The 135,005-nt window shown below is 38.5% G+C and overlaps 5 protein-coding genes across 7 annotated transcripts; 3 read left to right on the top strand and 2 right to left on the bottom strand.

Annotated features, from left to right (window-relative positions):
* Positions 1-1,833: 1,833 nt before the first annotated feature.
* Positions 1,834-9,937, top strand: bri3 (brain protein I3). The gene is made up of 3 exons (XM_067382680.1): positions 1,834-2,306; positions 6,015-6,171; positions 8,805-9,937. The coding sequence occupies exons 1-3, from the start codon at positions 2,171-2,173 to the stop codon at positions 8,935-8,937; spliced, it is 426 nt and encodes a 141-aa protein (XP_067238781.1). The 5' UTR covers positions 1,834-2,170; the 3' UTR covers positions 8,938-9,937.
* Positions 9,938-13,462: 3,525 nt separating this feature from the next.
* Positions 13,463-94,587, bottom strand: baiap2l1b (BAR/IMD domain containing adaptor protein 2 like 1b). The gene is made up of 14 exons (XM_067382679.1): positions 94,169-94,587; positions 89,208-89,283; positions 85,645-85,731; positions 69,625-69,686; positions 63,728-63,799; positions 60,668-60,802; positions 50,009-50,161; positions 46,551-46,706; positions 46,347-46,449; positions 45,777-45,990; positions 38,752-38,811; positions 33,953-34,121; positions 14,960-15,000; positions 13,463-14,555 (listed from the first exon to the last, which is right to left on the bottom strand). Exons 1-14 carry the CDS (start codon positions 94,217-94,219, stop codon positions 14,483-14,485), a joined length of 1,452 nt encoding a protein of 483 aa, XP_067238780.1. The 5' UTR covers positions 94,220-94,587; the 3' UTR covers positions 13,463-14,482.
* Positions 25,503-27,833, top strand: LOC137013983 (uncharacterized). The gene is made up of 2 exons (XM_067378057.1): positions 25,503-26,105; positions 26,332-27,833. Exon 2 carries the CDS (start codon positions 26,526-26,528, stop codon positions 27,831-27,833), a length of 1,308 nt encoding a protein of 435 aa, XP_067234158.1. The 5' UTR covers positions 25,503-26,105; positions 26,332-26,525.
* Positions 30,495-32,421, top strand: LOC137013970 (uncharacterized). Its single transcript, XM_067378041.1, has one exon. It carries the CDS (start codon positions 30,742-30,744, stop codon positions 32,419-32,421), a length of 1,680 nt encoding a protein of 559 aa, XP_067234142.1. The 5' UTR covers positions 30,495-30,741.
* Positions 94,588-95,485: 898 nt separating the features above from the next.
* LOC137017913 (tripartite motif-containing protein 16-like) lies at positions 95,486-109,352 on the bottom strand. Of its 3 annotated transcripts, XR_010894654.1 has the most exons (7): positions 108,700-109,351; positions 107,669-107,764; positions 107,339-107,572; positions 104,333-104,492; positions 103,841-103,888; positions 100,865-103,446; positions 95,486-96,461 (listed from the first exon to the last, which is right to left on the bottom strand). XR_010894654.1 is itself a non-coding variant. In XM_067382678.1 (6 exons), the coding sequence occupies exons 1-6, from the start codon at positions 109,270-109,272 to the stop codon at positions 102,929-102,931; spliced, it is 1,617 nt and encodes a 538-aa protein (XP_067238779.1). In that variant the 5' UTR covers positions 109,273-109,352; the 3' UTR covers positions 100,488-102,928. The 3 variants fall into 3 exon arrangements, 2 of the variants coding, with proteins under 2 accessions (XP_067238779.1, XP_067238777.1); XM_067382678.1 differs by lacking the exon at positions 95,486-96,461 and having other exon boundaries at positions 100,488-103,446; positions 107,339-107,560; positions 108,700-109,352; XM_067382676.1 differs by lacking the exon at positions 95,486-96,461 and having other exon boundaries at positions 100,488-103,446.
* Between the last annotated feature and the right edge of the window lie 25,653 nt (positions 109,353-135,005).

Below are 135,005 nucleotides of genomic sequence, written 5' to 3'. Positions count from 1 at the left end.
CACAGGTCAGGTGATATAGCAGGTAAAAAGTGCAGTAACACTATGTTGCTTTAATGGTTCGACAGCTGTTGTTTTGTACCATGTCTGTCAATACATCTGGACACTGATGCATCAAATTAAATTGTAAATGTAATAATTTACTTACTAGGGCCTGTTCGGTCCTTTAAATATGACTTGAAAAGGCGTTCTCATTGATTTTCCTACTAGGAAACTCATATTTACGATAATTCCGAGAGCACGTCAAGGCAGCATTAAACACTCCAAGTGTTTGTGAACCAGATAAAATAATAAAGACCAATTTTTGATCTCAGAACAGGTGATTTAAGTTTCGACATGAGAGGGCATTTATGTGCAATTTTTTGCCTATAGGAAACTCGTGAGAGCACGTGAAGGCAGAATTACACCATGTCGGAATTATATGCTGCCTTCACGTGCTCTCGGAATTCTCGGAATTTCAGATAGCAAGGCAGCACTAATTGCAACTCGTAAACTGGGAATTTACGGAGAGATCTGACTTGCACCATGTGACCGCTGAACAACTTGACCACTGCAGACAGTGTTGCCAAGTCTGCGGTTTTCCCGCGGAATTGGGCTACTTTTACACTGTTGCCGTGGGTTGTTTTGTCTGCGGGTTGAATCGACCCAAAATGTGATATTTAGCCCCTGGAATGCGAAGTTCAGGGGAGCCCTGCCAAAAACGCAAATTTTGCCCCCTTGGGTGGGTTTTGTTGTGAAAACCTGGCAACCCTGTGGCTCGCACATGTGGAGAAATCTCATTAATATTAATATTAGCTCCGCCCAGTGCAACCGAAAATCCCAGGGACCGAAAATCTCGTAACACCAGATCATATGTAACAATGCACAGTACAAGCTCAGCATTGGGCTTCTTGCCAGTTGTGTTGCCAATTCCCGCGGAATTGGGCTACTTTTAAGGCAGGAACACACTAAGCCGACGGTCGGCCGTCAGGCAGTTTTTGTTCGTCGGCTGACTAAGTTTTCTCATTGTGTTCCGCTCCGTCGGCTGAAGTTGGTCCTCATTGGCTTTTTTTGGCCGATTCGACATGTTGAATTGGCATCGGAGCTCGTCGGTCCGTTGGGCCATCTGATCATTCTGATTGGCTGTTCAGATACTGCCACCTGCTGGTTCGGAAATGCATTTCATCTTGCGCAGGCGCAGAACGGACGTGCTACTTGGCCGTCGGCTGTCTAGCGTTGGTTTGGTGTGTCAGGCCAACTTTGGACTCAGACGCTGCCGACGTGAGCCAACCCCACAGTCTGCTTCGACGTCACCACTAGTTCGTCGGCGTCTGCTTGGTGTGTTCCTGTTTTTACATTGTTGCCACAGGTTGTTTTTTTATGTCCGCAGGTTGAATCGACCCAAAATAATGCAAATTTTACCAAGGGGAGCCCCGCTTGCCCCCCAGAAAGCGATTTTTACCGTTGACCCCCCTGAAATGTGATTGGACTAGTTTTGAGGAGCAATTGGGCGGGTGTTGTTGTGAAAACCTGGCAACCCTGACTGCAGAGTCATTTTGGTGTTGATAGTGCTGCCATAGAAACACATAATTCCAAATCCAAGCTCGTGAACAGCTCGGGTTTGTCATCGATCTCGTAATTATGGTAATTACGACATGGCATGAACACATAAGTGACTCACTCCATGTTCAATAACAGTTCAGTTTTTATTAGGTAGTCTTCATCTCATGATACACGATTGTGAACTGAAATAAAAGTACTGTAACTTTTTATTTTTTATCTGATCCACTTTTTAGTGTGTGTGTGTAACTTTAAGACGTCACCCACCCCCCCGCCACCGTGTTCCAGTTCATCACGTGACAGTCAGTCTTGTGACAGTGCAGCGAGCAGGAAAAACGTCGTTTTGAGTTTGATAAGGAGTTTCACTCTTCAACAAACCTAGATTTCTCTCATAAACGAGAGAAATCAAGAAAAGGTCGTTATGGCGCATCTTTAGGACATTTATACGTCTTAAAACCATTCCTGCCCCAAAGCTGTAAGAGCTGGTTGAAGTCGCATGGGGAGAGTGGAGGAACTTTCATCTAATCTTTGTTTTGGTTTTTGTTTGCGTTAGTCCAGTGATCGTCCGCGTTAAAGAAGCTCAAGAAGATTTAATGTTAGTTTGCTGAAGTGGACAGGACGCCTCAGACCGGATATGGATACCAAACCTCTCCTCCAGGACAGACCTCCAGCGTACAACACGGTCCCGGCCGCGTACGACTACGGCTCGATCCCCGCGGCCGCTGCACCCGCGGCGGGCTTCCAGCCTCCGGCACCGCCGCCCTACCAAGGCAAGAGAAGCTCACACTGACACTGTGTTCAACCTGCTCAAAATCACTGTTATATCAGCAATAACACACGTACTGCAGGGTCAACCAGCGTACGTGTAATGTTATTATTGTTATTATTATTATTATTAATATTAAGGACGTGATTTAATATAATGACACTGCTTCAGATTCCGGTTCCTCCAATTAGTTTATTTTTATTTTTTTTTGAGGAAGAGACGATATATAACACACACACACACACACACACACACACACACACACACACACACACACACACACACACACACACACATTTATATATATATATATATATATATATATATATATATATATATATATATATATATATCTATATCTATATATATATCTATATATATATCTATATATCTATATATATATCTATATATATATCTATATATATATATATATATCTATATATATATATCTATATATATATATGTATATATATATATAAGATCATTTGATCTTAAGATCATTACGATAAGATTACATTTAAAATCGTTTCAGTAACTTTTTAATGGCTTTTCACAGACTGGCAATCCAATAATTTATAACTATAAACTATTAAAAAGAACTTAAAGTGATTAAAAGAGAAATGAAAACTAAATAAAAAATACAAACATTTACCGAATGGAACGGCGTTACTTTCTATAAAATACTAACTTACTTATAAAATACTGCACTGATTTAAGTATCACGAGATACCCATCTGATTTACGATTCACAAAAAAAAAAAAAAAAAGTGAATCAGAGGAATCGAACTACACTTTTCTACTCTGACCAATTTAGCCTAATAATAATCCCTCTTTTAATTCTCAAATAGGCGCAATCTAAGTTTTCGTACAACAGATTTATTAGTTACATGGCCAGTCAAATATGACTGACTTGTAAAACAAGTCTAGGCAGATTTATGCAACAGGCTCCAGGTCACAATTTATGTGTAGTGTTGTCATTAATTGTATTACACTGGTTACACTGTGTGTTTTTGATTCTCTGAAAGAATCATGGTATATGTACAAGATAACCATTCAGTACCATGGTATATACCAAGCCACAAGTTTCTTGTGTAGTTTTGTAAGTTTAAAGTCCACAGGCCATAAATACACAGACTACACACGTTGGTTGGCTCAGTTAAAATTACTGATTGGCTCTTTTTCAGTACTTCATAGTGTACTTTTAGCCTTGTGGAAAAAGTAGTACACTTTAGCATACCTTTTTATAAAGAGCTCTTATTCTGGAAATAATAATTATTAAAAGAAAATGGTTTCCAGTTTAGCTCAGTTTTGGTGTTTAATCAGCCAATTTAGTCTTAAATAGCCTCCTTAGCACTTCATATTTTATAAAATGAGTTTTTGACCAAATGTTGCAACAAATTTTTGTGAAAAAATACAGTTTTGGACATTTCAGGTAATAAAAAATAAATAAAAAAACAGTTGGGATTATTAATATGTACGCCCCCAATATTTGCATATGCCAGCTCATGTTCATGGCATTAGACAAGGCAGTATTAACGTCTGGAGCAGCACAGCCAAATCAATAGACTTTATGCAGGTAAGCAAGCAAGAACAACAGTGAAAAATGGCAGATGGAGCAATAATAACTGACATGATCCATGATAACATGATATTTTTAGTGATATTTGTGAATTGTCTTTCTAAATGTTTCGTTAGCATGTTGCTAATGTACTGTTAAATGTGGTTAAAGTTACCATCGTTTCTTACTGTATTCACGGAGACAAGAGCCGTTGCTATTTTCATTTTTAAACACTTGCAGTCTGTATAATTCATAAACACAACTTCATTCTTTATAAATCTCTCCAACAGTGTGTAATGTTAGCTTTAGCCACTGAGCACCATCAAACTCATTCAGAATCAAATAAACATCCAAATAAATACTATACTTACGCGATTAGACATGCTGCATGACGAACACTTTGTAAAGATCCATTTTGAGGGTTATATTAGCTGTGTGAACTTTATTATAGAGATGCGAGCTTGGGGTTGGGTATTATTATATAGTTAAAGTTTCTGTACTGATAAGCATTTATGATAAACTAAAATATATTTTAATGTCATTTCTACTGAAATTGTATGTTGTTTTTAAATATATTTATAATTACACATTTATAATGATGACGTTCCAGTTTGGTACATTTAAAATATATTAACTTTAAATGTAATGTCGAATAACACAGTACAGTTAAAATTATAATCAAGTACTTTGATGTGATTTAGTATGTTAGTCAGCGCATCAAAATAAGTGCACTTATTTATAACATGATTTTAAAAGGTCCTTTAAAAATTGACATTAAAGGTGCAGTAAGCAACTTCTGAGCAACGCTCTTGATATTAAAAATCCCTGAAACAAACATACCCCACCCAGAAAGATCACACCCCTATCTTGGTAGCTCCGCCTCCAAATTCACAAACATTCTATGCAACACTGGCAACTCCCCCCTAATTAGTGTATTCACACACCCCTTACTGCTGATTGGCTACAAGTGTGTTTTGTTGCTCAGTCAGATCCACTTTCAACAGTATTTCTCAGAAATCACTGTACCTTTAAATGCACTTTTTAAAAGTCTACTTAAGTTTGCTAAGAAACAGTCATGAAATTGTACTCTTTATGTACACCTAACCCTTAAATGTATGACTGTTTCGCCAATCATTCTTACATATTCGGGTCTTTAACGACCCGGATCAATATCTAACACGGAAGGATCTCTACCTGTCATGATAATATAAAACTCCTCTGATATTAGAGTAACAATTACAGAAGAATAAAATAAATCATATTTTGTTACCTTTTGGAGCTTGAAAGTGCTCAGTTTGAGCAGATGTTTTATGCCATCACCACTGTCCTCATCAGAGCTCATTTCCCAGTAAATTCAGCAAACAATGGGCTAGTTTTATGTTTGAGGTCATGAATATGAGCCCATTCGCGAATCTCAAACATATTCTCAAAACGATATAATTTTCAACATCTTCAAAATCAATATTTTGATCGCTAACAGCTTCACCAGATCCATCCAGTAACAGTCATATTTGATTACGTTCAGCACTTGTTCTTCAATAAATCGCCGAGCCAATTCATGTTTTTCTTATTTCATTTTCTTTCTAAATGAGTCATCACTTCAGCATTGTGTATCAGCCATTGCCACCTTGTGGAATAAAGGTGAATTGCACTTATTCTGTCATCTAAGATTCAATTATTGTTGTGCAGAAGAAATATACATATACTCATACACACCTCGGGTCGTTAGCGACCCTATACAATTTTTACAAAAAAATGAACGCAAAAATAGGCATTCTTTTATAATTTTATGAATTTTTTCTTGTTATATTCTTTATAATAAATTGATTGAGGAATACCAAGAAGTTTGATGTCTAACTTTAAAAAATGAACGAGGAGGAGGGTGGTTAATGACGTCCTGGGTCACTAAAGACCCAAGGTATGCATTTAAGGGTTAAGTGGCATTTTATTTTTATTAATATTACATTACCTGAAGGTACATTTAAAAAATACTTTTATGTAGCACACTACACTTCTTTTTCACAAGGGTGTATCCTCAACTATAGCTTCCTTTACAATATTCAGCTCTGACCACACATCACTTCTGCTCACAGCATCTGAGGTGATAAAGTGAGAAACGCGGAGTGTTAAACGGATGTGAACTTTGTCTCATAGGTTTCCCGGCTGCCACATCAGGTTATCCCGCGGCCCCATCAGGTTATCCCGCGGCTCCAGGCGTGCCTGCTGCCGTTGCCAGCCAGCCAGCCTACACCAGCACCTACACCATCGTCCAGCCCTCTGTGGTGGTGGTGGGGGGATGTCCGGCCTGCAGGTGAGTCGCACAGTGTACAACCCACTGTATATAACCAGTAACAGAGAAAGAATACACTGTGCCACCTTACAGCTCTATTTATAACAAGTTATTACATATAACATGTTATTAGTATATATTTTTTTCAGTTATACTTTACGTCATGTCATTGTTCTCTGAAGGAAAGAACTGAAATAAACCAGATGCAGTTCAATTGAATTCACAGTGGCTTCTGTATCCGCTCAGTCATCTTCCTGTTCACTTGTGAGCATGTGACATGTCTGCTGTCACTTATGTCATGCCATGACTAGAAAAAAAAAAGACAAAAACAAACTTCACAGGATATACAGAATCAGATTTTTCATGCTTGGATGTTAAAACCACAAAATAACATTGTGTTTTAAACTCATAATTCTGGACTTAAAATTGACTCATTGCTTTTTGAGGTTGTTTTAATCCAGAATCATTTCCTGCTTGCTCATGTGACTCTGAGAAATAGAGAGTCATGTCACATCATCAGCTCATGACACTACTGATTTCACTCTGAACTTTGGTTCATGCACTGGATAAGTCCAGTTTAGTGAGCATGACCGCAAAACAAACAATGTGATTGTTGCTCTCTTCCTCCTTTTAAATCATATTATACTGTAACATACATACCATATAGATATAGAAATAAGTAGATCAACAGTATGTATCTGTCTATGATTAAGCATTAAAGATGTTTGATGTTTTTGTTGATTATTGGAATCACTTTCAGAAAAACTTTTTTTCCAGCTTATGAATGATAAAAACATATGAATCCATCCTGCTTTAAAGAGCTCCAGCATCTTTATACTTATTTTACATGTTTGTTTATCATTTCTGTCCCTCCACTGAAAGTCCAGTCTACCAAAACTTTTAAGATTCAAAATATGTTCATACAGAGATCATAAAAAGTAATTTATATTAAACCAGCAGTTTAATACAACACACATGATTGCTATATATGATGAACAGATTTAATTTAGGCTTTTATTCACATATAGACATTGATCAATGAACATCAAATATGGTCAACAGAAGCGCAAACCAATGACTTGTTTTCATGTCATGCAAGCACATTTGAACTTGTGTTACAAAAAAAAAAAGTTATACAATGTTTTTATGAACTTTTTGAAGCTTAAATTTTGCTTGTGTGGACTTTCAATGGATAAATGAAAATGTATTAAAAATAATCATCTGTTTTGAAGATGAATGAAAGGGTTTTGAATGACATGAGGGCGAGTAATTGATGGGTCACAGGCCACTGTTCACTTGATAATCATGCGCAAGAAGAAGAATTACAGGCTGATGCCTTTTTACATTTTTTTTTGGGAAGAGAAATGGTAACAGAGTGAAAATAACTTTGGTCGTACGAGAATTAAGGCATATTTTTAGCTCTTACTGTTCAACTTGTGCTGATGTGGTTTAACAACCCAAGAGGATCTTACATCAGGGCTGTCAAACTCCATTTTAAGACAAGGGCTAGATTGGACAAAACATCCCATTGTGAGTCAAATTTGCTAAAGTGTACATATACAATAATGCTCTTATTGAGCTAATTAAGTCCAGAATTAAAGGGTTAGTTCACCCAAAATGAAAATGATATCATTAATTACTCACCCTCATGTTGTTTCACACCGGTAAGACCTTCATTCCTCTTCTGAACACAAATTAAGATATTTTTGATGAAATACAAGAGGTTTTTTATCCTCAATAGAAAGTAAAAAAACATGACCACATTCAAGGTCCTGAAAGACATTGTTAAAATAGCCAACTTGACTACAGTGGTTCAACCTTAATGTTATGAAGCGATGAGAATACTTTTTGTGCGCAAGAACAAAAAATGCAAAAAATTTGTCTCTCTCCTGTCAATGTCCCACACTGTTTATGTCTGAACGCCGGCTCAGTATTGGCAGACGCTGTTCACGTGAGCACAATCACACATGAGTGTGATGCTGACGCAGGAGCCGGCCAATACTGAGTCGACGTTCAGACGTAGAACCTGGAAGCGTTTGACGTAAACAACATAGGAGACTGTCATGGGAGAGACGATTATTTTTGTTTTGTTTTTGTGTACAAAAAGTATTCTCGTCGCTTCTTATTATTGTTATTTTAACTGTTTTTACTACTTTTCTGGACCTTGAATGTGGAAATTTTGTTGCTTTCATTGGGGGATAAAAAAAAAAACCCTTGGATTTTATTAAATATCTTAATTTTTGTTCTGAAGATGAACAAAGTTCTTACTGAGGGTGAGTAATTAATGACAGAATTTTCATTTTGGGGTGAACTAACCCTTTAACTCTCAAACAACAAAAGATGGTGTATTAATAATGTAATTAAATAACTGGTTGTACTGTGGGTTGTTTACACAGTCTTCGCACGTTAAATCTACACTACCAGCTATTTTAACTGATTATATATTTCAAATATATAAATAAATAGATCAAATAAATGCAGCCTTGGTGAGCAGAAGATACTTTTTTTTTTTTTAATCATTCAAAAATCTTAATTATTCCAAACTTTCACATCTTATAAACCTCCTGAAGCATCCTCTGAACGTTTGTCTAGCATGAGATGTTTTATATGTGCTAGTAGTGAACGCGCTGACCGTGATGTTGTGCTGTGTTCAGGGTCGGCGTGCTGGAGGATGACTTCACCTGTCTGGGAATCATGTGTGCCATATTCTTCTTTCCTCTGGGAATTCTCTTTTGCCTGGCCCTGCGTCAGAGGAGATGTCCAAACTGTGGAGCCACTTTCGGCTAGAGGGACCAAAACCCTGTCGCTGTCTTTTTAATTCAGTTTTTAAGCATCAGCATAGTTTATTTGTAATCATTGCACATGAAAAATGCCAAACGTCGCTTAAGTAACTATGATAAATGACAGATCACGATAGTAACCAGCCACAAACTCTTTGATTACTTCAAGATGTTTATCCATGTTTTTAGTTTATACACGCCTCGCAAGCACTATATTCTTTTTTTGTCTTTATATGAAATCTTAAAGCCAGTCTCCAGTCATTTAATCACCAGTGCCTTTACGACGGCAGAGAAACCATGAACTGATCGAGCCGGGACTCACTGAGGGTAATTCCCAAACGCCGACTCACTTTGAGTAACATTGTGTAAATGAAATCAATGATTTGCTTCCCTGATGTTTTTTTTTTCTTTCCATTTTCAATTTCATCACAGAATGCTCCATCTACTCTTGTGTATTGAAATAACCATCACCATGTCTTTTCGTTGTTTTATTGACTATGATATACTCACTAATCATGTTAATCACGTCTTAGACAAGATCAAAAGCATTGTATTCATCTTCTGTATTGTTTTATGCTTCATTTAAAAAATGTTATTTGTATATCTTGGATTTCTGAATCAGTTTTAGACCATTTTTCCTTCTTGATGGGGTCTGATTTTGGGGGCCATGTTTTCATCGTACCGCACTGATGATCAATGTTATACGCGCTGGGGTTTTCTGAAAGCGTCTTAGGGAGGGTGAATATGCAGTTATGTTTCACTCAATGGACCTCAGCCAGATTAAAGTTGAATTGAAACCTGCAATAAACAAGGGAAGTTGGCGCCAGGACAATGTAAAGCGTCACACAAGGACACATAGTTAATCTTTGACAATGGAATGGTTTTCTTTCCAGTGACCGACAATCAGTCTCGGACGTGTCCAGTGTGATTTCATTCTCATACCATACACTAGGCACGCTATTATGATCAGTTATAACTTTTTTTACATTAAAAGAATTGTAAATAAATTCTGCAAGTGTTGTTTTTTTCTGTCTGTTAACTCTATTGGACCTCATTTAGAGATGTCAGTGCACAGAACAACATTTTGAACTTCCTCATCAGTGAAACGTATATATAAAACTTCCTCATCAAACTCACCTGACCTGTAACAATTTACGTATATATATATATATTTTGAAGAATTTCATCTCATTAAATTGATCAAAAGTGACATTTATAATGTTACAAAAGGTTTCTGTCCAACTGTCTCCATTGACTTTGTATTGCGTGAGACTGCCTCCTTGTCATTTCTGACTTATAACAAAAAAGGAGAACAATGCCTAAAAGCTGGTATGTGACAAACCGTCCACACCGGCGTGATGAATACGATCCTCAACTGGATGGAACTGGAATAAATACTTTGAATGTTGTGATCCCATCATAATAAAGCAGTTCGCCAGAGGAGAACTGGCCCCCCGACTAAGCCTGGTTCCTCCCAAGGTTTTTTTTCTCCATTTTAACACCTGAAAACCCAGAACTAAGTTTTTATAAGCTATCGAACCATAAATGCCAGCCTTTAAGGAGAGGAAAAAGTGGATACAGACAATAAGAAGCGAAGCATGAGCAGAAAAAATGGGTTAATTTTGGGATCCTGACTTTCAGTATGCTTCAGTAAGCCTTTGTGTGCAGTAAACATTTAGTCACTGGTAAGTCAAATATCCAGATGTCAGTTTTATATATAATATTTTCTGTCGCTGATTACGTTCCCCTCCAGTGGGCGTAGTTCTCAGTGTAATATAACAGGTCACGCTTTGTCTCAATCGCCTGTGTCCACTTTTGTGTCCTTAAATGCTCATTTTTTGGGTTGACAGCTTATAAAAACTATTGGGTTTTTGGTTCTGGGTTTTTTTTTTTAGCTTGTTTGCTGTACACCTTTTCACATAGCAGCTTTTAGGCATTGTTCTGTTTTTTGTTATAAGTCAGAAATGACAAGCAGGAAGCCTCACTCAATGCAAAGTCAATGGAGAGGGTTGGATTGTTTCCCGCACTGTACACTGTATTGTTTCATTTATACAGTGTATACTTTTTTCTTTATTTACCCCGAAAGAAGGGAAGTGAAATGTGACAACATGCCACATAGGTGGGGCACATTGTGACATGACCATATGACTGCTGAAATTTGTATCTGACTTAATTTAAAAAAAAAAATATACATGACAAAGTAAAATATTTTGTCAATAAAAGATTTTTTTTTTTCATATAAAATTATTTTTTTTAGAAATTCAAATTTAAATAATTTTGAGGTTTGACAATGAACACTCTGTAAAACACATCTATACAGCACTGGTCAAAACAATACAGGCAAACAGATGAAGAAATATATTCAGAAAAACACAGAGCCTCCACTCACAGAACACCAGACAAATAGACGAGACAGTACAAATGCTGAACATTTCTTGAAATAAAATTTTCCGTATGTTCAGGTTCTTCCTTTCAGTCTTTATTCACTTTTTTCCATAGTTTATCAACAGAAATTCATAAAACTTTATTATGCCAGTTGTATCGTAACTGTATAGAATAATGTAGTTCTAATAGTGGGGCACATTGTAACGCAGTGTTACAACGAACCCTATCTGCGCAACTGGATTTTAAACCTGTTTAGTGTCTTCTGATAGTTAATGAAGCATTAAAGAACTACCCAAACTGCTAAACAAGAGATTGGAGATTAAAATAATATCAGATTTGTCTAATTTTAAAGGTGCCATAGAATTAAAAATTGAATTTATCTTGGCATAGTTAAATAACAATAGTTCAGTACATGGAAATGACATACAGTGAGTCTCAAACTCCATTGTTTTCTCCTTCTTATATAAATCTCATTTGTTTAAAAGACCTCTGAAGAACAGGCGAATCTCAACATAACACCGACTGTTACATAACAGTCGGGATCATTAATATGTATGACCCAATATTTGCATATGCCAGCTCATGTTCAAGGCATTAGACAAGGTAAAGTCTAGGTAAGTAAGCAAGAACAATAGCGAAAAATGGCAGATGGAGCGATAATAACTGACATAATCCATGATATCATGATATTTTTAGTGATATTTGTAAATTGTCTTTCTAAATGTTTCGTTAGCATGTTGCTAATGTACTGTTAAATGTGGTTAAAGTTACCATCGTTTCTTACTGTATTCACAGAGACAAGAGCCGTCACTATTTTCATTTTTAAATACTTGCAGTCTGTATAATTCATAAACACAACTTCATTCTTTATTAATCTCTCCAACAGTGTGTAATGTTAGCTTTAGCCACGGAGCACATCAAACTCATTCAGAATCAAATGTACACATCCAAATAAATACCATACTTACACAATTAGACATGCTGCATGATGAACACTTTGTAAAGATCCATTTGAGGGTTATATTAGCTGTGTGAACTTTGTAAATGCTGTTTAAGGCAAGCGCGAGCTCCGGGGGCGGAGAGCACGAGAATTTAAAGGGGCCGCAGCCTGAATCGGTGCATATTTAATGATTCCCCAAAATAGGCAGTTAAAAAAATTAATTTAAAAAAATCTATGGGGTATTTTGAGCTGAAACTTCACAGACACATTCAGGGGACACCTTAGACTTATATTACATCTTTTAAAAAGACGTTCTATGGCACCTTTAAATAAAAAATATAGATGAAAAATTAGCTTAAGTAATACATTTACTTTTGTTTTATTGTTAAATAAATGTTCAGTGATATCTTCCAAAAACCTTTGAATTTTGGCGCAATTTTTTCTCTATATATTGTCGATATGGCAACTAGTAAATACGCTAAGATTCTTCATGCTAGGGTGTGTGGAAGTATTTAAATACCATGTTAGTTTGTGCCCGCGCTCCCCTAATATCCAGAGCGTTTGTCCTCAGGGTTCACCCCACACATCAGGATTTCTCATTGTAACTATTCAACATGTTCGAAGTTCTTCCGAGCAGATTCAGTCACTCTTAACACACCTCACACCACGGGAAGATCTGATGAAATAATCTGTAGAACCATCAAGATAATTAGGACATTACCTAGGATTGTCGGAAGGGGAGAAGTCAGCCCAAAATCAGCCTGATTATCTTGTGGTGTGTACCCAGCATTAGTCTCCAGAGCCACCATTTTCCAGAATGGCAACCTACCTGGAGTCTCCAGAAGTGCAAGGTGTCAGAGATTTTTTTTATGGTAAAGAATCCTGAAATATGACCATCATATAACCAAAATTTTCCATCTGTTCCGGAACCCTCCGCAGCATTGCATATGAATGTCTGTCCTAACACAGATGATCAGTTGAGTACAGGGAGCATCCACAATGTGCAGTGCTGGAAGTCTTCATGTACAAAAGTATTTATTACCAAGAATTTAAATCATTCATACTCATTCACAGTGTTTCTAATCTAAATTATTCATCCTCTCTTTTGGAGTTGCAACATTACTCTCATATTTTAAAACTAAAACACATTTAGAAACAAAATATTTTTATTTTCATACAGCAATGATCTACAAGATCTCAGGCCAACATCAGCGGAAAAGTGCATTGATACAATCAAAGCCGAATGAATAGTTTCCCCAAAGCACAAGATAAATAAATCACTATCCACTGACCGACAATGGATCATTATTCATTGTTGTGACTACACTGATAAAAGCAAAGCTCCCTTGTCCTAAAAGAATTAATGATCTAAAAAAGAAAATCAGCTATAAAAGCTCTTGTAGATGGTGGTGTCGTCTGCACACTGGACGTCTCCGGCTCAAACTGGAGATTGACCGTCTCGCTAAAGGCTAGCTGAGCGAGTTAGCCAGCTAACTCTGGTAAACATGCTTACATAAACATGGCTCTACTTTCCAATCGATGACCTTCACTAGGATCATAACGCTTTAATTCACTTCACGCTCAGGAATCCATCAGGTCAAGCTCATTCCACTAGTTACCAGGATAATTGGGCTCAAGTGTTTTAAGGAATAGCGACCAGTTCAGACAGCACCTACAATAAGTAGAATTTTTCAACAGCATTTCGGTTCACATCACTATCATCAGGACTTTTCTGCTAAAGCAGGTTCCCATCTAGTGTAAATATATATATATATATATAAAAAAAAGTTAAGATCGCACTCATCTTCTCTCGTGTATTTACATAATGACGCTCTGAAAGATCAACATCTGACTACCTGCTTTAGTGATCCTTACAACTATATGCATATACATTGATTCCCTCTCTATATACACACACATTCAAGATGTATATATATATATATATATATATATATATATATATATATATATATATATATAATTATTATATATTACATTCTCTCTTTCTCTCTCTCCTCAGAGAGAGAGAGAGAGAGGTGGAGGTTTTAAGGGGACAGACATAAATAGTGGTTCAACAGTATGTGGGAGTTTGTGTGCTTAAGTGTGTTACTGTGAATCCCAGCATTCTCAGCGGAGGGTCTCTGTCCGAATCCAGCGAGCCCTGTGGGAATGCGTGTGTTCACTGTAGTGCGCTCTGGGAGAGCATGAAGGCCAGCTTTGGAGTCGATCAGATGATGGGGGCTGATCTGTCATTGGTGATCGTGGGCCGAAGTTTTACTGTAGCGAATGGATTCCCTCCCCTAAAGACACACAATACCGTTACTCTGGCTGTTCATATGCAACGACAGATTTTAAGAACATTTATACATTTTCTTTAGAAACTGTGAATGGTGCTTTTCTGTGCAAAACAACTGTGCTAAGTTTTTGTTTTTCATGAGACTTTTCCTACTTCATACTTTAGTACAAAAAAAGTGCTAAACTTTCAACAAAAACTGATTTCTTGATGAGTTGATATTTTGTAACAGTGATTCATGATGTCTAAATATAAATTCAAAAGCAAAACGTCCTAAGCCTGTGTAGCTGCTCTCGACTAAATGACACTCAATGGATCACTGTCAAAATGAATTTCATATCGATTCACTAGTTGATCATTCACATTGCAAGCATTGAGGACAGACAACAAACATGATCCATTAATACTCACCCTAGGAAAGGATGCTTTGGCAGCCCGTTTGACAGAGGGACCTACAGGAAACAAAGAGCAGGACACGTCACACATCTGCAGAGTAGACAGCAATCTATAAGCTCGTTGACAAGCAGCCAGGTACCACAGGAGGGTGAATAACCAAAATAAAACCTTTAAGAGCTGTGAATAGGACACAGCAGTCTGAGAAACGGACACTCACACTAGCAGTACTGCAATGAGTATGCAACAATACAAGTTTCAAATAGTAATGTACTTTTTTGACCTCATTATGTTCCATGGTTAATTCAGCAAGTGGCATACAGCTATTTTTTTCTTTGGAAGTTTAAGTAGCATAAAATACGATTCATTGCTTCTGGTTCCTGTAATCACACTGGAAAATACATGGAAAATGAGACAAAGAATCAAATGTCCTGGACAATTCTTTCTTTGTTTGTCATTGAAGAACAAGTAGTTTACAATTAATCCAAAATAATTAACGCTTTTAGCAGAAAGTGCTATGTTCTGACCCTCTAAGGTTTGACACATGAGAGAAGTATTTTGAATTACGTTGTTTAATCACACCGACATAGTGATGCTGACTTGCTTTGACAGTTGCACTTGAAGGAGCTAGGAATTAAGTGGCCTACCTAAACATGTTAATAATTATTAAACAAATCATTTTGACACGGTATATGCTTGGGCTTGGCACAGCAAACTGCAGCATGCATGACAGCATTAGCCCAATAAAGTGTAGCAAATCGATATGTAAAGTCTTATTATTTAGTTTCAGAATTATTAAAACTTCTTCCATCTCCATAAGAAATAGTTTTTTGTAGTAATCCTTTCACGTAGTCCCTCTAGTTTTTTATACTTCTGAAGAATATGGGAAGTCAAAATGAGTCACATATCACATATTCAGTTTCACATATTCAGCGATTCACTCACTTTAGCTCAGTGTTTAAAATTAGGGATGTGTTCATCTATGCCATATCGTGTATCATCTATGGTAATATAATAGTAGGCTACCTGACTGCAAATCTAATATTGATTTTCTGGAACACTAAACTTACATTTTAGACAAAATATTGTCTATTGTCCTTTTTGATTCTGAATGAATCTGAGTTTTTGAACGAATCATTGATTCAATGACCCATCCATACAGACCGTCATTTGCTTCTTTTGTAAATTTTGTAAAATTTATAAAGCATTTTGAATGAATAATTTGAAAGAATTCCTCCAATGACTTACTCGTTAAGACCGTTATTTGCTGCCACCTACTGGTGGACTTCCCTGTTCAATAGGGCTGCACGAGTAATTGTACGATTTGAAAAAACCCATTGAAATCACGCTTAAACGTTTTGTCTTAGTGCAATTATGAAATCGCATAGCTGCAATTATCTTGTCAGTGAATTATGGCTCCAAATGATAATCCATCTGAAAACATCTGAAAGTTTGATCGCTTATAATGTGCATTTGAAAAAACAACACGCGTCAAACATCTTTCTAGACATGAGAAGCATTTATTAACATCTTGTTCAACAAAAAACAACATTTAATAATGTGTTTTACTCCAAACTCACTTCATAACGACAGCTGAGCATCCTTCTGTCAGATGAAGTGGCTTACACAGAATATGGCAGTCCTGTGTTTATTAATCATGTTTAATCAATCAAAATGTTTCAATATTCTGTTTATTCAGCTACAGCGATTGTATAGGATTTCCTGGAATGACATGTGTTATCTACTTCTGCAGCAGGGAATATTTGGAGTTTCTGCGTAAGAGCGCCCTCTGGCTTTCAGATGGAGAAGCATTTACTACTGATCACAGAGCCGTATAGCTCTGACAAGCTGCGCATAAAATAATCGCAGCCTTTGCCAAATCGCGTGCGATAAATCGTGCAGCCCTACTGTTCAACTTACGGAATGAATGCAGCACCAGTACCTTTTTTTCCGTAAACAGAATAGGGAAGGCGTAGGACATACAGCGTAAGTGTGGTTTTGGCAGAACCACTTGGAAAAGGTGATCATTTGTTTATATAAAACTTTTTTTTTTTTTTGAAAATGACCGATCGTTTCTCTAGATAAGACCCTTATTCCTCGTCTGGTATCGTTTAAAGCCCTTTAAAGCTGCACTGAAACTGTAAATTTGACCGTCAACCGTTTGGAGGCCAGTGAAGTCCACTATAAGGAGAAAAAACCTGGAATGATTTCATAAAAAACCTTCATTTCTTTTCAACTGAAGAAAGAAAGACATGAACATCTTGGATCACATGGGGATGAGTAAATTATCAGGAAAATTTTATTTGAAAGTGAACTAATCCTTTAAGTAGTTTATTTATATATTATATGAATACGCTATAAAATAAATTAAGATGAATATAAACAGTGTGCTTTCCAAATGCCGTCAAAAATATATTATGAATTTAAAAAAAATTAAAACAAACTATATGTTTTTAAAAACGTCTGGAATATATTACTTTAGGCATTGAATCTGTGATCCTAGTCTTTTATTCCCGTCATAATGAATTTTGAATGATCTCTGAAAAAGATTGGGAACCCTGGCTGTGCGCTTTGGTTATACATAGCACATTTTGGCAAATGTAGAACATTTATGTATCCCACACATACAGAATTTTATCATAATGTGCAGTATACATCCAATATACTGCAGAAATAGTCTAAAAAGTATGGTAGTGCGCTACTCCCAGCATTAGTAAAACACAGTCTGATTATATGATGAGAAGCTTCCTTCAATCAGTCTGAAACATCAATAAAAGAAACATCAGAGCTGCTTTAGAAAGTGCAGAAGGTCAGGCATTCCTCTGCATCCAGAAGTCATTCAGGTTTGATGTCTAACAGGAAGAGCTGAGCACACAAGGTCTGGAATCTAGTCCTGCTGGAAACACGAGTACTTTAAAGCCGTGTGACCATTGTGACGGGTATTAAAGAAGACACGATCTGATTACTGTCATCGGGTATGTGTGCAGAAAACTGAAAGTGTCAAAGCTGCAAAAAGCGAGTCTTTCATAGGCTGTAAATGATGTCTAGCATTTTGTGTGCAAATTTATTTCTCAGCCGCTGTCACATACATATGCAAACACATGCATAAGAGGTAGTATCAATAAACAAAACAAAACTCAGAATATCACAAGATGCAAATTTAAAAGCATACAGATTAAAACATTGCAGTTCTGGGTGGGTGTTGTCTGACTGAAGTCAAAAGAGTCCACCCACAGATTGGATCTCACCATCCTCTGGTCAGCCATCCGTTTCTTTAATACATAGTAAACTTAACAAAAGCCTCTTTCTATTAAATCTATTTGGAATCTTGAATTATTTGAATTTAGCTGTCGACTGGATGAATGTGTCGTCTAATCTCATTTTAACTTCCAAAAACTTGTCTTATCCATTTCAAAGTCATCCACAGAGGTTCAAAATGAAACTTATAACTGCCATATCTGTAACACTGTATCATCAGGTATTCTTCACATATTTAGGGAGTGCCCAACTGTTGTCAACCTATGGAATTACGTAAACATTGTTTTGTCCCCCTTACTACCAATTGATTACATGTCTAGTCCAGGATTATGTCTTCTCAATGATAATTCTGACTCCTTTATAAGCAGTGGTGTAGTCCTAAAAAAGAAGTGGTGTACTATTATAACATGACAATAGATTATGGACTTTTGACACAAAACAATACAAGTGGGTATACGCAAATCCTGATCCTTGGAAGTCGTAACATATGCAAAATAATAATATGTAATAATATGCAAACAGCCCTGAGCAAAATGTAAGTATATGGAGTATACGTGCATATGGCCTCATCTACACAACTATTTTATAAGTTCATCACAAAAGAGAATAAACTTATTTTTGTATTTTTTTTTTTTTCATTTTACAGTGAAATTTTACAATAGTAGTGTTGCTTATTTTGTTTATTATTTTATTTAGTAATATGAATAATAATAATAATAATAATAATTATAAATAACAGTGTCCTCCACAAATATTGGCACCTTTAGTAAATATGAGCAAAGGCGGCTGTGAAAATAAATCTGCATTGTTTATCTTTCAAAAAAAAAAAAAAAAAAATCACTTTCATTTAAGTAAAACAATTGAAAATGGGTGGAAAAGCTCATTATGAAATGTTTTTCTCTAGTTCATGTTGGCCACAATTATTGGCACCCAATTATTGCAATGTTTTTTTCCCCAGATAACACCTCTGAGTCTTCTTCTATAACGCCTGATGAGTTTGGAGAACACCTGACAAGAGATCAGAGACCATTCCTTCATGCAGAATCTCTCCAAATCCTTCAGATTCCCAGATCCATGATGGTGCTGCTTCTCTTCAGTTCACTCCACTCATTTTCTTTAGGGTTCAGGTCAGGGAACTGGGACAACCATGGCAGAAGCTTCATTTTGTGCTGGTTTTGATGTTTGTTTTGTATCATTGTCCTGATGGATGATCCAACCACAGCCCATTATTGGATTTCTAGCAGAAGCTAGAAGCTGTTGGTATTTGATATAATCCATGATACCATGTATCTGAACAAGATGTGCAGGACCTCCAGCAGAAAAATAGGCCCACAGCATTAAAGATCCAGCAGTATATTGAACCGTGGGCATGGGGTACTTTTTATCCATGTGTGCACCAAATCCATCTGGTGGGTTTGCTGCCAAAAAGCTCTTGTTTTAGTTTCATCTGACCGTAGAATCCGGTCCCGTTTGAAGTTCCAGTCTTGTCTGACAACTGAATATGCTGGAGATTGTTTCTGGATGAGAGCAGAGGATTTTTCTTCAAACCCTCCCGAACAACTTGTGGGGATGTAGGTGCTGTTTGATCATTTTTTTAGGCTTTCTGAGACTCAAGACTCCACTAATCTCCACAAATCTCCAGCTGTGATCCTTGGAGAGTCTTTGTCCACTCAAACTTTCCTCCTCACTTCACATTAGGATGATTTAGACACACGTCCTCTTCCAGGCAGATTTGTAACATCTTTAGTTGATTGAAACTTCTTAATTATTGCCCTGATGGTGGAAATGGGGATTTTCAATGTGTTAGCTTTTTTCTTACCCATACCCATTTTCTATTTTGTGAAGCTCAACGATCTTTTGCTGCACATCAGAACTATATTCTTTGGTTTTACTCATTGTGATGAATGATTAAGGGAATTTGGCCTCTGTGTTTACACATATTTGTACTCCTGTGGAACAGGAAGTCATGGCTGGACAATTTCATGCTCCTAGTCACCCTGGTGTGCTAAAAAATGTAAATGGGAATATACTTCAGAGATATTTTACTCAGAAGAATTTCTAGGGGTGCCAATAATTGTGGCCAACATGTATTGGAGAAAAACATTTATTTCATAATGAGCCTTTTCCCCCACTTTCAATTCTTTTCCTTCAATGAAAGGTTAGATTTTTGTGAATTTTTTGAATGAAAGATCAAAAAGATAAACAATGCAGATTTTTTTTCACAGCTGCTTTTGCTCATAATTACTAAGGGTACCAATATTTGTGGAGGGCACTGTATGTATGTATGTATGTATGTATGTATATTATATACACACACACACACATATATATATATATATTAATTATATTATATATAAAAAAATAATTAAGACAGCCAAACATTTTAATATAAGCAATTTAAAAAAAACAATACAAAAGTTTTATTTTACAGTTATACTGTCAAATAAACTTATTTTTGTATTATGTTTTATTAAATACTCTATTTTTCATATTACAGAAATATTACAATAGTAGTGGTCCTTATTTTGTAATATTTCTGTAAAATGAAAAATAGATTAGTAAATAATAAATAAATAATAATAATTATTATTATTATTAATACTACTATTAAGCAGCTCTAAGAAGAAGCACAGCAAATCTGGAACTTTAAAAAAAATGTTTTGTTTTAAATAAACTCACAATTAAATGGTTTCCGATTGAAAATGAAATAATTAAGACAGCCATAAATATTTAAAAATAATTTTTTATTAAATACTCTATTTTTATTTTACAGTAAAATATCACAATAGTAGTGTTCCCTATTTTGTATAATATTTTTATTTAGTAATAATAATGATAATATTCATTATTATTATTAAGGTTATATTAATATATAAATTAAGCAGCCTGACAATCAGCAAAGCAAATATGGAGCTTTAAAAAATAAATAAATAAATAAATAAATAATTTTAAATTGCCATTTTTTTTCTCAGAAAAGTCTTAAAAAGATTTCACACAGCTTTAACTTCAGTCTCTCCTTTGTTGTCTGTGGGATATTTTGCTCATTTTATTGTTCTCCAGATGAAAATCTCAAGCCTGATCAACACATCTCTGACAAGCCACACAATGTGAGGCATCATTCATGTTCGTAGCTCAAACAGCGCAAGATTAATTTAAGTGGCTTGCTGAAATGCATAACCTTAAGTATGAGTAACGGCAATACTTGTGCTATAGTGATAATAGTGAGGACTGAAATCTGAGTCTCCAGCAGAGGGCAGCTGAGAACCGCAGTAACTGTACACAGGGAAGAGATGCCTCTTGATTCACTTAGTGGTTATTTTGGCACCATATTAGTCCACTGCTATCATCCAGCTGTGCATATTAACTCCAGATATCAGCAAGATCTCATCTCTGACATCAACATTGGCATATAAATGGCCTTAATCTGGTTAGATGCTACTTTTTTATACAGTAAGGCTTTCTGATGTCAGTGTCACAGTCTCTTTCATGGCTACAGTGTCACTATTTGCATTCTTTTGAGATTCACATCTATTGTCAGTCTTGCATCAGTCTCTGCTGTCTTCTTTTTCTCTTTCACACACAGAAAACCAGGTAGGGAGCATTTTTCACACAATGCCTTCAACTGTGAGGGTTTGAGACGCGTCCTCGCCCACCTCTGACCTGCACCGATAAAACACTTTGTGTGTGGAAAAATACAGCCTCAGCTTCACTTCAACAGGAAGATCTCCTTTCCTGTTTGACATCTACTAATACAGGGAGCTTTTACGAAGAGTGTCCGTGTTTACCCCGGCTTTCCGGGGCGGAGAGATGAGCTTGGCTTGAGTAATTGCATGGCACGAGTCCCTCGTTCGCCACAGCGATGAGCCAACCCTCAGCAGGGAGGACAGGTGCCGAACAACAGGGCTTCACACCTACGGATCTGGCTCCGGCACGTCTATTGTGTGTACAATATCAGGAGGTGAGCCGCAGGCGCTGGTGCCGACGGGGTAAATGAATGGGTGGATCTGCGAGCGCTTTGGAACCCTGGAGCGGGTTTCAGGTTGAAGTCCGTGTGGAATTCCATCGGAAAGGTTGAGCCGTGGCCCGGATGCGTGTGTGTGACGGGAGGCCGGGGCTCACTGGAGGATTTGGTGAGCGATGAATATTTCACCGCGTCCAGAGAGAGGAGTATCCACTTTCACAGCCCGGCCATTGACACCCGCACCCCACAAATATCACAAATCAGGGCTTCCTCCAAACAAATAACGCTTCACAGCTAGGTGACTCTTTCAGAGTCATTAGACCTCATTAAATGAGCACCTGGAATGAGATCATGTGTCTCATCAGACCAGCCCTACCACTAAAATTAGCATGAGTATAATACAATAGACGTGGACCGTGACATTACGTAGTTCTGGTATTGCGTTGCTTGATGACAACAGGCTGCTCGATGAAACCGCTGTGGGCGCAACACAACACAGGGTCTTCTGGGAATAGGCAAAATACCATCATTTACATGCATTGGTTGGAATGTGTCCCAGCCCACAGTTCTGCCTCATGTGTTTGCATGCATGCAAATAACACGGGCTACCATGTTTTAGGATATCTTGACATGTTAAAACCCCCATACATTAGCTGCATATTGAAAAGATGTGATTTTGTATTTAATAATAATTAAGTAATTAATAGGGCTGTCATGATTCCTTGATCCTTCCTTTAAAAAATACTCGATTGCAATTTATCCAGGTCGAGTAACTGGCAAAATACAGGAAGAGGTGCATTCCACGGACAAGAATCCATTAAACTGTTTTCTTAAAGGGGAGGTTCACCCAAAAAATAAATAAATAAATAAATTCTGTCATTAATTACTCACCCTCGTGTCGTTTCACACCCGTAAGACCTTCGTTCATCTTCAGAACACAAATTAAGATATTTTTGATAAAATCCGATGGCTCAGTGAGGCCTCCATTGACAGCAAGATAATTAACACTTTCAATACCCAGAAAGCTACTGAAGATGTATTTAAAACAGTTCATGTGACTACATTGGTTCAACCTTAATGTTATGAAGCGACCAGAATACTTTTTGCGCACCAAAAAAACAAAATAACGACTTTATTCAACAATATCTAGTGATGGGCGATTTCAAAACACTGCTTCTTGAAGCTTCAAATATTTATGAATCATTAGTTTCGAATCAGTGGTTTAGAGCACATATCAAACTGCCAAAAATCACATGATTTCAGTAAATGAGGCTTTGTTGTGTCACAAGTGTTTCAAAATTTCAATGGTTCACCACTGGTTCGAAACAAATGATTCGTAAAGCTTCGAAGCTTCATGAAGCAGTGTTTTGAAATCGCACATCACTAGATATTGTTGAATAAAGTCGTTATTTAGTTTTTTTTGGTGCACAAAAAGTATTCTCGTCACTTCATAACATTAAGGTTGAACCACTAACTGTCTTTAGTAGCTTTCTGGGCATTGAAAGTGTTAACTGTCTTGCTGTCAATGCAGGCCTCACTGAGCCATTGGATTTTATCAAAAATATCTTAATTTGTGTTCTGAAGATGAACAAAGGTCTTACGGGTGTGAAACAACATGAGGGTGAGTAATTAATGACTCACTTTTTGGGAGAACTAACCCTTTAGGCTGCATGATGTATTAAACCATTTAAAAACCATACAATAGCATAGTGCTATTATGAATTCACAAAGGCAGCAATTCAATTAAATAAAAATATGCCCTGCGGGTTTAATATGCGTTTTAATTATTTTTAATTATACATGCATACAGGTTACATGCGTCTAAGAGCAGCTCCATTCACAGTAAATGCTTCTCCACACAAACTGTTATCATTTACATGCGTTGAGCGTCTCAAACTCCATCTCTGCATATGCTGTGAGTTTGTGTTGCTTGTAACGTTCATCTGGGAACACAATGTGTGCCATTTCACAAGATTTGTAAGGTAAATCATTTATAAAACTACCCCAAACACAGGAGAATACATCAATATGTTTCTAAATATGCAAACTGTTCATCGTGATTTCAAAACGAAAGTTGAAACCCTCGCTGAGTTTGTGCATGTTTTGATGTCCACATGTTCTTTTTCAAGAAATTGCAGTGTCTGTAGCATTTCTATTGCAAAGAAGTTTCCAAATATTAAAGATTTAAGTGAACATTTGAATTAAATGTCAAAATTAATCAAGGATTTGATCTGCTGTTTAGTGTAAAATGAATAATGAATATAGAAAAGCATAGCAGGTTTTCTAGGATTAATCAATGCAAATAATTATTTAACAAATATAAAATAGAATGTTTTACTGGAACAATTTTGGTAATTCTCACTTTGTTCTTCACTAATCTCAGTTTTTATTAGCACACCTCACATCCTAGCCAATAAATAAATAAATCAATTCCTAAACATACACAAGTAAAATAATCTGCCAATGGGGTAAGTAAAATAATCTTATTTTAAACCGAAAACAAGATTATTTGGCTTTCCCCATTGGCAGATTATTTTGTTTGTTTTAAGGAAAAACTCACTTAATTTTGACTTATTTTTTTCTGAAAACGAGACAATTTTACCTGTCTAGAAAATGCTTCTTGATTTAAGAATTTTTAAATATTTGGACTAGAAACAATATTAAAAAAAACTAAGAAAGAAAAGCATTTTTTGCAGTGTGAGTACTATATTTCGGAAAGGAAATTCTACAAAGTCCCTAAAGGCACATGGAAAATAATATAAGATGGGAGGAAAAAATATATTTCAATGCTTTTGCATTATCTCCCAATTATATAGTTGGGTAATTATATTGATTGTTAGTATTCGTGAGGGAGCCGCCATCAATGCGGGGTATTGCTATCGCTTTTGAACGCACGCTTACTTTTTACTTTTGTTGTCCAATTCATGATCACGCATACTTTGTGTATAGGGAGCAGTGGTAATAATATTTGTCATATTTGTGGTACTAATATTTGATATTTGTCAATGACACTCAGGATGTGTTGCACACCAAATCCTCCGACAGCATCCTGTCGGTCAACATGTGATAAGTGATGTACTGTAATGTAACGGACTACTGTGCCAGGCCTAAACATGTCCCTTTAGGGGCTCCGTAGAATGAGTTACTCACTTTCCGTGCCTTTTCGAATTTGGATTTAGGATACAAGATACAAGATTTGTATTACAGATCTCGTTTTCTACAGTGTTTTAGTGAAAGTATCAATCTATTTAGCTGTTTATTTCACTGTTTTTGCTACTGTTGTTAAAATAACCACGTCATCTGCAGCTCTCGTAGTGCTATATGTCTTCAGCAGGAGAGAGAAGCAACGCACACAGATTAAATGAAGCATGTTTGGCTCTAGATAAAAATATTAGAGGATATAGTGAAAGATCAAGAACCAAGCCAGGGTCCGGAACCGGACTGCTATTTGAGGACCCCTGTTATAATATCATACTCTGGTAGAAATGTGCAAAATATGTTACTTCCAGGGCAGACCTCTTCAGTGATTAAAATGGGAGTGATTTCATATCGATTCTCAGGTAGTAAATCAACATAGTGAAGCAATATGGTGCATTAACATTGAGTTGATCAGCTATTTTACAACAAATTCAAAATGTGTCCAATCTTTTTATCATGCTGTTTTGAGCCTCTGGTTTAAACTTCAAGTGCTTTATAATGTGAAGCTGGTTTTGCTTGTGTCAGACATACAATTTATTTATTATGAATAATGTACTGTTTCCAGTGTACTTTAGTGTAGTTTAATTTTTGAGCCACTATGTGGTGCTATTCTATGTTTTTGATAGTAACCTCTGACCTTAATAGCAGCCATCTTGTTTTACTCAGTTGATGCTGATAGTCACACGGTTAAAGCAGCTATTTTCAATCCTTTCATCATCTTTGCAATCGTTTAAAGAAGCTTTGTCTGTAAGTATTACAAGTGCTTACAAGAACGTTATCATCATCTTATATTGTTATTGGTGATGTTATTCAGGACAAATTTCATATTTAGAGAGATTATTTTCAGTACAGTGTTACATGCATCTGCTTTATTAATGTGTATAGTATATGCAGTTATCCCTTATTTGAACTGTTAAATTTCTTTAATGCACGTTCTTTAGAAACTTATTTTTTCATTTTTTATGTATTTCAGTTTTACTCTGTTCCACATATTTGAAGTGGTGGTCATAATAAATCCATGCTTTAATTCAACGTCCCTGTGGAAGGAGTTATCTATCTGCCTAGTTAAGAAGGGGAACTCTTTTACGAGGGCAGAATAGTAAAAAGACAATTAACATTGATTGCTGCATCAGTGAATAGGATTTCAAGTTCTGCTTTCACTTCAGAATGTCTTCGAAAGAGAAACATAGTCTGAAAACCAGATCAGTGTGTTCGCGATCATCAAGACGCTCAAGCAAGTCAGCAGCAAGTGTAGCCGCATTGGAGGCTCGCGCAAAGGCAGAAGCAGCACTGACTAGAGCCACGTACGCGCAAAAGGAGATAGAGGTGAGAGTGAAACAAGCTCAAGTACAAGCACAGCTTAAAGTAGAGGAGACTCGTTTGGAGGCTACACTGAATGCACTCCACCAACAAAGAGAAGCAGAAGCTGCTGCAGCTGAAGCATCAGTGTTTGAGGCAGCTGCAGAAATAGGGGACACTGAACGGCTGTCTGAAGGCAAAGAGTGTCATTCTTCAAATGATTCATTGAAAAGGACTGAGAAATATGTAGAAGATCAGCATAAATATAAAGAGGTACAGATACCAATGCTTGCAGAAACCAATGAAGACAAGCCATTAGCTCCATACTGTGTTGATCTGCCACAGCCTGAACCTTTCGTGCAGAGTAGCCCTTTTCAGGACTTGCCAGAGAGACAGCCTCCAACTCGTGACCTTGCACACACTGTAACACCCCTCAGCTCCCACACCATGCAGATTCATGCTGAATCCTACAAACATGCAGGTGGGAACACATCACAGTTTAATTCTGCATTACATGATGCATCGTCTCCTAGACACAACATTAAATTGACAAGCTGCTCACCCTCTCATCACAAGGAGTCTCATACTGCTCGCTCAGATGTGTTTGAGCTTGCAAAGTTCCTGGCTCGCCGTGATCTTCTGACAGGTGGACTTTCAAGATTTAATGATAAGCCGGAGAACTATTGGGCCTGGAAGTCCAGCTTTTGCAATGCTATTGAGGGACTTGATCTTAAGCCTAGTGAAGAACTAGACTTACTTATACAATGGCTTGGCCCAGATTCTACTGAACAAGCAAGGCGCATCAGATCAGTCCACATCAATCATCCAGACATTGGCCTCGGCATGGTCTGGTCACGGCTGGAGGAATGCTATGGCTCTGCCGAAGCCATTGAGGCAGCTCTCTTTAACAAACTTGAACGTTTCCCAAAGCTGTCTAACAAAGACCCTCTACGTCTCAGAGAGCTAGGAGACCTACTTCTTGAGTTGCGGGCAGCCAAAACTGAAGGCTATCTACCTGGCTTGACCTTCCTGGATACTGCACGAGGCATCAGCTCCATTCTAGAGAAACTCCCATACAGTCTACAAGAGAAATGGATGTTGCAGGGAACTCGTTACAAGCATGAGTATGGTGTCAGCTTCCCCCTTTTCATTCTTTTGCGATTTCATTTGTTGTGAGGCCCGCATGAGAAATGATCACAGCTTTAACATGAGTATGCATAATGCTACATCATTTAAAGGAGATAGATTTTCAACAAAGGCAATCAGAACTACCATCACCGTTCACAAAACAGAAATAGACAATGCCACACAAAGGGATGAATCTAACAAGGCAAGTGACAACCTCAACAGACAATGTCCAATCCATAAAAAGCCACATCCCCTTAGAAAGTGTAGAGGTTTCAGGGAAAAGACTTTGCAGGAACGCAAAGCTTACCTCAGAGAGAACTCGATATGTTTTAGATGCTGCTCCTCAACTACACACCAGGCAAAAGACTGTAAGGCAATAATCCAGTGCTCTGAATGCGACAGCAACAAGCATATAGCCGCACTTCACAATGGCCCAGCCCCCTGGTCAAAAAAGGAGGATACCAATCCCTCTACAAACTATGGCGGGGAGCAAGAAGAGCCTCCTTTCCCCAGTCGCCACATCCACCTGCACACAAGTATGTGGAGATCATAGCAGCGGAAAATCCTGCTCAAAGATCTGCCTGGTAAATGTGTATCCAAAAGGTGAGCCTCAGAACAAACAAAAGGTTTATGCAATCATAGATGATCAGAGTAATAGATCTCTGGCAAGATCTGCCTTCTTCGAGATGTTTAATGTTGCAGACAATACAGCACCTTACACACTTAGGACGTGTGCAGGCATCACAGAAGCTGAAGGGCGTAGAGCTGAAGGTTTTATGGTGGAGTCTTTGATGAACAGACACGCCTTGCTCTTCCATCACTTATTGAATGCAACCTCATCCCAAACAACAGAGCAGAGATTCCTACTCCAGAGGCTGCAAAATACCACAACCACTTAAAATCAGTAGCCTCCAAGATTCCATGTCTAGATCCAAAGGCCAAAATTTTGCTTCTTCTCGGAAGAGACCTCATTCAGGCACACAAGGTGCTGGAGCAATGCAACGGACCACAATATGCTCCCTTTGCACAGAGGTTGGCCCTTGGGTGGGTGATAGTTGGAGATGTATGCCTTAACGGAGCTCACAAGCCTTCATCAGTTGATGTTTTCAAAACTCATATTTTAGGAAATGGGCGCCCCAGCTACATGAGTCCATGTCCAAACAGTATGCATGTAAAGGACTTTTTCAATCTTCACAATGAGCCACAGAAATCCTCCACTCTGAACCCTAAACAGAGCAGTTTGCTGATGCATAATGAATGTCCGATAGGAGAGTCAGTTTTCTGCCACACAAAGTATGACGATAAACCAGCTCCCTCTATGGATGATCTTGCCTTCCTGAAGATTATGGAAAGAGAATTCCATCAGGATGAGTCAAATAGCTGGGTTGCCCCACTTCCGTTCCGTAGCCCACGGCAACGCCTTCCAAATAACAAGGTTCAAGCCAACAACCGGCTCACGTTACTGACTCGCAAACTAAAAACACACCCCCGAAGAAAAGGAACACTTTGTGGATTTTATGCGTAAGATATTTGAGAATAAGCATGCAGAGTTGGCACCACAATTGCAGAATAATGAAGAGTGCTGGTATCTGCCAATGTTCGGGGTGTACCATCCAAAGAAGCCCGGCCAGATAAGGGTGGTATTCGATTCTAGTGCTCGACATCAAGGTGTATCATTAAATGATGTTCTCCTTACTGGCCCTAACGCAAACAATAGCCTCTTGGGGGTTCTGCTGCGGTTCAGGAAGGAACGTGTGGCAGTGATGGCAGATATCCAGCAAATGTTCCATTCCTTTGTGGTCGCAAAAGAGCATCGGAACTTTCTGCGCTTCCTTTGGTATGACAACAATGACTTAGACAACAAGGTGCTGGAGTACCAGATGCGAGTGCATGTATTTGGTAATAGTCCGTCTCCAGCAGTTGCCATATATGGGCTCAGGAGGGCTGCCCTCGCAGGTGAAAAGGACTATGGATCCGAGGCAAGGCACTTTGTGGAAAGGAATTTTTATGTGGATGATGGCCTTATCTCTCTCTCCACAGAAGAGGAAGCCATCAAGCTGCTCAAGGCCACTCAGGAAATGCTGGCTCTGTCTAATCTACATCTTCACAAGATTGCCTCCAATAAAGTGGAAGTTATGAAATCATTTCCTGCAGAAGATCTTGCAAAGGAGTTAAGGAATCTAGATCTGAGCACTGGCCTCCCACCAGTTCAGAGAAGTTTGGGGGTGAGTTGGGACATGTCTGAAGACATGTTCATCTTCCAGGTTGCAGACCAGTTGAGACCTTACACCAGACGTGGGGTTCTGTCAACGATCAACAGTTTGTTTGACCCACTTGGCTTTGCTGCACCTGTCGTAATTCAGGGCAGACTCCTGCTCAGAGCGCTAACCACAGAGTCTTGTGACTGGGACACACCTCTACCAGACGAGAAATTTAAGGAATGGAAGGTTTGGAGAGAGTCATTAAAAGAGCTTGAGCATGTCAAGATTCCCCGCACGTATGCTACAATCTCTCTCTGTCAAGCACAAAGAAAAGAGATGTGCGTCTTCTGTGATGCATCCACAAATGCTATTGCAGCTGTCGCTTACAGCAGGGTTACCAATGCAAGTGGTAATGTAGAAGTTGGTTTTATGTTTGGCAAGGCTAAACTAGCCCCCGCCCTGAGATCTCTGTCCCCAGACTTGAGCTGTGCGCAGCTGTTCTGGCTGTAGAAATAGCTGAAACAATTGAAGATGAGATCGACACCAAACTGGATGCTGTGACTTTTTATTCTGACAGTAAGGTTGTCCTAGGCTACATCTGTAATGAATCCAGGAAGTTTTATGTGTATGTTAACAACAGGGTGCAAAGGATACGGCAATCTACATGCCCTGAGCAGTGGAAATACGTACCTACCGATCAAAACCCTGCCGACCAAGCCACAAGATCAGTTTTGGCAGCTGACCTTCCCCATAGTATGTGGTTGACTGGTCCAAAATTCTTGTTTACGACGACATCACCTGAAACTGACACTAGTCTCTTCAGCATGATAGACCCAGAAGAAGACATTGAAGTACGTCCCCAAGTCACTTCTTGTGCTACACATACTTCAAGTAAGGAGTTGGACACCAAACGATTTGAAAGATTCTCAAGCTGGCGATCGCTAACTCGTGCAATAGCAAGACTTGTGCACATAACCCATTCCTTTAAGCAGGATAGCGGCAAGAGCACTTGCAGGGGGTGGCATATATGCGTTAAGCCCTGCTCAGTCCAAGATCTGGAAAAGGCCAAGTCCATTCTTATCCACAGTGTACAAGCAGAAGCCTTCTCAGAGGAGCTGAAATGCCTTCAAGTAGGCACTGTGATTTCCAAACAAAGTCCTCTCTTCAATCTATCCCCCTACATTGATAAATCTGGCTTACTCAGGGTTGGTGGACGCCTTTCACAAGCAAACCTTGGGAGGGACGAACAGTGTCCTCTTATTCTCCCTGGTCATTGTCACATCACATCTCTACTCATTCAACATTATCACAAACAAGTTGCACATCAGGGGCGCATCTTCACTGAGGGTGCATTGAGAGAGGCTGGTTTTTGGATTATAGGTGGTAAGAGACGCATCAGTAGTGTGATCTTTCAATGTTTACAGTGTCGCAGACTGCGGGGAAAGATTTTGACTCAGAAGATGTCTGACCTACCTCCTGAAAGGCTCAGTATGGACCCTCCATTCTCCTATGTAGGGTTAGATGTTTTCGGGCCTTGGATGGTCACCTCACGTCGAACCAGAGGAGGACAAGCAAACTCAAAACGCTGGGCAGTGCTGTTCACATGTATGAGCACTAGGGCCATACATATTGAAGTCATAGAGTCAATGGATAGCTCCAGCTTTATAAATGCTCTCCGCAGATTCTTTGCTGTTCGAGGTCCAGCAAAACAGTTGCGGTCGGACTGTGGCACCAACTTTGTTGGAGCATGCAAGGAGTTGAAGATGGAGTCAGTCACAGAAGACAGAAGGGTACAAGAGTATCTGAGTGACAGTGGATGCTCTTGGGTGTTCAACCCTCCTCACTCATCTCACATGGGTGGGAGTTGGGAACGTATGATCGGGGTTTCAAGACGGATCCTTGAATCTATGCTACAAAAACTTGGACCTTCAAAATTATCCCATGAGGTTTTGACCACCTTCATGGCTGAGGTCACAGCTATAGTCAATGCTCGTCCCCTGGTACCTGTTTCTACAGATCCAGACGCTCCTTTCATTCTGACTCCAGCAACTTTACTCACTCAAAAGACTTCCGCAGTTCCTCCTCCACCAGGAGAATTTGGTGAAAGGGACCTCTTCATTCGTCAGTGGAGGCAAGTCCAAAGCTTGGCCAATACATTCTGGAATCGCTGGAGAAAGGAATATCTCGCAACCTTGCAAAACCGTAAAAAATGGCAGAATGAGAGCTCCAATCTCCAAGTAGGAGATGTTGTGCTACTGAAAAACATTCAAGCGAAAAGGAACGACTGGCCAATGGGAATCGTGTTAGAGACATTTCCCGGGAGAGATGGGAAAGTAAGGAAAGTTGAGGTCAAAGTAGTCAAAGATGGATCGTCTAAGGTGTTCCTGCGACCTATATCGGACGTCGTTTTACTGCTGTCTGCTGGGACTGAATAGATAAATGTTATTATGCTTAATGATGGCATCTTACCAGATACCAGACGGGGAGTGTACTGTTTCCAGTGTACTTTAGTGTAGTTTAATTTTTGAGCCACTAGGTGGTGCTATTCTATGTTTTTGATAATAACCTCTGACCTTAATAGCAGCCATCTTGTTTTACTCAGTTGATGCTGATAGTCACACGGTTAAAGCAGCTATTTTCAATCCTTTCATCATCTTTGCAATCGTTTAAAGAAGCTTTGTCTGTAAGTATTACAAGTGCTTACAAGAACGTTATCATCATCTTATATTGTTATTGGTGATGTTATTCAGGACAAATTTCATATTTAGAGAGATTATTTTCAGTACAGTGTTACATGCATCTGCTTTATTAATGTGTATAGTATATGCAGTTATCCCTTATTTGAACTGTTAAATTTCTTTAATGCACGTTCTTTAGAAACTTATTTTTTCATTTTTTATGTATTTCAGTTTTACTCTGTTCCACATATTTGAAGTGGTGGTCATAATAAATCCATGCTTTAATTCAACGTCCCTGTGGAAGGAGTTATCTATCTGCCTAGTTAAGAAGGGGAACTCTTTTACGAGGGCAGAATAAATAATCTTATCTTAGCCTTTAAGTTAGAAAAAAAGATCTCTCTCATTTCTTCAATATTTAATTAAATTATTTAGTATTTCAATTATTAATAAATGTACTGTATATATTACATAACATAACCACGTAGATGTTACTACATGCTTATGTAATAAATACATTAGGGGTTGAATTTCCATCAAAAATATGTGAATTGCATTACTCATACTGTCCTATCTCCCACTCCTATTACAATTTGTAATTTGATCCGTCAGCTACTTCTGATCAACAACGACTCAGTCTCATGAGGTTGAACAGTGTGCGCTTATAAGGGAATCCTATTTAGCTTTTTAGGCAGAAATCAAACATGCTAAAATAAACGGTGAGATTTGGTGAGTTTGAAAGGGTAGATTTTGTTTAATTCACTGTTGTCACTAAGGTGACACTCGTCTATGTGAGCAGTTTGGATTTAGCTTTTCTCCACCGGAAATCCTCTTTAAAGTGATCCTGATCCTCTGATCCACTCAGACAACAAGGACTGCGACTGTATACACGTCACGGCACGGCCTAGATGCTGACTCAGACACATTTATACCCACACTATACCTGAGAAGACTTCACATGAGCTTCAGTTGTTCTGGGCTAAATTAAATAAACACAGCCTATCCTATATCTAACAGCATTTGCAGCTTAAATAGACTTGTACTTTTTGATGCTTGCCAATGGAAAACTCAAAAACTATGATGCCAGGGTGTTGCTGTGTGTCCTGGGAGGTTATTTACTCCTCTATGATACAATTTAATGTAAGTAAATTGAATCACCTGTGAGATGACAATCATAAGTCAAACAAAGATCAGCCATATCTGAACAGACTAAAGTGATGAGAATACAGCCCAAGCAGCATCAGTATGCGTTAAGGGGGGAGAGATGAGGAGGAAGATGAAGAAGACTGACCGAGTTCTCAGTGTATGGGGTGTAGGTCTGCGTCAGACTCTTGGTGGAGTTTCTCCTGATGGGCGAATCGCTGTAGTCCGCTGGAGGCAGAACCATCATGTTGTCCTCTGGTTCCTGATGCATGAGGTTGGCCACGCTCTTACTGCGCATCGAAGGGTTTCCAACAAAACTACAACACACAATCACATCACCATCAGAACACTGATCTCATGCTTTCTTTATTCTGCATTTATTACTCTTACAAATAACATATAGAGCGTATGCATGTGCCGTCACCGTCGGCCGGAGTGACTGAAAAGCGAGTGGCAAAAAGACTGAGCGGCAGCACTGGTTTCCATTGTGAATGCTGCGAAAAACACACAAAACACATTCAACACGGGAAAGAGCTTTGCGATTGAGTGTACAAACAGATTTGACAAGAAATCAGAGGTATATTTTTACCACCTGCTGAAAGCTACAGAAAAAAGAAGTAAATCGATTGCTGCAATTCACAGAAACAACTGGACTCCAGGCAGCGAAACCTGGATTTACAGTTAGTATTGTGTGTAAGAAAAGCATTCCTGAAGCCGAATACTATGAATACTATACTATACTTTCGGAAAGGCAATTCTATGCAGCCCCTAAAGGCACGTTAATGGAAAATAATATAAGATGGGAGGAAAAAATATATTTCAATGCTTTTGCATTCTCTCGCAATTAAATAGTTGAGCAAATATATTGATTGTTAGAATTCGCTAGGGAGCTGATATCAATATGTGGGGTATTGCAAACGCTTTTGACGCACGCTCGCTTTTTACTTTTGCTTTCTAAATCGTGATCATGCATACACTGTGTATAGGGAGAGGTGGTAATGATATTTGTTGAACAATAACATAAAATTCAATCATATCCTATATATCGTATTGTTATATATTGTATTGACAACACATCAATTAAATATTTACCATCTTATATTATTATAACACTGACAAAAACTATAGTTTTAGGACTGTATGATATATAACATTGATATAAGTGATCACCCGTATTTAGACCTACCTATATTGTATTTATATAAAGCGTTCAAAGGCAAATTTCCCTAGTGTCGAAATCGGGCACATATAAATGTCTGGAAACATGATTCCTGGCTGTATGTTAATATCTAAGGATTACTGGATCTTCGGTAAGTTGTAACAGGAACACTATCGAGTTCAACCTTTAGTTTAATAATCTGTTTTACTCGCGTTTTCACAGTTTCCCCTATTAAATCCAGTCATGCAGCAGCTCTTTTGCCACTCATTCCAGCTGATGTGGCGCACTCAGGCGGGAAAGTGACGTCAATGCATACCCTCTATTAGGGCTGGGCGATATATCGCATGTGTGTCACGCGCATTGCGTCAGTAAAGCCGGTTCCCTGATTACCGCTAAATCGCCATCACCTGCTTTCAAATGGAGCGGCATTTAATAGACAGAGCCGTAGATCACGTTCATTATCACAGATGAATCGCCGTCGATATTGAATGCGATATTGCGTGGCTTGTCAGTGATCTACGGCTCTGTCTATTAAATGCCGCTCCATTTGAAAGCAGGTGATGGCGATTTAGCGGTAATCAGGGAACCGGCTTTACTGACGAAATGCGAGTGAGAATCGCATGCGATATATCGTGCAGCCCTACCCTCTATAGTGAACACATAGTTATAAGCTTTGGGTGGTATCAAGGGAAATCACCTCAACCCCCTGAACCAGTGATTCCCAAACCATAAAACAATACGCACACAGCTTAATTCAGCTAAATTATTTAATGCAAACTATTCCAAAATATGATGATCCAATTTCCTCAAACAAAAAAAGCATTACTTTACTGTTCAAAAGTTTGTGTTTTTGAAAGAAGTCTCTTCTGCTCACCAAAGCTGCATATATTTGATCAAAAATACAGTAAAAACAGAAATATTGTGAAATATTATTATTAAAATTTAAATTATCCGATTTCTATTGTAATATATGTTAAAATGTAATTTATTCCTGAGTCACATGATCTTCAGTATCACATGATCCTTCAGAAATCATTCTGATATGATGATTTGATGCTCAAGAAACATTTCTGATTATTATCAGTGTTGAAAACAGTTGTGCTGCTTCATATTTTTTTGTGGAAACTGAGATACATTTATTTTCAGGATTCTTTGATGAATAGAAAGTTTGATTTGAAACAGAAATGTTTTGTAACACTTTAAATGTCTTTACTCTCACTTTTGATCAGTTTAATGCATCCTTGCTGAATAAAACTATTAATTTCTTACACTTTCTTTGAAAAAATTGTAGATTGTATTCACTCAGAAAATCATATGTATGAAGAAATAAGTAAAAAAAAGAACATAACTAGACATATATATATATATATATATATATATATATATATATATATATATATATATATATATATATATATATATATATATATATATATATATATATATATATATATATATATATATATATATATATATATATATATATATCTTGACATTTCTCTGACTTTTCCAAGCCTGGAAACTACACACACAGTATTAAGCTAAATGATGAGCTAGCACAGGCTGTCCAACACGTTACCATTCATTATCAGCTAACTGAATTTGGTGCACTCAGTGTTCGCTGCAACACAAAAGGCTTTTTGATCAGGCTTTACAGGGACCCCTCAGGGTCCAAGAGGATAGGATTTCATTTGACATCAGAAAGCATCAAGTCTTGTGTTCTTCAAGCAAACATCAGCTGAGGTAGGTGCATGATCTGACCTCACACACTGTGAACAACATCAGTGAGAAAGAGCACAAGGGATTAGAAGTCTTATAAAGCACGCCTGGGTCAGTCTGGGTAAGCCTATTTCTAGTGTTTCACTCTCTGCCGACCGCATGACAGTCAGAGAGTGCGGAAAATCTGCAATTAATGATGTTGACCAAATAATTTAACCAACATTGAATCAACAATTAAAGGGATAGAAAATTCTGTCATCATTTAATCACCCTCATATCCTGTAGTACCTGTCGAACACAAGAGATGATAATTTGAATAATCAAACATTTTCGGTTACCATTGACTTTTATTATATTTTTGGGCCATTCAATGGAAGTCAATGGGAACCGAAACAGTTTGGTTACCAACATTCTTCAGAATACCTTCTTTTGTTTTTGAAACAGCATCAAGGCGAGTAAATGACAGAATTTTCTTTTTTGGGTGGACTATCCCTTTAAAGTTTTATCCCTTCAAAGCAATATTGCATTAACTCAACCAATGTTGTGAGCTTGGGTCAGGACTAGGGTTGCAAAATTCTGGGAATTTTCAAAGCTGGAAACTTTCCATGGGAATTACATAGGAAATTTGCAAAATTGCAGGTTAGCCTATAACAGGGTACTTAAATGTAGTTGAAAAAAAAAAAAAAAAAAACATCTTGCAGCATAATTTTGGTTAAAACAACCATATTTAATGCAATTTTATTTTTTATTTAATTTTTATCCTGCACATTTTTCAATCACATCCACAGGGCACACTACTTACTGCAGGGCTATTGAGGCCACACCCCTGCATGCACTGTGCATTTCCCCAGTCCATAACATTTACATTTGATCAAAAATACATAATATTGTGAAATATAACTATAATTTAAAATAATGGTTTTCTATTTTGATATACATAAAAATGTAATTCATTTCTGTGATCAAAGCTGAATTTTCAGCATCATTACTCCCGTCTTCAGTGTCACATGATCCTTCAGAAATCATAATGCTAATTTGATACTCATTTATCAATGTTGGAAACAGTTGTGCTGCTTAATATTTTTTATAACCTGGGATATTTTATTTCAGGATTCTTTGATGAATAAAAAGTTAAAGAAAAGCATTTTATTTAAAATAGAAATATTTTGTAACAATATACACAACCGTTCAAAATTGCATTTTTTTGAAAGACATGAATACTTTTATTTAGCAAGGATGTGTGAAATTGATAAAAAAAATAATATTACAGTGATATTGTTAGAAAAGATTTCTATTTTGAATAAATTCTGTTCTTTTTAACTTTTATTAATCAGTGAATCCTTAAAATAGTGTTACAGGTTCCAAAAAAATATTCAGCAGCACAACTGAAAAAGTTTCAAAGTTTCCAACAATGATAATAACTGAGTATCAAATCAGCATATTGGAATGATTTCCGAAGGATCATGTGACAATGAAATAAATAACACATAACAATTGCTGCAATAAAAATATATTTTACATATTTCTAAATTAGAATTAATTGAATGCGAAAAATAACTTATTTCAACAAAAATTTTATATTTGTTTTTATATGATACATTTTATGTAAATATTATACATTTATATAAATTTCTGAAAATCTCCAATTCCCATAAATTCTCCAAATTAGAATATTTCCAAAATTTGTTAAGTTCCCCTGGAAAGTTTCCAGAAATTTACCGGAAACTTTCCACCCCTTTACAACCCTAGTCAGTACTAACAGCTTGTTCAAGTGGATATATGGGGAGTGTTCAGGAAACCTGTTTGAAAACAATGGTTTAGCGAGACACACCACTTTTTCTTTTTCTTTTGTTTTCAAGCTTATTTCCCGCCTTTTGTTGATCCATGCAATAGAGAAAGAATCTAATATCAGAGGATGTGTTTTTTGAGATAAAGGCTGTAAAAGTCTTAAAATAGGGCTTGACTGCTGTGAAGCTTGTGTTTCCATCTCTTCAGAGGCGCAGCGATCAGTATCAGAGCTAATCAGGACAACAAAGAACCGTGTTAGTGTGTGTGTGGTATCTGATTACCTGTTATTTACAGCTGGCTCTGTGTATGCACGACAGTAAGATGATGGAAACCAGCCCCGCCTGTAAAAACACACACAGACAGCACAAATCACTTACATGGAAAAACAGAGCGGATGCTTTTATCTGGGCCTGGATAAATGTCTGTTATAATGTCCGCTCCGTGTTTACTGAACACAGTCTGGAAATTCTGGGACATAAAACACTGAGAGAGAAGCATTTCGAAAACAATTTGTACATGGAGAGTTGCACTGCGTTCTCAGAAAGGAAATCTAAGTGGAGGGCTGTCATCTGAACGTGAGGCGGTGTGAGGTGACAGTCACATAGCCTGTCTTTACAGTGCCAGTATTTGTCTTGGTGTGAGCGCTCGCCTCGGGACTTTATGTTCTTATAATCTGAAGGAATGTAAATATTGATGGGGAAACTGAGTTACTAAAATCACCTCCACCCCTGAAAGGCATTGGGAAAGACAAATAACATCTTATATGGAGATTTATGTAGACTCTGAACATACAGTTGTGGCAATACTTTCTGATCAAGTGTACCAGCAGAGACTGGATTATGTTAACACTGTAAACATAAACATATAATTTAATAGTTTTTAATTAATTCATTCCTTTTTTTAAGCATTTCATTAAATCTTTAGACAAAATCTAAAAAAAAATTTAAGACGCGTGCCAGTATCGAGTTCTCTTTCGCACTTGAACAAACAATAACACACAGAATTATGCCTGTTTTGTTGAGTATCCTCATAAAAGCAGTCTTAAATGAGTTAAATAATGTCTTAAATGAACTTAAAGGGTTGTGAGAAAATGAAATGCGCGTCAGATCTGCATCATGTGCAGCAGCGGCCTAATAAACCTTTTGCTGTGATGTCTGTCATTAATGTTAATCAAATAACAAAGTTAACAGAAAATTGTAGCTTTAATAAGGATTAATCTATATTTAATTTAGAATTTATGCAGTGAAGAGTGTAAAGTGATTGATAACTTTATTCAATTTTTGTATATGATAAATATGACATTATAGTGGGTTTATGTGAAGATTGTTTTAAGTTCACTTAAATTAAAAAATGTTTTTTTTAGCCTAATAAATGTTGAAACTGATAGCTTTTAATTATACTGTAATGTTGAATGTCTATATTAAATGTTTAAAAAAATACATTTCATAGAGACATCAATAGGCTACCAGTGTTAGTGTCATTCATAAAGAGATGCCATTAAACAAATATTTAAAATATACTGTCTTTAAGTTGTTTCTACATTACATTGTAAAGTAACGCTTTTAATCATGATAAATCGTGATTAACCACAGGAAAAATGTGTGATTTGATTACTTTTTTTATTGATTGACAGCACTACCAATAAGTAATACAATGAAGTTCTGATAGCTTGTAAAGAAAATCAATGAGTTTAAAACCGTACAATAGACTACTTGCATAAAAAACTTACTATTGTGGGGTCAAAATATATAATACAATGCAATACAATGATAATTGAGAGATGAACAAATAAATGTCCAGACTTCTAATATTTGACACTCACATTTTTCTAAAAGAAATTGACCCTTCGCCGGGAGTTTGATTGACATGCGATCTAACCAATCATAACCGAATCCGCCATTTTCTCCGACAAAGCAGTCAGGAGTTAAAAGATTAACCTTGGTGGACTTGAACTTGAAAAATGGTGTGTACTGACATCTTTCCGCATTTGAAACAACATTTCTTCTGATGTTCATTTATGTTTATTTGATGCTATAAATTAACTAGTAAAAAGAGATGATCGGTTCACAAGCCGCTTGAGCTGAGGAGCTACAGCAATCTGTCACGACACATTAAAGAGCCACAAAACGGTTTTTATTGTTCGAATTTCTTATAAAAATTACACAATTTGAAAGCTGGGACTTTGTTTAATATCATAAGTAAAAGGATGCATTTTCACTGCATAGTATGACTCGCCTCACTTTCGGTATGCTTTTCTACTGCAGTTTAGTACCGCTTCAAAATGGATTTGAAACACATGTCTCGTGTTTCAAATCCAATGACGCTGTTAGTGATGATTCACTCTGACCAATCAGTGATCTGCAGGGTTTACACGTCACATTTTAATATCGGTGTGGCTCGCTTGGAACCTCAACTGAGGTGGTACTATTGAATAAGGTGCAACCATTATTGTTTATATTGTTATTATGTATTGATAATGTTTACTTTTTTAAAATCAGTAAAGATGTCACAGCGAAACGAAACTTGAACCTCGACCTGAAAGACCTGAAAAGGTTTTTACAAATATACTAAAAGGCCTTTTACATGCTAAAATAGTATGAACTATCAATCAGATGAAAGAAAGCATGTAGTAGATTATGTACAAAAGTTTTTTCAGCAAAGTTTTAAAGCCTTTGATCAGTGAAGCTATTTAAGTTTTGAACTCTAAAAGGATCATCTGTGCTGAATTTTTAAAGAACTTACAAAACCAAATTGGTCTGAAAAACAAGCAACTTCAAAGAACCACTTGAATCCTGTGCAGCAATGAACCACAAATAAACCTTCATTTCTAGTGGAAATTTAGTGTAATATCTAAACATCTGAACAACTAGTCGAACATATTATATATTTAAGCACTTTTAGGTCCATTCAACATGTTTGTTAGTGATACATTGACACTAAACACCAAACTTCAAATAAGACATCTGAATAAATAAACTAAATAACCTACAGATTATTCAAGGTCATGGGAACACCATTAACAGCAGGGCAGGGGATTTAAAGTCTGTCAGTAATTGCTGTAAATTTTATGGCTTAAGGCGGTGAATTTATTACAAAAGCAAAGTTTCAATAGCTGTAGCGGTAGGCCTTTGAAAACCCCATGAAATCAGAAGTGGAGTTTTGTGGCTTTAGCCCACATTTGTTAGCTTTAAGTTCATTTACATTCTACTAAATGTTGTATAAACTATCTGTCAGGAGATGCATTTTAAAAATACAGTCCTTCACTTACAGGCCTTCTTCCCTCGTGTTCATATTCCATGTAAAGAATGTTAATATTTGTCTATCTGTGCTTGGGTGTGTACTTTAATTCAACAGACCCGAGGAGCTTGTGAAGGAACCATGATTAAGTGTCATAAGCTGGAAAGTTTCACCAGTGATTTCAAGCCCATTTCCTGCTTGGCATTTAAGAACACGAGAGGACATTTTAATTGACCTGGCAAATGTATTATTAATTAGAACCGTCAATCAGTCTGAAGTTTTCTTTAAATAGAAGCACTCAGTCACTTTGTCTGAACAGGTCTTCGTAGTGCTTTAAAATGCCTCATGTTGCAAATGGTGCTTGCGTGTAATTTGGCACATATTAATGGGTTGCTAGGTGACAAGTCTGACTTCATGTATCATTCCCTATAGGGTTCAGACAAGTTTGCAGAACACCACCAACATATATAAACAACTAAGTGAGTCACTACAGATTAACCAAAATGAGTAAATGACTGAATAATTCCTTCAACTATGAAGCTTCCCAGTTATCGGCCAATATCATGTATTATCTGCTTGTGGTGAAAAAACAATGACCAACGAACCAGGCTGTATCACAATGTATGATGATAATTATGTATATTGTGTGAAAAGCAGCAATGTTTGTTTTGCTAAAGCCTCTCAAAATTAATCATTGGTTAACCTGAAGCAAAGACGACGTGAATTGCCTAATTGAAATTTGGTCAGACAAACATATTTCAGAACAACTGTCCAAAACATATACAGTAAAAACACCATAAATGTTTACAAGGTGTTTATCGAGTGTCTCAAAAAGATTTAAATCGCTCCACGTAACAGTGCCACACGAAGGCTAAAAAACAAATGTTTGGGATTCACTTCACAAGACTGGAAATTCAGGAGATGAAAAAAAAAATACATTTGTCCATTTACTCACACTTGTATTAACAAATTTTAGAGAAGAAATTGCAACACTAACAATTTTAATCCCTGTTTCGGAACAAAGCAAGAATATACAGTAGAAATCGACCAATTAATAGGTTTTGCTGATTAATCGGCCCCAATAACCGATTGTTCCAGCAAAAATCCATATTGATATAGTCTTTCTAGGTTCCGTCCATTGCAGGAGTGGCTGAGAAGAGTCTGCCATCATTATGCAGTAAGAGAGTGGCCTCTAGAGGCAAAATAAAAACTACAACTGATGCCTCATGGTGTTTGTTTTGACAGGTGAGGCTGTGAGCTTCACAGAGCGGGACGTTTCAGATGCGGATTTAAAATATCGAAACGATATGTATACAGGACACTACTGTACGTGTTTTCATATCATTATAAAGTAATTAATTTGCTGACTAGATGCTGCGTTAGTGGAAATCAGCAGTATGTTTGCCGTCGCGGCTGAGAGGATGCTAACATTAGTAGTACCTCACGCAGTTTAAAAAAAAAAAGTGTGACAAAAACACACGCGAGTCCAACCTAAATGTTTAATGTCACGAATGTTACCATCTATTTGCATTAGTTTATATCCAGCTGGTCGCTTTTATGCATTCGTTATGCAGAGAATTTGCATATTTAAAGCTAGTGACATGAGAAAGCAAAATGACATGTTCACACAGCTGAGAAAAACATATAAACAAATCAGAAACATATGCGAGTTGAGTACTTTTTTATTGTCACAGTAATATATATTTTGTTATTTTAAAATAGAAGTAAATAAAGTGTGAGTATACATACAGTCAAACCAAAAACTATTCAGACATTTTTGATATATTTTTACTAGTGGGTGCAGGACACTATAGTTTATTTATGTAAGTGAGGATAGCAAAATAAACTGTGACATATTATACCCAAAAATTCTTCATACAGTGAACTACCAGTAAAATTGATACAAATTTGGAACCAAAAATTATTCAGACACTTTGACCTGACCATGTTTTGTTTAAGTGTTATCTGACTTAATTAAGATTTTAAGACAGTTTAACTCTGAGATCTTGTCATATTTTATTACCATTTTCTTTTATTATAGTGAAACTATTAATGAATGAAATGTTCAAGGTGTCTGAATAAATTTTGGTTTGACTGTATGTGTCTAATGTCAATCCAATGGATAGTGTGTAGATATTTTAAGATGGCCATCTGTAAGCATGACTTTGGGTGTATATGAAATGGTAACACTTTACAATAAGAGTCCATTTGTAACATTAACTAAGGTGAATAAACGTATTGTTCACCGTTAATATCAACATTTACTAATACATTTTTACATTTTAAAGTTGTATCTCTTAACATTAGTTAATTAATGAACTAACATAAATGATCAATATTTTTTATATTTAAAAAGTACAGTACATTTTGATGTTTCAGTACTGTTTTTCAATTTTTGTAATAAAGGTTGGCACTATTGCATGTCTTATGTTTGTTTTCATTCAGTATCCATTTAAAAAAACTATTGGTTGATTAATCGGTTAACGATCAGCGTTGTCCAACCTAGTTATCGTATTGGTAAAATCCACTATCGATGGACCTCTCATCTACAGGTCTGAAAACGCCCTAAGAATCGAAATACTGGATGTGCATCACATATCCATCGCAGAACCAAATGCATTTACTTGTACTGCAGAGATATAAATGAGGGATTCACTGGGAAGGCAATCAATCTGCAAAGTCTGAATTGTGTTTGCACAACTTGTCTTTATCCTGAAAGTTTATTCCAACTCTATTCCAACTTCAACTTCTCACTTGACTCTTGTGGCAAAGGCACTGGCGGCTCTGAATGCATTCAGAACACACCCTGTCTGTTTTGCCATCTGGTAGCATTCTCTCAAACCAACAACATCAGTTTTTGGCAGGAATGCTGGTGTGTTCAGATCATTTTCTCTGCCATAACTGTGTTATTCTGATTACGTCTCCTCCACCTGCTGAAAGTCCTCAGGTCTGTGGGGAGATTGTGTTCTGCATCTCAGATAAGCTGCCGCCCCGTCTGCTCTCTCTAACAGGACTTCACGTGGATTTGATTGACATCACAATGAACTGGGTTTTCTTATTCACAGCTGGGCGCCAGCAGCTGTGTACACATGAGGTCTCTCCAGCTCCTGAGCCACTTCAGTACATCTGAGCTGGACTGACTGGATAACGTTCACTAGCCAAACTTCACCTGCACATCATTCTTAAAAACGCATAGATCGTAGGGCTGGACAATTAATCGAATTTTGTTTTCAATTTTAGCCTCCAACAATTATGAAAACAATATTTTATTTACAGTACCACTCAAAAGTTTGGAAACATTTTAATGTTTTTGAAAGAAGTCTCTCATGTTCATCAAGGCTGCATTTATTTGATCAAAAATACAGAAAAAAAACAGTAATATTGTGAAATATTATAACAATTTAAAATAACGGTTTTCTATTTTAATATACTTTAAAATACAATTTATATATGTGATCAAAGCTGAATTTTCATAAGCCATTACTCAAGTCTTCAGTGTCATAATCTTTCAGAAATCATTCTAATATGACTGAATACTATTTTTTTGGAACCTGTGATACTTTTTTTCAGGATTCACTGTATACAAATAACAGCATTTACTCAAAATAGAAATCTTTTCTAACAATCCTACTTTTTATCAATTTAACACTTCTTTTCTGAATAAAAGTATTCATTTCTTTAAAAAAAAAGAAAAAGATCACATATATATATAAAGCAGCACAAGAAGGATTATGTGACACTGAAGACTGGAGTAATGATGCTAAAAATTCAGCTTTGCATCACAGATATAAATTATATTTAAGTATAAGTATATTATAATAGAAAACCATTATTTTAAATTGTAATAATTCACAAAAATGTCCATGGCTTGGTTTGATTTAGCACCCAGTTTTGTTTGGTTAGCCAAATTATTATTATGATTATTATTGAGTAATTATGAAAAGCATAGACATGTCCTCATGAACCAGATCCCCAGAATCAGATGTGGTTCTAAAAAGTGAAGTCTGACATCAAACTTCGAGCAGCTCTAGTGTGAAAACCACCTATAAATGAGACCAGATGCACTCACTGTCTGGTTTTCTGCAGTTCTCCATACAGCCAGCCGTCCCTCTCATCAGGAATCAGCAGTGTGATGATGTCTCCTTCTTCAAAGCTCAGCAGCGTGCTGTTGTTTTCAGACTTGTGGGGGAAAATGGTGCGCACTTTGGGTCTTTTGTCTGTGAGGTTTAGGCCAGTGGCCATCGACACAGACCTGGACAATCCACTGTCCTCGTTGTTGTATTCTAGAGGGGAAAAGACAGACAACACTTTAATGATACATTTGATTATAGATGCTGAAAAATTGGCATATTGGTTCTTTGAATTGAATAGCTTAATTGTGAATTTGAACAGTATATAACAATTTGTAATTCAATGCTTTTTTTACATTCGTAATGTGGCATTTTTCAAAGTAAAAAAGGATATTCAAAAAGAACAAAATATTTTATTCATCAGGAATTTGTCTTAATGACATCTGTCAAAAAGTTAGAAGCTGAGTTATGCAGAATTAGATCAGGAATGAGTTTTAGGCAAGTTGCAGGGTCAAAACTGAGGTGAGACTGGTAGGATAAATCTATGTAATATGTAGGGTGAAGCTCACCAGGCTCTCTCTCCGGTCTGGATGACTCTTGATGGAACATGTTGGCCAGGGGACTCGTCTGAGGCGGCAATGGAGGTGCCGGAATCATTGCATCTGAGTTGGCCTGTACAAGTACCGAAAAATGCAGGTATGAATTCAAAGCACAACAGGCCCTCTGTACTCCTGTATGAGAGCAGTGCATAGTGTAGGAATTGGTGTCCTCACCCTGCTGTGACGCTGAAGGGCTGGAGACGCCTGTGGTGTGTTGGCCACTGGAGTGCGCAGACCTTCAATCATAGACATCACGCTGTCTGGGACATTGGTAGCATCACCGCATTTGTCCTGCCAGCCGGTCAGGTTCTCTGACAGAAGCTCTCGAGCCTTCAAGAACACAAGGAGGAAACAGATCCAAGAGTTGAGGAAAGCAATTGAGCAGCTGTAGAAATCATGAAGGTCTTCCAGTTCTCCAGCAGAGGTTGGTAACCTTTTTGACAAAGTTCCCTTTTTAATTTTTCTTTTTATTCACTGGTTGCATCTGGAATTGCATTCTATCAGTGTAGGCTGATGAATATAAATATGTACCAACTTTGTCACCACCGTTTTATATAGAATGAATGTGAGTAGTATGAATACATTCTGGACTTACTACATTCGTCATAATATTGTCGTCCATTGGACGTGCACTTCAGAATCTCGCCAGAAGTAGGTTCGCCAGGTACTTTTTGTCTACTGTTTTATGAATACTGTGAATTCAAACATGCTACTCTTTTCACATGCTATTTTTTGCATATTGTACAGTAGAGAAGCATGCAATGTTAATTTGGCCGTTTTCACACCTGGCTCGTTTGGAGCATTTGTTTCAGAACAAATGGTGTGTTTTCTCTTGGCTTGGTCCATTTAGGCATGTATGAACACGGCAATTCAAACGGATCCACCTGAATGAGGTGGTCCCGGCCCAAATGGAAATGAACTCTGGAGCAGTTTGCTTGTGGTGAGAAAGCAATCCAACCAAATGGACCAATGAAACAAGCTGTATCATAATTCATAAGGGAAATGTATTACATAAAATGTAGCAGTGTCTGATTGTTTGAGTGAGCATTTTAGTTATCATAGTTAAATACCAAAGATCGCCTCTTCATCTTAAAATGTCGCATAATTGCTGTTCTCTGAAACAGGTGCATTACAAGAATGTAATTTAGCAGTTAAAGCAGGAATGACGGCTCATATCCATCTGTAAAGGTGTGTGTAATGACAACTACAATAAGCCTGCAGAGCGAACTTATCAATCCATCTTGATGGATGACGCTATGAGCAGGTGCACTCTGACCAATGACAGTACAGTTTTACTTACAAGTGACTTGCATAAACATTTTGGTACACTTTAAAAAAATGTTGCCATCAGTGAAAGCAAACCGAACCAAGAAAAAAAAAAAAGAAAAGAAAAAGCAATATTGTAGCAATGTACGTCCCTGTTTTGGACAAAAAGCAAAAAAGTAAGTTATGAAAGTACAGTTAGTTCTTATTCATGATAATGCATGTGTTAATTGTTTGTAGGGCTTCCACCGACTAAAAAGTTTCCATTGTGCAGCCTATTCCACGCTCAAGTGCATGCATAAAGTTTACTGGCAAAAGTAATGATTATGAATGTGTCCGAAAAAAAATAGCAAGGAGACATTTTAATTATGTATTAATAAACTAGTGTTTTCTGCATCAGTTTCGGCTGCAAAGATGAAGAAGCTGACTCTCATCTCCGCAGTCTAGTGGAAGCGCCTATAGAGAAAAACGCACTTTTGAAATGTATTACATAAGACAAGAGGTTTTTTTTTTTTGTGATTTGCTTAAAAGTACACATTTAATGCTTTCTATAGATATATTTCTCAAGTCTGTGAGGTAAGTAGCAGACGCTGAATTTTTGTGAAACACACAAAAAGTATATCCTGTTTGCTTTCTTTATTTTACAAAGGCACAATGTTCTATTGTTATTGTGAGTTTGCATAAATAAAAGAAGACCATTTATAGTTTCAAATGATGTATTACTCTTATCAGTATCACCAAAAAATGACAGCGTATTTTAAGTTGTTTCCGCTGTTATCATGGTCTTGCAGTAAGTGTGCTTTACTTTAGCTTACACACTCCGCACAAACACTTTGCTATGTGTCTAATAATAGTGCAAATTTATCTAGGTTAACGTTAGAGCGAGCAGTAGGCTTGTTACGAAAGTTGGTGTTGACGGTGTTACCAGTGTTCAGCTGCAACACCGATTACATCATTGCCCACCGTGGCACCACCCATACCATCATTCTGATTAAAAATCATTAAAAATTATTTAGTTGAGTTAGAGAACAAAGACTTAAATTAAAAACTGAATGTGTCAGCTCAATTCAGCGTGTGTCGTGGCACAGATCAGCAGAAGGAGTGAGATTTGACTGACAAGATGATGAAGTGAAATGTAAAAGCGCCTATTTATGCGAGTTTGTCATTGTACCGTTTTGTTGTTGTGTTTTTCATGAAGAATAATAATTAACCCACCATTCAAGCAATTGTCACACCTGAATTGGCACTAATTCTAAAGCGAAAGTAAAATGTGCAAGGTCGCACGAGCGTACTGGCGTGGAGCAAAGTGAGTTTTCTCAGTTCATTCCTATGGAAGTTGAGCAATTAATTGCAAATGCTCACTCTGCTCTGTGCCAGTGGACACGTACCGTAAGCGATTTAAAAGCTTTGTGGAAAAGGAAGGGAAAATGCCCCAGTGATATCGGAATAACAGGTATCATGTTGATCAACTGGTGGGAAAAGTTCCTCACCGTCACATCCCTAGCGAGCAGCCATGTAAAGTTGCTACTACTTACACGTTTTAAATGATAAGCCATATTTGAGGTCAATGGATGATACGTGAACCCTCACGGACTGCGTGACTTCACCACAAGGTTTTATTTTTTTCTGTGACTAATCGACTAATAAAATTTTGACTAAGCCTCTTCTAGTCGACTAACGATTAGTCGAATATTAGGAGGCATCCCTAAATGTTAGCAAACACTACACAAAATGTTCATGGTTGCATCAACTTGATTAAAGGCCCATTCTCACCAAGAATAACTAAAATGTTAGCTATAACCATCAAGTTTTAAAAATTGCTATAAGCTAGTGGTCTCAAACTAAATTCCTGGAGGGCCACAGTTTAGCTCCAAGTCACACCTGCTTGGAAGTTTCTAGTAATCATGAAGACCTTGATTAGCTGGATCAGGTGTCTTTGATTAGGGTTGGAGCAAAACTGTGCAGAGCTGTGGCCCTCCAGGAATTGAATTTGAGACCACTGCTATAAGCGAATAGTGGAGTCCACACCACCCCCATAACTATAACAGAATACTGATATATTGCTGGATTCATTTTTTTAGAGAGATTTTTCCAGCTAAAGGACAATTAAAACCTTGACAGCCAATCAAAATCCACCCAGTGGAATGGGTGTATAACTGACGTGAACAACAGACAATGTTTGGACCATTGGTGTGAACGCTAAAACAGTCATTGTTAGAGTTTTCGTTCTTGGCTTGAACAGGCCTTAATACAAATTACACCATCTTTTTTTAATGAAAAACAAACACCAAAACGTATCAAACATGGCTGCAATGTTCCCTGTCCATGACATGAGTTAACTATGAGTTGTGTTGATTGAAGTAACAAACCTTGTCATGAAAAGCTGCAAACTGGAAGGAGAAGCTGCAGTGCTTGTCCACCAGGAAGCAGAAGCGCCTCTTCTCCTCCAACAGAGCTTCTCGACAGCCGTCAGCGATGAACTTCTGCATGTCCATCTGACGGTGAGTGAGAGTTTCAAGACACTGCGGAGAACACAAAGAGAACAAGGACGCAGGTTTTTATCAGCTGGCCGATAAGCAGTTCATGGCTTTCAATAAAGAACAAGGCATTGTGAAGATGACATCACGCTTTTTGGTGTGAGGATTGTGAAGGAACAAAGTGAACAGTGAGATTGATTACCACATTGTGATAGAAGCAAGCGTCAAGGGAGCTGCATTCATATCTCCGGTCAGTCTGACCTTTTGTTTATCAGTCAACCAGTTGTTCATCATGTACAATGAATGAATACGGTTAGAGATCATAATATAGTATCAGTTATGACGTAAAGACGGAACTGACGATTTTTCTTTTAAATAAATAAATAAAAAAAAAACTTTCTAGAGGCATGACAACTACAGACTGAAAGTTGACAAGTTTGAATGTGCACAAGCGTAACTGAGATTTGAGAGCACCCCTAGAATTTAATTTAATTCAGAGTAAAATATCTCTGAAGTATATTCCCATTCATATTTACATTTTTTTAGCACACCAGGGTGATCATGAACATGAAATTGTCCAGCCATGACTTCCTGCTCCACAGTAGAATAAACTTGAGGAAACACAAAGACCAAATTCCCCTAATCATTCATCACAATGAGAAAAACCAAAGAATATAGTTCTGATGTGCAGCAAAAGATTGTTGAGCTTCACAAAATAGAAAATGGCTGTAAGAAAATAGCTGAAGCATTGAAAATCCCCATTTCCACCATCAGGGCAATAATTGAGAAGTTTCAATCAACTAAAGATGTAAAAAATCTGCCTGGAAGAGGACGTGTGTCTAAATCGTCCTAATGTGCAGTGAGAAGGAAAGTTTGAGTGGACAAAGACTCTCCAAGGATCACAGCTGGAGAATTGCAGAGATTAGTGGAGTCTTGAGTCTCAGAAAGCCAAAAAAAAAAAAAAGATAAACAGCACCTACATCCCCACAAGTTGTTCGGGAGGTTTTCAAGAAAAATCCTCTGCTCTCATCCCAAAAAAATATCCAGCATATTCAGTTGTCAGACACGACTGGAACTTCAAACGGGACCGGCTTCTATGGTCAAAAAAAAAAAAAAAAGAGCTTTTTGGCAGCAAACCCACCAGATGGATTTGGTGCACACATGGATAAAAAGTACCCCATGCCCACGGTTCAATATACTGCTTGATCTTTATTGTTGTGGGCCTATTTTTCTGCTGGAGATCCTGGACATCTTGTTCAGATACATGGTATCATGGATTCTATCAAATATCAACAGCTTCTAGCTTCTGCTAGAAATCCAATAATGGGCTGTGGTTGGATCATCCATCAGGACAATGATACAAAACAAACATCAAAACCAACACAAAAATGTGTCACTGAGCACAAAATGAAGCTTCTGCCATGGTCGTCCCAGTTCCCTGACCTGAACCCTAAAGAAAATGAGTGGAGTGAACTGAAGAAAATCTGAATTTGGAATGGTCTCTGATCTCTTGTCAGGTGTTCTCCAAACTCACCAGACATTATAGGTGAAGACTCAGAGCTGTTGTGTAAGTATTGAATAAAAGGGTGCCAATAATTGTGGCCAACGTGTTTCGGAGAAAAACATTCATTTCATAATGTGATTTTCCCCCCACTTTCAATTCTTTTCCTTCAATGAAAGGTTAGACTTTTGCTAATGTTATGAATTAAAGATCAAAAGGATAAACAATGCAGATTTATTTTTACAGTCATCTTTGATCATATTTACCAAGGGTGCCAATAATTCTGATCACAACTGTAAATGGTTGGTCTGTTCTTCACAATGCACAGCTAATTATGACTGTGGTATTATTATACCGCACATGTTAAGTAAGTAGCCTGTGGAAGCTACAGGTGTATTCACATGGACACACCCTCATGCTGGCATAACGCAGGTGACGTATGAGTGCATTCATCTCACAATGGATTTCATAAGATCTCTGCTCCACCGTGATCTCACTGATGAATGAAAGCCAAAGAATGCACCACATCCCTCCTTCCCCTCTGGTTGTCATAAAAAAAAAAAAAAAAAAAAAAAGACAAGATTTTAATTTTGTTTGGTGTTACTTAGTCACTATGATTTTGCTCTCAAATTATATTTGAGCTATCTGTCCATGTCTTGTTTTGCCTGTCCGCGTTTCTCTTTCTTAACCACTTCCTTGGAATCTTTGGAAATTATGTTTGGGCATCTCTCCCAAAATACATCTGGAGACATCTGGAGCAAAGGTCAATATTACACTAGTAATTTAAAGGGGGAAGGTACCATAGATTAATAGGCTGATTTATTTATGTTTTTCCATTTCATTACTCAAAACAAATTTAAAAGAGTAAAGTCAGAAAATATTTTAATGCAGCACAATTTCATGTTGACTGCAATATGCAAATTATGAAAACATGCAAATTAGACACCTAAATAAATATAAATAAATACCCTGAAATGCTTTAACATTTGAGAGGCTGGGGCACTGAATGAGAAAGTTTGAAAAAAAAAAGGGGGCCCCTGTAAATGTTCAAGTGACTTAGGCCTGTTTAAAAAGTCACTGACCTCAAGGTAAACTAGCTATTATGAAACATTTTGTATGAGCAAAGGGTATTTGAAAGACACCAGACCAATGTTAATGTAGTACGAGGTAGTGACAATAAATTACACAAATCAAAAAGTCCGTAGCCTGATGTTTTGTGAAAGTTTGCTAGATGAAGCTGAAAATATAGTGGAAAGTCATAATGGTATAATTAAAATCATCATTTATGTCTGTAATAACTCCCCTTCATTCATTCATCAGATGACTCAAGGTCAAGTATTCTACACAAAACAGTAAACTCCACAGTCCCAACTCGCAGCTGGGGACCGTAATCTACATGCTACACCTGGCACGACATTTCCTGTATGCATTAAACTTCTGGATCAATTGTTAATGAAGCGGAAGGGCCAGCCTTTTATTTAGTTGTTTTTCAAGCACAGGTATTGCTATAAATGGCAAATGAAAACAATATAGACTGGTGGTGCAGGAAGAGGCAGAGTGGTGACTGTGGTGAACCCCTCGTAATCAAGGGAAAGGCCTGGGGCCCTTACAGCTGATCCTAATCCACTTCCTCCTTCGTGTGCCAACATTTTCCAGTCAGTCTGAATCATGTGTGGTTAAAAAGGCCACCACCATCCACAAATAAACCATCCACTAGACAGCAGGGCAGGGTCTATTCTTGATTTTTTTTAGTTTTTGAATTATTTTAGCTTTAATATTTTTAATGGAAGTGCTTTAAATTAGAGAAGGACTCTTAAGAATCAGCTGAATTATACAGCGCATCCTAAAGACAAACTAGTTGACTAGTCAGTTTTGAAAATATGTAGTTCTGAGTGTGAAGTGGGCAGATTTAAAAACAAAACAAACCGTGTACACATTGAGGACACATGAGGGTCTTTCCCTTACATATATGCATTGTGTGTCTGGCTATAGCTCAAACATAGACACACAGTCTGGTCAGCTGAGATAACAGCTGCATTTTCTGAAACATTACAGACGAACACACACAGAGTTAAAAGCACCAGCGTATCTGTCCAGGCGAACACGTCCTAGAGAGTTGTGATGGAACCATGGGAGATGGACAGGGGCGTAAGTGTGCTATTTGTCTTGTTTATCATCACAGACCCATGATAAAGTCTGTTGCTATGGACACCTTCATTCTCCCCCTGTGGAGGAAGGTAAAAGAAACAGAGGACATGCCACACACAGCGGAGAAGACCTGAAAAACACACCAACGGTCAAACCTCAAAAAGACAGATGCACACAGATCACCACAGATTTTTTCCGAACCCTAGTGAGTAGCCGTGCTGCCTTCATAACCATCATGAAAGCTCATGAAACTCATTTGAAGAACAACACGCCTCACAACCGATTCCTACAGAGTCTGACATTAGTATGCTGCTACATGAACAGCATGATGCTCTAATAGGCATAAAAATACACAGTCAGCATACAAACATTGGGCAGACTAGTCTAAAAGACTAGTTTAAAAAAAATTGGGATCTGTAAGATTTCTTATTGGAAAAAAAAATATACTTTTATTCGACAAGGATACTTTAAATTGATGAAAAGTGACAGACATGAATGAAAAAGACATGACGGTGAGCTGACATATGTTCATATGTTGGGTAAGTTCACCCAAAAATGAAAATTACCCCATGAATTTCAAGCTTTATAATGGCAGTAAATAGAGGATGAGATTTTGAAGCCCCCCAAAAAGTGCATCCATCCACCATAAAAGAACCACACGATTTTGGGGGGGTTAATAAAGGCCTTCAGAAGCGAAGTGATGCATTAAGCCCGGGGTATACTTCACTTTCCGCGCCCGGACGCGTCACGCGCGCAGTTGCGTTCGTGCGTCTTTCAAAGTATGCTAAACCAAGGCGCAGTGTAATTTTTTCTATACTATTATCAGACAACCGGACATTCGCATCCACCATTGCAACATAGTTCAGAAGATACACCAAGAGAACAGGAATCAAAAATGATGGAGAAGACATGCTTTTGAGTTTATTTGTCTTATTTTTGAATCGTTCTTTACACACTCTTCTTTGAAGACTGCACATTGTGCTCAGTACTGTGCGTATTGCCACCTAGTGGACTCTTCTTTCCTACTGTTGCTGCGCGTGGACGGGGTTTGCGGCCGGCCGCGTGCCCTCCACATGACGAAAATTACGTCATGCGGACGGCTGAAGTATACCCGGGACTTTAGTGTAAGAAAAATACCAATATTTAAAACTTTAAAAACTAAAATAAGTAGCTTCGGACAGACGGCTGTATGCATGGATTTACGACGAAATAGTGAACTCTGACCTGACACATGATGTATTGACGAACACGGAGGATAGAGCAAAACAAAAACCCCGATCGCGAAAGTCTAAGGCCCCGTCCACACGGACACGCGTTTCAGTGAAACCGCACACATTTTTTATCGGATAGGCATTTCGTCCACACGGATCCGGCGTTTTCTAAGGGTGAAACCGGTATGTTTTGAAACCGGGTCCCAGAGTGGAAAAATTTGAAAACGCCGGCTTGGCGTTGTCGTGTGGACGGGGCAATCCGTATATTTTCTGAAACGATGATGTCATCACCCCACGTGTCGACCCTAGTCAAACGCGCTAACACCACAAAACACCACCAACAACAGCAATAGCAGACTCTACATGCTTGTGTTCGTGCTGCAGAACCTACTGAACCAAAATAAAGTGTTATTTCTAAGCTTTGCTAAAGTTTGTATTCAGCGCGCAAGGTTTATGCGCATGCTCACAGTCTTCTTCGCTGCTTTAAGTGCATTTCTGCGGCAGAATTACAGCGCCACATAATGGTCTGGCATGTATACTACATCGTTTTGAGTCATTTCAGTGGTTTCGTGTGGATGCAGATATTTTTTGAGACGAGAGAAAAAAAAAAGATCGGTTTAGGGTAAGCTCCGGCTTCGTGTGGACGTAGCCTAAAACGAGAATTTTTAAAGAGAAATGTTGGAGGATTTCAATACAAGAGAAGAGGAGCTTGAATTTGTTGCAAAGCCCTATTTGTTTGAACTGTGAGAGGAGTCTAAGCTTACAATACTCCTACATTTGCGTCAGGGGTTACTCTTTCGACGCAACTCAACGTGCATACGGCCGTCTGGCAGAAGCTAGTTATTTAATTTTTTTTTATTTTTGCTTAAACATACTCCACACAGCTCCTTATTAAGCAAATTGATGCGTTTGTGTATGATGTATGGATGTACTTTTTATGGGCTTCAAACCTCATCCTCTATTCACTGCAATTATAAAGCATGAAAAAGCCAGGCCATTATTTAATAACTCCGATTTGTGTTCGTCTGAAAGAAGAAAGTCATATACACTTAAAGCCTGGAACACACCAAGCCGATGGCCAGCCGTCAGGCAGTTTTTGTTCTTTGGTCGACTAAGTTCTCAGTGTGTTCCACACCGTCGACTGAAGTTGGTCCTCGTCTGCTTTTTTTTGGCATGTCAACATGTCGAATCGGTGTCGGAGCTCGTCGGTCCATCAGGCCATCTGATCATTCTGATTGACTGTTCAGATACTGCCACCTGCTGGTACGGAAAGGCACTTCATCTGACGCAGGCACAAAACGGACGTGCTACTTGGCCGTCGGCTGTCTAGCGTTGGTTTGGTGCGTCAGGGCAACTTTGGACACAGATGCTGCAGACGTGAGCCAACCCTGCAGTCTGCTTTCGTCGCCACTAGTTCATCGGCATCAGCTTGGTGTGTTACGGGCTTTAGATGGCTTGAGGGTTAGTAAATCATGGGGTCATTTTCATTTTAGGGTGAACTATCCCTTTAAAGTCAGTGCAATTAAAAATAAACCATCAAAATGGTACCATCAAAAAGTACACAAGCCTGGCATTCAGGAAGAGTTTATTTAGTAGGAAATTACGCCAAAAGCTTGTCGAGGTCAACAGAGACTGATTACGAGGAACACGGGACCGTTGAAATGTCAGGATGTCAATGATGTGCTGTCTGGAACAAACAAAGAGAAGAGGTATGTCTCTTATCATAGACCCCGCTGCGACTGGCACATCCATCCATCGTCGATGGGGGTGTGAGTGTGTGTGTGAGAGAAATCTGACAGTAAATTCCACGGTGAGGTGAGACATTAGCCATCAGGACGCAGACGCACAGAGAAAAGTAATTAATCTCTGCAGGCTGCCCTGATGAACAGACTCTATGCAGAGAGTCTGTGCTCTGGGCTGGCAACCATGAGGTGCTTATGATGAATAAACACGCCTGCCCTTTACAGATCATAAGATTAGGGTTAGATTTCATGTACAGCTGTTTTCTTGCAGACTTTATTTATACAGGGAATGGATCCTTCACTTCGGTCACACCCAGACAGAGTTTATGGAGGTGTTTGTGTGGGATTTCACCCTGATTCGAGATAAGCAACGGCAACGACTCCTTTATGAACATGTTGCATATGAACACAAGCCTGCATCTGATAATGTCGAGTGGCAGACATTCGACTGTGTGCCAGGTGTGGCAGGGTGTGGGTTTGCAGTATGCTGCTATTATTAAAATGTATCTATAAAATGGACAGTTCCAGTCCTTCATGCTGATTGGTCAATTCAGCATTCCAGATAGGGCTAACACGATACCAAGACTTTATGATGCCTGATAACGCAGTTAATAGGCTAGTAAATACACATTGAAATATTAACTAAAAATAACTAACTCAGTACTTCAAGGCTACATGCTATTATTGCTACATGGAAAAATTATAATTGCGATTAGATGCATTATAGATGGTGGAGAAATGCACCAATCTGATAGGGCATTTTATATCTCAACCTTCACAGGTTAACAACACTCTCTGTATACCTCAGTGTGTCTCTACTCAGAATACGTTTACACTCTTATTCAGTTTCTGAATAAAAAAAAAATACAGGTTTGCTGTGCCTGTTTGTAGGGCTGCAGAATTTGACCAACATTTTGTTAATATGGCTATAAATAATAATTTTATTTTATATTTTACAACTGTAAAATGACTGGTAATGGTAATATTTATGGCTGTCAAAATTACTTTTTTGTTGACCGTTTACATTCACTAACCAACTGTGTTTACAATAATACTTGTCTAGACGGGCAGTTTGACCATGAGGTGCGTTTGACCATTCATGTGCAACCACAGGGAGTGAAAGCTCTTCACAAACTGTGTTCATGTGCATGCAAGCATTCAAAACAAGCCTCCTGTCAGCAGGATATTGTGTGGGTAACGATTTGAAACAGAAGTAGAAATATTTGTACCGTTACCTCTTTTGACATCCTTGTTCCAGCCATAAAAATAAATGCATAACACAAGAACCATCAAAGACCTGTTCAGAAGTTACTGTGTATTTCAGAGTTCAGCATCTGAGATGAACTGTTAACCTTAGTTATCATGTCAGGGCCTAGATCAGGGTAGAGGTTTCACATGCTTTAAACTGAGGCCTGGATCCGGCCATACCAGAGATCGTTTGACCTGACCCGAACCCGACCCGTACTGTTATAGTTTAACCCGAAATCAGTCGCTGTATCTTGCTATCGTAAGCCAAGACAGCTTTGTAAGACATACATTGCATGTAACCACAAAGCTATTTATTAGTTGAAACGACAAGATTACATCGTACAACATTTAAATAGGTTTAAAACATTTAAATATACATATCAAATGATGTAGTATTTTAATTGACGCTCTTGACAATGCTTTGATTTCTGAGCTTTAAGACAGATTTAAGACAGAGAAGGCAACGCGGATATTTGATTTGTGGCTGCGCTCAAATTTACAGTCGTTCACTTGACACACACATTCATTTTAGAGACTTTAATTTTGTGCTATTCCCTGGCTCATTTCCCTGCACCATTTGACACTGTGATAAGTTTTCCCTGAGTAATTGTTTGCCTTATCGCCCTCATAGTTAAAGGTTTGAGTGCTGTCTGCTGTGTTGTTGCCGAAAGAGCGCTGTTAATATATAAATTATAAATGTGCTCCCAATTTTGCATGCTCTTTCGGCAACAACACAGAAGACGGCACGCAAACCTTATATAGCCTAGGCTATATAGTTTTTCTTAGTTACAGACCCAAACCTATTCATGAAACCTTATCCTGAACCCGACCCGAAACCCACGAGTTCTTCGGGACCCATCGGGCTCGGGTCGGGTAGCAGACCTCTAGATCAGGGGCATTCCAAGAGGTCCGTTCTCTATATGACCTTCCCAGCGGAGGTCCAGAAAATACTTTTTAGGTGCATTTCCATTGGGGCAGCAGTGGTAGTTTGTAAAACAAACAAACAAACAAAAAATTCTAAACAGTCAAAATAGACATCAATGATGAGGATATTGGATTATGAGAGCCAAAGCAGTTGTGTCTAAGAATAAAAAAAAAAAAAAATAAAAAAAAATAAAATTATATATATATATATATATATATATATATATATATATATATATATATATATATATATATATATATATATATATATATATATATATATATATATATAAAAAATCATCAGTTGAACTGGATGTGAATATTAAAAGGCAAGATCAGATGTTTTATCAAGTTATTACTTTTACTAGGTATGTGAATTTAACATGTTAATTAGATTAATTAATTATGGGAAAAAATAACGCATTAAAGTTTAACTAATTTAACGCACTTGCCCCGGCCCCAGGCCTACACAGGCCATCTGACATTTCCTACAGTTGACTGATGAAGAATATGAAGCAGGGCAACAATTCACTGCCTGATATAGCCTAAGAACACAGTTAGAATGTCCATAAAATTCAAGATAAAAAAGGCGAAAGGCGATCGGTAAGATCAGAACATTCACTGCTACATCCAAACATGCTTTCGCGCTTTGGCTGGTGCTGAGCCAGAGATGGACACGCTCAGTGCTTTTCATATCACAACTATTCAGCGTTTTCAACCACATAAAACCACATACACATTGTGCAGTTAACTATAAAGTTTACTCTGTTCTTTTCCCAGAACAGACATGACATGATTTAAACAACAAAACGCATTCAAATATTTGACAATAGGCACAGATTTATGTTGGTGCTGACACTCCATAACCAAGCGCACACACGCAATATCAAAGCAAGAGTAGAGCTTTGAGGACTCTATATTTGAGAGCTTGCGAGTTTTGTGGAGAGATTCGAGCTGCACATTACCCAAAAATTTAAATTCAGTCATCATTTACTCAACCTCATGGTCCAAAAGTTTGTGAAACAAATAAAATATTTCTTTCTGAATGTACTTTTTTAATGCTTTACACAATAATGACTTTATATTATCTTTTGGGGATAATTTCTCAGCCAAATTTGATGTACGATAAATTTGTGACAAATTAGATTAATTAATCGCCACATCATGCAATTAATTATTAGATTAAAAAAAAAAATGTAAATCGCTCTAATTTTTACATTTAGATACATATATAAGGCAGAAGGCCATGTGACAGAAAAATGTGAATTGGGGTTCAGGGCTGTTTTATATTTTGTTTAAAATAAGTATCTACAAACAAACAAACAAATATACAAACAATATACATAATAATAAAAATGCTCTCATTATGAGCAGAAAACAAAGTTAACTAATAATTTCAAAGTTTTAGTTGTCTTTCCTTGACATTTACACATTATTTTTCCCAATTATAACATTGATTATTATGAAAAGCTCTTGACATGCTGATTAATAATGCTAAAAAAAAAAAAAAAAAAAAAAAAAAAAGGTGACAAACCTGGTTTGAACAGTCAAAAAAAACCCTATATTATGAACTATATTTGCTGCATTCATGTTTTCTGAAGCATTTTAGCTAGCTAAAGTTTTTTTTTCCCTTTAATCGCTAACAGTAAAGTGCCCTTACAATTCCTGCACAGGAGAGACTTGGTGTTGTTTCCAAATAAAGGGGGGGGGAAAAAAAACTATATCTGACATGCGTGTGTATAGGTACTGCATATACGTGCTGTAAAAACACACGTACCTCGTTCTCTTTACTTTCATACTTCGAAGCGTTCTTTCCTTGACTTTTCCTTCTGAGTTTCTTCAGGTCTGACTGCGATCTCTCCAGCGAGTCCTGCTTCATCTTGTGTTCGGTCTGGTATCTCTTAAACGTGGCCTGTGGACAGACAGTATTCGATCAGTGTCACTCAGGGACAGGGAGACGTGTCCACACACGCATGGTGTGCAAGTGCAAAGACGAGTTTGATTGACTTCTGCTCTAGATGCAGACAGGAAACAAATAGTGTGACACGAGCCTGTCTGGTTTTCATTCCCATCTCTAAAGAAAATACAATTTTTTGGCTTATTTCCCACAGGAAAAGGTTATAAACATCTGCAGAGAATAATATGTGGACACCAGCACTGGGAACAAAGCAATGATTCAACTAAAGTTTCAGTAGCGTGACGGTAGCCGTGTTCAAAATAATCAAGCTTTTCCTGTTACCATCTATGTTTTCCAACTAGCAGCACTGTAGCGTGACAACATACTATATATTAGTGGTTTTTAGGTCACCTTGTGCTGCACACGCAGCCGTATAACGGAGAATGCAGAGGCAATAGTCAAATACATACATGCTCTCACCTCTGCCTCACTAGCACTGGGAAGTCCAATTCATTTAAGCAAATTAGGCCAGAAAAAAAGAAACAATTCACAAATTCATTACCTAGAAGTGTTTCTCAAAGAACCTGCATGGCTTTTCATATAATCTTTGTTGTTAAATAAGTTAAAAATGAAAATTCTGTCATTAAATATTCACCCTCATGTCGTTCCACACCCGTAAGACCTTCATTCATCTTCAGAACACAAATTAAGATATTTTTGATTAAATCCGATGGCTCAGTGAGGCCTGAATTGACAGATGTCCAGAAAGCTACTAAAGACATACTTAAAACAGTTCATGTTACTACAGTGGTTCAACCTTAATGTTATGAAGCGACGAGAATACTTTTTGTGCACCAAAAAAACAAAATAACGACTTTATTCAACAATATCTAGTGAGGGACGATTTCAAAACACTGCTTCATGAAGCTTCAAAGCTTTACCAATCTTTTGTTTTGAATCATGGTTCAGAGAGTGTATCAAACTGCCAAAGTCACACCCCCAAGTGGTGAACTATTGAAATTTCGAAACAACTATGATGCAACGAAGCCTGATTTACTGAAATCACATGACTTTGGCAGTTTTATACACACTGATTCGAAACAAAAGATTCATAAAGTTTCGAAGCTTCATGAAGCAGTGTTTTTAAATCGTCCATCACTAGATATTGATGAATAAAGTTGTTATTTTGTTTTTTGGTGCACAAAAAAGTATTCTCGTTGCTTCTTCGTTGAACCACTGTAGTCACATAAGCCCCGTTTCCACCGCAGGAACTTTACCCAGGAACTAGGGACTTTGGGCTGGTACTCGGTGTATTTCCACCGCAGGAACCAGGAACTAAATAAAGTTCCGGGTAAAATTTCCCCCTCAGAAAAGTCCCTGATGGCGAGGTGGTACTTTTTCAAAGTTCAGGAACTTTCGGGGGTGGGACTAGGCGCTGAACATGCTGATTGGTCAGATTCACGCCGCATTTGATTGGTCGACTCCACGCAGCAGTAAGTCGGTTATGCGAGCTTGGGATTGTGCACACTGGAAAACAATGCCGAGAGAAGTTGAAAAAACTAAAGCAAGATTACAAGAAAATAAAGGATCACAACAAGAGAAGTGGTTCCGATCGGCGTACTAACAAGTGGTTTGACCGCCTGGATGCGTTGCTAGGACACAGACCGTCCTTTTCTGGTTCAGAGGTGACAAAAGACTCCGCTACTGCATTGTTGGAAGCCATGCCGGAATCCGATGAACAGTGGGTTGAAGGTAAATAAATATATGTATATATCACATCGAAATGATATCGTCATTGTAGTAAAAAAATCAATCTAACTTTTTTACACCATATTTTTCCAGACAAAACGAGTGGTCCGTCACTGACAGGAAGAAACAGCCGCGCGCAGTACTATGTCACCGGACAAATTAGCCTAATCTTTACGGTACTTTAGACCGCGTGGAAACGCAGAAGGCAACAGGTCTGGGGGGGACAAAAAGTTCCTGGGAGAAAAGTTCCTGGTACAATTGTTCCAGGTAATTTCGGTGGAAACGCGGCTATAAACTGTTTTAAATATGTCTTTAGTACTTTCTGGGCAATGGAGGCCTCACTGAGCCATCGGATATTATCAAAAATATCTTAATTTGTGTTCCGAAGATGAACGAAAGTCTTACGGGTGTGGAATGACATGTGGACGAGTAATTAATGACAGAATTTTCATTTTTGGGTGAACTGACCCTTTAATACTGTTGTTTACTATTAAGTTTTCAATTAAGTTTGTATAAATTACGTTGTTTTTAGCATCAACAAATGTATTTTGCACAAGTTGTTAAGTTTGATGCGGTCAAAGCAACTAACACTGTTTTTGTGGGACATACTGTAAAAACTGCAGATTTTTTTTTTAAATGCTGCATTGACAGTTACTTTATGTTTAAAGTCAACTACTTTTTGTTAGTAAAGCACTGTTCGAGCCTTCAGGGCATTTTTGGTCTTTTGTTTGAATTTAAATTAATTTTGAAAGAAGTTTCTTATGTTGACCTAGGCTGCATTTATTGATCAAAAATACAGTACATTGTGATTTTTTTTTTTTTACAATATTATTTTTATATATATTAAAATGTAATTTATCCCTGTGAAAAAAGCATCATTACTCCAGTCTTCAGTGTCTCATGATCCTTCAGAAATCAATGATTTTCTGCTCAAGAAACATTACTTATTATCAGTGTTGAGAACAGTTGAAATGGTCTTTACTGTTACTTTTGATCAATTTAATGCATTATTGCTGAATAAAAGTATCAATTTCTTTTTAAAAAATATACTGACTGCAAACTTTAGAATGGGAGTGAAAATCTGTTCAAATCTAAAACATCCTTTCCTGTTAAATTAGCTTCAGTGTAATTATTGTTGTAAGTATTTAAAGTAGCTTCCTCATCAGTGATGAACATATTAATTCAGCTCACCGTCATGTATTTTACATCCATGTCTGTCTTTCTCTCCAACTCTGCAATGACCTCCCGATGAAACCGTCTGAACTGTAGAGAAAGAGAAAATGAATGATAATAGTTTGGCATGAAAGTGTGCTCCTGAGATGCCTACATTGATAAAACACACATACACACATAGAGAAAATGAGGCAACTGGGTGAGTCGGTAGGCAGTTTACTGTTGTTGTATAAGCTAAAGTGCTTACAGAGGAGATGAGTCACAGACAAACAGAGGGATACCCACACACACACACTAACCCATCAACCTAATGAAGGAGGGCGAGAGCGCTGGCATCAACACCTCATCATCATAGCTACAAGTGCGCCCACCCACCCCTCTCCCTCCTTTCTGCTCCACTAATCTGTTTTTACCCCTCTTTAAAAACAGAATCGGTGAGATCCCACACTTCCAGCGTTTGCCTACACTTCCGACACTGACGTGTCTTCCTTAATGCATGACTTCATTCAGAAAAATGCTTCATTTGTTATAAGAGGAATCACTGTTGTATTTTAAACGTGTCTGCCCTATATTCAAGACATTCTCCTTTCATCATTGCATACTTCTACAGGAGTATTTTTAGGTTCTGGTTACTACGTCACATAGTAGCCTGTAGAACTGAAGTAGAAATGTACCTAAATGTCATGACTAAGGCTGCAACTCATTTATTTTTCAATCGATTAATCTATTGACTATTGTCCTGACAAGTGCTATACTATTGACTATTGTTAATCTAACAAGTATTTTGATTATTCTATTCATTATTTTTCAGATTAATCAAATAATTTATCAATTATTTTTCAATCGATTCATCTAACTATACATCAATTGATTATTTTCTGATTAGACAATTAACCCTTTGGTTAACTCACCATAAATCATAACCATAACTTCTGGCATTTATCTTTCGATGTCCACTTTAGACATTTTACTAACTATAAGTAACTTTGCAACAACATGTCAACTAACTCTCATTAGAGTATTAGTAGACTGTTAGGTTTAGGGTTAGTAGAATAAGTTGACATGCAGTTGCACAGTTAAGCCCTATTTGGACAGGATTAGTTTTACATGGGGAGGTGGGGGTATAGTAATTATTACCAGGGTTTCTCAGTGATTTTAGTCCCGTCTGAATATGTGATCTCGGTAATCATTACGGTAATCATTACGGAAAATGTCAGTTTAATAAGGTCCGGAAAAATTCCTCAGATAATACTAATCCCGTTCGAATAGTCCCGCTGTAAATATGTGCGGTAAAATTCCGTCATTTCCTGTTTAAAAGTAGTTTTCTATGCATTTTTCAAGCATGGAAGCACTTGAAGAAACATTAATTTGTGTTGTAGGTGGACAAGTCTGTGGCAAACCTCAAGTAACGTTAGGTTATTTTCCATACCATTCAGAGCAAAAAGAAGATCGAAGCACTTATCAGAGGCAAAAAACTAATTTTATCTTTAGCTAAGTGCCTATTACCATCATAATCCAATCAGAATTTAATTAATAAATTGGACCTAACTGTTATTTATAGTTTATATATTTAGATTATATGTGTTTTCGCACATGGTATCAGGAAGGAACATATATCCACATGACGACAGGGAGGTGACGGTGGTGCGTAAATCAAGTTACCCCTCCATCTTCTGCTAGTTTTACTGAGATGTCTTGTCCCGTGTGAATTGGCCAATTAATATTACAGACGTCTTGAGGTAAAATTACTTTACTCCACCTCCCCATGTAAAACTAATCCCGTCCGAATAGGGCTTTATTTATAGTCAGTAGAATATCTGTTGGGGTTACGGTTGCAAAGGGGCAGAACATTTCCAGAAACCTTCCATGGGAAGTTAAGATGGGGAATTTTGGAATTATTCCAAGTTGGAAACTTAACAGTAATTATGAAAATTAAAGGAAATTAATTGGAAATTTGGGGTATTTTATACAAACTGTATCATATACAAACATAAATATAAATATTTAGTTTGGTCATAAGCAGACATGCATGCAAACTAAGACAAAAAAAGAGAAAATACATTTTTGACTTTGATTTATTTGTGAGATTGATTCTTTTACTGAACAGCAACAACAAAAAAGGGTTCAGGGGTGTGGTCTCCACCACCCCTCCACCACCCCGGTTTGGACTTTATAACCATGCAGTAAGAAGTGTTCTGCAAGCATGTGATTGAGGAATGCACAGGGTAAAAATTCAACTGAATTTGCATTAAATCTGGTTGTTTTAACCAAGATTATGCTGCAAGATTTTTTCAACTACTTTAAGCTAAAGTTTCCTTTAAGGTTTTAAACTTTAAAGGTAATTAATTGCAAAATTGCAGGTTAGCCTATAAAAGGAAACTTAAATTCTATATATTGTTGTGTTAACACTTTATTTTAGGGTATTTTAACTACTTGCTTATTAGCATGCACAATATTAGAATATTGGCTGTTTATTAGCAATTAATAAAAACATATTAATGCCTTATTCTGCGTGACCTTATTCTACATCCTTAATCCTACCCAATACCTAATCTTAATGACTGCCTTACTAACTATTAATAAACAGTAAATTAGGAGTTTATTGAGGAAAAAGTCATAGTTGAACTAGTGAATACATGTTCCCTATACTAATGTGTTACCATTCCAGTTAATTCTAGGTAAACTCGAGAATTCTTTACTTAAGCTTCAAGCAATGGCTTACTCAATCTGGCACTTTGACAGATGCATGTGTTTCCTCAGTGCAAAACGTTCATTCTTCAGCTATATCTTTATCTGTAAATGTTACAAATTAAAATAAATAAATAAATAAAATTAGGACTTTTACGTGATTAATCAAAAAAAATAAATCGGCAAACTAATTGAATATCAAAATAATCGTTAGTTGCAGCCCTAGTTAATTCCCGCATGGAAAGTTTCCAACTTCTGGAATTTTGCAACCCTACTTGGTGGAGCATCACAATAGTGTTAGCAGATATTAAGCAGACAGTCTAATAATACTCTAATGCCTGCTAGTTGACATGCAGTTGCAAAGTTACTTATAATTAGAATTTCCAAAGTGGACCATTGAAATAAAGCGTTACCACATTTTCTCATAAAAATACTTTGCAAATAATAATAAAAAAAATCCCAACATAAAAAACTGCATAGAATTAAAAGGTATCTATCAGTAATACAAATGCTCATGAGTCCAGCATAAATTCAGCCCAACACAAATAACGCAAAAAAATTTAAATAACCAACAATGCTTTGTAACCAAGTGCAGAAAGTACATTTTAAACTCATGCCTCGCAGCTCCAGTGGATCTTTGGATGAAAGCAAATCATTTATCTATATTCTGCCAACAGTTACCATGAATAGTGTCGAGTATGATTTACTTCAGTGGCGATGCAACGACTCTTTCCACACAAATTGGCGTATGCAGATAATCGATGTCATTGGTTACATCATACCCCCATAATAATAAGAAATCCTCATGAAGCACATCTGACAGTCACAGCCATCAGTGTTGGCTGATTAAATTAATTATCTGTGCTACTGGACATTAGTATAAAACAGCCATTGATCAGAGCCGATTTTGCCCCGTCAATTAATATGGGATAGAAAAGCAGGAAATCTCACACAGGAAAGAAAATGTCTCTATCTTGGGTGAACCGTTTGATCTTACTAAGAAAGGTAGAACTTATAAACATGTTTAGAGGAGCTTCTTGAATTAACATCCGGTATAATGACACTTATGACACTTATCTTGCATTTGCAACCTTTTTAAAATCTGAAAGCTTCAGTCTGCATTCATTGTTATTTGATGGAAAAGAACGACCAGCACATCATTCAAAATGTCTCCTTTTGTTTAACATGGCGATGAGTAAATGACATGGCGATGAGTAAATGACATTTTAATAATTTAAACTTTAATGCGGTCACTCTAATTGAGATGCTTTTTCAACCCTCATTGTGTTTAGGCCAGAAAACACAGTGATTAAAGTGATGTAATTATAACAGCCATTCAACAAAAAGTGTGGGCCCTCTCACAACTAAGGGCCTCAACTAAGACCTATGTTCTTATATCTAAATAAAAGCATAAATAATCTGTTTAATCAAATAAAGTGTTTATTTCCCCCCAAGACTGTATTATTTGAGTTGTTTTTTCCTCTCTTTCTCTCTCTCTCACCTAATTAAGGTGATCACCTGTTGTCTATAAAGAGTTGTATCTTAGTTCACAAAGTTTGTGCCTGATAGTCAAAACATTGTACAAACTACAATAAAGCTTTGTAGCTGTCATATATGTGCGGATATCACATTTGTAGGGAAAATTCTCACTATTAACTAGTTGCTTATTAGCATTTATGCATATCATTAGGATACTGGCTGTTTATGATTTATTAAGCACATCTTAATGCCTTATTCTGCATGACCATCTTCTACATCCTGTAACCATACCTAAACTTAACAACTACCTTACTAACTATTAATAATGTAAGCAGTATAATAAGCAGTAATTAGGAGGCAAAAGTCATAGTTAATAATAAGTTAATAATGAGAATTAGGGCTGCACGATTAATCGCATGAGATTGTCATGCGTGTCTCGTCAGTAAAGCCGGTTCCCTGATTACCGCTAAATCACCATCACCTGCTTTCAAATGGAGCGGCATTTAATAGACGGAGCCGTAGTTCACGGACAAGCCACGCAATATCGCGTTCATTATCGAAGGCGATTCATCTGCGATATGAACGCGATATTGTGTGGCTTTTCAGTGATCTACGGCTCTGTCTATTAAATGCCGCTCCATTTGAAAGCAGGTGATGGTGATTTAGCGGTAATCAGGGAACCGGCTTTACTGACGAAATGCGCGTGAGAATAGCATGCGATTAATCGTGCAGCCCTAATGAGAATGGTAACACTTTAGTATGGGGAACACATATTCACTACTAACTATGACTTTTTTCCTCAAACTCCTAATTTACTGGTAATTAATAGTTAGTAAGGTAGTTGTTTAGGTATGGGATAGGATTAAGGGATGTAGAATATGGTCATGCAGAATAAAACATTAATATGTGCTTTATAAGTACTAATAAATAGCCAATATGCAAGCTAATAAGCTACTAGTTAAAAGTGAGAATTCTTCCCCATACTAAAGCGTTACTGTGAGAATTGGACCCTAATCTAATATATCTTAAATATCTTAATTTGTGTTTAGAAGATGATTTCTCATTGGGTTTGGAAAGACTTGAGGGAGAGTAATTAATGACAATTAAATTTTTGGATGAACTATCCCTTTGAGTCGTACTATGTAGGCTAACTACTCATGTTAGTGTACTAAAATTGATGCATGTTAATACACGTTTTAGCCCTTGGCTGCTGTCAAACTTGTGGATTTATAATATTATCAATAATATTAGTAACAACAAAACCAATATCTAGTATCAGAATCTCTACCCAGCTAATTCTTATTCAGATTTGTGAGAATGAAATCAGATTTGACTGATGAGAAAGAAAGAGCTGTTCAAACACGGCCCGTCTTCTGTTGTGTGGCCTGTTTTTGATTCACAGGTTGTAGTCAGCAGCCGCCCTAGCAGAAACGTCTGTGTCATCATCATGCGCTGGGCTCAGGTGCACTAAAAGGCATGTTTAAACTTGCTCTGATAAAAAAAAAAAAAGGCAGTAGGTGTGTCCACCGTAATCCTCCACTCGTTCCTGCTGTTTACACGAATATGACTGCCTGTACGTCAACAGCAATGAGTTAATAAAGTTTATGGGAAATAGGATGTTTGATATGAGATTAAATTGCAGATGGTAATTGTTTGTTTGGGTGAGTGCGAGCATGTGTTCAGTCAGCCCAAGATGTGTTTACAGCAAGGAAACAAACACAAACACACACTTAACGGGACACACTCACGTTCTCCTCCAGTTCTACATTGACTTTTCGGTGGACATCTGAGATCTCCATCAGGACAACCCCTATGGAGAGAGAAAAAAACACTTATCAGCCTCTCACACCAACACAAAGGCCATTAACACGTTGCATTGTTTTTTAATATATTATTCCCCAGTCTAATAAACCCCCTCAGCCTTGTTTTCCAAGAACAGTCCTCCCTCAGAGCAGCTACTGTAATTAAAACACGCTGTGCCGGCACAGATATTTCTCCCAGCATGCTCCTTCCCGCTGTAATCAAATGGGGATTAAAATGCAAAACCTACGGCATAAATCAGAGCACTTTATATAAAGGATCCGCCCACCACACACTTAGTCAACACTTATTTGAGAGGCAATTCTCAAACACCCTTAAGAAATGGATTTGATAGTCGGACAGAGAGACGGAGGGACAGACAGCAAGTTCTTGCTCGGCTCAAACGAGAGCTAATTCTCTCTGACATCTGCGAAGAGATTTTATACCTGCCCTAGGGACTGATGCGTGTAGATGTGGAAGAAGAAAATAAGAGTGTTTTCCATAGAAACAATAATACAGTCACTCTCGCTCGCTCGGTCTCTCTCTTCTGTCACATGACTTCTTGGGTCGCTCTCTCAGAGTACTAAACACAACATGTTAGCTATTGGCAGCAGATAGTGAGGCAAAGACAAAATAACGTGAGATGATAAACAGAATGCAGCAAATCTGACTTGGCAAATTTATATACACCTATAAACTTATAGTCTTTAAAATGATCAAACAAATGGAGAACTATGGATTAATACTGTACTGTGTACAGTGTACAATGTGAAGGTTGGGTCTGATAAGCTGATAATACATTAATGTTATGGCTGATATTAAAGGAACTGGATTGTTTTATTGTTTTATAATGTTTCTTGGGGTGCACTTATAACGTTAGTATGGTTTTTAGAAATAAAAAGGCATTTTCCTACCCTGATTTTAGCACAATCGCTCTGTTTTAAGGGGCGTGTCTGATGTAAGACTTCAGTGTAAACCCCACTGCTGTGATTGGCTAACATCTATGCATATGAAATTGATAAGTATTACTCTCTCTTTTAGCACATTTTTAATATTACAGCTCTCAAGGTTAACTAATTGTGAAAAGTGTTGATTACAGCATTACATTTAGATCTATGGCATAATATTTAGATTGTGGCATCAAAGGTTGCAGTGATGAACTTTGTAGCCGATAACAGACATGTTAAGCGCACGAAAGCAGTGATCTCATCATTGCAACTCAATTTCTGTACACTAACAAATGTTTTCATCATAACTAACAGTGCAAACGCGATATAACTAAGAGATTCGTTGAATAAAACGGGAGTTTTGGTGCGAGTCCAGTCACTGATAAACTCGCGCCGTTTGATTGACAGCTCCAAACAATTGCAAAAGGGAGCTTTCTTTGATCGTTTTCTTTATATAATTGAATCACTGTTTGAATAAGATTATTTTCATCCTACTAAGAGAAACAACGTGAAGTTGACCATTAGTCACTGGTTTGATTTACTGACACATAGACAAAGAGCATCTGACTGTACATGAATCATTGCATATCAGATCAGGCATTAGAACGATAGGAGTTACTTGTAAGTAACATGTAAGTTGCATTACTGTCGAATCCATATCATAAAAGTCTGTTTGCAAAGCCTGTGCCGAAATGCGATTGATTCACCAAAGAATCCACAGTGAATACCGAATAGAAATAAATAAATTTACATTGTTGACAATAAATAACCATATTCCAAGCATTAGGATCTCTTGAATGGTAAAGTTATTTTTAGTCCTGTATCACTTTCCTCTCCTCATCATCTCACTAACATGCCAGTGGGCGGGGTTAACGTTGCAATGAAGAAGTAGGCGTTGATTTCTTCTGCGGAGGCGGCATTTCACCCATCTATAGGCACATTCCAGGATCAGTTGTTCAATGGGCTTGATGTCAATAAAAGCTTTTATTGGACTGACAAGGAACTTTTCAGTTCTGAATCTTACAGGATATTCTTATAGTACGATGACAAAAGCTCAAGGAAAAGCTGATTTCTCAATTCATGACCCCTTTAAAAAATAGTTTATTCAAAACAAAAGTGAAAATTCAGTCATCATTTAGTCACCTTCATGTCAATTAAAACTCATAAAAAGCAGCTCAATTTGAAAGCCAAATTAAATCTGTTCATGACAGAAAGCAATGTTTTTTTGCCACCAAAAGCTCCAGCTCTAGCCATGTGATGCTAAACAGACCATGTTGTTTAAACTCTGAGAAAAATAAAAAGTCAAGGTGAGGCCATGTGAATGAGACGAGGGGTGGGGACAGAGATTCAGAACATGAAGCCAGCCTCGGTCCTGAGTCACATGAGTCACAAGGCCACCTGAGAGAAGCAGGTGTAGGTTCCCTTCTCTGCCTCAGCTGACCCACTTTAACTTTATCTGATCTCTGACCCTGAATCAGTCTGGATGTCTTATCAGCTCCACTCGAGGCATGTGAGTTTGTTTATGTGTGCCTGCGGCAATGCCATAAAAGAAAGATTAGGCCAAGCAAAGTGTAAACCATCCTATCCGGAGCCATGTCTCAAGACGTTTACTGGCCCAGTGTTCAGGAAGTACATGCAGTGGACTGCGGTAAACAGTTCTCTGTGATTCTACTGCTCTCTCATAAACATTGTTAGTATTGTCCTTCAATAATGACAACAACAACAACAGCATAATGCAAGATTGAATAAAGGCCTAGGCACTCAAAAAGGACAGATAGTTACATATTTGTCTGCATACATACATAAAACATATTGATCAGATCCAAAGCTCCAAAGATGTTCAAATCAGGGCCCTCAGGCCAAAGCTGGCCTGTGATTACCTTTGATTTGGCCTGTCATGTCATGTCACAGAGTGAATAGGTAAAAACATGCCATTGAAACAACTTCATTTCTAATTTATCTTTTTTAACCCAATCAAGCTGCATTCATGTTACTCTTCAACCGTTTGTACTATCAAAAATGCCCCTGACAGTAGACAACATGCACTTTTCGGCAATGTATGGCTTATTACGGTAATTATAACGGTAATGCTTTCAGTCAGCAAATGAAATCAGCTTTCGGGGAGAGCGTAAAGAAAGGATTTGAACAAAGAGATATGGAGCAAGGCAGGTTAGTGTGTTTTGGATTGCATAAAATAATAAAAGGAATGAACAAAAACGCGGCGAATGAAGGAGTACACAGCAGAAGAGGCGACTGGGATGATTTCTGAGAAGACGTGGGAAGTGGCTAAGTAGGGGGAAAAAAAAAAATCTGAGTGAAAACTGTGCAACCCAGTGTCACAAAAAAAGACTTGTATATATGTATTATAGTTCATTTTTTCCACTTTGAAGTGAAAAATCAGTAAATTTGTTCCCGTTTTTTTGTCTATTTAAATTTTATTTACTAACTCTCCACACACACAGTAATGATCAATAACTGCAATTTATCACCATTTGTTTTCTGAAAAATGGATTTGATAGTCGAAAAAGTCCACCCATTGTAGCTTCATGTTCTAAAAGGTTAAATGTATCTCTTATCCATTTGTTTTAACACTTTTGTTTTATCTTTGCATCTAAATGAATAGAATATAAGTGAATTTAATACAAAAGTAAAATGTTAGAATTTTAATATAATATAGTTTAATATAATGCAGCATTTATTTGTGGCTCAGCCATGACCCTCAATCAAGTTTTTGCCCATCACAGTATAAAGTTTGAGCTCCACTGATTTAAAGCACAAACAAATTAGAAAGGCCCTTTAACCAAAGACTTCTGATTAAGGATTTAAAGGAGACTCGCATCTAAAAAAGCCTGAAAGTCCTGAGAAAGTTTCAGTTCTCTGACATTTCCAGGTTTACCATGTCCATGAGAATCCTCAAAAAGGTATAACATATTAGCTGACAATTGATTCAAAAGGACCAGAGCTTGTTGGTCAAGCCACCTGAATTTGAATGTTATAGTAATTGAAGGTGAATGGCAGGATGAACTGTGATGGGAGGGGTAATGTGTTTCCACCCACAGACTTTGATCATAGCCACTGTAGGTGCCGCCCAGTCAGACACAGAAACTTCCACTGCTAAGAACAAAAGCTGCAGGCAGACAATGACTGCAGAGACATAACAGCGACATGACCAGTGCTTTACAGTCGACAGTTATTCTGTGATACAATAGATCATAGATCATCCAACGCTTCTGTATTATCAAAGACAACAACAGCAAACATTCCAGCTACATTGAGCATGAAACAGAGAACCAGGGTGTACAACAAATCAAAACTCACGGCTTTCAACCACACCATTTCTAGATGGACTTACACAAATGATAACTGCTCTTAGTAAGCAACGTATACTAGGATAGCAGATCCCATGAGAGGAGTACTTGAGTCACAAGAGGCTGTGTGTCGCAGTGATTTTTCCACGGTTACAGGGCGACATTGCTAGACTTGCCGTGAAAATAGCATCAACAGCAGCATTAAAAAATTATTTATTAACAGTAATGATCACCATAAACAACTCTTGTACCAACAGGGCTCTCGCACCTTTTAAATAACTTCAACGACTAATCGTTTCTGATTACCGGATAAACGCGCGCATGCTCTGGAGATTATCACGTGAAAAGAAACAATATCAAATCAGAAAGTGAGCTGACAGAAGACGGAAGAATAACAAACACAGTCATGGTGCAGCACAAAGTTAAATGGATTTGGACAGCAGAGATGGATGATCAGATTGTCGATTTTGTGGCAAGAGCATGAGTGACTATACAACGTGTCCTGTAAAACATACCACAATAGACTCGACAAGGAGAAGAGCTGGTCAGAAAACAGGAGCAAAACAGTTAAATCTAGGATTTTTTTGTCCTCATGTTTGTGGTCTCTCACATTTTAAAAATCTTTTAGTGTGTACCCAGCTTAAGGGCCAGATTTACTAACAGCATGCGCCAGCGCAAACCTTCTTTTGCCGTTAAAAAAAAAAAAAGTACTGATAGGATTTACTAAAGACATGCAGTAAAAAAAAAAAAAAAAAATAGTGCTAAAAAAGCATGAGAGTTATTTTTTTGTGGCTGACCTTATTGCATAGGCATTTGTAGGAGTTTAAGAAGTAAAATTTATGGGAGGAGAGTATTTAAATGAATCATGCAAGGTAATTTACTAAGGTTTGCGCTAGTCAATTTACTGGTATTTTTGACATTATTTACCGCCCAAAACCCTTGGTAGATTGTGTTGGTCATCATGGAAATTATCCGGCTGCGTCTGTGTTCTTTCATTTGTGAGTCATCAGTAGATACACTCCCATCTGCACTTTTTTGTAATTGCGCTCTTATGCTAATTTGCCCTTTTTAGTAAATCTGGCCACAAAAGTCTTGTGTTTCAAAGAAGAGTGAAAGTCTTATAGATTTTGAATGACATGAGGGTAGTAAATGAAGATAATTTTCTTTAGGCTCTTGTGACTGGCAGATCAGGGTGCTAAACAAGCTAATGGGTTTGATTCCCAAAGAATGCACCAACTGATGCATAACATGGACTGAGTTGTTTATTCAAATGAAATTAGCTTTTACTCAATATAATCTAAGTTTAAGGGCTAAACTGACACAAACAAGCAATAATTCTGAGGCTGATTTGTATGTGTGTTGACTGCTGTCCTGTGGCCAGCCTTGCTAAGCACAGTTCAAACAACACAGGAGACTAAAGGTCACCAGAACGTCCTGGTAAAAAGCTTCCTTTGTGGCACCAGTGAGGGAGTGAGTGCGTGTGTGTGTGTGTCGGGGACCGGCGGCCACTGCTGCTTTCACTGTTACACAAATCAAGCAAGAGGGGTGTGGACACCAGAGCAGGTGACATTGTGAAAAAAAAAAAAAAAAAAAAACTCAACAATGAAGCTAAAAAAAAAAACATCTATTCTTTTACAAACACTATACTTCAATAAATACAAAAAACAGGAAAAGAACTTAAAGAGTTAAAGCATTTGGTTTGGTGAGGTGATTCAGCTCGGTATTATTCAGTTTAATGACCCGAATCATATCAGAATGGAATTGCTATGCCAAAAATTAAAATCCTGTCATTATTTCCTCAATGTCATGTTGCTCCAAACCTAGATGCTGTTAAAATTTCTGTAGAATCTTTTACACAGCTCTTTTATATACAATAAAAAGTCAAGCTCCAAAAAGGACAAAAACATCATGAAAGCACCATATTGAAGTCTTGTTCTGAAGTCTACAATGAGGAACAGATTGAAATTACAAGGAAAATTGTCTGCATTTAGCCAAGACATTTGAGAACGACTGGCATTTGGCATCATTGACGTCAAACCTGGTGTGGTCCATTTCTGCACTGATTTTCAAAACTGAAAGGACAAATTTCAAAGCCAGCGTATAGTTTAAGATGACTTGGTTATATAAAGAATGAGTTGTATGGACCGCTTTTATCATGCTTTTTTGTCCTTCTTAGAGTGACTGTCAAGAGTCATGGTTGTGCCGAGAAGATCTGCATAAGGATTCTTCAGAAATTCTCCTTTTGTGTTACACTGGAATATAACAGCATTTGGTAGAGCTGCACATTTCTGGATAAACTGAGAATCACATTTATTTATTTTTTTTAAAGAGATCACAATTCTACCATGATTCTGAATAGACAACTAAACAAAATAACATGTAATTTACAAGAGGTTGTGACAAAATGTTAATTGCTGCAGTCCATTTAAAAATATTTAATTTGAATTAATTCAAATTAATTAAAAAGTGAAAAATTCAATGACTTCACTCGTTTCCTTACTGAATGACTCAGCATTTTTAATTGATTCTCTTGAATGAATGATTCAATGACAAATCCATTTTTTAACCGTCACTTGTCGCCACCTACTGGTGTAATGATGTAAAATTGATTCAATCTTTAACTGAAGAGTCAAGTTATTTTCAAAAACTGATTTTCGCTATTTGCTACCCTTGACATCAGAGTTTATATCCAAACTATAAACTTTTATCTCAGTAACTTGATCATTTGAATTATTTTAACAAAGAAATAATGATACCTGTATCATACCTGTACATGACAACTGCTCTCTCAGCACCAACACAGATCTGAATGTTCGCTGTGATCGTACTTGTCAAAAGTTTAATAAACATAAGAATCATCGTCATTTAGGAATAAGATCACGTGGGTGTTTGAATCGTGATTGAAATCTTTTAATGATTGTTCAGGCAACCCTAGACTGTGGGTTTAATACCATGAAGGTATGAGTACATAATGACTTTCTTTTGTAGCTGAACAAATCCTTTTCCATAGAAGGTTCAGGTGTTTTACACAAAAGGTGGATATATCAGTGTAGTCAATCAGAGGGAAAGCAAACACAAGCAGATTGGAGCAAAGTCTCAATGCTGGTTCATAACATCCTTCAGTCGGTTTAAAAAAAGCAAAACATGAAAAAATGAAACGTGTCAGGAGTGGGCTGATCTCCTGGCTTAGAGACTCATGCCCTGATGCACAATGATGATAAGCAGAGGATTGTGTCACTCTAGAAACACGGAGGCTGATTTGCATCTTCATGGGCTGTGGTTCACTCCTGCTTTGTTTGTGTGTCCTTCCCGAAAGACAACACCAGGCAACAGGTGGGGTCAACTAAACCCAAACACTCCTGACAAAGTGAAGAAATATTTGACCCACTATAAGCATTACATAACAAAACAAACAGAGAAAACCACATCTTTACCTTTTGTTGTCCAGAGGCATTAACACGCTATCTAATAAGGATAATTAGGGATGAGATGAGAAATATAATGTGTGATCTATTAAAATATACAAAGAATTAGGAATAAAGGAAAGATGTTGAGTTGACATATTTCAGTAAAAACAGACCCGGCATTAAAGGCACAGTATGTAAGTTTGGCCGCTAGAGGTCCTTATTCAAAACAATAACAAAGGTGTAGCTTGATAAAGCCGTGAATGAGTGTGGAATCATGGGAGTTGTCATCTTCACAGCTCTTCTCCACAGCTGATAGGGAGCAATCACTGTCATTACACTGGGTAAAATGGCTGATTTCTCTGGGTTGCAAACATTGTTGGAAACATTTGGGATAATTCAAGTACACAAGTCAACAAAATATATAACATCGTTCTAGTGGTTTGTGGATATTTAATCCAAAAAATCTTATATATTGTGCCTATAATGGTGCATTAAATCTTTTGTGTCTTTATGTTTTTGTTCTGCCGACTGTTTGAGCGTTTTAATGGGTCTAAACAGTCAGTGTGATCATAAAATTAAGTGATATAGGGAAGGAGAAAGACTGTTTTGAATGAAAGCACAGTGTAATATCACAATGCTCCAAGTGTTTTTTGAGCAGAGAAGCAGCCAGGGGATTTCAGAGGAAATAGCATATAAATTCATTTCTGTTTGCCTCTCAGGCTCACTAAATACAGACTGTTGAAAACAGCAAGTGTCAAATGTGCCTTGAGGTTAAAGGCAGCAAGAGCAATTCAGGGCTGTGTTTAACTCAACTTTTATACATACACTCATGAACTTCCCATAGTACTTTCCTTCGGGTGAATCCCTGCCACCATTTTGAAGTGCGTTCAACTTCGTCAAGTGGATGAGCAAAGTTTATTTGGACAGAACCCTTGATTTTGACAGAGGGAGCGAGTCTACTCATTTGTACATTTCAGGCAGATACACAGACCACAATACAACACGATTGTGATGTCACAACAGCAACTCAGTGATTTACCCACAAATGATCAAGGGTTTAAAGGAACACTCCACTTTTTTTGAAAATAGGCTCATTTTCCAACTCCCCTAGAGTTAAACAGTTGAGTTTTACTGTTTTCGATTCCATTCAGCCAGTCTTCGGGTCTGACGGTACCACTTTTAGCATAGCTTAGCATAGTTCATTGAATCCCATGGTACGTAGCCCAGGGGATACAGGAAGAGCTGGGGTTTTGGTCATGGGGCACAAACTAATCAGGTCCTTATGATATGAGCACTAAAGCTGCAACTAACAATTGCTTTGATAACAGCACAACTGGATAGTAGGGATGTCACGATTTTCGAATATTCGATTAGTTGATTTAATTATAGAATATCGAATAGGTTGTGCGATTGTCGTCTTAAAAATCCTCATGTTTTCAATGGTGACACGTTCACAGACGGTGGTGCGCGCGGCCAATAACGCACCTAAAAAGCTGTCAATCAACTCTTAGACAACAGTAGAACACAGACTAGCGCGTGGCATATAACAGAGACGTTAAAATCAATGTTCACACGACACAAGTGCCGTCTTTCAGGCTGTTCGCAATGTTATAACACGTTTAGGCAGCCTAAAATCAATATGGCTTGAGGTAGGCTTGCTGCGATAATCGGTGTTGCCGGTGTTCAGGAACAACACCGGCATCATTGTAATGCTCCCGATATGGCGCTAATTTGAAAGTGAAAGTAAAATCCCCTCGGTCATTCATGGTGCGTGTCCACTGGCGAAGAGCGAGCGTTTTCAGTTTATTCCTACGGAAGCTCAACGTAGGAATTACTTGAAAGCGCTCGCTCTGCTTCGCAATGTTATGAATGGCCATGCGGATTTTACTTTCACTTTTATTAGCGAACATGTTAATATGTTTCAGCACATTACAATCATTATATGGCTTGAGTTAAGACAGCATATTCCCCAATGAATTAAACAGTTTATCAATATCATACTGAAAGCGTGAATGGTCTCTCTCCCTCTCTCTCTGTTTGTGTGTGCGTGCGTGCATGCGGGGGAGGGGTGCGATTTTCGAATAATAATCGAATAATTCCCAGCGATTTTCACAGTATTACTGTTTTTACTGTATTTCTGAAAACCTTACTGACCTCAAAATTTTTAATTGTAGTGCAAGTGTTAACTGGTAAGAGTGAACTGCAGGGAAAAAACTATGTTGAGTAACTATTAATTCAAGAGAACAGAGTCCACTTTTATGTTGTTGTTCTGTAACCAGGTCAACATGAGCATAATCACACTCCTAACATATACACTTAATCTGGATGACACTGATGTAGGGATGTAAACTATACTGCTGCTGCTGGTCATCATTGGAAATGCTAGTAGTTTACATTTTCTTTTTTTTTTTTCTCCAAATGTTATGTTCAAAGTTACTATCATGTTAATGTTACATTTTAAAAAGAATGCATTATTTTGTAAGTGTGTATCTGGAGCAGAAAACAAAATCATTTAATTTTACCTCAGACTTGGCAACAGTTTGTTTTCCCTGTCACTCGCGGCTCAAAGAAACGTCCACTCCTAAGACGGGCAAAATTAGGGAGTATTTTGACAGAAAAGGTTTGTGTTTTGTTTTCATGTCAAACTGGCATATAAGAATTAATCTTGCTTACAGGCTTGTTATGCTATCGGTTAATGTTGAATGCTTATGTTTACTGTAGAATGTAGGGCTGTCAAACGATTAATCGCGATTAATCGCATACAAAATAAAAGTTTGAGTTTGCATAATATATGTGGGTGTACTGTATGTAATTATTATGTATATATAAATACAAACACATTAATTTAAATATTTCTCAAATACATACAAGTATATGTATTTATTTATATTTTTATATAATTTATATTATATATATAAATAAAAATATTGTTCATAAATAAGATATTTTTCTTAACTATATACATTAATTTGTTTGTATTTATATATACAAAATAATTACACACAGTACTCACACATATATTAGGCAAACCCAATTTTTTTTATATGCGATTAATCGTTTGACAACCCTACTAGAATGACTGTAATCCAAAGTAAGCACAGTGCATGTATATGGCCCATTTTCCAGTGGCATTCAGTATGGAATTTGACTGTTAGATTCATAGATTAAGTAGGATGTTTGACATGGATAGCTTATACAGACTGTTTTCTTCTGTGGGTTTCTTAGACTACTCAACTAGTCGGTAACAAAATTTCCATTTAAACATTAATGAAATTAGTCGTGGCACAGATCCCTAGTAAAAGGAGGACTCTTTATCCACTAATGCCTGGCTCACACTACAGGAGTTTTAAAATCCTATCCAATTGTAAAATCTGGTTGCAGCACACACTTCAGGAGAATCTTTGCAGATTTTCTTCCCTCAAATCTTAAACATGCTCACACTACAAGATTTGAAATTCGCGGAGCATCACACACTACAAAATGTTATTAAAATTATCTGCCAGAGGAAGCGCGTCACGTGATCTACGCAGCAGATCGAAAGCGGATGTAAACAAAATGGATAGGCTACTGAAACACGGAAACTTGCTGTAGCAATAATAATCGTTTGTTGTGAGAAAACACAAAGCGGAAGAATAAACGACTGTGGATGAAAAAATGGTTGAGGAGACGGGCTCAACGTGGATTGTCAGTTCTTCAGCGAGAAATGGAGGTAAAATTGACCCTTTATTACTATCGTAGTGTGCTAGAATGTTTACCGTTATAATATTGCCTGCCTACTGTAGTTCAAAAGCGCTAGTGTCACCTTTTACATTGTAGATTCCTTGATCTTGGTTTTGCGGTCGCCATTTCGAAATGTCTGTCACTTCCGTTGCGTCGTATACTTGTTTCCTATTGGCTATTGTGACAGTACTGATGTTATTACAATCTTGCTCATCCCGATAAATATCAAAAATGTTTGATATGATCGGGGTGAGCCTGATTTGTGTGAGATCAGATCGGGAGGTGCAAGATTTTATCTGTGAACGTCTCACATTACCAGATAATCTGCGCCGAACATCAGAACCGATCGAGGTCGTGGACAAGATTTTTTCTCAGATTCTCGGGAGGGGAAAATCGGGCATAAATCGGCCTAAAACTCCTGTAGTGTGAGCCAGGCATAAGGCGCACAGTAGCCGAGCAGGAATTCAAGCGTGCTGCACATGTGCATTCATGCATTACTCAGCATTTCCACAGTACCTGCACACCTCCCATGAAAACACATGCAGGCATTTGAATGATATTCAGTGAACTCTACAAGAGTAATTTGATGCTCTTCTGTCTCTGGAAGTCTACGCTGTCAAATGCCACAACAAAAACAAGGTGCCTCATACAAACATCGACAGTGCCGTCATTTTTCTTAGCGAGCAGGACGTCACACCTGTTGGGCTTAACAGTTTAAACACAGAGGACACCTAGATGATGTGCTGTCTTTGGTGCCACTAGTTAAGAATGAAAGCATCTCCATCTCTCTGCCACCTGACCTCGTTGTCAATCTGTCCGTGACTCTCAAGAATATCTAATGTCAGCTCATCTGCCTGAAGGCGGCTCTGGTTTCAGCTCAGCCGAGCACTCAGAGCTCAAGAGGCTCCAGTCGCTGAGGAACACCGGTGACGTGGAAAGCGAGGTCTGCGTTTGGACGTTATCTGCCCAAACAGAGGCAAGTTTCGGCTCTTATCGCCTACGGATAGGGAGGGCATTGTGTTAACAACCACTAATGTGATGTCCAAATGTTACGGCCCTCAAAGGAAAAGGTCAAGGAAAGGTCATCCCGACTAAAAGACGAAGGAAAGAAAATCCATCACTTTGAAGCATGAATGTTGAAAAGTGTTCACAATCAGGCACCACTTACACTGCTGGTGTGACCAGCCAAGGTGCAATGCCATTTCCACATTTGCAACAAATTTGGCTTCCACCATTTATTTTTTTACAAACCTATGTAGGTTTGATCAAGAAGTAAAACTGGAATAACTGATGACTCGTTTGTCATGCAAGAAACATTTAAAATGCTTTAGGGAATATAGACATCCACATAAAGATACCAAACACCAAACCACTCATACCATTTCTGCAGTATGAAGTATGTATATAGTGCACAAATGATCTGTATGCATTGAACACATGGCATATTTGCCAAAACTGTGCAGTAAACAAGGGAGCTCACTGTGTGCAATACTGTATCCCACAATGCACTTGACTTGACCTAACCTTCCATTTCCAGCTTGACTAATCAACTGAAAATAATACCAGCTGTGATTTTTTTCTCATTCTTCTCATTATCTGGTCAGACTGCCAAGAGAATAAAATAAAATTGGATTAAAAATGCAAAAAAAAGAGCAGCCTCAGCTGAAATTATAGTAGTCTATATTGGCAGAGCAGATTTCGCTGAGTTTATCCCAGTCAACACGCACACAAAATCCCTGCATATGTGTAATCGTGGGTGACCTTGCAAAGTCAGTCTCCTAATTTGTAGTTGGGAAACAGTATTCGGCTACAATTCATCCAACATCCGCACAAGCGAATCTGGTGGAATCTCTCACTCACCTGCATTTTACAAGTCCTGCTCTGGGATGAAGCAGACCAAAATAACTGGTGTATGATCAGTTTCACTTAGACTTAAACTAGGGCTGCTCAATTATGGCAAAAAAACAATTACGATTATTTTTGGTAAATATTGAAATCTCAATTATTGGTGGGTGATTTGATCTTATTTCACGATACGAGTAATTTCAGTGAAATTTTCACAATTATCGATACTTCAGCAAAAACTAATACTAAGTTAACAAATGTAAGTAAAAGGTCCTCAAAATAATTACATAAGACAAGTAAACAGTCAGCAATATAATAAGAACAAAGAAACTAACTACAAACAAAACTGAGAAGAAAAATACAAATTAAATTAAACAGTGTTTTAAGGTTTTCAGGAAGATGTACTAACAGTATTCAGATATAATAGCCTACAACAAAAAAAATGAATAATTAAACATAAAATAACAATAAATATTAGGGATGGGTAAAAAAAATATATATATTTTTTGATTTCTCAATTTTAATCTCATTTTTACAAACCGATATTGATTCTTAAATCCCAAGAATCGATTAGTCTAGTTTGTTTTCAGTTGATGAATGAGCAGAATATGTAGCGCCTCCTTTCCAATAAATCGCAATAATCTTTGTGCTTTGTTACTTTTGATATGAAGTCACAGATTTCAAACGACGTCCATCTTATTATGATATTCAAAAAATAAATACCGTTGGCGCTGTTTAATGTGATGTGAAAGATCACTGTAGCGCCTCAGTTAGAGAGAAGCTGCAGCACGAGCGCATGTGAACATTCATCTCCTCCGCTTTAATACCAGTTACAGCATGAAATAAACATGACTGAACATCTGAAGGTATGTTAAAATATACAGTACAACTTACCGAAATCCGTATCATATCTTGTCTATTAGCTCAATCAGTGTTTCAACCTCAGAAAGACGTCAATAAAACAACTTGTAAACAATGTCACGTAACGTCACATTTACCTCGGAACAACCATATTCAGTGACCATAAACTCATCAGTCAGCTAGAAAAGTGAACTCTAGAGAGCAGCATTCTGATGGATATAGCTATGCACTGTTACGTATTTATTATAATTTTTTTTTGTGTTCTTCAATATTTAATGCATGTTTGAATTAATCAGTTATGACAGCCGCGATTTAAATGTTTATATTTCAAAAAAACCAGTAGAATATGATTATGTAATTCTAAACTTTATTTATAATAAAAACATCATTGAGTGTAATTTAAGTGTTTGTATATAAATAAGTTAATTTAACCTTCAATATTACCTATTATAGTAGTACCAACTGACTCACATGTGTAGTTTACAGCATTAGCTGAGAGATTTTATCTTCTAGAAAATTTGCCACGTACTGTACCTGATATACTACATCTAAAATAATTGATATCGAATCGAAAGCATGTGAATAGAAATCGAATCGTGAAAATTGTGTCAATACCCAGTCCTACTGCATAGTCTTGCTGTACACATTAAATATAGATTAACCCTTCTTAAAAAATACTTAAGTTATTCAGCCAAGATCAGTGAGTGATTTTCCTTTGTCATTTGTTGTTTGACCATTAATGACAGACTGCAGCAGGATTTTTAGGCTGCTGTCACTTTAAGAGCTGCACGGATATAATATACTGTTACACACACGTTTTTTTTCTCAACTGTGTACGTTTACTTAAGACAAAATCCACTGCGTATATCCAAAGCCCATTTGCTTTTCTGCATTTGGCTCCGACTCGTAGCATGCACACAGAAAGCCACCTGGGTAACAGTGTCTCCTTTGTGGCTTAATGCGCTTTCAATAACAATGTTTAATATCAAGCACGTCCCGCAGTTTAGCAACAGTAGACTGCATTTTACAACACTTCCTTATTCGGCTGATTGAAACACTGTTTTCATATCATGAATAATATTTTTAAATGACTTTGCATTATAATTCATAATGACTCAATACCACTGAGATTAAAGCAATAACCAATTAATGTATTCAAAATTCAACCTCCTACTCTACAAGAATATATAATATAAATGCCATTAATTACCTACACATCATGTCCGCACTTGAACTACTAGAGCACCCTCACTAATTTCAGAAGCACACTCAGAAGTTTTGTTCTGGTCCCTGGAAAGCAATGTACTGAAGTCATTTGACAACAGTTTAGCATAGTGTTGTTTGAAATGTTTATTCCATTGCATACATTAGTTTCATAAAGCATTCAAAAAACAGGCTGTGAATACACTTGAGAGCATACGCTATCAATGCTGATTTCTCAAAGTTAACATGACATGACACAAAGTTAATAAACGCAACATATCCACCATTATTATGACCTGGCAGACACAATGCCATGCCAACAAACATGCTGAACAGAACTTGAAACTGAAACGTGACTCGGACACATAACATTCTTTATGGCACATTCCTGTACGTTATCACAACATCAGATTATGACCCATGTTATCTTTAACACGATAGAGGAAATAGTGATAATGAAAGATTACATGTCTATTTGTGTTCAGCACTAATGACAACCAAATGAACTGAAGTGATAGCTACAGTAGATGTTTGTCTTTTGTGAACTCTATAACAAAGACACCATATAATCTTCTTTAACATTTTCACATCTCTACACATGAGAATTGGCACTATAGGAAGAGTAAATGGAAAAGTTCTCATGCAGTTCTCAATAAAAAGCATTAGCCGTGACTCACCCAGTTCCCTGGACACTGGAGATACGGCTGCGTTCTCCCCGATCTTAGATACAGCATCAAAGTACTGCTTCCCAGCCAGAGCCATGGCTGCAAAGAGAGGATAAGAATGTGTTATTCTACTGGGGTGGAATAGCCAAAGATATTTGTTTCACTTTCTATATTTACAACATGCTGCACATTGTATATTAGTTATAAAACAATATAGTGGCATTGGGATTATCAACATTCCTAATTTTCCGATTAACAGAAGTGTCTTGTGTACTTTTGAGTACATTTAGAGTATAACATTATAATATTAGTATAATATTACTTTGTTTAATCAAGCTGTACAAGTCTCATTGATAACCAAATTATAAAAAAAAAAAAAAAAAAGCTAATCAAAAGCACTTCAAAAAGGAGGAGTTATTTGGATGGAGCACAGTAGTACACTGTCTGACTATGTTTGCATGTGCACCAATAATGTGATTATTTCCAATAATCAGAATAAGAGCAATCACAGTAAGATGTTTACACAACACACTCCACTTTAAAATGCAATTTTCATTATTCTGATTATTCACTAAGAATTGTGTTTTTTTTTTGACCGCCATTATTCACATTCGCGATATGTTGAGTACTGGCCACTCTTTTAATCTGCTTACATCGAAAGCAACACATTTCTATGGACTATTGGACATTTTTGACCATCATTATACTGCATTATATATTTGTCTTGCAAAACTGTCAACATGTTTCTTTAGCACTCCAAACATTCATCTGTGTCACAAGCACATGTGCACTTTTTGGTGGAATAGATGTGATTAAAGTGTTTACATGCCCGTTTATTGTAGTGTTGTCACGATACTGGAATTTTCAACTTCAATACGATACCTTGAAAAATATCGATATTCAATACCACGAGGAAAATCGCCATATTTTTAAATAAATAAATTGCCTTGCCATATACTGTAAACTACGGAAGAGGATTAGGGCCAAGCAATAATAAAAAATGAAAACCATCTCGAGATTAAAGTTGTTAAATTTCGAGAAAAAAGTCAAAATAAAATGTTGATAATAAACTCATTAAATAACGAGAAAAATGTCGTTAAATTTCCAGAAAAAAAGTCGATATGAAATGTTGAGAATAAAGTCATTAAATTATGAGAAAAAAGTTGTTTAATTACGAGAACAAATTCGTTAAACTATGAGAAAAAAACTTTAATTTAATGAGTTTATTCTCAACATTTTATCTCAACTTTTTTCTCAAAATTTAACGACATTTTTCTCATAATTTAACGAATTTGTTCTCGTAATTTAACGACTTCTTTCTCGTAATTTAATGACTTTATTCTCAACATTTTCTCTCGGCTTTTTTCCCTTAAAAATTTAACACGTTTTTTTCTCGTAATTTAACGAGTTTATCCTCAACATTTTATCTCGACTTTTTTCTCAAAATTTAACGTTTTTTTTCTCGTAATTTAACGAGTTTATTCTCAACATTTTATCTCGACTTTTTTCTCGAAATGTAACGAGATTTTTTCTTGTAATTTAATGAGTTTATTCTCAACATTATTTAGACTTTTTTTCTCGAAATTTAACAAGTTTTTTCTCGAAATTTAACAAGTTTTTTCTCGAAATTTAACAACTTTAATCTCGAGATGGTTTTATTTTTTTATTATTGCTTGGCCCTAATCCTATTCTGTAGTAAACTGTTATATAGATAATTTGTTATCTCAATTATTTATTTATTTTTTTTTTTGATAATTTGGGTAATTTTGTTGCAATAGCTTACACACAGCAGAGGAAGGCTTTATTAGAATTATTTACCTAAATTTACAAAAAGAAAAAGAAGCACAACGAGATTTAAAAGAGACAAATGATTTAAACATGCTTTTCAGGTGGGTCTAACAGTAGTATTCGGCTAAGGAATACTACAGAATTTAAAATAATCAAATTTCACTGTAAAATTAAATACAGATTAATGCTAACAATTGAAGTTTCAAAAGTTATTCAGTCTTGAGCAGTGGGTGATTTTCTCTTTTTCTCTTCTTGTTTTATTAAAATGACAGAACGCAGAAGGTTTATTAGACTGCTGTCACTTTAAGAGCTTATACACGGATCCAATATACTAAAACAAAACATGTTCTCTCAGCTAATTACACTCCAAAACTGACCGTATTTACCTGAATACTCAGCAAGACGGGCATTTTGACATATTCTGTATGAATTTGACAGTTTAAGCCTAATAAGCCATGAAAAAGAAATCGCTTTGGTACTCGCAAGCTGTTTGAGAGGTGGCTTTATGTGCGTGCCATTTATTGATCAGTGGTGCGTGTGCTTTTGGTGCGAGCGGGAATGAGTACATTTATACACAATACAAGCACTATTCAACCAGGGCGAATGAGAAGAGTGAGTGAGAGGAGGCGGGTGTGTGTCAAATGCAGCTGATATTGGTGTATCGATACTTTGGAAAATGAGTATTAGAACCATTTCAGTTATTTCAATATTGAAATATCAATATTTTTGACAACACTAGTTTATTGTGATTAAAATTGGTATAAGCCACATTTTTTACTACGATTATGGTTACTGCGATTATGAGCTTAATCACATCAGCTTAATCACATCAACTTAATCACATCAACGAAGTATTGAGTTTAAATGAGGTAAAGTTTAATAGCAATATTGCCTAAATCTCATTATAATCACATTATGGGGGAACATGTAAACGTATTTAATGCCTTACCACTGGGTTTATAGAAGAAAAGGGCAGAGGGAAAAACTTAAACCTTTTCAGTCAGTCCAGGCACAACAAACTGCATAAAAGGTGTTGTGTTTTGTCTGTGTGTATGGTTATTATGTCTAACCCTATTCCTCAAGCAATAATACATTTGTTTAAGATTTGATGAAACCTACCCTTTGTTCAGTAGACCTGCTTTTTCAGAATGATTTGCAACTCTAATTTAGCAATCTGAAGAAAGGGAGTGGGAGTGAGGGATGTTACACAAAAAAGGAAATCTCCATTCTTTCCATAATTCATCTCTATGTTTTAGGTGCTATTTTGCAAGTATCAATCATTAGATGTTCCTTTTGTTTAGATTAGTATTCAATTGCCAAACTTTTCCCAGGAAAAACAGGAGATGTGAATATTGGATGTGTCATTTCAGAATGATTTCTGAAGGATCATGTGACACTGAAGACTGCAGTAATGATGCTGAAAATTTTGTGTTAATAAATTATAATAAATTACATTATAAAATATATTAAGTTAGAAAATTACTATTTTTACTGTACTTTTGATCAAATAAATGACTTGGTGAGCAGAAGAGACTTCATACAAAAGCATTAAAAAATCTTGCTTATTTCAAACTTTTGGCCAGACGTGCATTTATAATGCCATAATCTGTCAGTCTGCTTTTGGGATATGAGCATTAAACACTCAGTATTTATTATCAACCACTAATACATAGAGTATAGAGACTCACAAATAACCAAATGTTTCATAAAACAATGTAGCCCTACAATTCCCGACAATGCTTAAAATATAGAATGCTATATGGAAGTAATAAAAAGGTAAGGCTCACCTGAAACAGCTTTCTCGTAGCTCTTTCCCAGGTTTATGAGGTTACGTAACCCCGGATTGAACTGTTCCATAACATTCTGTGAGGAGGGATTTTAAATAGAGGAAATGGTTAAAATGTTGGCATGAGCAATTCTTATATAATCAGTCGCAATCATGACATTATTTGGTCTGAGACAGTTCTGTCCATGAAACAACCTCTTCAATCCCATTTTAAAATGTTTCTGCTTTAATTTTCGGTGCATGCAGGGGTATATCAAAGTGCAGAATGCTTCTGCTTCTGCCCATAACAACATATTTAGGTATGTTAGTATGCTATTGTTATTGTATAGATGATAAACATGGAGATCTAGTATCTACCCAAACCTCGACAAACTACAAACTGTTGAGTTCCAACCTGGTTCAGGTTCAATTTAATGGATAACTTTGGTTTGTAATTAGTGGATAAATAAGTTGTGTTTTCAAATCAACGTAACTCATTTTGTGTGATGAGTTGCACACACACACGCTCCTTCCATGAGTCAGAACAAGCTGTTGGACCAATTTCCAGTTTGGTCTTAAATACAAACAATAACACTGAAACCAAAATTAAAAAGTTTTCATCAAGCCAACTGAAAACTAAAACCGAAAGTCTCCAATTGGTCTTGGGTCACTGATCTCGATATGCTGTTTAGAGTGTCATGATCTCAGGTGAAAAATTGGTCAAGTTGCTCAGCAACAATATTTTTCAGCAAAACAAATTTTAGGTAATCAGAAAAGCACTAATAAAACATCACTGTTTTGGTCAATAATTTTGTCCCTCTGAAACTAATTTGGCTTCTTATTCTTATTTTTGTAGACTTGCCTTTAAGGCACTTCAGTGTTTTGCTAACAGTATTACACACATAATATGCTAATAATGAGTTATTTCACATGACAATTTATGAATATATTCATGGATATCTTGCGTAGTGGGCAGCAGCTCTTTCCATATGGGTCAGCTTTGATTAAAATCACTTAAAAACTTAGGCCGCTTTACACTGCAGGTCTTGATGCCCAATTCCAATTGGTTGATTATATCCAGGGTTTTTTTTGACAACCACCTTACATCTTCTATAAGTGACACATATCCGATATATCCATTAATACTACACACTTGGCAAAACAATCCAAGGTAGACGTAGTGACCCAGAAAAGCTTAGGCCGAAAAGGAAGTAAAAACTGCGTAAATTGCAATGGATGATAAATTGCAGACGAAATGACAACCAAAGATGATGCTTTATGCACCATCTTTAAAGGTCAGCAAAACACTGAGTTGAGCTTTCGTCCTCCTTTGTGCCACTGAAAAGAGTCATGTGATCGCAGTTGTCCACCTGAGTCGACGTCGCTTTTTCACATTGACATGGGAAGATCCGATCTGTCTGCTTACATGGCAGATGTATCTGATTCATATCAGATTTATTTCCACATATGAATGAGGCCTGAAACCGATCTGATAATATCGGAATCCTTATGCTTTTTTTCCTGTTTACAAATTCATAAGGTTGCAATTTTCAAAGTTGGAAACTTTCCATGAGAATTAATGGGAATAAACTGGAAATTTGCAACATTGTAGGTTAGCCTATAACAGGGAACTTAAATGTAGTTGGGAAAAAAAAACATCTTGCAGCATAATCTTGGTTAAAACAACCAGATTTAAATTCAGTTGAATTTCTACTGTGCATTCCTCAATCACACTTCTTACTGCAGGGTTATTGAGGCCACACCCTTGAATCTGCTTTCATTTTACATTTTTAATCACTCTTTTTTTTTTTTTTTTTGTAAAAAGTGTATTTTTTTTTTTTTTACCTGTATTACTTTTCATGCATCTCTGCATATAGCCAAAGAAAATGTTTATATTTATGTTTGCATATTATGCAGTTTGTGTAAATTATCCCAAGTTTCCAATTAATTCCTGTAAATTCCTGTTAGGTTCACAACTTTGAAAATTTCCACAATTCCTCAGCTTAATTACCCACGGAAAGTTTCTGAAAGTTTATGGAAATTTTCTGCCATTTTACAACCCTACACGTTCATGGGTCATATCCACATTGGAGGAAAAAAAAAATCAGAATTGGGTCACTTGAAGCATGTAACGTAAATGTAATCAGCACGTAATGTAAATGTGGCCTTAGAGAGCCAATCATCAGCTTCACATAACTCTGAACACACATCCTATGAGAGACCTTCAAGAAGAAACTCAAAGTGTGAAATATCCATTCATGAGTCGACCCACTTGATACTGTTCTCGCAGGTTGCACATCTCAGGGTTTGAGGTGCTGTGCATGTTCCTCCTCTGTCAGGAGCGACTGTGTGGAATAAATCTTGAATTCAAATTCATATGCACCGCTCTCCATCAATATTGCGAACTACCTCGAGTCGATGAGTCTGGTAATGATGTCATGGAAATAATAAAGTTTGGGAGAATGAAGTTTGGACTCAAGATGAGAACTGCAGGAATCTACTGCTTTTCACAACAAGATCAGTTCCTGAAAAGCACCATGTGTTTTAATAGGTGCCAACGTTGCATTTGTTCCTGGTTTCTTTGAAGGAAGAGAGGAAGCAGAGATTTGAATGAATCACTAGTGAAGACTTGGGCTTGGTTATATTTACTGAACTTTAAGCGGCATACATGTGCTTACTTAATGCTTACTAATTCTCAATTCATGAAGACGGCCCACTCCTCTCCACTCCCTGACACGTACTGAACTGCCTGAGACTTCGCATGACAGGAGGCACAGCTGATGTTATATTGGAATGAAACTATATTGGAATGACACATTCATGGACAGATATGACGTGGGTGCTGATCTCTGATAATAAACCTCCTCCCAATAAAAGCGTTCATTCAGTAGCACAGCTATACTGTAAAATCAGGGACAACTGTATAAACGTGTCCTTCCCGGATGAAAGAAAATGTGTTTATATGTCTGTTCTGTTACCCCTGAACTGTAAAAAAAAAAAAACATTTTTTTTTTTACTTCAATGAACTACATTATAAACCCATGTTATACCAACAGAATTCCCCGATATGTTAAAACACAGCTGTCTAAACAAAGAATTTCAAATTCAACAATACTGCTGAAATATTAAAGGGTTAGTTCACCCCAAAATTAAAATTGTCATAATTTAATCACCCTCATGTTGTTCCAAACCTGTAGGACCTGTCGAACACAAAAGACGATATTTTGAAGAAAGCTGGTAATCAAACAGTTTCGTTTCCCATTGACTTTCATTGTATTTTGACCTTACAATGGCAATCAATGGAAAACAAAACTCAACATTCTCAACATTCTTCAAAATACCATTTTTTGTGTTCCAGAGTAAAGCACAAGATGACTTAAAATGATCTAAAATACATCAATACAAGCATTAAAATAATCTAAACCCGTTTTAAAAATATCAAGACACTTATTATTATTTGGTTATTTTTATAGCAAGTATACATTGTTCTAGCTATGCCAAGCTCTAAAATATTTTATATGGAGTCAGAAAGGTTGAGATCCCCTGCCATAAAGGATAGGAACGATATTTTATTATTTATTATTTTATATTATATATTTTATATTTTTATTTTATTATTTTAAATTATGAATTAATTTCTTTATTTAAATTTTTGATGTTTTGTCATTATTTGTTGTGTTGTGAAGTGCTCATCTTTTCTGCATTTGTTCACAACTGTCACTGTTCTTGAGGATTGTGTGTCATATACTGTGGTCTGTGTACCCCCCTTTAAAACTATTAAAGATAGCATAGGTCACTTCACATATTAAAATAACCATGAAATTAAAATGGACATTTTATGGAATGTTGCGGTATTTGTTTGTGCACATTAGTATTTTTTTTTAATTTTTTTAATTCAGGTGCCTTTAATCAAAATAACTTTCCCTCCTCTTGTAGGACAATGAGTTTACCATCACGAGGTCGGGACAACCTGTCACTCACATGAGATCCACCAATAGAAAAGCCACAGTTATAATCAATTCCTCATGGACAAAATCAAGTCCTTCCCTACATTTTCATGCCCATAACTATATAATTACCAAAATGAAATATGGATATAGAAACATTCTTAAGACAATAGTTGAGAGAATAAAAAAAGTTGAATGTATCACATTGCCTTGACGTTTTATCTTTTGTCAATTTTACAGTGTGGGATCTAATGTATCTCCATGAGTAAAGTTACTCAATATCAGTACGCAACCTGCGTGAATGTCATGGAAAATGTCAAGAACAAGCCTGGGACATATTCTGCCCCAGAATCATTATTATTAGGCTGTTTTCCTTTTATTATGTAAAAAAATAAAAATGAAAGGGTACATTTTAGGATTAGGACAAAAACAACATCAAACACAAAATAATGCATCATATATGAAATGTGATGTTGCATATTGGGAGAGTTCCTCACTGTGATTCAGATAATTTAAATTATATCTGTTTGTGCTAATATTAAGCCTATTTTTGGCTAGCTTTAAAGGGATATAAAGCATATAATTCACACAAGGGTGGAGTGATAATAAAATAAGTCCCCAATAGGCAAAAAGCAGTATCAGTATACTTGTGTGACTAAATCCCTGGATGATTTAATCTAGGATTCATTTGTGACTCATTTGGGTGTGTCAATAAATCATTTGACAACCATATGTGCTATGGTAAAACCCAATGACAACCCGAAATTTGAATATCCTGAAGAGAATCGTGTTTGTGTTCTTCAGCTTTACCAGCTTAAACATCAAACGACCTAGTTTAACTAAAAGTTTCCTGGCCAGGTTAAAAGTTTGTTAACCAGCAAAATGACCATCTCAATCCAGAAATGTCCTAACTGTTATCAACCTGTTTTGATATGTCCACATATATGTGAATGTTTCAAGCTTATCCTAGCTACTGTGATCTCAACAGGTGAATACTATTGGTGTTTTGTCGTGAGGCAGGTGTCATTTCTCTCACCTTGTAAGTGCTCTCGGTCAGTTTATTCACCTCCTCCGGGTCGCGCGACATTCTTCTACCCCTCTCGCGACGAGCGCGCGCACTCAAATGTCGACAATTCGCTTCGCCAAAAACTCTCCGCTCAGTCGATTACTCCAAAATAACTCGGACAGGACAGTACGCTTATCGCCTCCCGCAAGTCCTCATAGCAAGACGACCGTCAACAAGAGCTGTGCTTTATATTTCCGACAGAAAGTGACTGCAGTGTTAGTCAGTAGCGGACAGGTGGAGTTGAGCTGAGAGTCTAGGCTTTGCTTTCAAACTTATGAGCGTGTGAATGAATGTGTGTCTGCGACGTCAGGGGCGGGACACAGATAAGGTGAGGTCTGACGCACTGACAGGTGGACTGGACAGATAGAAAAGATAAATGCTGCCATCTGCTGCTTATTTTCGTTATTGCAGACATCTGAACATTCACACAGAACCCAGTTCTTGCTTTCAAAAACATTTAACTTATTAAAATGAATGAAATTCACTTAATTAAGTTAAAGGTGCAATATGTAATATTTTTGCAGTAAAATATCCAAAAACCACTAGGTCAGTGTTATATATTTTGTTCACTTGAGTACTTACAACATCCCAAATGTTTCCAACTATTTGTAAATCGTGAGAAAATTGCAGTTTTAACCAAGGATACGGGACGTGTGAGGAGTCGCCTGTCAATTGCGTCATACCCGCGTTATCCTCGGTTTCCGGTTTTATTTTGTAGAAACCATGGAAACACCAAAGAAGCTTTAATATAATACACGTTTTAATAGACAAGGGAACAACTGTTTTGATGTTTATAGACATAAAACTAATTATTGTTATACAGCTCAACACGTTTAGTCTTTTTTTCTCCATCATACAATACATTTTAAAATTAATTGTATGCCATTTATCAACACAAGCCATCCAGCATTTATTAATATGATATTCTAAAATCGATCTATCTTACTGCAGTGTGCAACAGTGTCGCAGTCGAGTGAATGCACAGAGTAATGTTATAACATCATTTTCAACACTCTCAAATGTATCTAATATAAACAGAGCTGCGTAACCTCATACTCATGACCAGAAAAGTGGAAGCAGCGCCGGCGACTGTGACATAATAAAAGTTCTGCTGTTCGTGAGGTGTGTGTTGCACATTCGCTCCAGCGGCCTCGTTCAGCTCCACAACACTCGGTCCTGCTCTGCTTCATACTACAATAACATTAATAATCGCTTCCATTAACATGATCTCTTAATGAGTCCCATTCTATTCCACCGTCTGTGAGGTGGAGACCACATGTCCCAAGATTCTGCACTCAAACTTGACGTCATCAAGCTACGCTTTTGTTTTAAATAGGACTCTATTGACCTCTAGCAGACAGAAAATATTACATACTGCACCTTTAAGTTAAATGAGCAATTAGTGAACAAGCAGCAAAAACCCATTGTGTAAACAAAACAAGGGTAGTTAAGTAAATTAATTTATATATGACTAATATGACTAATATCAATGTATGAAAAGAGATGAAGAAACATCATTAAGTACAACAAAGATATATGTCGGTTGCTTTTAATAACTCAAATTAGAGCCTCAAATCCTTCAAATAAACACAGGAAAACACATATGCGGGATGTTTTTTTTTACTACAACTTCAGTAAATAACTCAACAGATTAACCCAAAACTGGATATAACTTAAAGTCGACCACAGATGACAAGTAACTTTAAAGTGATAGATGACCTTAATGATACAGATTTACAACATTGTTTGGTTGCTCATATATTTTTAAATGTTTTCATGCCTTTATTACAATTTATTGCGCTTTTCACTTTTTTCTGCACTTGACATTTTTTGTGCACTTTTCTTTTTTTATATATAAATAAATATGTATATGTCTCAATTCACCTATGCACAAGTATAAATTTACTTGTGCGTATGTTTATATTCAGGGCCATCGAGAGGTTCAGCTTCAGATATTTTGTCACCATCAGGGGAGTCCATAATAATATCCAGCCAAATATGCTATTTAATGTTCTACCAGAAAAACTCAGGAGGCAAGATAACATAACAATGAAATGTATTAACAAATCCGCAAATGCAAGCAAAATATTATAAGATAAGTTCTTTGGCGTAGGCCCTGTCCATAGCTCACATCCTGAGGGATGCAAACTCTGCATTTCCTGCCTGAAGATGAAGGCAGGGGCATAGCCGACCCCCAAGAGGTATGGACAGGGACCATCCTGGTGGTGGTGGGGAGGATGGGGGTGAAAGTCAGCATCATCATCTGCAAACTCAGACATGTGTAAGTACCAATCTTTTATACTCCAAGTGTTAGATAATGATTGGTTAGATCTAAACATAATTAGTGATGTAACATTTGAGTCTTCCCATCAGAACTTATGCTAGAGCTTTAATTTCTTGATAATGTTTCCACTTAATGAGGAAATTCTCACAGTCTAGATATAATGAATCTATGCCAGAATCAAATTGCTCCTTTATTTTCTGGAGAAAGTCGTCCCATATGTTTTGGATTCTGGAGAACACACACTAGAAAAAAGAATAACCATTATAAAGTGGACTGTTATTCCTCGTGAGGTGTAAATTACTTTAATTTCTTTGTTACCCTTCTGTTCCTTGCTAAAATAAGGCTTATGCAGCGGACAAATGTGACGGACCTCCAGAGAGAGCAGCCTTCGAAATCATACACAGCTTATGTCTCATCTCTCTTCTAGGGCTTTTCAATCTGATGCAACGGACCCCCAAATATGATCATCCTCATGTGCGGAGGACCCTCATACTAAAATTTAAAGACCCCTGGTGAAAATCAAGTTTTTAATGTTGTTTGTATGTCTATGAAGTGTTTTTAACCCTTATGTGTTGTTGGGGATGTTTTCATCCACTATGGGGTGATTTTGAGTATTAATTTGGCCACAACTTTCTCTGTGTTTCAGCAAATGGAATGATTTTTGGTGACAAATCTTATTTTTACACATATTTTGGGAAAATGCTTTGAAAATTTTCAAAAACTCAACAGTACACTGTGGGCAAATTCACTACCCTTTCGTTATGTTCGTGGATGAAAACATCCACTAAATTAAACTGCTGTAAAAATGTATCAGGTAAATATTTTTTCAAAATTTTTTTGCACAAATCTGTTAATCAACCTCAGTCCTGATCAAAACAAAAGATAAAAAAATCCAGGATTTTTACTCTTTAATTGCCAAATTCCTAAATGATGTCACTGACTTTGGGAAAAAAACACACAAAATGACTTATTTTCAATATAAAAAATAATTGTGGACTGGATTTTTTTTTACCTTTTATCACAGTCTTGGACATGTCAAAGATTAGTACTAACATTGGTTTTGATGCATTGTTAGTTTTTGTGCAGCATCAGATTTAAATTTTTTCTCCCTCATTTGTTGTTCGTGGCTGTTTTTGCCCCATTGACTTCCATTATAACCACATTTTTTGATTGCAAAGCCGTGACACCATATAATCATGCATTCTTGATTGTTTGTGGTTTTCCCTGTTGGCAAGAGGTAAAATTTGTCATTTTTACTGTTGATCACCACGTGGCACCATTAACCCTTTAGATAGGCCTGTGCAAAAAAAAGCTTAGTTTCTGGCTTTTATATGGAGTTATATGGAGTAAAACAGTATATTATAGTGTGTGTGTGTGTGTGTGTGTGTGTGTGTGTGTGTGTCTGAGAGAGAGTAAGACCTTTGCGCACTTACCTTGATGTGTCTGAGAAAATCAAAACATGTACCTCAGCTCTCAGAACTACATGGAGTAAACAAAAACAAAGTAAGTGTATTTATGCACCTGCTGCCTTTTGATGGTGAGAAGTACAGACGGCCTATGCCTGAAATGCTTGTCTTTTTGTGATGGTAAAGCCAGTTTAAAACCTTAAAATCCTTCAGTGATACACTTTTCCATTTTTTTTCTGTAAAAAATCTACTCTGGATCAGATTTATGAACAATTTATTACGAGCCAAAATGCAACAACAACTTCAAATAAACTGAACAATGGTGCAAGAGTTGAGGATGGATGGAGAACTAAACAATTAAACTAACTATTTAGAGTGTGTGTGTGTTCAGTCTTTCCAGCAGGACTTGCAGCATGTCACTTGGTGCTCTTTGCAAATGTGTCCACCACAACAGATGCAAGTGCTGACTGTTCTTTTTTTTTGTCCTGTGCACCACTTGCATGTTCCCCTCTTCACTCCGGAGGGGAACATGCAAGTGGTGCACAGGACAAAAAATTTTTTACAGAAAAAAATGGAAAAGTGTATCACTGAAGGATTTTAAGGTTTTAAACTGGCTTTACCATCACAAAAAGACAAGCATTTCACGCATAGGCCGTCTGTACTTCTCACCATCAAAAGGCAGCAGGTGCATAAATACACTTACTTTGTTTTTGTTTACTCCATGTAGTTCTGAGAGCTGAGGTACATGTTTTGATTTTCTCAGACACATCAAAGTAAGTGCGCAAAGGTCTTACTCTCTCTCAGACACACACACACACACACACACACACACACACACACACACACACACACACACACACACACACACACACACACACACACACACACACACTATAATATACTGTTTTACTCCATATAACTCCATATAAAAGCCAGAAACTAAGCTTTTTTTTGCACAGGCCTATCTAAAGGGTTAATGGTGCCACGTGGTGATCAACAGTAAAAATTACAAATTTTACCTCTTGCCAACAGGGAAAGCCACAAACAATCAAGAATGCATGATTATATGGTGTCACGGCTTTGCAATCAAAAAATCCTTCCCTCCCTCCCTCCACACACCCATCCATACATACATACCTCCACCCACCCACCAATCCCTTTCCACTCACCATCCATCCACACAACCATCCATACATCCATACCTCCTTCCCTCCCTCCCTCCACACACCCATCCATACATCCATACCTTCACCCACCCACCAATCCCTTTCCACTCACCCATCCATCCACACACACACACACCCATCCATCCATCATCCCTCCTTCCCTCCCTCCCTCCACACACCCATCCATACCTCCACCCACCCACCAATCCCTTTCCACTCACCCATCCATCCACACACACACCCATCCATCCATCCATCCATCATCCCTCCTTCCCTCCCTCCCTCCACACACCCATCCATACATCCATACCTCCACCCACCCACCAATCCCTTTCCACTCACCCATCCATCCACACACCCATCCATCCATCCATACATCCATACCTCCACCCACCCACCAATCCATCCATGCAGCCACCCATCCATCCATCCCTCCACACACCTGTCCATCCATCCATACCTTCACCCACCCACCAATCCCTTTCCACTCATCCATCCACCCACCCACCCATCCATCCACCCATCCATCCATCCATCCCTCCCTCCCTCCATCCCTCCATCCACACACCCATCCATCCATCCATCCATCCATCATCCCTCCCTCCCTCCCTCCCTCCCTCCCTCCATCCACACACCCATCCATACATCCATACCTCCACCCACTTAGCTAATACCTTTTAGTCAGTTGCCTTTTGATCATTCAAACAAAAAATGTAGTTTATTTAGCCACTTCCATACAACTTGCTAAATCAGTGATAGACAGAAATCAAAAGGTCTTCAGATGACGTGCCTACTGCTCCATTCATTCATGAGCCTTTAGTTTGACCTATCCTGAACACAGATTTTCGGTAGCACCAGCCACCTCATAATCTACTGGTCATAATGATTTTAGGAGAGTCCAGAATGCAAGATAATTAACACTTTCAGATGCCCAGAAAGCTACTTAAGACATATTTAAAACAGTTCATGTGACTACAGTGGTTCAACCTTAATGTTATGAAGTGACGAGAATACTTTTTGTGCACCAAAAAAAATAAAAAAAATAATGACTTTATTCAACAATATCTAGTGATGGACGATTTCAAAACACTGCTTCATGAAGCTTTACCAATCTTTTGTTTTGAATCAGTGGTTCAGAGTGTGTATGAAACTATATGAACTATTGAAATTTTGAAAGACCTGTGACATAACGAAGCCTCGTTTGCTGAAATCATGTGACTTTGGCAGTTTGATACACACTCCGAACCTCTGATTCGAAACAAAAGATTGGTAAAGCTTCGCTTCATGAAGGAGTGTTTTGAAATCGCCCATCACTAGATACTGTTGAATAAAGTCTTTTTTTTTTTTTTTTGGCGCTCAAAAAGTATTCTCAACGCTTCACAACATTAAGGTTGAACCACTGTAGTCACATGAACTGATTTAAATATGTCTTTAGTAGCTTTCTGGGCACTGAAAAAGGAAATGATCTTGCTGTCTATGGAGGCCTTACTGAGCGATCGGATTTTATTAAAAATATCTTTATTTGTGTTCTAAAGATGAACCAAAGTCTTATGACATGAGGGTAATTAATGACAGAAATGTTCTTTTTTGGGTGAACTAACCCTTTAAATAATTTAAAATATGTTGAAAGAACAACTTATGATTCGTGGATTCTTATAAAATAAAAATAGCTAAATTAAAGTCCCCTGAAATCAAAAAAAAGTTTTTTAGCTTTTAGTATGAATATGTAAGCCTTGATGTTATGAATAAGCTGGTGTGTTCCAAAACAATGACAAAATTCGCATTTAGGAGATAAGCATTCAAAACTTACAGTCTCTCACTTCCGCTAAAATGGATCACGGATTTTCATGACATCACATCGCACTTCAGCTTCTCATCAAATCTTCTGTCCAATCAAATTAGAATCTGAGAAATCTTAGAATCTCTCTAGAATCTGAAATCCCGCCCCTCCTGAAGCTGTGGCTGAAATCGGTCATTTGTTCACACATTTACTAGTTTCTACATGGTGAATGGCACATAGTGCACTATATAGAGAATAGGGAATAGAATAGATTCAGACAGTGTAAATATGCTTTCCTTTGACGTGAATGAAGTCTGTTTTCGTGTTAGCATAACATGAACCACCGCAGCGCGAGCACAGTCTGCTCTGGTCCAGAGAAATGAGAGCACAGAGCGGATCATATCCGCGAGTCGGCTCAGACCACGAAAGGTATCGGACCCATTTAAATTCTGCACAGAATGCTATATTTTAAAGTGATATAGAGGAGATTAGGAGGAGAAACGGTTAGATATTTAAAGGAAACAGGTTTTACTGAGCTTAACGGCTCTGGCCGAGCTGTAACATAAACAAAACGCTATTGGCTATTTTAAAAAAGGGGCAGGGCTGTTCGATATATCGCCCTGTCTTCCTGTTTCAGTTGAAATTACGTCAACACATTGAATAATGCTGCACATTCCAAGACACTTTAGTGGGCCTTTAAAAGCTAATTCTGGCTGAAAATGCTTCAGAAATAACAGAAGCTATTTGAGAGGTAATTTAAATAATAAACTGATAAACAAAAACCTTATATTCAGTTTTCAAAACAAAGACACATTTCATGAGTTCACACTTACATATAATCAGATATAGTATACTGTATATTATAATTATTTGTTAAATTAGTTATTTGTTAAATGATAACTAGAAAAAGAACAGAGCTACACTTCAAATGGTCTTGTCAAGTAATTTAATAAAAAAGGGTGAGCTCATTTCACTCAAGGCAGCAAACAGCCAATCACGAATCACCTTCAATGCTTCATGCCCTACCAACCATTGTCAAGCACCCTAGCAACCAAAACCTAAAGAGAGATATCTTTAAATCTGAATGTCAGAGGCACTGGGGTTGGTTTAAATCAATTATACTGTCAAGAAGCCTTTGTTGTACCATCACTGGCAGCTGCCAAATGACTTCCTTGCAACTACCCTAGCAACTGTTCAGCAAGACATAGCAACACCCTAGAAATTACTCTGAGTACCTTAGCAACTGCCTAACAACACCCTTGCAACCACCCAGGTTACCATAGCAACCACCAAACAACACCCTGGCAAAACCTTAGCAACCACCCAGGAAACCATCGCAACCAACTAGCAACACCATAGCAATCACCCAGAACACTCTAGCAATTGCCTAGCAACAACTCAGAACACATTAGCCACCACATAGCAACACCCTAGCAATCGCCTAGCAACTCCCTAGCAACCACTCAGAACACCCTAGCAACCGAGTGCTGAGTTTTGCTGGAAAATAACTATTTTACATCAATGAGTTTATCAAACATTGTGAAAGTCATTAATTTCTTCTCAAGAGTTCATGTTTTCCATCACTTGTGACTCAATATCTGAAATCTCATATAAAGAGCTTCTTCATCCCTCATCTTCTGCAGCACAATTTTCCTCACATTTTGAACTACTTTGAACATTTTACACTATTTTCTCCACTACTAATGTTGTTTTCCACATCTTCACTCCTTGTTCATGGCTGTTTCTGTTATTTCATTATTCAAAATCACACTGCTCATTTTGTAATGAACCCTGTGTTTGATCATTTAACTGAAAGGTACTTTTGATGGTAATTATAAAAATGATTTATGTATTTATGTCACTACAATAAAAACTAAATTAATATGATTTCTATCAAAACAATCAGAGCTTGAGAAAAAGACAAATACACATCACACACACACACACACACACACACACACACACACACACACACACACACACACACACACACACACACACACACACACACACACACACACCCGTGGTCAAGATGATTTCTCATGAAGCTCAAATTATTATGGATAAAATCTCTCTACAGTTTATTCTGAAACATCAACACAGTTTCACTGATGATCCAGACCAAACAGTAAACCCAGGATAGAGCGGCTGAGTGAATGTGGTCTGGACTGTGTGGATGAGGCTCATTGTGTCAGAGACGCTGTAGAAGGACAGAGTTCCTGCACTGTGATCCACATACACTCCTATTCTACCACTGATGGACTTTACAGGGAGATCAGTCTCTATCTTATTGTGATAGAATGAATAACTGGAGTAATAGCAGTACAACATCCAGGACTGATCATTATATCCAAATCCACACTCACGACCCCATCCTTTCCTGCTGATGCTCTTATATGACACTGATATACACACACTCCCACTCCCCTCAATCTCCCAGTAACAGCGTCCACACACACTCTCTCTACACAACACCTGAGACCTCTCATTAAATCTGTCTGGATGATCAGGATACGGCTGGACTGTGTCAGTGTAAGTAATCACTCTGTTCCTCTCAGACAGACGGACGTGTTCGTTCACTGTGTTCAGATCCAGAGTGAGCTGATGGGAATCTGATGGAGAGAAACACATCAGAATCAGGAATTATGAATCTGATCTTTTAATGTATCTGAACTCTTCATGACTCAATGTTCAGTGTATCATCAGTGTCTCAGTACAGCTGACCAGATATCCTGAATCATCATTTACATGATCAATTATTCAACTCTTTCCTGAGAGTTGAGATGGAGAGGAGGAGTGCCAAAGCAAAACTCTGCCCTCTATTCAATATTCCGTTTCACCTGGAAATACGTCACAACATTGGAGAAAAGTTGTTTGCAACTTCCGGTTCACGCAGACTTTAAAATTAAAACAGCTGCAATTAGATCCTTTTCTCATTTTTGCCTGACCAAACTGACGCATGAACATATTCAGTGAGTTTTTCTGCTTGTTTTCTTAGTGACTTACACAGTAGGAAGTCGTTCCTGGTCTTGGGATTCATGTTGGGGAAAGTGACTGTGGAAATAAACAGACATGAACAGTGTGAAGAGAAATGACAAGATAAAATACATTCATTTCTAAGACATTTCTAATATGATGCTCTATGATATTAGATGATGGAGGATCATTTCTGAGAGCAGATGAATCTCCAGGGGCTTCATTTATAAAACACACGTATTGGATTTGATCCTAAATTCCATGAATTTCATCCTACATCATGTATAAACACTTTCTCATGATCATGAGTGCCGTACTTCTGAACCATCAAGGGATATTTGTGGCCATTCTGAAGGTGGATTTGATGGTCTTGTTCACATTACACTTGATTTAAGATAAACTTTGAAAAATGTAATTTAAGATTTGTGCACATAGACATTTTATAAATCACAGGAACATTTCAGAAACTGTTCTCCAGTCACATTTCGGATCTTTCTACACACGTCTGTATAATGACTTTACCTCTGTCAGAGATCTTCTTGATCTCCTCTTTGCAGAAATCCTCCAGTTTGTCTCTCAGTTGACGGACAGATTCTCTCATGTCATCAAAAGAGCAGAGAAAACTGAAGGGATCGTCGGATTCGTCTGTAGATTCAGGAGGTGCTGAGAGAGACTGGAAACTCTACAGAAAACACAAATCAAAACTTCAGACAATAACCTGCGCTATATCAGATCTGTGCGGCTCTTGATGATCTTCAGTAACTTCACACAATCTAACCACAAACTAATCATTAACTAATCCAGCACTTTCACACAATTGGATACTTTCTTCTCATGTTCATTATTTAATGCTACAAGCTCTAGTATTTCACACTTACACTCCTGTCATGAAGTGTCATGAAAAGTGCATTTTACCATACTTTTAAATTATTACAGGAATGATATAATTAAAAATATATATTTAAGAGCAGCTTAATGCTTTTTGACACTTAATTATTATTATTATTATATAAAAAATTATAAAGTAATTATACTTTAATCAATGTATAATAGTTTAAATTTATATTAAATGCAGTTAGCTAATATTTAGAGCACTTTTTGACCCATTTAAGTAGGATTTAAGTAATTCATAATTCTATTAACTTTGAAATATGGTTATGGTTACTGCTACATGAACTAACAAACATTTATGATAAACTAAAATATACTTTAATGTCATTTCTATTGAAACTTGTTTGTGATGTGTTTAAATATATTAGCAATATTATTAAATATATTAGACATATTAGTAAAATATAGTACATTTAAAATATAGTAACTTTAAATGCAATATTGAATAACATACTAGAGTTAAAATTATAATCAAGTATGTTACATGTGCTTTAGTATGTTAGTCAACACGTCAAAATAAGTGCACTTCTTTAAAACATGACAAAAGATTAATAAAACATAATGATTTAAAATGTTCAAATTAAAATGTTTAATTTTACTTTATTACAATGTGCACTTAAAAAATCTACTTTAAAATGTGTTAAGAAACGTAATCATGAAAGTATCTCTCTGTAAGTGGCCTTTTATTTTATTAATATTATATTATCTACAGTGTTTTAAAAAATATACTTTTAAAAGGTGAACTTTCTATGAAATGGACCCTTACGAAAAAAGAAGCTTATTCAAGAGTGCAAGTATACTTCTTTTAAAATAAAAAAAATAGGATACTCAGTATATTCAGTATATTCAGTATACTTTTTATATACTTCTCAGAAATATACTTAAAATTGCAAGTATACTTGACTTATACTGACAGAAAAGTTTAAGCATATTTGGCCCTTACTTGGACTCAAGTGTTCTAAGTATACTTGGCTTGTAGTTATGTTTAATCTTTTGATGGATAAGCCTATTAAATATACTTTTTTTCACCTAGTTGTATAAACAGTCTTATAAACTTGCTATTACACATCTTCTGAATTACAGAATCTCTGGATCAAAACACAGGAGAAGAAGAAGCACAAGCAAGTGCTAGAAGATTGCTCACACAAATGTGAAATAACGCGACCATCAAACATTAAACAGCATATCAAAAACTGCCTAATGTTACTGAATGAAATGTCAACCTAGTACGAGCTATAGGACTGTGAAGCTTTGGAGATACTGATTGACTCGATCTACTCCATCTATTTTAATAATCGTTCTTAATCACATCGGAACGAAGTCTGACAAAAATTCTATTTTCTCAGCTTTTTGTTTGAAATGTTACCTTTTTAAATGAAACTTTTGCCCACATTCAAGTGTTGATGGGTGATTCATGAAGCTAGAATAAAATGTTAATACAGTTAAATGTATATTTCAAGTATAAAAAAATGTATAGGCCTTCTTAAATTGTAACATAGTAGTATACCTAAAGTGCAAAAATAATGTATAAATAGTAAACTGTAAGTATGATGTTATGTTCACTTAAAGAAAACTTACAAGTATACTTGCAATATAAAACTACTAAACTAGTAGTTTACTGAGTGCATAATTTCATAAACTAAAAAATGTGCTACTAGTATTAAAATAGTAAACTACTTACTTATAAGTTCACTAGTAGTATAGATGAAGTACAAATGAGAAATGTAGTTGTGAACTAGTTATGCACTTAAAGTTTACTATTTTTACACTTATAGTATACTTGAATGTATACTTTTTATATACTAAATTTGGGCCAATTTAGTTCCAAGCAGTATAGAAATAGTACACTTCACAAGTTTATACTAGTACACTGACATTAGTATACTTACTACTTAAAGTATACTTAAAACATACTTGAACATTACTTAAGTATACTTCATAAAATTAACTTGAAGTATACTTCTTATTCGTAAGGGGAGTCACATTTTAGGGTTGAGAAGATTTGAGGGAAAGCAGTCCAAAGGCTACGAGTAGATTGACAATTATTTGTAACTTTTGACTGATAGTGGCACTGAAACTTCACGAGGACCCTTACGGCATGATATCAAGGTGAGGTTTTGTTTGGTTTTAACAAGCATTGCTAATATTCAGCCTCACTTCCTGTTTGGAGTCTTCATGGGCAATTTCATCAATGTGTTACAGGCAAACAGATAATGAAAATAAAAATCTTTTCAGGTTTGAAGATCACCTGACCCAATTTTGGTGGCAATTGCTGAAAATATTGTAGTACAAATAAAAGATTTCATTAAAAATATTATGAAAAATCTAGTTGGGTGGAAATTGATACCATCAAGTTCACTGATTTCATGACAGAAGAAATCAGAAGGAAAAATTAGTTATTAAAGAAAGAGCTCAAAAAATGTTTCCTATAAGATTTTCCATGTCTTTGTAAGTGTTGTCTCTCTTTAAACAGAAGTTGATCAGATGAGAGTCTGACTGATGATTATATGATAACAAACACTGGACTGAATCTGACTGTATTCCTGACAACATCTCAGTCAATGTCTCATTCTGCTCTCATGAAATGTTTCTCTTGCTCAAGTCCACTATGATCCTGTTCTTCTAGATCTCTGTTACCTGCAGGAAATGGATGTGATCATGTGTGTGTGAAAGCTGCTCCAGCTCAGCGTCTCTCCTCCTCAGATCATTGATCTCCTGCTCCAGTCGCTCCACTCGTCCTTCAGCTCGACTCACTGCATCCTTTTCCTGATCTCTGATCAGCTGTGTGACCTCAGAGCGGCTTCTCTCAATGGAGCGGATGAGCTCAGTAAAGATCTTCTCACTGTCCTCCACTGCTGTCTGTGCAGAGCGCTGTTAGGACACACATCACAATCACACAGTGGCTTCAGCGGGACTGACAGAGTCCAAACTGAGACGTCTCAAACTTCTCTTCTTCTCCAGACTCACCTTATGAGACTCCACAGCCTCTCTCAGCTGCTGAACATCTTTCTGTCTCTGCTGGATTCTCTGACGGATCTTCATCTGCGTCTCCTTCAGCTGTTTCTGGAGGATGAACCAATAACAGGAAATGACACGTAAAACTACTATCACACAAAAATTAAAGCTACATCCAGAATTGGTGGAGGGTTAAATGCACAAGTTTATACTGTAGGTTCAAACCACAGATTCATGATTTCCTGAAATGAGATTATGAATGAATATGAAACTGAAATGTCAGCAATATTTCACCAGTATCTAGATTTGAATAGATTATGAATATTTCACCCTAAAGTTTTAGGAAGTAAGTGTGCAAGACTGTCCAACATCTTAAAAATGCCCAAGTGCAGAGATGTCAAAAAATTAATTATATATTACACATAATTTGGTAGTAAAACATAAAGTGTTGCACATTTTATTGGTACAAAGATGAGTAGGCTATGTGTATTTTGTACAACATTTGCAACTACTTGTTATCACTTAAAGAAGCACCACAATTTTTAAATTGTGTCTTTTGTTAGTTACATAGAGACCACTGAACAGACATTTAGAAGTGCATTTTAAAATGCAAAGTATTGAAAATAACAATTAAAAAAAAAACCCTGTAAACACTCTGTAAACTCTGTATCCCATTGGGTAATCAAAAGTTATATACACACTCGCAATCTTCACGCCCACTTGAACATTTGAGCCAAATACAGAAAAATACGTCATGTTAGTAGACAGGTGCAAAGCAATAGGAGCTGGCTGCAGACTAAGGGGCGAGTCGAGCTCCACTAATGGAGCTAGCTACAGCTATGGCCCCTGGGCCACTGGAGTAGTTTAGATTAATTAAATGCTTTTGTCTCCTTTTTTGAGCTTGAAACTTTTGTACCCCATTGACTTTCAATGTACAGACTAAAACAGATGAGACTTTCTTCAAAATATCATCTCATCTCAACGTCATGACGGATGAAGACAGCACTTTCATTTTTGCTTGAACAATCTCTCTCAGTTCATACCTGTTTCTCTGTCCTCTGTGCTGCAGTTGATACAGTGTTGTGGTTTTTATGTTCAGACTCCTTACACCACACACAGATGCATTGTTGATCAGTGATACAGTACATTTCTAGCTCTTTATCATGTTTACGGCAGATCATGTCCTGCAGTCGTCCAGTGGCATCGATCACTTTGTGTGGTTTACGAGAGTGATATTCCTCATGACGGTCAAAATGAGTTTGACAGAAAGACTCCTGACACACCAGACAGGACTTGACAGCTTTGTATTTTCTTCCAGTACAGATGTCACACTGCACGTCTCCAGCTCCAGCGTAACAGTCAGCAGGAAGTTTAGTCTTCTTCAGTTTCTCCACCATTTCAGCCAGAATGGTGTTTTTACCTAAAGCAGGTCTTGGACTGAAGGTCTGTTTGCACTGAGGGCAGCTGTAGACTCTCTTCTCATCCTCCTGATCCCAGCAGTCCGTAATACAGCTCATACAGTAACTGTGTCCACAGGGAATGGCCACTGGATCCTTCAGGAGATCCAGACACACTGGACATGTGAACTCATCTTGAGAAAATCTGGCTTCTGCCATTTTACTGCATGAATACAGAGAGACACAAACACACAACAGCTCAACAATACTTTCAGTTTCTGTTTCTCTGAACTGAGCAGTTGAAATAGTTTCCTGCTTCTGTGTTTGAGTGACGTGTGGAAAACAGGCGTGTCTGTAAAGCAGCTTCTTGCGCTGGTCAAGGAGAGACACCTTCCTGCTGTGTTTCCTGCTATGTGCCCTTCAATTGGAGTCAAAAACATTGTAATTATGGGTTCTGAGCACATGAATGACAAGCAACATTTACGAATGAGAAACACTAGGAATTCTAGACTCTAGATGATCTTCTCCAGACTGGAAATTGGGCAAATAACTGGACAAAATTGATGTAGTGTATTCACTTTTTTTCATTTCTTTTATTGTACATTTATTTGTATAATGCTGTTCACAATGTAGTCTATATTGTTTCAAATCAGCTTTATAGAAAATGCATGTTTCTACTGAAGCCTTTTTCATCCATTGGTTCATGGATTTAAAGTAAACGAACCAAGGACGGCGCGGTAGAGCCGCGCGAGCCAATGGTGAGCGGACTCGTGCGAGCCCGCCAAAAAGGGTGGGGTATCGGGCTATATAAGCGGCCGTCTCACCATGGCAAATCGATTGATTCGACTGAAGTGGGTAGCGTGGCAAAGTAGGCAGTACTCGTTCTGTATCTAATCGAACTGAGGTTACGTTAGTAACCAAGTACGTTTCCTTATGATACTATAATTCATACTGCGTTGAACGTCTTATTATGTCTTATATATAAGACAAGACGTATATGGGGACGATATTCCATCTCGCTGTGCTATGCAGGGGGATGACCAAGTATCAGGGCAGAGGGAGGGCCCTTAAGGCCTCTAAGAACCACAGACAGGTCCCAGGCAGGAACCGTGAGGGAATGAAGAGGTTCAGCCTCCTGGATCCCTTCAGGAAGTAGACAACAAGGTCGTTCCCTTTCGTGGGAACTATCGACGCTGCGTGAAACGCATTGGGAACCTTCTGCGTGATATTGTCATTGAAGCACTCCTGTATCCAACCAATCGTGTAACGAGACGTCAGAGGCAACTATAGGAAACTATAAAGCATGCCCGGATGCAGAGAACGCTAGCTTCTGTTATCTTCAGCGAGCACTCTATGTTATTCCGTGTGTCTTATTTTTTGTTGTCTGTCCAAATATATTGTTTGTCTCACTCTTCGTCTGAGGACAAGAGCTGCAGCAACAAGTGTGTGTGTGTCTAAGATCGCTGTTGTGCGTCTTATTTTTTGTGATTTAAAATCTCTCTCTTTGTCTGAGGACAAGAGCTTCAAAAAATATATATACATACATACACCACATAAGACACAAATGTATATAAAGAAATGGCGGATGAAAGCAGCAAGCGGTTCAGGAAATGTGTCCATCCCTGCACTCGCTTTATCCCTGACGGGGATACGCACGATATGTGTGTTGTTTGCCTGGGGGTTGAGCACGCGCAGGCAGCTCTCGAGGGAGCTGTCTGCGTGCATTGCGAAAGGCTCGCCCTCAGAGTGCTGCTATCTCGCCGGGCACTCTTTCAACCTTGAAGGTTTATGTTGCGGCTATATCAGCCTATCATGTTGGGGGGGATTCCTCGGTTGGTCGGCTGAGGCTGAGGCCTCCAGTGCGCACAAGGACCCCGGTCTGGGACTTATCAGTGGTTCTATGTGGGTTAGCTGAGGCTCCCTTTGAACCACTGGAGGAGGTGTCTGCAAAGTTTCTGACTTTAAAGACGATATTTTTACTTGCTATTACTTCTCTAAAAAGAATTGGAGATCTTAAGGCCCTTTCAGTGGCCCCCTCATATCTGGAGTTCGCTCCTGGAATGGTGAGAGCATTTCTTCATGCTAGACCTGGCTATGTGCCGAAGGTCCCCACCAATGTCCCGGGTCCTATTGTGCTTCAAGCCTTTCATCCTCCTCCATTTATATCTTTGGATCAGGAAAAACTAAATCTGCTTTGCCCAGTGAGGGCTTTGGACGCTTATGTCCACAGAGCTGCCCTGTGGCGTAAAACAGAGCAATTGTTCGACTGTTACGGTTCTCCTAATAAAGGTGGACCGGCGTCCAAGCAGAGGATGAGCAAGTGGGTGGTTGAGGCCATCTCACTTGCATATAAAGCGGTCGGACAGTCCTCTCCTTTTAACGTCCGCACTCATTCCACAAGGGGTATGGCGGCATCGAAAGCTTTGATGTCTGGCGTCTCTATGAGTGACGTTTATGATGCAGCTGGATGGTCAAACCAGCACACATTTATCAAATATTATAACCTTAATGTGGGCTCCACTCCGGGGTCCTCCGTACTGTCGAGCTAACATAGCAAGCATTTGAAGTACGGCACAGTTGTGTAGCGAAAATTAACTCAAAGGGGAAATATTAATAATTATTCATAACTCATTATGATTATTAATTATGATTAATTATGAATATGCAAGTCCGTTGATCAGATTAACTGGACATAGCTACATTCAAATTAATATTACAATCAGTTAACCTGTTCGTCCAGTGAACGCTCAGTGTTGATTGTTTATTAATTCTAAGAAATGTTCATTTCCAAGTTATGGAAAAATAATATTTCTTATTGTACTGTACTACTCAGAGCACATAGTCCGGATCTATCACTTAAGAGGCAATTAATTAGCAGACGGAATCAGAACCAAACATGTCTTGTGCACAATCTTTATTAACTAACTCACAAACACATAACTAAACTAACAAACATGTAACATAACATACACAAAGGGTCACACACACATACACAAGTCAGAGTGAGTAATGATAGAGTTGAACCGGAAGAGATGCTGTTACTAGAGCTACATGAAATGTCAAAGGCACTCTGGAAAGGACTCATCAGTTTCTTTTAGCAATAGCAAAGGAAAGTCTTTACAAATCAATACTAAATCGCTGTTTAGCATTAAAATGTATGATACTTGCAAGATGCCTTTAGGCTGAAGAGCGTCGGATCTGCAGGTTGAGGATAACTCTTGAAGTTATCATCTGAAGTTGTTGCCAGTCTGTTGGGTGATGAGCACATGGCTGGGTGTTGTAGGCCAGGGGCCTATCAGCCTTGCGGCCGGGCCTAGAGAGGTCGGCCGCAAGGAGATTTGTTCGGTCGTCCAGAAGCAAGGAAGAAGAGAGGGAGTGGCACTGTTCGCTGGTTTTTAACCTCTGGTCAAAGTCACACCTCTCAGTTGTTGACCGGACCAATGAAGATGTTGTAATTCTGGGTGGCAACACCCCTCCTGTCAGGGCTTTTACAACCCAGAAAGATTAACAAGCTGAGTTCTTGAATCAGAACTATTAAATATTCTTTTAATACTGATGTGTTGCACAGGTATGGATGTACCGCATACACAAGCATTTAAATCTTCCCGCTACGAACTTATAGACACTAAACATGGCATGATTGAAGTTACCGTGCAGGTCATAACATTTAACAATCATCAAACATGTAAATACAATGAGTACAATACAACATCAGTAATAATGGATACCATTTCCTGAGAAGGATTCATTTATAGCACAGTCTGTCTATACATTAATGCCATAGAGTCTGTGTTCTGTGTGGAAAATGCAGGGAAGATGCAGATTTTCTGTGTCTCTACTCTGTTCTCCATGCGGCAACCACATTCCTCAGTGCAATAAACTTGTAACTGAAAACGTCCCGGGGGATGGGGTCAGACTCCAGAGTGAGCTTAAAACTATTGGTTAACTAACCAATAATTGTGTCTGATTTGCCTCAGTCATTACAGTTGGGATTGCGTTCCCAATGCGTTTCACACAGCGTCGATAGTTCCCACGAAAGGGAACGTCTCGGGTTACGGATGTAACCCTGGTTCCCTGAGTAAGGGAACGAGACGCTGTGTCTCTTGCCGTACCCCTGCATGCTTGCGAGTGCTTGCTTCAGATTTTCCACAGAAGCTAGCGTTCTCTGCATCCGGGCATGCTTTATAGTTTCCTGGTCCGTGACGTCACCTGCCTCTGACGTCTCGTTACATGATTGGTTGGATACAGGAGTGCTTCAATGACGATATCACGCAGAAGGTTCCCAATGCGTTTCACGCAGCGTCTCGTTCCCTTACTCAGGGAACCAGGGTTACATCCGTAACCCGAGACTATTTTCATATTGACTGCCCTGCTATAGGAGCATGAAAGGCTGCTATAGCTGTGCCTCTGTCCATTAAGTCTTGAAGGAAGGACAATATCTGGGATGGAAGTCAATGGGTCTTCGCCCCAGGCTGTGCACCAGGCGGCAAAGATGGACCATTTAAGAGATGTCTAGTCGACGGGGCTCTAGCTTGTGTGGCTAGCAGGCTCCATTTGAGAAACCGCACATGAAGATTCCACAGCTCATGTCTAGGGTACCATATCGTTCCTCTCGCTTGAGAGAGGAGGTCTTGTCTCAGAGGAATTGGCCATGGGCGATAACTGAGACAGGTCTGAGTCCCACGGATGGGACTTCCACAGAGGAGCCACCAGGAGGACCTTGTGAGCACCGTACTAGATTCTTCTGATCACCTGGGGAATCAGAGCGATCGGGGGAATGGCATAAAGGAGGAGGCTGGGCCAGTTATGGGCCAGCGCATCCTTGATCTTTGAGAAATATACTAGGCAGTGATAGTTGTCTTCTGAGGTGAAGAGGTCGACCTCTGCCCTCCTGAAGGCATCACAAATTTTCCAAACTGTGCGGGGGTGGAGCGACCATTCCTCTGAGGGGAGGTTGCTCCAGAACAACATGTCCGCCCCTGTGTTCCGTACGGCCTAAATATGTGCTGCTCTCAGCGAGAGACCACTGGGGGAGACGGGCGTGTCAAGGAAGACGGCTTTGTCCGTGTCCTTGATCTCGGTCAGGTTGAGCCACAGGTGGCGCTCCAGCACCACCAGGCTGGCCATCGAATGCCCAATAGCCTGAGCCGTAGTCTTTGTGGCATGCAGGGCCAAGTCTGTGGCACTGTGCAGCTCCTTGAAGGTGGCTGAGTCGTGTCCAGCCTCATCCAGGTCTCGGAGGAGCTTTGCCTTGGTACACCTGGAGTACCGCCATTGAATGCAGCACAGAAGTTGCCTGGCTGGCCGAGGTGTAATCCCTCCAGCGAGGGCTGACGTAGTGTGGCAGGGCTTGAATTGGTGGGCAGCCTTTGTCTTCCATCCAATGTCAGCGGGCGGGCACAGGTGTGCGGCCACAGCTTCATCCAAAGGAGGCAGCTTCTCATATCCTTTCTGCCCGGCACCATCAATGGAGATGAGAGCGTGAGAGGCAGAAGGATGCAGGCGGGCAGGGTAAGGGGTGCAGCATGACTTTGTAAGCTCGTCATGGACCTCCGGGAAGAAGGGCGCTGACTGCCGAGGAGGTGCCTGACGGCGTCCTGGCACGAACCACTCATCTAAGCAGCTGTGTGTGGGTGCCTCAGGCGCAGACCACTCCAAACCGAGCTGTTCGATGCCCTTTGACAGCACACAGGTGAGGTCTGTGTCAATGGATACACTGGCGTCGATTGGCTCCAGAGACGGCAAGGGTGTGGGGTCATGAGGCGAGCCCGACCACTCCTCGGCATCTGAAGCCACTAAGGACAAGCTGTCATCTGGCTCTTCATCAGATCCCCCCAAATAAGACCAGGTTGCTCACGATGGCAGAGGGGCGCTGGTCTGGGTGGGAGAAATGGATGGGGTAAGCCTCTCTGTGTGGAGAGAGTGAGGCACGCGGGAATTCTATAAAATATAGGAATGGGGCCCTATGTAATTGCACACAATTACCTGAATCATCCTTGAGGTTCCTTTCTCTGGTGGGATGCAACGGCTTCAAGTCTTATAGATCAAGCGAAGAGATGATATCTGCGTCACTGAAGGAGAATAAATTGATTTGCCATGGTGAGATGGCCGCTTATATAGCCTGATACCCTACCCCTTTGGCGGGCTCGAGCAGGATCACTCACCATTGGCTCGTGCAGCTCCACTGCACCTTCATTAGTTTGTTTACTTTAACCCCACGAACCAATGGCCATGCAGTGTTCACTGCGTGAATGAAAAAAGCTTCAGTAATCAGAGAAAAGGAGTTTTCCCTATATGTGTCTTGTCTTTTGAATAATAAGACATTCGACGCAGTACGAAGTGTAGTATCGTAAGGGAACAATGAGCTCAACTCTTCCCCTATATATATATATATATATATATATATATATATATATATATATATATATATATATATATATATATATATATATATATATATATTAATTTTTTTTTTTTTTTAAACTCTGGTTTTAAACAGCAATATTTTTTTTCTCTAACTTTAGGAATACTTTTTTATCAACACTTGAATGTGAGTGAGTTTCATAAAAAAAAACATTTTAAACTTAGAAAAAGCTGAGAAAATCGTGTTTGTTTTGAAAGACTACAATGTGCATAAGCAATTCTTTTATCACTTGTTTCTGCTTCTTTTTTGTCTATTTTGATCCGGAGATTCTGTACTCTTTCAGAAGATGCGTAATAGCGCCCCATACCATTTAACAGTAAAACATGGAAAGCCAGAAAATTCTGACAATTGTGGGGAAAGAGTTAGAGCAATTAGTTATGTAGTTTAGTAAATAGTTTAATTAGTTAACAAAAGTTATGACCATAATCACAGTTTAGCAGTTTTGTATGACAGATTCTAGAAGATAGTGCTCATACTGCTAGTCATTTGATCAAGGTCATTTGTGTTTATGGTGGGGCAGATTTAGTCATTAGGGGGCCCCAAGCAAAATATAGGAATGGGGCCCTATGTAATTGCACACAATTACCTGAATCATCCTTGAGGTTCCTTTCTCTGGTGGGATGCAACGACGGTGTCCCATATGTAGCATATGCACACGTATCAGGATAATCAATAAACTTTGGAATGTTCAGAACGCTTTTAGCATGCTGGACTGGGTTGTAAAACCATCCCGGCTCCGAACAGTCTGCTATAAGATGAGCCCACTTGACACTTTTGTGGACCTGTGAGGGTAAACAGAAAAACTCCCAACTTCCTCACACACAGGGACACACAAAAACACACACACAGACACCAAGAAACTTTGCCCGCCAAATAGTGCTGCGCATCTATTGGCCGCTACAATTCAGGAGGTGTGTTAGCTTGGGTTTCCATAAAAACAACGACACACACCTTCTCCTTTGTCTCCTGGTTGTCTCCCGATCGTCTCGTGCACGTCTCTCCGGACGCCTCAGGTGACCGCGCTTCCCAACCACGCACGCAGCTCGGGAGGACCACTTCCTCTCTCTCACTCCCTCTCTTCGGTTAAGTTACTTAAGTTTAAACCTCTTTTGAAAACCCCGCCGGAGAAACCCTCTCGGAAAGGACCAACCAAGCCAAGCGCATTGAAACTGCTACTCACGGACTTGAACCAATAAGCTTGGTATCAAGACCAAGAGCACGCCGTCAACCTACCAGATCCACTCAATTACAGGCAAACCTGTGAGTAGAAGATGTGTCAGCTGTGTCGAAGACATCCAAATGCTGGTTCTGGAGGGTTCCACCGCTGACGTGATCCTAGGGCGCCCGTGGTTGCAGCAGCATAATCCCATCCTCTCTTGGAAGACGGGAGAAGTCCTGAAGTGGGGCGACACCTGTTTTCCAAAATGTTTCTCCATTCTACCTGTTCCCAAGTCTCCAAGCTTCTAGTCTCTATCTCTCTGTGCCACGACCATTGAGAGTCCCCTCGAGAAACGTTCTGTGGACATCCCGTCATGCTACGCCTCCTTCAGAGACGTTTTCTGCCCCAAGAGAGCCTCCAACCTGCCGCTACAATTCAGTAGGTGTGTTAGCTTGGGTTTCCATAAAAACAACGACACACACCTTCTCCTTTGTCTCCCGGTTGTCTCCCGATCGTCTCGCGCACGTCTCTCCGGACGCCTCAGGTGACCGCGCTTCCCAACCACGCACGCAGCTCGGGAGGACCACTTCCTCTCTCTCTCTCCCTCTCTTCGGTTAAGTTACTTAAGTTTAAACCTCTTTTGAAAACCCCGCCGGAGAAACCCTCTCGGAAAGGACCAACCAAGCCAAGCGCATTGAAACTGCTACTCACGGACTTGAACCAATAAGCAAGTATTATCATTTATCTGAAATTTGTCTAAACTGATTTCTGTGCTGGCTCTCTCAAAAAGGTTTAACTGTGTAATTTGCTATTCTTTGATCATCTTTCTTTCCCTGTCTTTTCTTCATTTTCACTCTTGTGTATATATATGTGTATACCTTCTGTATATATTTTAGACGTATAATCTCTGTAGTCATAGCTGCATATATTAAACACTTAATTCATGCTCGATTGTTCTGGTTGTTCTTTCAACTGAAGACCAAGTCACTTTAACTTTTTTCGATCGCTTTTTGCTTTGATGCTATAATAGCAAGTTATTTTCATGGCCAGAGAATAACTCTGTTTATAATATTCTGTGAGGGACTTAGTTTGCTGGACAAATGAACAGTTTCTCTAAATAATTATTAAATCAGAACTAATCATATATGTAATTGATTATAATTCGTTGTAATTGATTCACAATATATGTTTAATTCCCCGTTGGGTCGATATATGAATCATAATTTATTCATAACCTTATGAATTATTATATTCATATTTCATCCATAAATTGATTAATAACTGCTACATTAGTTACACATAGTTGTGTCCAATTTTTCTATACTTTTCATTTACATGATATAATGGCTTTTATTCTTGTTTTAGACCACAAAATTGCAAACAAAACAAAAGTGAAATGAAACTGCGCTACTCAAGTATTACTATTACTACCATACTACTACTCGTCACACAGTTACATGATCTCAGGCTACATTTCACACTGTCAGTCCAAATCTGATTATTTGTGTATCCGATTGGAATCTGATCTAAAATGATTGACTGTCCACATAGTGTTTCGCAACTGTTCAGATCCAATGTGTATGTCCATGCTGCTATTTTGTCATGTGCATTTTATGAGGCATGGCCAGAACCATAAGAGGCTGGTATGGCTTTATTCTGTGTTGTCATCTCCACCGGTTTCAAAACATGTCTCTGTTATATTGTCCTTTCACGAGTTCACACTTACATATAATCAGATAGAGTAAAGCTTATGTGTATTTAGTGTGCTGTCCGAGGGGAGGGCTCTGAGCTCAGAATTTGGCCTGAACTCAGAGTACTACCCCCATCCCAGGCTGAGATAGGAAGAGTTAGGAGTGAGGAGATGGGGTGGTTGAGGGATGCTGGAAAATGTTGGTTGAGTATCTGAACATGCTCCTCCTGAACTTAAAACATAATTTTCTGCTCATCTGGCACTTCACAAGAACACAAGTTACACAGCCTTGTTTCTGCAGCAACTTTCAGCATGTTTCTTACCTAGCCCTATCACCTAACAACTACAGCCCCATTGACTCCCTGTGCCAGTGCATTGATGAAATTAAAAATTGGATGTGCCTAAACTTCCTTCAGTTAAACAAAGACAAAACTGAAGTCATTGCGTTTGGAAACAAAGATGAAGTTCTAAAAGTGAACATGTACCTTCACTCTAGAGGTCAAACAACTAAAAATCAAGTAAGGAATCTTGGTGTGATTTTGGAGTCAGACCTGAGTTTCAGTAGCCATGTAAAGACAGTAACTAAATCAGCATATTATCATCTCAAAAGTATTGTAAGAATTAGATGCTTTGTCTCCAGTCAAGATGTAGAGAAACTTGTTCATGCTTTCATCACCAGCTGTCACAGACACACCAGGCTCCAGCACCATCCAATCACAGCGCGCACCCTCTCCCGAATACTAATCACCGCCACCTGCACCTCATCATCACCAGCACTTCAAAAGACACTCACACACACAGTCACTTTGTCCGGTCTCGTTCGCATTAATGGTACTTACTTCCATGCTTCCCTCCTGTGTTCCTGTACTGTGTGTGAGTGTCATCTGCCAGCATCTCCTCCAGTTCTACTTCTCCGTCAGCCTGCAAGTAACAAGGACGGTATTACACTCAATCCAGTCTGCACTCTGCCTATCTACCAATGTTTGCTTACCTCATTGCACTGTTACCTCTACTTGTGTCCAGTAAAGACCATCATCTGCTGTATTCCGTCTCCGACTGGTACATATTGTAACAGAACACTGGACCATAACAGCGGGACACAAGTATGAGCCACTCCAATCCTTTCCAGGATTTGGTGGATGCTTTTCGTCGCACTTTCCACGTGCAACCGCCACCACCAACGCCAACACCAGCTCCAGCACCGGCCATCACTTCCGCATCCACCATGGCCAAACCGGCGCCCTACTCTGGTTCGGAGGAGGACTGCAATGGACTCCTCCTGCAATGTTCCCTGACCCTGGAGATGCAACCGCACTTGTTCCCAACGGATTACTCCAAGGTAGCGTTTCTCATCTCTCAAATTTCAGGAAAAGCTCTCCAATGGGCCGATTCCATCTGGTCCCAAAATAACCCGGTGACGCAGGCGTATTCCAGCTTCGTTGAACACTTCCGGGAAGTGTTTGGAAAACCATCCTGGGACTCGTCAATCGGTGAGAAACTGTATAATTTGAAGCAAGGGAAAATGTCTGTTAATGAATATGCTCTTCAGTTCAGAACTCTCGCTGCTAGAAGTGGATGGAACGAGCAATCGCTACTGTCGCCAGGGATTGGATCCTCGAGTCCGGTTGCATCTCGCTGCATACGAGGACACCATCAGCCTAGAACGCTTCATCCAGCTGTCAATTCGCTTCGCCACTCGTATGCAGTCATGTCTCGAAGAGCACCAATGTCAGTCACAGATCAACACCTTCCTCTGCCGACCAGAATCCGTCAGCACCCCAGAACCAGCCAACGAACCCATGCAAATTGAATCAACACGACTGACACCTGCTGAAAGAAATAGACGGCTGACCCAGAATCTTTGTTTATATTGCGGATCCCCGGGGCATGTACTCTCCTCATGTCCAACACGTCCTCCATGTCCTATGTTGAGTGCCATCATCTCTAATCTCCAGACGCATAAGCCACTCACCACTACTGTAACACTTACTGCTGCCGATGTTTCCCTTCCAGTATCCACCCTCCTTGACTCTGGGTCAGCGGGAAACTTCATTTCTGGCGCCCTCTGCCGTCAGCTTGGTATCAAGACCAAGAACACGCCGTCAACCTACCAGATCCACTCAATTACAGGCAAACCTGTGAGTAGAAGATGTGTCAGCTGTGTCGAAGACATCCAAATGCTGGTTCTGGAGGGTTCCACCGCTGACGTGATCCTAGGGCGCCCGTGGTTGCAGCAGCATAATCCCATCCTCTCTTGGAAGACGGGAGAAGTCCTGAAGTGTGGCGACACCTGTTTTCCAAAATGTTTCTCCATTCTACCTGTTCCCAAGTCTCCAAGCTTCTAGTCTCTATCTCTCTGTGCCACGACCATTGAGAGTCCACTCGAGAAGCGTTCTGTGGACATCCCGTCATGCTACGCCTCCTTCAGAGACGTTTTCTGCCCCAAGAGAGCCTCCAAGCTGCCATGGGATTGTGCCATCGACCTGCTTCCGGGTGCGTCAGTGCCAAGGGGTAAGATCTACCCCTTATCCATCCCGGAGGAGAAGGCCATGGTGGATTACATCGAGGAGACGCTGGCTCAGGGATACATCAGACCATCAACTTCCCCTGCTGCTTCCAGCTTCTTCTTCATGGCTAAAAAGGACGGAGGCTTGCAGCCATGCATCGACTACCGGGCTCTCAACTCTGTCACTGCCAAGTTCAGGTACCCCCTTCCTCTCGTCCCAGCGGCCCTGGAACATCTCCGTGGTGCCACTGTGTTCACCAAGTTGGACCTCCACAGCGCGTATAACCTCATCCGGATATGCGAGGGGGATGAGTGGAAGACCGCCTTCGTCACGCCCACCGGCCACCTTGAATATCTCGTGATGCCGTATGGTCTGGTCAACGCCCCTCCGTATTCCAGGACTTCATACACAAGGTGCTCCGGGAGTTCCTCCACAAGTTCTTGCTGGCATATATTGATGACATTGTAATTTACTCAAGGAGCATGGCCGACCATCGCCACCATGTTGCGGAGGTCCTGCAACGCCTGAGAGATTTCCAGCTCTTCCTCAAAGCCGAGAAATGTTCCTTCCACCAATCCTCAGTGCAGTTCCTTGGATACAACATCGACCACAGTGGCATCCGGATGGATGAGGGGAAGGTGGCAGCCATTAAGGACTGGCCCACACCTACAACAGTGAAGGAACTCCAACGTTTCCTCTGCTTTACTAACTTCTATAGAAGATTCATCCACAACTACAGCTCCATCACCAGCCCACTCACCAGTCTCCTCCGCCACAAGTCCAAGTCTCTGTCCTGGTCCCCAGCAGCCACGGAAGCTTTCAACATCCTGAAGCAAGCCTTTACAACCGCTCCTCTCCTAGTACATCCCAACCCAGACAAACCCTTTATCGTCGAAATGGATGCCTCCACCACAGGAGTTGGAGCGGTACTCTCTAAGCAGCAGGGGAATCCGAGCCGACTCCATCTGTGTGCCTTCTACTCCCGCAAGCTCAACCCGGCGGGGGTGAATTATGACATCGGCAACCGAGAATTCCTGGCTGTCAAGTTGGACCTCGAGGAGTGGAGGCATTGGCTAGAGGGAGCCAGGCACCCTTTCCTAGTATTGACTGATCACAAAAACCTGGAGTATCTCAGAGCCGCTAAAAGACTCAACCCCAGACAAGCCCGCTGGGCCCTTTTCTTCACACTTTTTAACTTCACCATCTCCTACCGACCAGGCTCCAGAAATGTCAAGGCGGATGCCCTATCTAGAATTCATGCACCTGAAGAAAACTCTGAAGAACCTGAAACTATCCTCCCAGAACAAATAATTGTCAGTCCCATCTCCTGATCCCAGGAAACTCTTCCCTCTTCCAATGCCTCCACCAACACTCTGCCGGGTTGTCCCCAGGGCTTGCAATACATCACCAGGACACGGCGCACTCCACTTATTCACTCTGCACACTCTTCACTAGGCACTGGCCACCCAGGGGTCAATGAAACCCTCTCGTTGCTGAAAGAATGCTTCTGGTGGCCCAACATGGCTGCCGACGTCAGAAGGTACGTGCAGGGATGCAAGGAATGCGCCATCTCTAAGAGTCCACGCCATCTTCCATCCGGCAAGCTTCTTCCTCTGCCCGTTCCTAACCAACCCTGGTCACACCTAGGAGTAGATTTCGTCACTGATCTCCCAGCCTCCAACGGATATACCTGCATATTAGTAGTGGTGGACAGATTCTCAAAATCCTGCCGTCTCATCCCTCTAAAAGGACTGCCCACAGCTATGGAAACAGCGGAAATGATGTTCAACAATGTGTTCAGATACTACGGAATCCCAGAAGACATTGTGTCCGATAGAGGACCCCAATTCATTTCCCGGGTATGGAAAGATTTCCTCTCACTCCTAGGTGTGACCGTAAGCCTCACATCGGGATACCATCCACAGTCGAACGGGCAGACAGAGCGGAAGATTCAAAAGGTCGCTTCCTCTGTACCTTCTGCCACGGCCACCAGAACTCTTGGAACCAGTATCTGGGTTGGGCCGAGTACGCACAGAACTCCCTTCGCCAAACGACCACCGGACTGACACCATTCCAGTGCGTACTCAGGTACCAACCCCCACTGTTCCCCTGGTCTGGGGAACCATCGGACGTGTCATCTGTGGATTACTGGTTCCGGGAGAGCAAGAGGGTCTGGGACTCAGCCCATCACCAACTTCAATGTGATGACTGTGGTCCGGATGACTGTGGACCTTCGTCGTGCTGAAGCTCCAGCATACCAACCTGGACAAAAGGTTTGGTTGTCCACCAGGGATATCCGCATGTGCCTACCATGCCGTAAGCTGAGTCCCAGGTTCATTGGCCCATTTACCATCATCGAGCAGGTCAACCCAGTCACCTACAAACTTCAACTACCACCTGAGTATCGCATTCACCCCACATTCCATGTATCACTATTGAAGCCTCACCACCCTTCTGTTCCTCTCTCCACAGAGCCTGTTGTGACCGAAGCCAAGCCCCCCCTTCCACTCATACTGGACGACGGAGCTGTGCATAAGGTGTGCATAAGGACAGTATTACACTCAATCCAGTCTGCACTCTGCCTATCTATCTATCTGTTTGCTTACCTCATTGCACATCCAAATGCTGGTTCTGGAGGGTTCCACCGCTGACGTGATCCTAGGGCGCCCGTGGTTGCAGCAGCATAATCCCATCCTCTCTTGGAAGACGGGAGAAGTCCTGAAGTGTGGCGACACCTGTTTTCCAAAATGTTTCTCCATTCTACCTGTTCCCAAGTCTCCAAGCTTCTAGTCTCTATCTCTCTGTGCCACGACCATTGAGAGTCCACTCGAGAAGCGTTCTGTGGACATCCCGTCATGCTACGCCTCCTTCAGAGACGTTTTCTGCCCCAAGAGAGCCTCCAAGCTGCCATGGGATTGTGCCATCGACCTGCTTCCGGGTGCGTCAGTGCCAAGGGGTAAGATCTACCCCTTATCCATCCCGGAGGAGAAGGCCATGGTGGATTACATCGAGGAGACGCTGGCTCAGGGATACATCAGACCATCAACTTCCCCTGCTGCTTCCAGCTTCTTCTTCATGGCTAAAAAGGACGGAGGCTTGCAGCCATGCATCGACTACCGGGCTCTCAACTCTGTCACTGCCAAGTTCAGGTACCCCCTTCCTCTCGTCCCAGCGGCCCTGGAACATCTCCGTGGTGCCACTGTGTTCACCAAGTTGGACCTCCACAGCGCGTATAACCTCATCCGGATATGCGAGGGGGATGAGTGGAAGACCGCCTTCGTCACGCCCACCGGCCACCTTGAATATCTCGTGATGCCGTATGGTCTGGTCAACGCCCCCTCCGTATTCCAGGACTTCATACACAAGGTGCTCCGGGAGTTCCTCCACAAGTTCTTGCTGGCATATATTGATGACATTGTAATTTACTCAAGGAGCATGGCCGACCATCGCCACCATGTTGCGGAGGTCCTGCAACGCCTGAGAGATTTCCAGCTCTTCCTCAAAGCCGAGAAATGTTCCTTCCACCAATCCTCAGTGCAGTTCCTTGGATACAACATCGACCACAGTGGCATCCGGATGGATGAGGGGAAGGTGGCAGCCATTAAGGACTGGCCCACACCTACAACAGTGAAGGAACTCCAACGTTTCCTCTGCTTTACTAACTTCTATAGAAGATTCATCCACAACTACAGCTCCATCACCAGCCCACTCACCAGTCTCCTCCGCCACAAGTCCAAGTCTCTGTCCTGGTCCCCAGCAGCCACGGAAGCTTTCAACATCCTGAAGCAAGCCTTTACAACCGCTCCTCTCCTAGTACATCCCAACCCAGACAAACCCTTTATCGTCGAAATGGATGCCTCCACCACAGGAGTTGGAGCGGTACTCTCTAAGCAGCAGGGGAATCCGAGCCGACTCCATCTGTGTGCCTTCTACTCCCGCAAGCTCAACCCGGCGGGGGTGAATTATGACATCGGCAACCGAGAATTCCTGGCTGTCAAGTTGGACCTCGAGGAGTGGAGGCATTGGCTAGAGGGAGCCAGGCACCCTTTCCTAGTATTGACTGATCACAAAAACCTGGAGTATCTCAGAGCCGCTAAAAGACTCAACCCCAGACAAGCCCGCTGGGCCCTTTTCTTCACACTTTTTAACTTCACCATCTCCTACCGACCAGGCTCCAGAAATGTCAAGGCGGATGCCCTATCTAGAATTCATGCACCTGAAGAAAACTCTGAAGAACCTGAAACTATCCTCCCAGAACAAATAATTGTCAGTCCCATCTCCTGATCCCAGGAAACTCTTCCCTCTTCCAATGCCTCCACCAACACTCTGCCGGGTTGTCCCCAGGGCTTGCAATACATCACCAGGACACGGCGCACTCCACTTATTCACTCTGCACACTCTTCACTAGGCACTGGCCACCCAGGGGTCAATGAAACCCTCTCGTTGCTGAAAGAATGCTTCTGGTGGCCCAACATGGCTGCCGACGTCAGAAGGTACGTGCAGGGATGCAAGGAATGCGCCATCTCTAAGAGTCCACGCCATCTTCCATCCGGCAAGCTTCTTCCTCTGCCCGTTCCTAACCAACCCTGGTCACACCTAGGAGTAGATTTCGTCACTGATCTCCCAGCCTCCAACGGATATACCTGCATATTAGTAGTGGTGGACAGATTCTCAAAATCCTGCCGTCTCATCCCTCTAAAAGGACTGCCCACAGCTATGGAAACAGCGGAAATGATGTTCAACAATGTGTTCAGATACTACGGAATCCCAGAAGACATTGTGTCCGATAGAGGACCCCAATTCATTTCCCGGGTATGGAAAGATTTCCTCTCACTCCTAGGTGTGACCGTAAGCCTCACATCGGGATACCATCCACAGTCGAACGGGCAGACAGAGCGGAAGATTCAAAAGGTCGCTTCCTCTGTACCTTCTGCCACGGCCACCAGAACTCTTGGAACCAGTATCTGGGTTGGGCCGAGTACGCACAGAACTCCCTTCGCCAAACGACCACCGGACTGACACCATTCCAGTGCGTACTCAGGTACCAACCCCCACTGTTCCCCTGGTCTGGGGAACCATCGGACGTGTCATCTGTGGATTACTGGTTCCGGGAGAGCAAGAGGGTCTGGGACTCAGCCCATCACCAACTTCAATGTGATGACTGTGGTCCGGATGACTGTGGACCTTCGTCGTGCTGAAGCTCCAGCATACCAACCTGGACAAAAGGTTTGGTTGTCCACCAGGGATATCCGCATGTGCCTACCATGCCGTAAGCTGAGTCCCAGGTTCATTGGCCCATTTACCATCATCGAGCAGGTCAACCCAGTCACCTACAAACTTCAACTACCACCTGAGTATCGCATTCACCCCACATTCCATGTATCACTATTGAAGCCTCACCACCCTTCTGTTCCTCTCTCCACAGAGCCTGTTGTGACCGAAGCCAAGCCCCCCCTTCCACTCATACTGGACGACGGAGCTGTGCATAAGGTGTGCATAAGGACAGTATTACACTCAATCCAGTCTGCACTCTGCCTATCTATCTATCTGTTTGCTTACCTCATTGCACTGTTACCTCTACTTGTGTCCAATAAAGACCATCATCTGCTGTATTCCGTCTCCGACTGGTACATATTGTGACACCAGCAGGGTGGATTATTGATAGCAAAAGGGGAGATTGAAACTTAGTTTATCAGTTTGAAGTGCCTTAACAGGTAGCAGTCCTGTCATGTGAAGAAGATCCATTTAGATCTGCTCTGGTGGATAGATCCGTTTAGATCCACTCTGACGGACAACAAGAACAACAACAACAACAATATTAAAAAAAAAAAAACCTCCCTAAGACTTCCTAGCTCATCCATCCAGATAGCAAAATTCTGTTTTTACTGTTATTTCTATTCCTTATGTTCTATTTTTATTCCTCTTCTTTATGTAAAGCACTTTGAATTACCATTGTGTATGAAATGTGCTATACAAATAAAATTGCTTTGCCTTGCCTTATAAAAACGTCTGTGTCGTGATCTTCAGTCACTTCACCATCACCTGTCACCTTCGCACTAAATTTCCCATAATCCCTCCAGGCTCACCCTCACACACACACACACACACACACACACACACACACACACACACACACACACACACACACACACACACACACACACACACACACACACACACACACACACACACACACACACACACTCTAAACTTTGACATTCAACTGAACTGCACCGTCCATGATTTAAATGCACGTCCTTGAATGAGTGCTGTCTACGTGGGTTGAATTGACCTAGAACAGCGATCTAGGTCAATTCAGGGCACTTCAGGGGCCAATCAGGTTTCTCTGGCCAAACCCTTGGATCTGCTGTTATCAGTGCCGGAGAGCAACAGTTCTCTTGGCACTCGTGCACTTCGCACACACAGGTGCTTCAGTCTATTGCTTAACGTTGATGCAGAGACTTCTGGTGAAAGTTACAAAACAAAAAGCACATAAACAGGTCCATGCTCTTGACATACAATCACTGATTAACATCTTTGGGAACCCAGATCCTGACACACTTAACAAAAGTTCTACCACCAGACCATTAAAGGTAGGGTAGGCAATTCTAGAGAGGCTAGCAATAGCGAGCTAGCTTTAAAGCATGAGATCCCACCCTCCCTTCAGAGTGTCTCCAAAGCCACGTCTCCTTCAAAAAACATGAACTCACACAACATAGTCTGCAAAGCATCACAAGACGAGACAGAGTTAAATTACCTCATGTCTCAAAGCACATAACATTACAAACATTACACAGCATTTGGTGACTGTGGTCCCAACTGCCTTGAGATCATTTGTTTCTCATCTTTCTCATCATCTTCCTAACCCCATGAGGCGAGATCTTGCATGGAGCTCAAGACCGAGGGTGATTGATGGTTATATCCGAATAATCACACCAACAGTTGTCTCCTTCTCACCAAATTCTTGCTGATGGTCTTGTAGCCCATTCCAGCCTTGTGCAGCTCTACAATCTCATTCCTGATGTCCTCGGGTTTGAATGGAAGATACAGATTCTTTGGACAGGTATCTTTTATACGCATAACAAGCTTATTTCACTTGATCAAATGTTAATCAATTTATAACCTTCATATAATGTGCTTTTTTTCTGGATTTTTGGTGGAAATTCTGTCTCTATCCATTAAAATAACACTACCATAAAATTTACAGACTCCTCGTTTCTTTGCAAGTAGGCAAACTTACAAATTCAGTAGGGGATCAAATAATCATTTTCTCCACTTTATATTTTATCATAGTAGATGTACGGATGAAACTGTCATGTTAAACGGGACTAATGTCAATGATAAATAAAACTCAATGTAGCCCTACTTGCCTACTATTGAAATGGATTTCTGGAGATTGTAATGCTATTTTTTCTGAATTTGTTATTGCTACCCCTCCGCCCCCACCAACCCACTTTTTATAACAAAGTTACACCACAATTCATGACGAAACCTCATAAGGGCCGAAATAGATGTCCAGCAGTGCTTGTGAAATTAATTTCCTTGACGTCTCTCTCACACACAGCTGCATCTCAGACACTGGCAAAAACCCTTCATTAAATATTTACATGACATCTTCCATATATCAAGCAACATACATTTTCATGTGGTATGCAAATTATTCTTTTACTGTTGATTTATAATTTGCTACATTTATCATTTTGAAGTTTGCTTCATATTTCCATAAATATGCTAATAAAATTATATAGAATTTGAATAACTGTTGTTATTAAATAATGTTGATACCATTAATCAGGTTATCAAAAATGAGAATTTTGTCATAATTTGCTCACCCTCATGTTGTTCCAAACCTGTGTGACTTTCTTCTGGGGAATACAAAAGTAAGTTTATATTGCTATAATAATATAGTTGAATGGCTATAGCTTTTTTTCTCTCCAATATTTGGTGGCATTTGTATGAATGTGACTGTGTATGTGTTTCCCTTTCCTTCCACAAGAGGTCACCACAATCATGAATAATGACTCCGCATATACATGAGCAGGAACATGAGCCAAACATTGACCAGAGATTTTAAAAAATTTAATGTCACATTTTTGTACATTAGCCTATATGATGTCCCTCAAATGGTTAAGGTTAGATTATGTCAATAGACAATTTAAAATATAATATTTTGCAGCAGATGTAGCAATGCTTTTATATGAGAGTTTACATTACATAATGTGTTTATGTTGCATCAACATAACATGACCACATAATCTAATCTGCGGTTAAAATATCTGCACCAATTCTCTAACAGCAGAAACCATGAATACAGTGAAATTATTTTTTACAGTTACATAAAAAAGCTAACTCCTTTTGAAAACATTTCTATTTAGATCAAGGCTGCAAGGTGTGCATCTGATTTTATTTTTCTTTCTGTACATAAAACACTTTGTTGGAATTAATAATGATATTGCATGTAGGCAAGGCAATTTTATTTCTATAGCAAGTTTAAAACAGACACTTCTGACCAAAGTGCTGTACAATCTAACAAAATGACACAATAAAATACATAAAAAGAATACACACAAATTATTAAGACTACATTGATCCAAATCAATAAAGACAAATATATATATATATATATATATATATATATATATATATATATATATATATATATATATATATATATATATATATATATATACAGCTATGGAAAAAATTAAGAGACCACTCCAAGTTAAGAAATCAATGTTAAGTGGTCTCTTAATTTTTTCCATAGCTGTATATATATATATATATATATATATAGTGTAATAAATACATATAGTGTAATAAATTATAGCTACTGTATATAACTTTATAGAACATTTTCATAAAATCATAAATTCTTTTATTTAATTAAAAATCACTCTGTCTGCAACCGTCCATCTATACAGAATGTCACTGAATTTAAAGCAGAGAAAATAAATGGCAATTAAAGGTCACACAAAGGTTACTTTGTGGTATTTCTACAGCATCTGTCCCTGACTTTGGCATGTACCACCTCATTATTCTTTAAAGAGTCTTTGAGGCAGTCTGATATGCTCTGTAAAGAATTAAAATGTTTAAACAAGCTAGGAAATGGTAGATGGTTAATAAAATAAATGGTTCATGTCTGTAATAAATGATCAGTGCCAATATTCAGAGCTGAAACAAAGGAGCCAATCAAAGCTCCACCCTCACAGACAACAGAAAGAATAATGTAAATTTTGAGATAAAAAAGCATAATAAATATTTTAGGGGGAAATGTGTTTAACAGTTATGAAAATTATGTAATTTAAAAAAAAAAAAAAAAAAATGTATTAAATTCTTCATGGCCTTGAGCTTTCAGAGCCAACTTTTCTTCTACACTTGAAACATTTGCTCATGTGCAGTTTAAAGGAATAAAACCACTGACTGGCAGTATTCTGAAGCTTTCATCTCTATTGCTAGTTAATCATCTGAATGTTGCAGTCTTATCTTTGATACACTGTTAAAGTGGGCTTCAGAGAAGAGTTCACAACCAGTGTTAAGTCGTAAGTGGTGAGGAGACGGGTGGGAGGACATCTGCTGCGTTCTGCTCCACCAGATGCAGAGCCTCTCAGCAATCTGATTTTTACAGCCAAACAAAGAATGGCCTTTTGCTATGAGGCTGTGCGGCTCCAACACGTGAGAGCTCATTCACATTATAGAGCTTCAGGGCTGAAGCGTAAAACGCAATGGTGAGGGTGAGGCAACTAAAAGTGTGTGCTGAGTGAATCATCACTTTACAAAAAAAGAGAGGTTCAGTACATAAAAACACTCCAGTACCTAAAATGTTTTCTGGGAAAAATGAGTCCTATCCAAAAACTAAACTGTGGAAGAAAAACTGTCAGCATATTTAACCCTATAAAGCCTACTGTATCATATTTGATAGAATTGATACCACATTTTTAAAGCCTCTAAATTATTAACATGATCAAAACTTTGAAGAAAAACCTGTTTACACAATCTATACATGCTTTCTGTCGTCTGATTGATAGTTTTTAGCAAGTAAAAGGTGTTTTATAATTAGTAAAATACATCTCCCTTCAGGTCATGGTATACATGAATCTTTTTTCTGTAAAATCTTTACTGAATTGTACTAAAAACATTTCTTTCCTTTGCATTTTTGACAATGATGTCAAAAACGTCAAAAAATTCTATATTATTCATGTCAGGCCAGTAGTTGGCGATGACACTTAATGAAACATTACACTTCTGAACATGTAACACTCATGAGCATGACGTCATCTTTTTCACCGATTCACGTTTTTGTAGTTTACACATATAGATAACAGTATCCTTTTCAAAAACTAGCACTTTGAAACCCGTTTTCAAAAGTTTGTGTTTTCAGGCCCTCAGTTTCTTCAGTTCATGGTCTCATGTTAATAATATGTTAATGTGTAATACCTGATATACACTATATTGCCAAAAGTTTTGGGATGCCTGACTTTACTTGTACATGAACTTTAATGACATCCCATTCTTAACCCATAGGGTCTAATATATAGTTGGCCCACCCTTTGCAGCTACTACAGCTTCAACTCTTCTGGGAAGGCTTTCCACAAGGTTTAGGAGTGTGTTTATGGGAAATTTTGACCATTCTTCTAGAAACGCATTTGTGAGGTCAGGCAGTGATGTTGGCGAGAAGGCCTAGCTCACAGTCTCCGCTCTAATTCATCCCAAAGGTGTTCTGTCGGGTTGAGGTCAGGACTCTGTGCAGGCCAGTCAAGTTCTTCCACACCAAAGTCGCTCATCCATGTCTTTATGGACCTTGCTTTGTGCACTGGTGCGCAGTCATGTTGGAACAGGAAGGGGCCATCCCCAAACTGTTCCCACAAAGTTAGGAGCATGAAATTGTCCAAAATGTCTTAGTATGCTGAAGCATTAAGAGTTCCTTTCACTGGAACTAAGGGTCCAAGCCCAACCTCTGAAAAACAATCCCACATCATAATCCCCCCTTCACCAAACTTTACACTTGGCACAATGCAGTCAGGCAAGTACTGTTCTCCTGGCATCCACCAAACCCAGACTCATCCATTGGATTGCCAGACAGAGAAGTGTGATTGGTCACTCCAGAGAACACGTCTCCACTGCTCTAGAGTCCATGGCGGTGTGCTTTACACCACTGCATCCGACGCTTTGCATTGCACTTGGTGATGTAAGGATTGGATGCAGCTGCTCGGCCATGGAAACCCATTCCATGAAGCTCTCTACACACTGTTCTTGAGCTAATCTGAAGCCCACATGAAGTTTGGAGGTCTGTAGCTATTGACTCTGCAGAAAGTTGGCGACTTCTGCGCACTGTGAGCCTCAGCATGCGTTGACCCCGCTCTGTGATTATACATGAGTTTCTGTTGTTCCCAATTGCTTCCACGTTGTTATGATACTACTAACTGTTGACCGTGGAATATTTAGTAGTGAGGAAATTTCACAAATTGACTTATTGCACAGGTGGCAACCTATCACAGTACCACGCTTGAATTCACTGAGCTCCTGAGAGCGACCCATTCTTTCACAAATGTTTGTAGAAGCAGTCTGCATGCCTAGTGCTTGATTTTATACACCTGTGGCCATGGAAGTGATTGGAACACCTGAATTCAATGATTTGGAGGGGTGCCCCAATACTTTTGGCAATATAGTGTATCTTCGTGTCCATTAAAAGTCTACTATTATTATTATTGTTCATTCGGTGACACATCATCCTTGGGATTCATAGTAAATGCACCCATGACAATGAGGCATAAAATATGACATCAAATATGACATAAAACGTAAAACACAACTTTTCTTTTCTTTTTATCTAAAGGTCCAAAAGTTAAAAAAATAAATATTTTTTTGCACTATTATTTCATATGTCAGGCTTTACTGGGTTAAAAACACATTGAATTAAACACAAAATTAATATCTTTCACATAATAGGGGTTTGTTTATTAACGGTTAACGGTTGAGATTCATTTGTGGGCCCCACCCTGATGGAAAGTGAACTTTAATCAGATCCATGTACTAAATGTGGAGACAGATAGGTAAAAAAGTTAGAAATGCAACTGTTATGAAAGCCAAACAGTCAACTCTCATTTATCTTTTATTACGTGTTATTATTAAACCTCTCGTTCAGATGAACATGCCCTGGTCACCCTCATCTTTAAACAGATGAAGGTCATGCGCTACTCTCAGTGTGATGTTACCCCATCAGTGACACAACCTCCTCCTTCAGTGACGTTCTGTTCTGCAAAAAAAAAAAAAAAAAAAAAAAAGCTGCAGTTGAGTTGCAGTTCAGGTGCAAATGTACAACATCAAGGGGATGAGAATGGCTCCAGGGATACAGATCCATCCACTACTCCACATTTGAGGCTGCTGAGACGGTCTTCAAAAACCTTGACGTCATGTTAATAAAAATGCTAAAATACATTTTTTAACCTGTAATAATAAATTATAATAAAAATGGCTGATATCACAACTTCTGGACTGTTTAACTAGTTGTTTTTTTCCCCTCTCCTGCATGATTGTAAAAGACAGCCGCTATGGTCTAAAACTCCACTGCCTGTCCACAGTCAGCATCAGTAATTAAATCAGTGCCCTCTATGTACGAGTGAGTTTGAGCCACTGCAGTGCTACAGAAAAAAACATATGCTACCAAACAACAGTTTTTGGTCAGTATGTTTATTTTTTTTATTTTTTTGAAAGAAAGAAAGACTTATTAAATTGAGGCATCAAAGTGAATGTAAAGACATTTATGATGTTACACAAGTAGTTTATTTCAAATAAATGCTGTTCTTTTGAACTTTCTATTTATCAAATAATACTGAAAAAATGTAGCACAGTTTCCACACAAATATGAAGCAGCACAACTGTTTTCATCATTGATATTAATGAGAAATGTTTCATGATCATCAAATCATCATATCAGAGTGATTTCTGAAATATCATGTGGCACTGAAGACTGGAGTAATGATGCTGAAAAGTCAGCTTTGATCACAGTAACAAATGACATTTTAAAATATAGAACTTTAGAAAAGTTATTTTAAATTGTAATCATATTTCACAGTTTTACTGTTTTTACTATATATATATTTTTTTTTTATCTTTTGAACAGTAGCATATAGACACTCTTACTGCTTCTCCATTTTCCTCATTGTCCTCAGTCTCATTTCCGGCAGCATCTCTGACTCTTCACATCCTATCTGAGTGTGAAGCAGCTCCTATGAGTGCAGCTCCTCAGCAGGTACCAAACCACCCCGAATCCTCTGTAAAATGATAAAAATGAAATCATTTACGCCTGTAGAGACAAATGTGAGTGAGGAATATGTGTAGTCGTCTTGCTCTGCTGTCACAGGTGTGTGAGCAGTCGTCACTGATGTGGGGACTCTGGTTTTGCGGCATTGTATCAAATTAGAATATGTGAGCTGACCGACGAGCTGGACATTTCTAAATCTCTGCAATGTTGGAATACAGCATTTTCTGTGGGAATCTAGTTAAGCACACATCAAGTAACCCAAACTTGGTCACGTCAGTTGATTATACATTTTTGATTATTTTTCAAATACAAGATTTCCTGTATCACAAATCGATGAACTTTTACTTAAAAACAACAAAAAAGACTTTAATTCCTCTAAGTAAAAAAAAAGGTCACACCAGAAAAACTGGAACAGCTATATACTAAACGTTACTGCTTATAAGTAAGTAGCACTTCCTAAAACTTTCTAGAACGGTTTAGAACTTTCTGGAATTTCCTAAAGCTGTATTTCTAGAACAATCCGAATCTTGATATATATATATATACACCGATCACACATAATATGGTCCCCCTTTTGCTGCCAAAACAGCCCTGACCCATCAAGACATGGACTCCACTAGACCCCTGATTGTGTTTTGTGGTATCTGCACCAAGATGTTAGCAACAGATCCTTTAAGTCATGTAAGTTGCAAGGTGGAGCCTCCATGGATCGGACTTGTTTGTTCAGCACATCTCACATATGCTCGAGTGATTGAGATCTGAACCATTTTTGCTTTGTGGCAGGGTGCATTATCCTGCTGAAAGAGGCCACAACCACCAGGGCATACCGTTTCCATGAAAGGGTGTACATGATCTTCAACAATGCTTAGGTAGGTGGTACATGTCAAAGTAACATCCACGTGGATGGCAGG

The sequence above is a fragment of the Chanodichthys erythropterus genome, chromosome 3 (assembly GCF_024489055.1).
Source record: "Chanodichthys erythropterus isolate Z2021 chromosome 3, ASM2448905v1, whole genome shotgun sequence".
Lineage (NCBI taxonomy): Eukaryota > Metazoa > Chordata > Actinopteri > Cypriniformes > Xenocyprididae > Chanodichthys > Chanodichthys erythropterus.
Note: the sequence above shows the minus strand (reverse complement) of the source record. Positions and strands in the feature narration are given on the sequence as shown.

Coding starts and splice junctions, on each gene's coding strand:
- bri3 (XM_067382680.1), top strand. CDS start 2,171: ATGGATACCAAACCTCTCCTCCAGGACAGACCTCCAGCGTACAACACG. Junction 2,307..6,014: donor GGCACCGCCGCCCTACCAAG/GCAAGAGAAGCT, acceptor TTTGTCTCATAG/GTTTCCCGGCTGCCACATCA. Junction 6,172..8,804: donor GGGGGATGTCCGGCCTGCAG/GTGAGTCGCACA, acceptor TGCTGTGTTCAG/GGTCGGCGTGCTGGAGGATG.
- LOC137013983 (XM_067378057.1), top strand. CDS start 26,526: ATGTCTTCGAAAGAGAAACATAGTCTGAAAACCAGATCAGTGTGTTCG.
- LOC137013970 (XM_067378041.1), top strand. CDS start 30,742: ATGTGGTTGACTGGTCCAAAATTCTTGTTTACGACGACATCACCTGAA.
- baiap2l1b (XM_067382679.1), bottom strand. CDS start 94,219: ATGTCGCGCGACCCGGAGGAGGTGAATAAACTGACCGAGAGCACTTAC. Junction 89,284..94,168: donor TGACCGAGAGCACTTACAAG/GTGAGAGAAATG, acceptor CCCTCCTCACAG/AATGTTATGGAACAGTTCAA. Junction 45,991..46,346: donor CAGACCGGAGAGAGAGCCTG/GTGAGCTTCACC, acceptor TTTCCCCTCTAG/AATACAACAACGAGGACAGT.
- LOC137017913 (XM_067382676.1), bottom strand. CDS start 109,272: ATGGCAGAAGCCAGATTTTCTCAAGATGAGTTCACATGTCCAGTGTGT. Junction 104,493..107,338: donor ATCACATCCATTTCCTGCAG/GTAACAGAGATC, acceptor TGTTTTCTGTAG/AGTTTCCAGTCTCTCTCAGC. Junction 103,889..104,332: donor CAAGAAGATCTCTGACAGAG/GTAAAGTCATTA, acceptor TTATTTCCACAG/TCACTTTCCCCAACATGAAT.